This window comes from Simochromis diagramma, unplaced genomic scaffold (assembly GCF_900408965.1).
Source record: "Simochromis diagramma unplaced genomic scaffold, fSimDia1.1 OVJJ01000321.1, whole genome shotgun sequence".
Lineage (NCBI taxonomy): Eukaryota > Metazoa > Chordata > Actinopteri > Cichliformes > Cichlidae > Simochromis > Simochromis diagramma.
The window spans coordinates 6,885,757-7,009,772 of NW_024386772.1; the positions used below are offsets into that span (position 1 = coordinate 6,885,757).

General features: G+C 39.8%; 6 protein-coding genes across 7 annotated transcripts; all 6 read right to left on the reverse strand.

The window, feature by feature from the left end:
- Positions 1–1,776: 1,776 nt before the first annotated feature.
- Positions 1,777–6,366, reverse strand: dhx58 (DEXH (Asp-Glu-X-His) box polypeptide 58). Its single transcript, XM_040045742.1, has 12 exons — positions 6,310–6,366; positions 5,926–6,155; positions 5,625–5,829; positions 5,359–5,549; positions 5,157–5,270; positions 4,625–4,757; positions 4,314–4,499; positions 3,939–4,189; positions 3,517–3,828; positions 3,231–3,421; positions 3,050–3,143; positions 1,777–2,955 (listed from the first exon to the last, which is right to left on the reverse strand). The coding sequence occupies exons 2-12, from the start codon at positions 6,100–6,102 to the stop codon at positions 2,770–2,772; spliced, it is 2,040 nt and encodes a 679-aa protein (XP_039901676.1). The 5' UTR covers positions 6,103–6,155; positions 6,310–6,366; the 3' UTR covers positions 1,777–2,769.
- Positions 6,367–9,150: 2,784 nt separating this feature from the next.
- Positions 9,151–19,146, reverse strand: kat2a (K(lysine) acetyltransferase 2A). Of its 2 annotated transcripts, none has more exons than XM_040045777.1 (19): positions 19,084–19,146; positions 18,475–18,765; positions 18,065–18,188; positions 17,814–17,959; positions 17,595–17,684; positions 17,301–17,482; positions 17,002–17,193; positions 16,727–16,833; positions 16,343–16,447; positions 15,894–16,030; positions 14,897–15,105; positions 14,672–14,798; positions 14,393–14,503; positions 14,166–14,309; positions 13,953–14,067; positions 13,801–13,837; positions 13,223–13,286; positions 12,091–12,175; positions 9,151–11,009 (listed from the first exon to the last, which is right to left on the reverse strand). In XM_040045777.1, the coding sequence occupies exons 2-19, from the start codon at positions 18,703–18,705 to the stop codon at positions 10,816–10,818; spliced, it is 2,400 nt and encodes a 799-aa protein (XP_039901711.1). In that variant the 5' UTR covers positions 18,706–18,765; positions 19,084–19,146; the 3' UTR covers positions 9,151–10,815. The 2 variants fall into 2 exon arrangements, with proteins under 2 accessions (XP_039901711.1, XP_039901719.1); XM_040045785.1 differs by lacking the exon at positions 19,084–19,146 and adding an exon at positions 18,941–19,058.
- Positions 19,147–22,080: 2,934 nt separating this feature from the next.
- Positions 22,081–32,675, reverse strand: rab5c (RAB5C, member RAS oncogene family). Its single transcript, XM_040045823.1, has 6 exons — positions 32,539–32,675; positions 27,134–27,470; positions 25,218–25,369; positions 24,865–24,987; positions 24,667–24,760; positions 22,081–23,575 (listed from the first exon to the last, which is right to left on the reverse strand). Exons 2-6 carry the CDS (start codon positions 27,297–27,299, stop codon positions 23,448–23,450), a joined length of 663 nt encoding a protein of 220 aa, XP_039901757.1. The 5' UTR covers positions 27,300–27,470; positions 32,539–32,675; the 3' UTR covers positions 22,081–23,447.
- Positions 32,676–33,703: 1,028 nt separating this feature from the next.
- kcnh4a (potassium voltage-gated channel, subfamily H (eag-related), member 4a) lies at positions 33,704–47,411 on the reverse strand. Its single transcript, XM_040045811.1, has 16 exons — positions 46,547–47,411; positions 42,139–42,372; positions 41,843–41,974; positions 41,582–41,715; positions 40,924–41,176; positions 39,856–40,013; positions 39,200–39,407; positions 38,635–38,829; positions 38,353–38,552; positions 37,227–37,476; positions 36,905–37,119; positions 36,695–36,733; positions 35,918–36,273; positions 35,750–35,829; positions 35,534–35,607; positions 33,704–35,335 (listed from the first exon to the last, which is right to left on the reverse strand). The coding sequence occupies exons 1-16, from the start codon at positions 46,620–46,622 to the stop codon at positions 34,379–34,381; spliced, it is 3,561 nt and encodes a 1,186-aa protein (XP_039901745.1). The 5' UTR covers positions 46,623–47,411; the 3' UTR covers positions 33,704–34,378.
- Positions 47,412–48,374: 963 nt separating this feature from the next.
- Positions 48,375–50,640, reverse strand: hcrt (hypocretin (orexin) neuropeptide precursor). The gene is made up of 2 exons (XM_040045833.1): positions 49,740–50,640; positions 48,375–49,000 (listed from the first exon to the last, which is right to left on the reverse strand). The coding sequence occupies exons 1-2, from the start codon at positions 49,872–49,874 to the stop codon at positions 48,635–48,637; spliced, it is 501 nt and encodes a 166-aa protein (XP_039901767.1). The 5' UTR covers positions 49,875–50,640; the 3' UTR covers positions 48,375–48,634.
- A 125-nt stretch (positions 50,641–50,765) lies between these two features.
- Positions 50,766–116,909, reverse strand: si:ch211-210g13.5 (inactive phospholipase C-like protein 2). The gene is made up of 6 exons (XM_040045799.1): positions 116,100–116,909; positions 75,799–78,285; positions 70,375–70,578; positions 66,290–66,365; positions 55,468–55,577; positions 50,766–52,491 (listed from the first exon to the last, which is right to left on the reverse strand). The coding sequence occupies exons 1-6, from the start codon at positions 116,400–116,402 to the stop codon at positions 52,027–52,029; spliced, it is 3,645 nt and encodes a 1,214-aa protein (XP_039901733.1). The 5' UTR covers positions 116,403–116,909; the 3' UTR covers positions 50,766–52,026.
- Between the last annotated feature and the right edge of the window lie 7,107 nt (positions 116,910–124,016).

The window sequence follows — 124,016 nt, forward strand, 5'->3', positions numbered from 1 at the left end:
ATATATTTAACTGACATTTTTTATTGTAACAACCAACGATTTATACAGGAAAATAATGGCTATTAACAAGTTTGCCCAAACTTTTTTGCGGTGTGAACACACCGTAGAATCCAGTGAAGTATTCACGTCACCTTTAACAATTTTCTTGTTATAAAATTAAAAAAAATACACAATATCAAAAATACAGCACAGCAGTTTAGTTGGGGATAAGGTCAGGTTGAACAAAAATATACAGTATAGTGAGAAGACAAATGTATTGTCTACTCTTACCGAATTTGTAATTCTTTTTATTATTTTTAACGTGTAGTGTAATAATTATATATTAATGTATGTCATATAAATATATATATATATATATATATATATATATATATATATATATATATATATATATAGCTAATATTTCAAATCTCGAAGTGGATTAAGAAGTAAAATAGTGAAAAATGCAAGTATTCAGAAGACTGTTTCTAACCCAGTCGGCACCCGTACCGTAATATGTGTATGAAAAGTGCAACAGGATTGTATAGGTGTAGCTGGCGCCAGGGCTCACTTGATCGCAGTCTTCCTGTAGTGTACTGCAGTGTAGTATACCTTGTATTACAAAAACATATTTATTAGTATTAGTATGAAAAGTAGACAGTATAATTCTGCGTCTACAAATTTTTATAGTCGACGTCATCGATTATGTCGACAAATCGTGCAGCCCAATTTGACACTAGTGTTTAAAGTATTATTAAATTATAGTATTATTATTATAGTATTATTAAACACAGTATTAAAGACTGTGCCCTGTTTAAATTACTATATCTGATTCTACATCCAGGCGCCCAGTTCCCAAAATGTTAGAAATGTTGACGTTCACTGACCTGAGAGCACAACATGTCTTAATACCTCCTTGTTAGTCAGAGCATTGTATAAGCTGTGCTGTGCAGATGAAAGGCTCTGACGTCTGCACCAGTAACACAAAGAAATGCTTCTTATTGGTCTCTCCACTGACTTGGTCCAGCTCTTTGCTCTCAAACTATTTTCTTCAGGATTGGCCAACAAGACAAACCTAAATTATGAATTGCATTAAATAATAACTTGTCATCATCTTCAGCTAGAGAAGTTTGACATAGCCAGGCTTTCTGTCTTAGTTAAGCCAGGCTTTCTGCTTAGGGCTCTGTGTGCACTCAGAGGAAATAAAGCATTTGATGGATCATTTTACACTTCTTCTGCACAAAAATGACAGATTTGACAGATGCCTAGTTCAGAGACATTAGGAGTCAGTCAAATAAAAATGTATAAAGAATATTTACAGCTAAAGCCAGCACTGGTGTTGCAAATAAGTCAAGAGAGCTGCAGACAATCAGTAATAATTTGAATTAATGAGTTTATAGATTTATTTTACGACTCAGTAATAAATTACATCTAAACTTAAGCTCTAAAATAGATCTAATAAAGATTCAGTGTTCAGACCTGATACTATCCCACTGCTTAGTGAAGGTTAAATGCCTCATCCGTGGCCAGATCACAGCAAAATATATATTTTTTGACTTATCCTTGGGAATAAGTCTGCTTTAAACAGACTTTATAATTGTAAAACATGTATGCCTTACTCCAGTGTGACAAATTGCAATTTGAAATAATCATATCTCTAATGTATATCAGTTATATGGTGTTAAACCACAACAGTTAAAATACATAACTATGTATTGATCCAGTAATACTGAGGGTGCATCCCCAGGTGTTAAAACATTTCATTAAAGTCTCTGAAGTCAGCATTTTCACATATCCTTTTTTTTTGTTTTTATTTATGTAACAGTTTTATACAGACATATAAACAGAAATATATATTTTTATATCCTCATCCCAGCAAATAATGTGTCTATATTCAGTCAACTGAATGCACATCTCTTTTACAGTGGTTGCCTAGACACATTAGAAGGCTGCACAACCGTGCTCCTGACGTGGATAATACCATAATTTATAGAAACAGTTGGGGATTAAATGCCTTGCTCATGAGTCTGTCATGTTTGACTGTGGCCTGTAAGTCATTCATTCTCAGTATATTTCCACATTATCTGCAGATTCAGACATTTCCATTACATCCACATCTTTCAATGTGAAAATCCTCGAAAGCTTTAATCCTGGCTTTACGAAAACATTTCTTGTGCTATACAAGACTGACACCTACTGATTAATAAAGGCAAACTTATGAAAAATCAATTTCAAAAGGAGCATTTGTTTAAATTAATCAAATTTAGATTTAGTTTAAAAATTTATATGCTACAATATAGAAAAAATAAAAAGGATGATTTCATCTGTTAGTGAACAATGATAATTCTTAAGATTAGGCTCTCATAAAACATCTGATTTAGTTACAGAAATTGTCCACGATGTCAAACTTCATACACACATCAGCAGCATTACATCTGAACACATTTTAAAATAGCTAAAACAGTTCATGTTAATTAATCTCCTCTTGATGGCATGTCAAATATTCATGATGTTTAAGGGTCATGTTATAGAAGAACGCAAATGAACTCAGGCACTGGGCATAAATGAAGCATTCACTAATTGCTAATTATAAACATGACTGATGCACTAAGGTTTTTAGCTGCCTCAGGCACCACGCAACAAAGACCGGGCATATGTGGAGTGAATTTTTCCAGTCTGTGTTCATGCAAACATCCAACCACACAACAGTATGGTTTTCTAAAAGAAACTGGAGTCTCAAAATCAAGTAAAGTGCAGAAGAAAACCACACAGAGCTTTCTGGTTCGTGGCTCAATCAAAGAGGTCAGGGAAGTTTTCCTGGCAGTACTCTTCATAGTCGAAGTCCTCAACAGTGAAAGGTACATCTTTCCATTTCTTTACTGTTATCCTGCCTTTGGGGGTTTCCAGGGCAAAGTTCTTAATGGCTAGATTTGGCATTAAGACATGCTTTTTGTATTTTATCTCGAATCCCCATTCCTGTGAATTTGTATAAGAATAACAGTCAGATTCCAACATGAGCATGAACTGTGGATCTATTTAGATACAGTATTAAACAGTGAGTTCACTGTACCTTGTTGCATTTTTTGCATCTGATTCTACACCCAGGCTCCCAGTCCTCAAAGCTCCTTTCTAGAATCACCCGCTCTGCAACTTTGTAGTGATTCCTGAGGACAAACAAGAAGCAAAGATATTTTTATTTGGTCTCAACATACTTCTGCTTTAACTCTTAGATCAGAACATCTTTAACTCACTTAAAGTCAGGGCTGACGTTGACATATTGCGTATTGTCAACAAGTTGAATGTCACTGCCAGAAGCCACAGGGGTAAAACAGTTTCGACACAAGAACTGGATACTGGAAGCAGTGTTACGACTCCTCTTCTCCGTTTTGCAGCTTTCTTCAATTTTACTAGAAATAATTGCCTTTTGTTGAAGCTCACTTAACTGGAATCACAGAGGAATGGATGATAATGTTAGTAACACTGGGCAGTGAGAGTGAGAGCAGTAAGTTATGGCTCGGTAGTGTCCTTAAACATCACCTTTAAGTAAAAGTCGTGGTGACTCATACGTTGCACACGGTCAATGGCTTTACCAGTCAGCTCCTCCAGATATTCATTGATGCACTCTCTGCGATGTTCACGCCCGCCTGCTTGGGCTACGACTGCATACTGACTGTTTTTTGCTCGTGCACGTCCACTTGCCTGCTGCTGGGCGATCTCATTAGTAAGGAGTCCGTAGCGCACCACCAGGTTACATTCAGGTATATCAAGACCTTCTTCGGCCACACTGGTGGAGATCAGGAGGTTCAGAGAACCCATACGGAAATTCCTGATTGTTTCTGCCTGTTCATTCTGTAAGAAATATGCAAATAAAAGCAAGGAAACATGCAGAAATGTCCATAGAGATGTTACTGAATGTGACTGACTCAAAGCTTATCGGTGAAGACTGTATATCATCATACCTGTGTCATGTAGGTGATGCCATTACCAGCACCAGTGAGGATGTCTGCCTCGATGCCAGCATCTTTCAATGCCCTGTTTTTGAGGACCCAGTCTTTCAGGCAGTGGGTGCTTTTGCGAGTTTTACTGAAGAGAATTCCTCTTGATGGGACACCTGACCCAAACTGTTGTAACAGAGTGCTCTGAAGTTCATCCATCTTTGGGTTCTCAAAGCGAGAATCCATAGCAAGGTTCCTTAGCTCCACCTGATTCTCTGTGTGCCACAAAATAGTAATATTTTTATTGGCTGAAATCATCAAAAGTTGCATTATGAGCTACAACATAAAGTTATGGTATTAACACATAACAGCAAGCGATGAAAATGTTAGGATTTTCACCTTCAAAAAGTCCCAACAAGAAGAAGTCTGTCCCATCAATGGCCTTGGTGCTCTTTGTGGAGTAATACTCCACTAGGGAACGATAAGCATCAATCATCCTCAAGGTGTCATTGATGAGGAGGGCATCATTGTACTGCCTAAGGTGTAACGCACATTGTGCAAGCAGTCTGTTGTTGTCTCGTACTCCTGGTCAAAGAGGACAGATACAAACAGCAGTATTATTTTATTTAAATACTGATTACCTTAACTCTCACAAAATCCGTTGTATTTACCGCTGCCATCAGCAGAAGGATTAAACGCTACGGTCTTACCTCGCTGTTCCAGAACCACCACATCTGCTTCATATTCTTGTGTTCCACACTCTCTCAGTTTGAAGTCTGGAGGAATATCCATGTAACCGTGGATAATCGTCATCATTGACTTCAGATGATCACCAAAAGGATCCTCAAAGAAAAACATGTATTTGTGGTTACTAGCAGGTCCCAATTTTTGCCAGGTGGCTGCCATCCCAGGGCAAAAAATGCCTCAGTCAGTCAGTGATGTGACACCCAAGAGCCCTTTAAGCACAGGCAAAATTAAAAGGAAATTTTTGAAAATCTTTATTTTAGATTCTGCTACTACAGATATATTTGACTCTTATATTAGCATTTTTCCAAGGTGGAATTCAATTAACACTAGTCTTGGGAGTGGCAATAAGAGTATTTGTGGTCATTTCTGAGGTGAACTAGTAGATTAGGCTTTTCCCATTAGTCTCTCAGTGCATTTGTTCATGTTACAAGAAAATGCAGTTTTTCAAAATCCATCAGTTTTTTGTTTTGTTTTTTTTTTTAAATATCTGCTTACTCTCTCTCTCATGTTGACAATGTTGAAGGTTTTTCTGGGTCTGGGCACCACTTCCTTCAGTTCAGGAGCATACTGTTTAGTTGAAACTATGGCTGAATCCAAGTTGGCACAAATCTGAGAGAGCATAATCAATTATGAGAAAAAGACACTTGTGGGAGGACATTTGAGTGGCAAATGATATATATAAAAATGAATCCCTGACCTCCAGTACATGCTCCACAGCCTTGTCCAGGGTCTTTGCGCCTCCTGTCCCTGGGGATGCTGTGAGGCCCAAGATCTGTGGCAGTGGTTTTTCTCCCTTCAGCTTCTTCTCCACATAGAGTCTCATTACTTTGTTGTAGACAGACTCCTTGTGAGTATGGTGGCACTCATCAATTATCAGCAGAGTAATATCTGTAGAAAATCCTCAAGTCAGTTCATTTTAGCATAAAAGCATAATCAGACTTGTTTAAGCTCACTTTGACTCACCTGAGAGCTCGACATGTCTTGCTTCCTCTTTGTTAATCAGAGCGTTGTACAAGATCTGTGCTGTGCAGATGACCACATCTGACTCTTGCACCACTAACCCAAAAAAGTCCTTTTCATCACTCTCTCCACTCACTTTCCTAACAGCATAGCGTAGACCCAGGTGAGGCTCAAACTCTTTGTTGTAGTGTTGGTCAACAAGATGAACCTGAATAATAGAACACATCAAAAACATTATATGAAGTCATCTTCTTATACCAGTTTTACGATGGTTTTTTTATTGCCCTTTTTCTACTTTAGGTACCTTGTTTACGAGGACCATCACTTTAGCATTTGGTGTGGTCTCCAGGTGTTTTTTGGCCACATACACTGCAGCGCGGGTCTTTCCACCTCCCGTCGGTAACCATATTATGATGTTCTCTCCTTTAAGAGCCCTTTCAACCACTTCCTGCTGGTAGTTATGCAGTCCAAAATCTGCCATTTCGCAGTGCCCTTTTGTTCAGTAATATTTTTGCGTGGCATAGAATACAGATACTGTAGAAAAGAAATGGACACCACATTGCAATTTGAAGGCTTAAACGTCTGTAGGACTAAAGCTGGTGACAAAACAAGCAAGCATTCTGAGAGGCATAGTGAATAGAAACACTTGATATCATTTATATATGAAGAAAATGTAATTTTAACTCACCAGTCAGTGCTGACAGAGCTCTGTGTTGTTCTGCTTCTTTCCTCTTCCGCTGTCACCAGGCACTGCAAGTTGGTGAGGTTTTAAACTCTGTTTGGACAGGCTGTGTCACGTGGAAACTGGAAAACGAAACCTCTATGTTCTCAGAACAGTGGGCCTCACGAGGGAGTCTCTTGAAGAACGGCAGCAGGTGATCATTATGCAGTGACAAGGGAAGAATGAGCTTCACTAAAATAAAGTAGGTTCTTCTAAGAAGAGCCACACCCAAGGTACTGCTTAGAAATAGATTTATTTATTTTTTAGTCAAGGTAATTCCCTAACTTAACGTATTCATTGTTTGTAGTTTTGTTTTCCAGACACAGCTTGTCAGAATTAGTCTTTAAAAAAGGCATGGGGATTTTTTACATGTACTCATTCACTTGTTTTCTGCCCTCTGGCAAGAAAAGAGCTTCAACAGTATTTGGCTGCTTTACAGAGCTTGGGTACAGCTTAAGTCACCATCAAAAAAAGTTGTGCCGTCTGAAAACATATAAACTCACAAGTAAGAATAACCAAAACCAAAAACTAAAACCAAAGTTGCCCTTTTTTCAAAGGAGCTTGGAAAGAAAGTGGCTTGATGATGGACCACAGGTTCTCAATGGGGTTCAGATCAGGTGAACAAGGAGGCCATGTCATTAGTTTTACTTCTTTTATACCCTTTCTTGCCAGCCACGCTGTGGAGTACTTGGACGCGTGTGATGGAGCATTGTCCTGCATGAAAATCATGTTTTTCTTGAAGGATGCAGACTTCTTCCTGTACCACTGCTTGAAGAAGGTGTCTTCCAGAAACTGGCAGTAGGACTGGGAGTTGAGCTTGACTCCATCCTCAACCCGAAAAGGCCCCACAAGCTCATCTTTGATGATACCAGCCCAAACCAGTACTCCACCTCCACCTTGCTGGCATCTGAGTCGGACTGGAGCTCTCTGCCCTTTACCAATCCAGCCACGGGCCCATCCATCTGGCCCATCAAGACTCACTCTCATTTCATCAGTCCATAAAACCTTAGAAAAACCAGTCTCGAGATATTTCTTGGCCCAGTCTTGACGTTTCAGCTTGTGTGTCTTGTTCAGTGGTGGTCGTCTTTCAGCCTTTCTTACCTTGGCCATGTCTCTGAGTATTGCACACTTTGTGCTTTTGGGCACTCCAGTGATGTTGCAGCTCTGAAATATGGCCAAACTGGTGGCAAGTGGCATCTTGGCAGCTGCACGCTTGACTTTTCTCAGTTCATGGGCAGTTATTTTGCGCCTTGGTTTTTCCACACGCTTCTTGCGACCCTGTTGACTATTTTGAATAAAACGCTTGATTGTTCGATGATCACGCTTCAGAAGCTTTGCAATTTTGAGACTGCTGCATCCCTCTGCAAGATATCTCACTATTTTTGACTTTTCTGAGCCTGTCAAGTCCTTCTTTTGACCCATTTTGCCAAAGGAAAGGACGTTGCCTAATAATTATGCACACCTGATATAGGGTGTCGATGTCATTAGACCACACCCCTTCTCATTACAGAGATGCACATCACCTAATATGCTTAATTGGTAGTAGGCTTTCGAGCCTATACAGCTTGGAGTAAGACAACATGCATGAAGAGGATGATGTGGACAAAATACTCATTTGCCTAATAATTCTGCACTCCCTGTATGAAGGCAAGTTTGTGAAAGTTGCAAAAGGATAAACTAAAGTTAATGTACAAAAAATCCCAGCTGATTCGAAGTAGGAATTTTTACTACTTTTTTACAGCACTGTGTAAACAATATGCAAGTTCTAATAAATCCTTTGGTAATTTCCATTACCTATCCACTATGTGAGTCACAGCACAAAATATCAACAGTAAGGAGTGCTTTGATTCACACAATGGGATATCACATGCATTTTCTGGTTTAATGAAGTTTTCAACGGGAGTGGACACGTTGTGTGATACAGAGAAACGAAATCAAAAGCTCTGTGCAGAATGGGCCAACTGAGGGAGGCTCTGGAGGAACAACAAATCACAACTCAAATGCAGTGACAAAGCCTAAATGTCATTGACAATAAAGCAGTTGTGTTTTACAAGCCTTACATAATACAGCAGCAAGACATTTTGCAGTTAACTGTGCAGGGAATTTAGGTTCTTTATAACTAATAGAAATCAATGAAAAATACCATGAAAAGAAGTAAAGTATACCATTACATATATTGTTTTTGGTGTGTCCATAAATAATTCAAATTTCATAATTCATTGTTTTTCACATTAGATTTTACCGAAACGCCTTTAAGAATTTGCATTCTTTGACAAGAAACAAACCACAACTGAAAAACACCACCTCCTCACCCTGAGGAGCTGGACTTTTGCCTGAGATGACTAATTTCTTTATTTTATCTAACTGGTTTAGGTAGCACTGTTAATGATCCACTAGCCTTTACAAGCCTCAAGTATTTTTGAAGAAAATAAATATTTTTCCTGATAAAACCTTCGGTTGAAAGTGTCAGGCCAACTGAAAAGTTACCCTAAATATATCTTAGTACTGTGTAAACCTTAGGGTGTTGTAGATTTTAATCAGTTTTTGCATGCACCACGCCCTTGATACACCCGTCTTGTTTTCATTGCATCAGGAAACAGAACTCTAAAGCCTATTATACACAATCATACAAGAGAGCCTAAAGATGCATTATAGATAACAGTCACTTATTTAGTTATATGCACGCAATTTTTTCCTCTAAAAAGCCTTTTATGATTTTACTAATATTTCTGCCTCAGATTAAAAGTGTTTGTTGGTGACCTTCTTTATTTAGCCAAGTGACCATGAAAAGAATTATTTACCAAAAAAAACAAAACAACCCCAACAACTTTATTGTCGTGAACAGTATTACAGTTACAGTAAACGGTATTTAAACCATAACTCAACAGTAGCTATCCTCAAACAGCTGGAAGGTTCACTCAGACACCTTTTAAGAAAGTCTGAAATGCAACATTGGTAGTCTGAGGATGAACTACATAACTGACAACCCTGAATAACGAAACACTGACATCACTCCAACAATTCAAAGCTTGTCATGATTCAAGTACAAAACAAAACAGACATTCACACACACGCAAACATACGATGTTGATGAAAAGTTTAAAAGGAAAAAAAAAAAACACTTAAAAAACCCTGCAACTGTGCCTGAAGGTTTTGTTTTGTTTTTTTAATGCACATTGTAAACTGTAGCCATGCATTAACACCTTCCACAGCTTGCGAACAGTGTGATAAAATAAACTAAGTCATGTTCTCTTTCCAAAAGTCATAATCTATACAGGACTGCTGATTAACGTCTGCCTCCCCTGTTTTTTGTGTTTGCAACAAAAACTAACCAGTAAACATGGAACCACCACAAAAGTGAGGCTACACACAAAACACTCCCTATGTGGAGGTGACAGTCCTACAGGACAAACCAGTTCAAACACGTACAGTAAACACCTGCAAAAGAAGCTATACTAACTGTGACCTCATCAAAATCGTTTGGAATGCTGCATAAACATGTTTTATATTTTATGTATAAATAAGTATTATATTAGCATGAAAACGTTTCTATTAAGGTAACTTTTGATTTACTTATTTTCTTTAGCACACAAGTGCTGGAAGTATTTTATGCCCAGTCCATCACAGAGTGCCTCAATTTGTCTTAACAGTAGAGCTGCAACCAGCAGTTATTTTCATCTGCAGTGCTGTTCTCATAATTAGTCATTTATCCAAATGACAATTTTATTTTATCATGACCAACAGTCAAACATTTAGGAAAGAAAATCAAAATCAATAGATGGTAAATATTAAAAGAGAAAGCAAAAAAAAAAAAAAAAAAGTCCTCACTTGCAAACATTCAGAATTTGCACTTCATGTGAGAGTAACAATTTTACTCTTTTTTTTTTTTTTAAACAAATGACTAATTCAATTGTTTCAGTACTACTTAGCAAAGTACTTCCCATTTTTCAAGTGCTCTAAGCACTTTGCCCCTTAGAGCATTTATTTTCATTCCTATGAAAATGGCTGGGATGCTCAAGTGTCTCAGTAATGGAAGGCAACGTGGCTTTAGGTCCCAAGGTCCAGTTTTTGTTGTTTTTTTTAAATCAACTCTTTACTACTTAAACACTGGCTCCTGTAAAATGCAACAAAGCTGAATCTGTCACTCTACAAAGAATGGTGGAAAGTCGCATTATTACTTGGACCTGTAACTTTGGTACACTCATTGAAACACGTATTAGCAGATAATTCACCCACTGCGAGTACTGAAAGAAGACGTCATCAGGTAAGTTTAACTGGATCACATTTTGAAACTTGTAGTATTCAACTGGCTGTGATGCAAGTCCAACAATTTTTCCGCAATTCTTTTTTTTTCCCCTTGAAAATAACCTTTTCTTAACCAAGATATGACAATAGCTAAAAATCTTCTCTATCTTGGCGTTTGGCCGCTGTGAAAGTAACTCCTTGTCAGTCGAAATAGTTCTGAGGCAGGCTTCATTTCTCAATCAGACCTCCGTCTTTTAATTTGAAGTAGAAAAATTTTTCTAAGGTGTTGGCACACTTGCAGTACTCGCTGTCTGGGGGGTTGTACTCGCGACAGTTGGTGATGATTCGCTGTAGGTCGGCAATAAAAAGTTTCTTGGTCACATAGTATCTGTTCTTGAGTCTTTCGGTCATAGTCTTTAGGTCTGTGAGGGCAAAATAAGGACAAAGAAAATCTGCATAAATTAAAAAGTAATGGCTTAAATACCACAAACAATAACCCCAATTCCAAAAACACTGGGATGTAAAATGTAAACAAAAATGAAATGCAATGATGTGAAAATCTCAAACAAATATATTATCTATATTATCACAGAAACCATTTTGATGGCAGTAACACATCTCAAAAACAAGGTGGAACATAGGCACAAGCAACTGGAAAAGTAAACTGGATTCAAAGGGAACAGCTGGGAGGAACCCCAAAAAAGTTGATTGTGTTTGTCTGGTCATAGCGTTTTCTTCAGTCTGAGGAAGTCACTTGGATGAGAGACAAAATATTTCTCCCACTGAAAACGCTACATCCAGATGAACAGAAGCAACTTTTTGTGATTTACTTACCTGGATGATTGAGCATGCGTCAAGACAGTTGGGAAGAACATTTTACAACAAATTAGGTTAATCCACAACAGATCAGTAACATGATTGGGCATTAAAAAAAAAAAAAAACACAGCAGCTTCTATCAAGGTAGCTTTTTTGGGGAAGGCCACCCATTTTTCAGCAAGACAATGTTAAGTTGCCTATTGCATCTATTACAATAAGAAGACTTGGTAGTAGAAGAATCCAGGTGTTAAACTGGCCTGCCTGCAGTCCAGACCAATTAAAAAAAAAAATTTGGCATATCATGAAACCAGTAATACAACAAAGACGACCCTGGACGGTTGAGCCGCTAGAATCCTATATCAGACAAGAACGGGCTCAACACTGCTCTCCCCTGAAAGTCCATTAGCTATTGTCTTCAGCTCCCAGGTGTTTACAGACTTTTGATAAAAGAGAGGATGCTACACAGTGGGAAACATATAGTCCCTGTACCACCTTTTTTAAAAGATATGTTGCTGCCATCAGGTTGAAAACCTTTTTTTTCTTAAAGTAACAGATTTCCTAGGTTTTAATTTCTTATGTTTTTACTTTGAACTATGTATTGTATTGTAAAATGCAGGTTTTAAGAGATTTGCAAACTATTGCTGGGGGGTGGGGGGGGTCATATTATCTAAGCGAGGCTTACTCACCAATAGGAAAACGGATGATTTCGTAGTAATCCGGAGCTTCAGATTTCTTCACTGGTTCCATAAAGGGCCAAGCATCAGGATGAGTCTGCAGAGGTGACAAAGTTTTAGTTAGTCTCAGGTCTTGTTAGTCTGGGTGTATCCTTGTGTGTGCTCCACTCAGGTGTTAGCTGGGGCTTGTACCTGAAAGCAAGTTCAACATGCCAAGAATCTCTTTTCCTTAAGTGTCCAATGACAAACATGCAAATCTGCTGGCAGCAGAGCAGCTTATGTTACAAATATTGAAAAAATACTGACTGAAGTCCACACAAGTGATGCATCCAAAGCAATGGTGTGTGACTGAGTGGAGAGTCAAGGAGGTCAATTATATGAAAAGGCAGTGACCAGTTCTGAACTGAGGAGGGAGCCTTTGAGTACATATTTCACCATCTAAAGCGGTTTTCATGTTTTCAGCATCCATGACTCCGCTTGGGCAGACTGTGACCTAAATTTCGTCATCGGACATTAAGCCTGAGGACATACGTGAATGTCCGTGTGCCTGTTTGTTGTTTTGTGACTGGGCAGACTTGTCTGTGTAGAATTACATTACAGTGCACAAACTACACATATGCCCAGGCAGCTGAAGTATAACAGAAATGAGTATTCGGCCGTCAGGTCTCCAGCTGTCCGTCTCTGCAATAGAGTATAATCCAGGCTTTACAATACTGTGACAGCGGCCATTCCCAAACTCTTCGTGAATATGGTAGCCATGGAAATAGATCAATAGTCATGACAATATTAATACTCGAGATCGTGAAACTGAACTCACGGTCCATTGTCAGTCAATGCAAATTGACTGTTATGCAGTCATAACAGTCAATTTGTTATGACTGTGTAGGTTGATTTGTCTGTGTAGGTTCTCACTCATCCAGGTCATGGTAGCCATGAGAGTTTGAAAATAAACAAATACAACTGGACTTTTGTTTTGTTTTAAAGACATTTCACCTCTCACGGATGACGCTTTTTATGGGAACTTCTTAGCACCATGATGTACCCTGGTAAAAGAGTTAACCCTCATAACAGCAAAAATCTATGGTTAACCCTGGAGTTAAGCCCCAAATACTGCTTCCGAATACAGGCCTCTGGTGATCCTCACCTTTATCTGGGCGAGAAGGTTCTTCAGCATGTTGTATAGCACATCAGGATCCTTCACCTCTTTCCTATGAAAGATATAAATGATAAGTAAACCTTTGACTACACTTAGCCCTCTCAAGGCAGGCGTTGCCGATTTGCAACAGTTAAAAACTAACAACCTGATTACCCCACATACATATTTTATGAGGGGTTTTTTTTTTTTTTTTACTCAGAAGTACCACTGCAGGACTTGTTTGTGCATTAGCAACAAAAAGTTTAATTTGAACCTGAGAAGGTTAAAGGACCTGTAGACTTAAAGACACAACAAAAAGCTAAAGTTAGGTGAATACATTTCTGAACACCAACAATAGTGGCATCTTAGCATTAATACCAAAATCATAACAACTTCGATAAATTGTATATTTCAGTAGGTATTTCTTATTATACATTTTTTTTTGTTTACTGATTGTACTCATCTGAGCTTTCTTTTCCTTCACTACTCAGTCATTTCTAAATCTTAATCTGTTCAATGAAAGTGTCCCTGCAGGGGAGGTCACAGTCCAAAGCAACATCATTTAAAAATATATCCAAAGAGTTTACCCTTTGTCCTTGTTACTGGGTTTCCAGCCTGTCTCTCCTGAATAGAAAGACAAAAAAATAAAAAATATGTATAAAAATACTTATAAGTAAAACATTAATAAGCATTTTATTATATATATTTTCAGACACAAACACAAAAACAAAACACTCACTTATGCCTGGAATGCTCTCCACTGGGATCTGTCGTACTCCCTCTTTGAAGCAGGTGAGACCCGGGTAAACCTTTCTGATCTGGCTTTGTTTCCTCTCAATCAGTTTCTTAATAATCTATTGACATTTTCAAATTTATCTCATAAGAAACACACTGACATGTTCACAAAAATGAAGAAAAACAAGGTTTGCTTTAATGAGAACTTCTGACGTACCTCCTTCTGTCTTTTAATGATATGAGAAAGCTCGGTATAAGGGATTCTAGGGTTCAGTTCGCACTCCATGAGGGTCGCTCCCTCGTAGTCTTTGATGTATCCAAGGTATCGACTCTTCGGCACTTTGATGTCTTTGGAAAAGCCCTGCGGAGGGAAAAAGAAAAAAAATTAATAGAAAGACAAAAATGAGAGAGGGAAAGTTAATGCACAAGTCACGCCTGCAGTACCTGCTTCTTGAAGTAGCCAATGGCATACTCATCAGCATAGGTGAGGAAATAGAGGATATTGTGTTTGATGTGGTACTCCTTAAGGTGGTTCATCAGGTGGGTACCATAGCCCTTAAAGAGACCCGAGAGAGAGCACCGTATTTATAAAAGAAATTCCAACAATATTCAGCAATACTGCTCATAATCGTATTCATGTTTATTTTTTGCTATAGGTACGTGTAAGTAAGCTGGTTTTTCTGAACTGAAAACTGAGTATAAATTTAACCCCTTATTATATACCTTAACTTGCTCATTGGATGTGACGGCACAAAAGACGATCTCTGTGAAGCCCTGAGTGGGAAACATCCTAAAACAGATGCCTCCAATGACGCGGCCATCTTTGATAAGGGCTAGGGTCTTGTGTTTCCTATTAAAAAATAATAATAATAATAAAAAAAAAGACGGAGATGTCAAACATGTGTGGGCCTCAAGTGGCACGACATGTGGAAAGAACGTTAGACTTACGGGTCAAACACCAGTCGTGTTATGTACTCTTTGGGCATACGAGGTAACTGATGTGAAAAGACATTCTGTAGGCCAACCAGCCACATCAGGATCTTCTTGTTTGATTTCTGGGAAAGTGAGTTTCCAATGACATGAAACTCTATGATACCACGTCTCTCCTCCAGCCTTGCAGTCTCATCACGGGCAGCATTTGGTGTCAGCAGATTAGTCTACCAATATTAAACATAACAAAAAAAAAACCAAAACACAACATCAGTATTAAATGTCTTTAAAATTGTACCAAAACAACACCAACTTCTTTACATAACCCTGGTGTTAAGTCAAAGCTTTTTAAATACCACCACTTAGGCTGTTATGACACATCATAGTAAATGTGACTGAACTCATTCATAATTGTTCCATGCTAAAAATGTTACCTTGCCTGGTGAGTTAAAATTTTGATCACAGAAAATTGACCAGGGTGTCTCCTTAGACATAACTAGGGATGGGTATCGTTTAGGTTTTATCCGATACCAGTACCAAACCGGTACTTTTGAAACGGTGCCGGAATAATAATATTTATAATAAATAAAAAACGGCTTTTAAAAAAAACGCTATACGTCGCCAGGTGTTTCATCAGTTCGAGGTGTCACCTCCTTTGCACAGTATTACAGTATCAGCTTAAAGCAATTGTTGCAGGCTGCTGAGTTTGCATATTTTGCTGTGAAGTACAGCCAGACTTTTGACCACTTCGCCTTGGGCATTTTTAATCTGTAGCTTTGCTCTAAAAGAACGTACGTACCTGGGCCCGCCTACTACGCTTGCAAAGGTAAAAGGATTGGCTAGAATTCAAAGTGTGTGACATCTCAGGGAAAAAAAGCACCGAAATGTGCACTGCTTTTCGGTCTGGTTACTACCGTTTATGTCAGAACCGGTGATACCGGTACCCATCCCTAGACATGACACAGGTGTTATGAACTTAACCAAACATTAAAAGAATGGAGTTTAACCAACTGACCTCTGGTCCGAGCATAGCAGCAGGATCAGTGATTGTCATCATGACTTCATTGACCAGCTCCATTGGTATATCTCCCATCACACGAATCCGCTTGGCATCCTCCAGGGTCAAGGTCTCGGGAAGTTTGCGCTTTTCTCCTGAAATGAGTGCAACATTTCTCAGATCAAAGCAATAAAAAGCATAAACATTCGCCGACAGTGATCTATGACACAGGAAGGTCTGATTGAGAAAAAAAAAAAAAAAAAAATCTCTACATCTTAAAAGAATATATATTGATTAGCCACGATAGTAAAACCCAGTGACATCCTGGTTCACCTTCAAAATATCATCCAATTGTGCACCCACAGGAGGTGCTGAAAACATGTCTGATCCACAGAGGCCACTGACAGCATCTAAGCACTAGACATTCTAGACTCCTGTGCAGGTGGTTTTAATGTTGGTTTACACACCTGTCTTTGGTTCTGCTCCACCAGTATCCATGCTGCTGACAGAAGAGCTGCTGTTCAGACACTTGGACAGAGCAGGAGAGCCAGACACTGAAGCCGGACTGATCACTGCAATGACAGACAAAAAGACTTGACATATTTACAAACTATACAACAGGAACTAAGCCTTCAGTCACACAGGTCTAGAGACTTCCTGGCAACCATAGGTTGCGCAAGAAAAATGCACATTCATTGAAACGTTGCTTGCCACACCAAAAACCTTCTTGTGATTTCTTGGGTTGCTAGCATACTGCCACATTCACTCTTCATTTGCCTTTAAACATATGCCTTACACATAGACCAAACACATTGCAAAAGCTCAACTGTACAACTTTATGACTGCCTCACCTGTCTGATGTCCGAGCTGTGTGCCATCGGAGGCCGGCATGGTGAAATCAGCCTCCCATATGGGTGAATTCTCACCATAGATTTCCTCCTCCAGCATGGACAAGAACCTGAAGACACACATGTACAAATGTAATAACCATAAAGTGATCCCCACAAGATGAATGTGAACAGTGTCCAGTGCACCATCAAGTACACTGATAATCTTTCTGCAGCTTTTCAGGTTGCCTTTTAACTTGAACACAAGCATACACCGTTTCAATAAAGCTTGTCCTTACTTGGGGAAATGTGTGAGGATAAGTGTACGTTTCTCTGGTAGCAGTTTATCCTTCTCCACCCTAAACTTCTCCAGGAGTTGGCGTCGGGTGACGGTGAAAATGGACTTGAGCAAGTTGCGCCCAAACACCTGAGTGGTTTCATAGCGCGGTAAGCTGTCATTACTTTGCGGAACATGGCAATAGCACAACCACCTGCGATCATAAGAAGAAACGCCTTATTGCACAGACCGACATACAATAGTCACTTTAGAAACAAGTAAATGTACACATCGGCTTTCCCTACTATCAAATGAACGCACCTAGTGTAGTCCACTTTGTAAGCTGTCCCATCATCCTTCTGGGTACGTTGACGATACTGCGTAGGGGTCTCAAGCTTCCAGTAATTTAGGCACAAAAGGAACATCTTTGACAGTTCAAACATGGTCTGTCTTTCCTTTGGTGCAAGGTGGCTGAACTTATACTGGACAAAATTCAAAACCCCCTGTGAAATTAAAAGAAAGACAAAAAGATTTAAAGATTTAAAGTCTGTGCTCACCAGTCAGTACACTGCTTAAGACCAAAACATTCACCGAAGCTATTTTCTTAAAATTTACCTGCTCAATGTTGGGCTTCTCAAAAGGTGGACTTCCGAGGGATCCTTCTACGACTGGCTGGCTCATCTGAAGGATGCATTTCCTCAGCAGCTGAAGGAAAGAGTGAAGAAATAACAAGACAAGTTTATATCGGGCTAAATAAATGTCATGTACATCAACTTCTGAGTCCAACTGAACCACTATCACAATCACACTAATGTTTGAATGCCTTTTACATACCTTAAAAAGGTAGAAATAGACCTGCTTGGTGTCAGTGTCTTCCTCTTTGTGTACAGACATAAAAAGGTTCTCCACATCAACCACCATCCCCAACAGCCTGTTAATCTCATCTTCGGACACGTTCTCCAGATGTGACACATGATTAGCTGTAATTAAGGTGTAAAGAAAAATGTAAATGCATGACTGGAATACACGTTTGTTCGTTATTACAGCATTTCCAAGGTGAGCAGTACGTGGATGCTAGTTTGTACCCAGAGCATGTCCACAGCTGCGGCAGGGCTCGCTTAGGCTGGCTGCTTGCTGTTGCAGATCAATACGTGTGGCCGACGGTGGGTTTGGGTTTTTCCATCCATTGCACTTGCATGTGTCATTAGCCTGAAAATACGCAAATAATCCATACACATCGATTTACACAATAACACAACTGTAGCTTTTGTACGTAAATGAATGACTGTTCAGTTAGCCTAACAATAAATGCATTTTTGAGGCTTTAATGTGAATAATACAGCAAATACAAGACTGCCTTGACAGTTAAAAACTGATACTGCAACACGTATGTTAGGTTACGTGCTACATGTTTGTTCCTGAATATACACAGTAATGCTAATACTGTCTGAAGAGTGCTTTGTTATGGTGAACTTTGGCTAGCTATGCTAGCTACCTTGCATGCGGAGAATACGCCAAGTTTTTCAAGCTTCTTCGCCCGTGGGAAAGCTCGGACTTGTGCTTTTTTCTGGCTTGCACGTTGTTGCTGGCTGAGCCCTGGTCTGACCGGGTCACTGTTCCCTGATCCTGAGCCTGCAGTAGTAGTAGTAGTACTGGAGCCCGCTGACCCAGCAGACTGGGCTTGAAGAAGCCGGGGTTGTAAGGCCTGCGCCGCCGGGTCCGACATATCCACGCTGCTATAGTCTCTTCCTCAGCTCCCGTTTAGCTCATATGCTGCATTCAAGTTCTGTCGGCAAAGTAGGATTTGTTAGAATTGCAGCAAAGTTATTTTGTACTGTCTACGATTAAAACCGATATAGCCTTCTTCAGATTTATTGACAACTGATTTATATTGCCCCTCCTCTTAACGGACCCCGACCAGTTAAATCCGCCCACAGCATAGATCATACGAATCAACTCACTGTGATGGTTTAGGTTTTTCCTTTAATATGCTACACTTCTGCATGTGTAACACGTGCAAAAATAGCTAACTAAGTGCCTGTAAGGTTAGGAATCTTGTCATTTGTATGTCCTTATATTTTAAATGCGTTAACATAAATGTTACCACAGATCTCCGCTTGCATGTCTTCGTTGCTCACCTTCCTGCCGTGTGTTGTTAAACCCTCTTTAGCTAGCAGCTCACCCTCTATTGGTTATAGTGGGATCTGCAGTCACTGTATGCACCCCAGAAGTAAATGACAATCCACAGCAAGTATTAGAAAACATATCCAATATAAATGTTTAAACGCAAGTGTCATTATCAAATAAACCCCATCAGGTAAATTTAAAGTTTTAGGATTCCTTCAGGACTATTATAGAAGGCTAAAATCTGCTCCTTTTGGTCCCTTTCTATAGGACAATGTTAAAGGATAAGATAAAAACATCAAGTTCACCAGGGACAACAAAAAGGATAACTGTTTGCCTTTCCTGGACTACGCTGTGCACATTGAATAGAATGGCAACCTCAACATTGAAGTTTACCGGAAGCCCACACACACAGACCAGTACCTCCTCTTTGACTCCCATCACCCTCTGGAACACAAACTTGGAGTAATTAGGACCCTACACCACCGGCAGAACATGTTCCCTCTAAGCCTGAAGGGAAAAAGAAGGAACACACACATGTAAAGGAAGCACTTAAAACATGTGGTTATCCTAATTGGGCGTTTATAAAGTCAGCAAAGATGCACAGAAAAGAAGATCAGACACCAGCGAGGGAGGATAAGAAGGACAGACGCAACAACATTGTCATCCCCTATGTAGCCGGTGCATCAGAGAAACTCAGGAGAGTTTTCTCCAAGCACGACATCCTGTGCATTTCAGACCCAGCAACACACTCAGACAAAAACTGGTTCACCCGAAAGACAAAACTCCAGAACACAAACTTAACAATGTGGTGTATGCTGTACAGTGTAGTGAGGACTGCCCAGACCTCTACATTGGAGAAACCAAACAGTCACTTCATAAGCGCATAGCACAACATAGAAGAGCCACCTCCACAGGACAAGACTCAGCATTCCATCTGCATCTAAAGGACAAAGGTCACTCTTTCAATGGTTTGAAAGAGGAGTGAAAGAAGCCAATTATGTCCACTGTGAGCGACCATCTTTGAACAGAGGTGGTGGTTTACGACACCAACTGTCTGCCATCTATAATCCAGTTTTGAGATCCCTTCCCAGACACCTTAATGCCCACTCACACCCTGGGCCATCTGACCTCAGGAAGTCACAGGATAGGGTGGGGCTAGGTTTCACAATGAGCTCACCCGAAACCCTGGCTGATTGTGACCCACACCCATTTTCACACCTTGGCTCATGTGATTAGGTAGAGGATCATCAGGGGGTCCTTTTGTCTCTCCTTGGGAGGATACTCCCACGGGGTTTAAATCTGGGACTCTCCACCATTTGACCCTTAGAACAGAAGAAGCTTCTCAGATGAGAGGTGAAACATCCAGACGCTTTTCTTTCCAAGCTCCTTAGACCATCACAGTAATGAAATCCCAGAGAGCTCATTCTGTTTATCTGGACACAGTATTCTTAGTGCAAAGTACAGCTTCAGTTTCAGCTGACTACAGGTTTCCCCAGCCTTATAAATGGTACATTTGCATAAAGACTGAAAGTAGCACCACTGACTAACAGTCAGTTCAGTTTCATCATCGTCAATATGCAAATTCTCATGATCACTGACCAGTGGCCATGAGTATCATTCACAGACTTGTGAATGACTTGAGTGGCTTAGGGAATAAGTAGGGGATTTTTAAAACATCCACGTTTTATTTTTTACATTATTTAGCTTTAAGCAGGTAAACAAAGTTATTTTACAAAACCAAAAACTACCAGGGCCTGATGCTAGCAATCAATTGTGTGTTTTAAATTGTAGTTTTCAACATGTCACACCCTTGTCTCCTGTGCAGTGTCTTTATGGTGAAAAAGCTATTTGTAGCGTAGTCATATCTGACCAAAGACATGCTTCCAGTATGTCTAATTTTTCTCCAGATTGTCCTTAGTGTACTTCAGTCTGGCTTGAAGATGTCTCTTATGCAGAAATGGGGGGTTTCTTGGTCTGCTGTCCATTCCTGTGGAGAGGTCTAGTGATTGTCTTCTTTGAGACTACATTTATCAATTTGGCTAAGTCTTGGCAGTTGTTCTGGGGTCTTTGAAATTTTTAGTTATTTATTTTGTGTCTTGAACTTATTTTTGTTTTGTCAATGCAGAGCAGTGTGCTATGGGTCATTAAAAAGGTCAGTTTTTCAATAGGCAACTTATAACTTAAAAAAATAATTATGTCCTTGGGTGCAAATAGAAATCATTTATGCCTATAAAGAAAACTAGCCCATTTAGAAATATTACATTGAAAATCCCTTGCTTTGTAAAAGAGCACTTGGGAAGTTTTTGCAAAAAAAAGCTTAAAGGTTTATAATTTTGTCCACATCTTTATATAATTATATATTTAAGTTTATCTGGAGCTTGTTTGGATGAGATGCCTACGATTTATGTGTCTAAAATTTCTTCAAACCACCTTGCAACCTTGGTTGGCACAAAGGATTGACCTTTTCACAAAACACCTGGGGGATAACAGGAACAAACAAAAACCTAACAGTAAACCTGTATTTAGCGCTAACTGAACAATTACCTCTCTACTTTACGGATCTCTTCAGATGCACTTAGATTAGCTAAGGGATTATTATACTTGGCATTGTCCAGGAAACTCTAGTGAGCATGTGTTAACAGCCAAGAAAGCAAAGCCAGTTTAAACAGAAATCTAATCTTTAGGAAATCTCAGGATATTTAGACAATAGCCTGGAGAGAAAAGAAACAGGAAAGGAATCGGGAAATATAGAGAGTTAGTAAAAGTAATGCCAAAGCCAATTTTGGGCCAGCTACAGATAATACATGTCTTTTAAACTCTTGTGGGGCAGTGGGATAAAATCCATCTACAAGCCACAACAGTACAACTCATAGCTGTCATTACTAGCAGAAGCTGATGTAGATAGATTTTTAAAAATCTAGTGTGATAGTTAATTAGATAGGACAAAATGATTAAACAGGCATACAAAGAAACATAACCTTACCCTTGTTTATTCATAAAATTACATTTTCCTTCCTCCTCCTCCCCCCCCCCTCACCTAACAGCAGTGACTGCCGTGCAAGTTCTGTTGTGCTAGTCTTTGATGCCATAACAGGATGATAACAACAGTGTTGAAAAGCAGTCCCTCCCTGATGTGCAGAATACAAATAAGGAGAGAGAAAAGAAAAAGGAAGCTGAGGATAACATCTAAATTCACCAAAATGATGAGACAGAACCAGTGCATTTAATACCATAGATCTTCAGAGAAAAATTAAGACATAGAAAAAACAAAAAAGAAAAATCACAACATAATTAAGGTTGACAAAACATCATGTAGAGATTGGGAAGATAATGTTTTGACAAGAACTACTGTTTGATTATAAACTTGAAAAGTCGGATACAAATACAGTCATATGTTTTCAGTACACAATTGTGATTTTGGTCACGAAAACAAATCTTGCTTTATGTATTTGCCATTACACAGATGATTCAAAGACATTTCATTAATGCTAAAAATTACACAAGTGACAATGTTATTAAAGTACTATTTACTGTTTATTGTTTAATAACATGGTTGGATGATTGTAAAACCTGAAAGACTAGGCTTTAAAATCATATTGACCAGCTTGTGTCAAAAGGAAACAGAAAAAAAAAATATATATATATATAATGAAGATGATTTATTTCAATCTACACAGCTCCATCGAGATGGAATATGTTTCCATTCCTCTTCTCCTGGTAGAAACCTTTTTCCAAAAATCTGACCAGGGACAAGACAGAAAAGTGAAGGATGCTGCATGCACCTCTATTTGAGTTTTAACCGTGTCTCAAGACCACGACGGAAAAACTTCAGAAATTTATGGTGCACGGGAAAGAAAGAGGGCAGAATAGAAAGGGTAGGGCTAGTGAGTCTTCTTATACTCCTTCTGGTTGCATTACTTTTTGTAATCCTTTACACAAATACAGAAACAAAAATGAGTGGCGCTAGTAAGTGCCACTGGTAATGACTGAGCTTTGTTTTTTTTCCTTCTTCCATGAATGGGATGCGTTTTCCCCCCCAAGATGACATCAAGGGTCCATCATCAATCGAGAGGTCATGGATTGGCATGAAACATGATTCCCTATGAGTAAGTTGATTTCTTGATCTGTTGCTTGGTTCGCCAGTTTAAACCATCAGTGGAGTCTGGCAGTTTACTGGCCAGTGGATTCATTTGCCAAACAGTTAATTGGTGCCGTGTTGCTCATAGGGTGGTTGGTCTGACCGTGGTTTGGTTTGACCAATGGGACGTCGTTTGACAGCTGGCTAATTTCTGGTCGGGTTGATCGAAGCTTTAGATTGGTTGCATCAGCCGATTCATTGTGCTAGTTGCTGCCCCCGCAGCACTGGCTACTTCTGCCCTGTGGTGCAGCTTCCTGCAGGTCCACGCCACCTCTGGCTCGTCCGCCCGCGCCTGCTGCACCATGAGGCTCGTTTTTCGGAAGCTTCTTGGCTGTTTTGTGGTACAAAGTACAAAGACTTAATTCCTATACTATAATAACATGACAGTAAGCGTCCAACAACCTGCTATTTTCATTAGTAATAAGATTATTTTTTTTAATAACTTAAAAGGAACAAATTCAAACATTATTCCCCTGACATGTAGGGCTATTTTTCCAGATAGAATTTTTCTGGTAATGAAATGAAAATGCGACCTGCAGCGTCAGTTTCTTTTACTGAACTACAGCTGCAAAGCATGAAAGGTGCCAGACTGTAGAAGTAGGCACCTGTTTACCCATGAGAGGCTTACACTTGTAACAGGACGTAAATATTAAAAGGCATCTCTTGTCAGTGAGCATTTCATTTAGTTGGTCGATACTAACAAAACACCCACACCATGGTTTAGAGGGTTTTTTTTCAGGTCTTTGTACACAAGTGTGTGTGGGGGGTATCATTTCTAAACGAGACGATGCATTCAAAGGGTTTTTTTTCTACTTTGCCCACAACAAGTAAAATGCCATCTGGTTCAATAATAATAATTATTATTTATTAGTTATTATGAGAAGGCATAGATGCTGACATCTCCAGAACTGTGCAACTCTCACAAACAAGTCTAGATTTATAAATAGCACTGTAGGACAGAGGAAAATATCCTAATCTATTTTTGGTGCCAATGTTTCAACAGCAAAAAGCCTTTTTTCCTCTGAACAGTCCAAACACCAAAGTTATCCAATTTAGTGTAATGCAAACTGAAGAAAATCAGCAAATTCACATTTTACAATCTTCAGCAACTAAATTTAACATTTATGTGGGAAATGACCATCAGTGGTCTTATGCAGTATGTTTTGATGAGGATTTCTGGCATTCCCCCTTTTTCTTTTCCTTGTATGAAATGATTATTTTGGCAGATGGACTGAGCAGTGCATAAAAATGAAGTCTAAAGTTTGCCACCTTGCATTCTTAACATTTATCATCATTTCTTCACATCGTTGTAAGAAAATGATTACTTAATCCAGACTTTAGAATTCCTATCATCAGGATGGTTGCTGATTTATTTTCCACTTCAGTACTTAATAAGCTATTATCCCTCTGTCTAACACTTACCTATAGCCATAAAAATCTCATTGACATTCATTGCAGTCTTAGCTGAGGTTTCCATGAAGAGCAAACTGTTGTCATCTGCATATGCTTGTGCTTCCTAAAAAAAGAAAAATGCAAGCAGTATGAATTCACAGTCGTCTGTTAAATAATTTCAGAAGCTTTCACGAGCTTCAGCAGTTGATCTCAGAACTTCCTCATTACCTGGAAATCTACAGCTCTCTTGTTTGCCAGGTCTGCTTTGTTTCCTGCAATTGCAATTACAATATTCGGGCTGGCTTGTCGCTGGAGCTCCTTCACCCAGTTCTTTGCACGTGTGAATGTATCCTTAAAAAAATAATAATAATAAATGTGCATCATTACATATTGCTGTGCTTTTAAAATTTAAATCACTGCTGCAGGTTTTTCATTTTACATTTTACTGAAAAAAAAATAGAAGGCCAAAGGTCTGATTGCTGTTAAGCAATCATCAACCCAGGCTAGAAGACAAGGGTCAGCAAACAAATGACGTATGACTTTTGACTGTCCACAGTCCTGTCACAGCGCATGTTACTTACTGTGTTGGTGATATCATAGACCACAATGGCAGCCTGGGCTCCTCTGTAGTACATGGGTGCCAAGCTGTGATACCGTTCTTGTCCAGCAGTGTCCCAGATTTCAAACTTAACTGTTGTATCATCCAAACATACTGTCTGTGTGAGGAAGGCAGCTGGAAAGGAAGTAGAAAGAAATTATTCAATATTTGACAAAGAGGGGCTTAAGAGAAAGCAGAAAAGTCATCATCTCTAGGGGTGGACTTTCATATTTAAACTTGGTTTTGTAATCACAATATCATTAAAATAATGAGGGAAATCAGTCATTGAATGAAAAGAAGTTTAAAACTTGCTGATAAATTCAGACTCCAGAGGACATGCCAGCTATGGCAATAAACCTATAACGCAAAAAAAACAAGAACAAACAAAAAAAGCTACCAGGTACAAACAAAATGCTATGGTTTATGAACAGAGGCAAAGCTCCATTTAATTAGCCAACTGTCACAAGACCGAGAAAACTGAGCACTCACATAGCACATACTTTAAAGCTTTGTAATCTTTGACTAGGCATGCTGCTGACCAACCACAAGTTAAGGAAAAAAAAATAAAAAAATGCTGACTCGTTTCAAGTCTTTTGGCGAGTGTAAGCACTGAGCTTCCTGTCATTACATCCTATAGCCACATTACTCACAAGCAACCTGATACAGGACAGGAAACATGGGGAAAGTTGGTTCTACACAAAGCAAAAGGAAAAACGACCAAAAGAAAAGACAGAACGAATGAACCAACTGTTCAGCACTGATTTAACACAGTTTACTTTTGGCTTTCACCTGATACAAAATTGCAATACAAACAACTTTAATTAAAAGTGAGAAACTGCAATAATACATAAATATTGGATCCAGACATGAGCAGAGAGGTGGTGTAATAAATGTTGCAGCAATAATATTGAGATAGGTAGATGAAGAACTGAAGAAGAAGCTTTCCCTCACTTTCACTGAACTCAAACTTTGTCATTAAGGTAAGAATGATTTTTCCATGCCTTTGTATTATACAGAAACATCTTTTTGGTCTTGCTAATCACAACATACTTAACAGTTTTTACAACTGTAAAGAAACTCCATATAAACCCAACATTGAGAAGCATGTGAATGGCTGCAACCCAGGAAACAAATACAGATACTTTGCACCACCTCCTTACATTATATTTGTCAAAAAACTGTTATCAATTAATTTCATTTTTAAAGTCATTAATCGGTATTCAGTCTCCATTTCATTCTTCAGCTAATCATTTCCTTACTTGCTTACAAATACATGCATTAGTTTGTTTACTTTACTGTATTGAGTATTCAGCACTGGAATTCTAGTAGGAGAGTAAATGTATTAATATCTAAACTCAGTGATTGTTTGTCCAGCTGGACCAATGATTTTGCTCAGGCAGAAGATCCCATAGTGTAGAGAAAAAAAAAAAAACATATTTAGCCATCACCTCAAATATATTTTAATATCATCAAATATACATGTGAGGAGTTTGGTGGCTCATTTTAGCTGCAAAGAAGTGGTTGCACGACTCTTCCTGCATAGACTCTAGTAACGGAAAAGATTAAGACCTGCAGGCAAGCAGTTCTCTGAACTAGCAAGGACATGTTTTTCTGCTTGAGCACCTAAGTTTAAAACTTTTTAAGAGTCAGAACAAAAAGAAAAACATTTGTTTATGATTACGTTTTAAATTTTTTGAAGTTATTTGTAAAGTCTACTTTTACACTGTAAATGAACAATTTCAAACACGCATTAAGAGTCTGCTTACCTGTACATACACAAGACATATATAGCTTTGATGCTACATATGTCTGTAAGTAAAGCAGAAAGTCAAAGAATAATACAATAGACAATTGTGGAAATCAAGCAAGAAAACAAACAAACAAACAAACAACCCTCACCTCCGATGGTGCTCTCCTGGTACTCATGGAACTGGCCTTTGACAAAGCGCAGCACCAGGCTGGACTTGCCCACTGCCGACTCTCCCAACAGCACTAGCTTAAACTGGCAGATCTTGCTGCTTGCTGCGGTGCCGTTGGTCCGTGCTGGTCCACCTCGCCCTGCCATATTGCAGTGTTGAAAATTGGGAAAAAGAAGGAGGAGCTGGGGGAAGAGGGTGTATGGCTGACTTCAGGCTTGGGCTTACTATAGGGGAGCTGATGAAGTTAAGCTGGATGTAGGAAAGTTTAGGTTGGTTGGCAGATTTACTGGAAGAAGAGGAGGCCTCACCAGTGGGAGCTGCAAAACACAACAAATTTAGTTAAGCTCTACTCCAAACAAAACAGATCTCTACTGAAAACAACCACAGTCATTGTGAAACCTGTGAACACCAGTAGCATCAAATCCCCCCAAAACAAAACAACTCCTTGTTCCTGCAGGCAGTTTGACATAAGAAAGATTATTGAAGAAAGCAGTAACACTTTTTCTTTAACCCAAAATGATTAAACAATTTAAAATCCAAGTTGTTGACACCAAAACTCTCATCACATTGGGCCTCGAGATATAGAGTTTATAACCTAACTTTATTTACTATAAACAAGAGCTGAAGGAGAGCACTTAGTCTCTGATTTTAAATTGTGTCCTCCAACTTGCTCTCACAGGTTAGGTTATTAAACATTTAAATGGCTGAAGCATGCATTACAGGATGAAATTCTTACTTTTGCTTAATTTTTTGGCTTAACTACCAGTTAACGCGACTTGCCTAATACACAAATATAAATACAATACAACTCAAAGTGTTCCTGTGATTTCAAAAATAGCCACAGCTCAAAGATATAGTCATGCATCATTAATATATTCGTGGCTGTTATCTACATAGAAAAGAAGAAACTCATTAAACGTTAAGCATTGACCACAAAAGAATGCCAGCAGTGGCTATTGGCCAAATTTTGTTTTGCAAGGACTGTAAGAACAATAAAAAGAAACCTTTGAAAAAAAAAACAAACAAACGGGGGTTTGTGGTTAGTTTAAATTGGTACAAAATAAAATCTGTAGCTTATGTGTAAACAGGACACCACCAATTTGTTCCTTTCATTTCGCCTACTGTTAGTAAGTGAAACCTTGCCTGCGTGTGTGCGTGCGTGCATGTCAGTTGGGGGATACACATGAGGTCAGCCAGCTTCTGCTTGGTCAAAAGACAGGAAACACAACTGAGCTCAAAGCAGGAAGTGAAGATTGCAGAAGACATTTTACTGCTGAGCACATTAAAACCTGGGATAGACTCAGCTTGATCACAGGAATAGCTCAACACAGAAGCATGATGAACAATCAAGCCACGTATGAGGACTCTTCCTTAAAGACAGGGGGATAGCTCAAGAATGAGGGAAAATCAAGAGGCGGCATCATGGCTAATGATTTGGTTGTGCCAGCTCCACCCCCGCCTGTTGCTGAGCTATGCTTAATCTTTAGCATGTGACTGTAGATCATGGCTTTGTCAATGAAATATTAAGAAATTGCATGTTTTATTTGACAGTGAATCAACCAAGCTACAGTCAGTCAACAGACTAACTTGTCTCCAACACATTTCCATTATGTTTTTGGAGGAACTGGTTTAATTTAGCATTTGCAGATATAAGGAGCTATTAAAAAAAAAAAAAAAAATACACCAGTTCCTTTACAGTTTCCTGTTACGCAAACAAAAACGATGGCCATAACACACAGGCATTACATGTGTTATGGTAAAATAAATATTTTCCAATTTCATTAAAGCATTAAAGTCAGTTAACTCTTACATGGGATTACAGCTGTATACATGTACAGTAGATATCTCTAGCAGTACACTAAAGTTTACGCTGGGCTCCTTAACTAGTAGATCGGCTCTGCTTCGCAGCCTAACAGAGAAAGGAAATCCTTTATAGCACAGCAGAGTTGGAAAAGTCAGTCTGTACTCATAAGATTAACATTCCTCACTAGGTGAATGAGTTGTTTCTTCCTCTTTTTTCTTTTTAAAACAGAAGAATTAACTTAATTAAGTTAATTCTTCTGTTCTTAGGAATAAGCTACATAGTAATAGATAAACTGTACTGGTACTTTCCCATGATACTGGGAAATTAAGACCTATTCAACCAACATTCCTTAAGAAAATTATTTTCTATTTATAGTATTTAATATTTAATACTGAATTTCAACTTTTGACGATGGCAAAAGCACTGCATTCGTAAATAATACACACACAAGTTAGGCATCTTTTGGTAGCAAAAATTCATCTTCAACCAAGGACCATGACGTAGTTTTTTTTTTTTTTTTTTTTTTTTTTTTTAAATAAAAAGAGGATATATAAATGGGAAAACAAAGTACTAAAAATCTAATTCTATCCACAAAGCCTAGCTGCTGGATTGATGATTTAGTAATGACTGAGAGCCACAACAGTAACATCAAAGCTGGAAGCAGCTGACAGGCTTGCAATCAGAGACTCTTTGTTACACTGATAGAGACTTTCACACATCTTAAGCAGCATCTGACGGATGCTGTGATGGCATCCCTAATGGGTACTGCAAACCTCCACAGGGAAGTGGGTCAGGGAACGAGAGACAGTGGGACATAGGTCAGAGGGGGAGGAGAAAAGGCAGGAAAAAACAACAGACGAGAGGGAGAGGCTGTGAAATATTTATTGTGGCCCCCTGTATGTTCTGCTGCTGGCATAATATCCAAGAACTTAGCAGCGATTGTGGTTTATTGCAATCTAAATTGGAGAATGCATGCACAAATTAAATACGTTTAATCAGTCAAAGAAGCAATGAAAACATTTTTTTAATTGCTTTTGCTCCGTGAACAAAATCTAGGTATCGTTAAACATTAGTTATACTGAAAAATTAAGCAGAAAGATCAGGTTACCAGCTGCTATGATCAGTTTCCAAGTGTTCTTGTGACTGCTAGATTTGAAGATTTTGTATTGTTGTACTAGTGCGTAATCGAGGCTCTTCTTATGCAGAAAACAAGCTGTCACCTAACACCATTTCTCAAAAGACCATATTTGCAGAAGGAAAATAACAGGATTAATTCTCCATTCCTGGTCACACAATTAAAAATGACATTCTGTAATTAATAAATTTTGGTTTGCCTGGACAGTATGATGATTTCCTTAAACTTCAGACTAGATTTTAGAAAAAGAAAATCACTTTCACATTCAATTTATAAACTAGATTAACAACCTGCCACCAAAACACTGAAATTACGAAGACAAGCAGAGACATGTGCAGTTCACTTTATTTGAAGGGTGGGGTCATGGAAGAAATGGTATCTGATGAGGGGCTGCATGACCATACTTTTGTCTTAGCTCATAATCCCATCTGCTTGTACAGATGGCTCTGTCCAAATTTGCATGTACACATGAGCATATATTAAAGGCCTATCTATTGCCGCCAAAGGTGATAGTTTGTCCTAGGTTGTAAACAAAGATTGAAAAGCAGCACCATTCTTGGGAAATCGAAAGAAACAGGAAATGTTCTGAATCCAAGATAGGTACAAAGAATTGGTTTGGCGTTGTGATTTTAGATGGGAATGTGGTGACACAATACAGGAAAAGCAAACAGCAGAGTCACCACAAGCATCACTGGCACTTTCCCCCCCCATTGTGATGAATGAGTGAATTAGCATTAGTCAGAGGCCAGATCTTCAGATACTAAAATTTAGCAATAACAAAAAAGAAAGCTCTCTTCATTTCTAACTGAAATGAAAAATACAATCATGTCTGTATGGATGGTCAGATGGATCCCAAACTGAGACCTTTCATCTCATCAAACTGTTTAAAACAGACTTTGTCCACTTTATGACTTCAAGTGATTTTAAGTGAATTATTAAATAATGGGATTTGATATTTGATCCTTTACACAGATTTACAGATCCAGCTGTCCATTTAACTACAACAACTTACAACTTTAAAGGCAATGCCAAAACATAGCACCCAAATGTATTGCATACTAGTGTTCAACTAATTTGCAGTCCTTATTTTAGGGCTGGGTTGTCAAAAAGAGTGGCTGTTTAAGAAGGACAAGGTCCACATGCCATAAACATGAGAGCTCAGGCAAGCAACTGTAAATCACATCTTTATCTCAAAGGCCAAGCTCTGTTACTTGTATTAAGCCATAAACATAAGCTGTGAAGATACACAGCATACAAAAAAAGTATTTGCTGTTAAATGCAAGAAGACACACGTGCAGACACATAACAACCCCAACGTTGCAATATGCGGATGTTACACCACAAAGTCAGCAGTAATGACATTTTAATGATGAGAAGGCACTGCCATAAATACAACTTCAGAGGTAAGCAAGAGACTATGTACGCACATTTACTCTGTCACACAATGTGATGCACAAATGCAGCTGATAATAAAAAGCACCAGATTGTGAAGAGATTACAGCTGCCTTGATAGTACATCTAATTTAGAGAACATAAGACGACTATGATGTGCCTCGACTGAGCCTAGACATCGCACATAAGACCAGTCATTAGACACTTAACCGGTGGCAGGAACGTAACATATTAAGTTAGTTAATCTACAACTAATATTTCAAAGTAAGTGAGAAGTTTTGCTCGGTCGATGCCGGGTTAAGCACAATGATAAGGCAACTTAAACTGTAAAGCTAAGGCTTGATTCAAAACAATCGATAAAATAACTATCAAACAACAATGCACCTGTCTTGGCTAAAACGGTACGTTACATTTAGGTGCGATACGGAACCGCTAACATAAACGTAGACGACACGACTGGAACTTGTGAGTTCCACTAAGCACTTGGCTAACAAAATGAACGCTGACTACACAACGTGAAAGAATCAACCTTGTTGCTTACTTAGCAGTAGCACCCATTTGCTAGCCTAAACTGACAAAGAAAACAAAAGCTATGTTCTTGGCAAGGAAACTTGACTTCTGATAGCATTAGCTGTGTTAGCAGCTACGGCCAAAAGTCGAAAGCGTCATTAGACAACTTTTCTTTTCTCGGCCCTGTGTCGTCAGCTGTCTGACGTTTGAGAAACTCCGGGACGTCTTATTGCGTCCACTTGCTTGCATGAAACGATGTCACATTTTTCTAAGCTATCTCAGGGCTCTGCCGTGGCATTATTTTTTTTTTTTCTTTTCAATATTTAGAATGTTTGTCCCACAGGGCAGCTCGTAGCTTCCCTCGATCCAGTCTGATAAGGCATTTCGGTTGAGCCCGGACTTTGCTGACATGCTAAGCAGAAAAAAAAAAATAATAACAAAATAGATCAAACTACAGTAAACAGTTTGTCGACAAAATAATCCAACACACGTTCAGTATTGCTCTTCACCAACATGACTCTTAATTTCAAGTTGTTTTACTTACATTACTTTTTCTTCCTTCGCTGGTCTCATCGGCGGCAGCAGCTGCCTTCTTCTTCTTCTTCTTCTTGGGCTCCGGCCTTCCCTTCCGGTTAGCAATTTTTCCGGGAACCTCCCACTTTTTGTCAGTGGCTTTCTGACCAATGAGGACAGCGGGTTACGCTAGACCCTCCAGTCTGCAGCACGACATTTTTATCAAGGTTTTATTATATCTAGTCATAAATAACATCTAAAATTATCTTAATTTGAATATAATTATAATATAATGATATGGTGTTTATGAAAATTATGTATAATGACAATGACAATAAAACTTGTGCTTTTCAAATGGCGTGAAATTTTGTAACAAATTTTGTTTAGCATAATATTTTTAATAAGCTTGGGATACAATCTGCGTTCATAAAGAAGGATCCTTTTTTTAATTTTTACTAATATTTTAATGATCCTTGTGATGTCTCCAATGTCGAACAGTAAATTCTGATCTTCATCTTCCTTTGGCTTCTTCATTTAGGGGTCACCACATCATCTGCCGCCATTTAACCCTACCCCTAGCATCCTCCTCTGTCACACTAATCCTCTGCATATCTTTCTTCACAGCTTGAGTCTTCTCCTGTGGGCTTCCTGTTCTCCTCCTGCCTGGCACCTCAGTGTTTGTCCAGTGTATCCACTATCCTCTTCTACATATGTCCAAAACATCCTTGCCTCTTTAACTTTGTATCCAAGCCACTTAATCTAAGCTGTCCTTCTGATATACTCATTTCTAATTTTGTCCATCCTGGTTACAACCCAATGAATATCTTAGCATCTTCAGTTCTGCCACCCCCGGCTCAACCTCATGCTTTTTTGTAAGTGCCACCATCTCCAAACAGTAACATCTTGTAAATGTTTCCTTTCACCTTTGTTGCTGTCACTCATTTCCACCCACTCTAACCTGCCTACTCATTTTTCTTCACCTCTAATGGGCAGTGTTTGTTGCTTTAGATTGTTAAACTCACCAACTTTCACTATCTCATCTCCTTGCATCTTCACATGTTCAAAATGAAAGATGAATTAATAGTGAAAGAATGGCTTTCTTTGCTTTGACCGATGACACAAAATCTTACATGCCCCTCAGTATATTATTAATTTCAGAATTGTTGCTAAATGCTAAAGAGTCACATGGACATAAATATATCTGCCATGATACTACCAATGAATAAAAATATCAAGGTTTTTCAGCAGTCTGTTGAAAATGTCATTGCTATATGCCAGGTTGATTGGACCAAGATTGGTCAAATATGATTAACACGTTTCAGGAATATGTTACATCATTCTACAGGTCAAAAGCTTGGTTGTGGCTCCAAAAGGCCATATCTCATGAAATGCCAGTCTTGTGTTTGTTGTAGTAACGACATATCACCACTCAGGGGTGCTGCCCATTCACTTGTGGCTTCTAAGCCAACCCTGGAAACATTTTGTGGCTGAATACAGCAGTGACAATTCACGTGATAGAAAAAAAAATACAAATGAATAAAATGAATAACTAGCCAAACAATTTTGCATTGAATGGTTGAGTGAGAGTGTATGGTCTGCAAAATAAGATTGCTTCAGCTATGATCTATGCAGACCATGACATAATCTCAATTCACAAACATTATTAATGCCATATAAAACACAAGAACCATCAGTGGAGAAAAACAGGTTTATTCTGTAGTGGCAGTTGGATTCCAATAGTTGATTGAGAACTTGGCTAAATAACAATTTATTAATTTCAAACTTCACACCAGATTTCTTGGTAAGGTACTCTAAACATTACGTCAGCTTTGTTATTTACTCGCTGATAGCACAACCAGATAGGGATGTCATCAGTGTGGCCTTTCTTTCATATCAAGAATGCTGTCTCCTGTGGAACGAGACTCCATGGTCTCTGTCCTCTCTCTATAAAGTGAAGCTTTACTGTCCATGTTTGGTACTTGCTCCATCAGAGAATTTGCCAGGTCCTGTGTTTGGTGGACAGGACTGGATCCTACCGGATCATTCTGTCTGGAGCCTTCGACAGTACCTCGCTGGTCCTCGTATCCTGTGTATATCAAAGTGTGGGCTCTTGATGGCGTCAAAGAGCTAAAGGCAGTGTGATACTGTGGTTGGGCTGAAGGAGTGGTGGATAAATGTATAGGTGTCTGGGATTTGGTCTGATTATGTGAAGAATCCGAGTTGGTTTGAACACTTAGGGGTGGCTGGGAGTAGCCACAGTTTACTGTAGAACATAAGGAGTGGGTGCTGCTTATCGTGTGGATTTTTGCACTACTAGCCACGTGTGAGGCCTGAGAACTTAATGGGTAGCCACTGAAGGCAGAACTGATACCCAGGAGCGATGGACCTCCGTGGGCATGAGAGGAGGTCATGTAAGGAGAGCCTGGAGATGTTCTGGGTGTTTGGAAAGGGCTAGAGAAACACTGAAGCCTCTGAGTTGTGTCTCTGTCAGAGCAGACCAGGTGTGAACAGGATGGTATTGTGCTCGACGAGTACAGCAAGGCGGAACTGGTGCACTGGGAGGGTATTCCACTGGAGTGCCATATATTTCTAGCAGGATGGCTAATCATTTCATGAACAGGTGGTAACTCAGTGGAGATATTTAAAGGGACATCCGGTTGCCAGTGGCTAGAAGTTGTCACACTTGGGTTGGGGAGCACCTGAGTGCCACATGAACATGTGGAAGCTGGAGAGTTATTGTGGAGCATTGTCATATGAGAATGCAGAAAATGTATTATGTCATGGAGTTCCTTGGCAAGGTTGGAAACATCTTGGTTTAAGTTGTTTACCTGAAAGAATGAGAAATAATGACTGTTTATTCAAAACTGTTAACTGTTTATTTGTAACTGCTATCATGTTAAGTTGATATGAATTCAAGCATTAACAGATTAGATTCACTTGGTCAAAGGTAAAGGTTACTGTGTCCTCACAAAACACATTTGGGCATATTTCAAGGAGCAGCACTTTTGCCTAATAAGGGAACATACCTCTTTGCTTAGTTTGCTGACGCTCTGTCTCACTTCTTCTGTCTCAAGAAACAGGCTACAGATGTGTAACCGATCTGAAAAAGGATTTTTTTTTTTTAAAAAGTGAGAAACTCATCTAATCTGTTCCGACTTTGGGTTATATTTAATGTCTAGTCCTGAATAGAAAGGCTTATATTTACAATTTCTCATTAATCATGCAGTTTTCAGACACTTTACCTGCAACATTAGTCTTTGCCTCGCTCTGTTCCATATTAAACTGAAATGTGTGATCATTATCCTCAATTCCATCCACGACCCTGACAGTAAGACAAATGGGTGTTATATTAATTTAATTATATGCAAACAGATTATTGATATTTGACCAAAGGAGAATGAATAGGTCACCTGGGGCTGAGGTTCAGAGGACTAATACAAGAACCGGATGGCATGAGTTTGGCAGGCCGATGGTTCAAGTCTAGGTCACTGGTAAGACTGGGTAAAGGAGATGGAGAGAGCTCCTCGCTGAAAAAAGGTTGTGGGGAAGGACTACAACCCCTGCTTCCCTGAGCAGGTGATCGGCAGAGCTGCAGTGCGCAGATGTGCCGGAGCTCCTCGCCCAGCAACGTGCTGAGGCAGGGTTGATGGACAGGGCTGCCCATACTCTGTAGTAGAGGCAGTCTCTGGTGCTGAGAGTATTTTACGTGGTCTGTATGTTTTACATCAGCTCCTTGAATGATATAGGGTAGTTTATGATCCATAAACTGAGGAGAAAAAAGATGGAAAACTCAATGAAGCCGATTGCAAAGATTTGTGCATGATTTTTGTTTGGGTAATAGATTTGTTTGCTACAAAAATTCTTAGTCTAGTGATTTTGATAGTGTCAGAAATACTTCTCTTGTAGGATAGTTTTAATTAAGCTTAGTGTTTTTCTTGATGACTGGAGTGTAGAAACCATATATAGTACATGCTGTTTGCTCCATTTCTCTCTGTTACCTAGCAGCAACTGGAGCATTATTATCTCAACTATAAAAAAAAGGCATTTTAAGTGTTTTCATATCTACATGACATTTATCAAGAGAATGCAATGCAAGCCGGACTAATCCCTTAAGCTAAGACAGATTTAACTATGGCTGTATCAAGCACGTCAAGGCTAAATTAATCATCCTAATGAGGCAGACATACCTGAGACTGCCTGGGTGTCAGCTGAAACCGTGTTACTCCCTAAAGGCATGGAAGTGAAAATGAACAAAGCATTACACTCACACTGGAAACTGAACATGTAAAGCGTTCCATATAGCATAGGTATGTTTGTACACCATATTCTGAATTGTGGTGCATTCGAATGTGTCTCATTCTCAGTTTTATTCCATTGCTTCAAAGTAAATGTCTTACATCAGCTTCACTGCCTTCTCTCAAGTTGTAGGTGAGATTGTGGTGGATGTCCAAGCTGAACCGACTGCAATACTCTGGATAAAGCCCCAGGACCTCCCTCAAAGCCCAGACACTTATGTACTGCAAGTCGCAGTATGTCAGTGCCTTCACATCTGCATTGGTCTTGATCACCTTGTCATGCTCTGGTAGGTCAGCCCCTATGAGGTCGCCTTTGCCTGTAGGGATTGTCACATAAACATAGTATGTGTAATATGTCAATACACAGCTAATATGTAGAGAAATCTGTATGAGATTAACATTAAAACACTGGGTGCACACTGACCCAGGATCGCTAGGACCATGCCATCTTTCAGAACCTCCAGGGAACCGGAGCACACAAAGTAATTAGCTTGTAGGGCATCTCCTTGGCGGATAAGATATTCCCCTGGTGCACAGAAGGAAGTTTTGATGTGGAGGGAGAGGGAGCGCAGACACCCTCTGCTGGCTCGCTCAAACACAGGCAGCTGCAGTATGTCTTTGTTCAGATGCATGGTAATGTCAGCTCGCAGTTCATCTGGGAAGTCATGTAACAGCTAAGAGCGAGGACACGATAAAAATAAGAACCGCTATTTAATAGTTAACCACCGTACCGGTACTTAAATGCATATAGAGCTTTGCAAGACACAAATTACCCTCTTTTTTTAAGTACTTGTAATTATCAGCTCATTGTTCACCCAGATATTCTTCTCACAGAAACAAAACTCCACTGCCTTCTTGTCTTGCTACATTTCGGCTTGATAAAACTGGAATATTGCAGTACTGCATTTACATGTTTCCTGCAAAGTCTGTCCCTCCTCTTGTAGTCAAAAATCACCAGGTACTCTCCTTTTAAAATACTTCAATCTTTTTGTTTTAGACAATTACTTAGAGATATTTGACTATGCAATAGTGCTACTAAGAAGCCTACACATATGGTATGGTTAACCACTCCTAAATTAAACAAATAAAAAAAAAGGGCAGACTGTGTTTTTAAAGACATGATAATACTGCCAGCATGTTCTCAGAAACCAGTGGCTCTCTCTGTTACCTTCAACACTGAATTAATTATCTGAGGGTACTGATGGTTGGGGGTGTTAATGAGTGCTCTCTCTATTTCAGCTCCAACCCTTGTAATTACAGGAACTTCTCCTAGATAGGCTCTGGCAGTATACTGAAATTCTATTTGCAAAAAAGGACTATCTACTTAAAGAACTGGAATAAGACTCCAGAGAATCTGAGGTGCCCCATATTTTAAGAATGGCATTTCTGAGTGTAGAATAACCAATATCCAAAAAGAATAGACATATTCTTCAGCTACATATTAAAAATGATGCATTCTGCCAGAAAAATAACTTATTATGTCCAAGCAAATATTTTTCATAAACACAAAGAGCCAGGAGAACACGGCTAAAGTGTGATTCTTTACCCACCTCATTGGTGTTGATTCCATTGTTGACAGACCAGGTGGCCTGAAAGTACTCCAACATCCTTTGCTTGAGCTGTTGAGGTAGCCGATGCACACGGATGAAGTCCTTGAGATCCTTCATGCGGGTGTGGTAGAGGGAGCGACGTGAATACATGCGCTGGATGATGGCAGTCACGTTGCCAAAGACTACTGCATGCATCAGGGCTGGAGGTGACAGAAATATGGGGACATTCTTGAAACATTTTTCATATAGTTGGGAATTTCCTGCCAAGTCCTTTAAACTCACCTCCCATCAGCATAATACAGATGGAGAAGATTTTCTCTGCATCTGTATTGGCGCACACATTCCCAAAACCAACACTTGTAAGGCTGCTGAGGGTGAAATAGAGAGAAGCAATGTAGGCGCTAGGCAAGGATGGACCACCCACGGTGCTGTTGATGTACGGCGTCTCCAGACGTTTCCCCAGCTCCTGAAGCCAACCTGGTGGAAGAGGGGAGAAGGTTGTTACGTAGGTCTGTCTGAGTGATTAAATTAACTTTTGTTATTCTTTTTTAATGGTTGAACTTTTCTGCTGTCGTAGGTGATATAATACATGATATAATATAGAATGACATAATGTGTTACTGGTGATATAATGCAATCATTTCTTGACCTACACTTCCTCTGAGGAAACAAGCTAGGGGATGAAATGATGCTGAAGCATTCAAGCATTAGCTGAGATGTGCAGCACTGACAGGGCGATGTTGCCAAAAAAAGACACCTAATTTGTCTCAGTAAAGCAAACGAGTGAGGGAGAATATTATACTTTTAACTGTGTGGGACTATTCAAACAAAACTGCAGTGTCCTCACCTATGTCCCAGGTTACTGGGTCACCGCTTTCTATCTCCTTGCGTCCAATGATATACCAGACACAAGCCATCCAATGAGCAAGCAGTGCAAACACAGACATGAGCAGGGTCAGGACTACAGCGCTGTACTGAGAATATCGATCCAGTTTTTGTAACAGCCGTAGCAAGCGCAGCAGACGGACTGTTTTCAACAGGTGCACCAATGAAGTCTGGAAAAGGAGTGGAAAAGTACAACATCAAAGATGCAGATTAGTTTATTTAGTAGTTTTGCCGTTCAAGGATCTGTATGAGTGTGTTTAACTTGTGACACATCCCCACTTCTCTGTTAGTACCATCAAATACTATCAAAGTTAGAACAGCGTAATAGCTGGAGAGTTTGCAGCGGACGTCGAGCAAAACAAAAATACAGTTAGGGAGATGACTTTGTGCGTCAGCTGAAGTTGCCTTTGGCAAACTAAGACTAATCCATGAGAAGTACTAGTGTCGAAGCAAGCAGACTAACAAGAATGTTCAGTGAAGGGCATGAATGTAGAAGGATAATCATCTCCACTCGCTTCTCTGGGGGAAATAGCACCATAGCATTACTCACTATAGACACTGGAAAGTATAAAACAAAGGTCATTTTAGATTTTCACGTATCTGGAATAAAAGTCTTACCACTGTAATGTTGAAAGCATAGAGAAGGTCAAAGGGGAGTGCTGCAATCAGATCTACAAAGAACCAGGTAGTGCAATAATGGAGGCAGATGGATCGGGTGTCGTACACCACCTGACCTGACTGACTCACAAAGGTGGTACGGAAATTCAGGAGAATATCTGAAAAGGAACAGTAAAGTTAAAAACAAAAGAGAAAGATGGCAAACCAGAACAAAGAAAACAAGATTTCACTAGAGTCATAGCCGGGGCAGTTAATATATAGAATAATATACATTACAACAATATAGCTCAAGAAGACAGCGGGATATTAGGATACAAAGCCTCATTTCAGCAAATAATTAAATCATTGTTATAGTGCTAGTTAAAGTTGCACAGATTCTATGAGTAAGGGGCGGGGGTTGCAGCCCAAGAATGTTAAACAAAGAAACATATCAAGCTGCATGTTGCAAGGACAAATAGAATTTGCAGCATAAGAAGCACAAAGCAGTTAATGCAAGGTTTCCCTGGCAATAAACCCAACTCTCTTTTGTATACTGAAAAGGCGACTGTTTGTTTAATTTCAGTAAGACTGAACTGAGGATGAGTTTAAATGAGAGAAAAAAAGGAAAAACGTGTTACCAGGTGAGCTAATTTTGTGATGGTGTCTGTCCCCAGACAAACTTGTTGAGAGACAAGAAGTCAGCGAGCCTCGTGGCACATGTGCTATCGCGCATTCTTTGGAGGAAAAATGGGACGACGTGAGAGAAATCTAATTATGATTTCTAACCTAGGGCAACAAAGACAGCCTGAGTGGGTGAGAAAAAGTAGGAGGTAGTCGTGTGTTAGCCATTGCCAGGGAAACTACTGCAGCTGCACTGGGGAATATGTTTCTTCATTTAAACTTAACATTGTTGTCTGTTCGTAATGTAAGTAACAGGTAGAAGAGACTAGTAGCTTGCAGAGTAGAACCTCTTAGAAAAACATTTTCATTTGTTTAAGGTGTTTAGTAATTCAATTTTACCTAAAAAAAAATATTAAAGGTTATACTACTGCATCCTTATTTTTTTCAATAAATTCAAATATATTATACCAAGAATGAAGAGCATCTCTACAGCAATGTCACTGCCTATGGTACTGCGGCTGACAAGTGGCCGATGGTCACCGTCCTCATCATGGCTGACAAAGCAGACGTTGTAAGGCACTGTGACTGCGACATAGAAAGTTGCCAGAAGGATTAACCAGTCCCATAGAGCCTTGAACATGCTGTAGTGCAGCAGGATAAAGCGGGACCTCTTCACAGCTGCCACCTTGTACTCGGGCAGGGACGGTTTCTGGAACACACTCTGAAAAGATAACAAGTCATTCAGCTTTAGACTTCAAATCAGCACTGCTTTGATATCCTTGCTTGGTGGCATAGTGATGACACAGATGGAGAGAGTAAGCTAATTTTACAAGCCTGCAAATCTCAAGTGCCCGGACTGTGTTTGCAAGTACTTTAATTCTTGAAGGGCACTAAAAGTATGACACATCATCATCATCACAGCTGTTTGAATAGGGCCAACTGCCCCTATCTGGTACACAAAGTACGTACCTTGGTACTAAATGCAAAACTCACCTGACTCAGGGTTACCTGATTATTAGCATATAAAGGACAGCTTTGTTGTTGAGTGTAAATGTTTAGCTAGTAAAAGTGCAAAACTGTGCTTTAGTTTTATGTATTTATTTCTAAGCCAGTGGTTTGCTCTCACATTGGGCAACTTCTTCTTGTTCCTCTTGGTGAACAGCCTGTTCAAGTGGTGTAGAATGGTTCTCCCCCTCTCTCTACTTTGAAAAAAGTGTGATTGTCCACTTTTTCTTCTCTGGTCGGCAGTCTCTAACATTCCTGTAAGGAAAATAATACGCACTAAATAAAATTGTGTGTAAATTATGCCAAAAAATGCACATTAAATGACACAAAAAAATAAGTGCTTTTGTTAAAAACTAAAGAAACGCAAGCAGCCAGGCCTCACCGTCTCTTTGAGTACAGCGATGTTTTTTTCCATGTGATTCGCTGACATCTTTGAAGGATAACAGGAACAGCACAACCTCACCTTTCTCATTTTTAATTGGTACAATATCCAGGAGGCACCAGAATGGATTTCCTGGGAGTATTAAAAATGTTATTACAGAGACATTACCTCGTCAGACAATTAATTCACCAAAATGATGATTAGATCTCTAATACTGATGAAATAACAATTTTTTTTGTTTTGTTGCCAAGCTCAAGTCATTCTCGTTTGTGACCGTGAGTGTCTGTGATTCTCACCATTTTTCCTATAAAAACAGACTTCTCCTTGGTACTCCTGCTGGCCTTCCAGGGCTTTGTCTACCTGTTGAATCACATTTTCACTGGTCTCAGCCCCGTGAAGGAAACGACACGTGCAGGTTTTCTGCATCACCTCTGTTCGAACAAAGCCGGTTAACTCACAAAAGCCATCGGAGCAGTAGACAATAGGGTATCCACAGCTCCCCTGAGTATTTCCCAGGAGGAAGTTACAGTCTGTGAGGAAAATAAAAAGATCAAAAATCAGGTAAAGTTATTGTGTGACCTGGAGAAACAGACATGGCGAACCGAACAGTAGGAAGTGCATAGATGTAGCCAAAGTATATAGCTGCAGTTCTGAAAGAAAACATTTAAATGTGTCAAGTATAATGTTTTTTAATATAAATTTTTAAATACAAGTTCTCTTGAAGCACAAAAAGTAACTTTTCCTATCTGAGTCATTCTTTGTATTTTCAGCTCAGAACCCTGAAGTTGGCAGTTATCTAGTGTACATCAAAGAGAGCTTTGAAGTTTGCTGCTGGTGAGCATTAAGTCCAAGAATATATGCAGAGTGCCAGCTGGTCCCAGGACCTCAGTGAGGCTCTGGTTCTAAATCATTTTCAGTCATTAGACATTGCACTGATGAATATTTTCCAAAATGTTTTGTCCTGTTAACCAAAAATTTCAATTACATTTCCACCAAACTATGCGGAATTGGTGGAGTTCATTTAAACTGATTGATTTCCTGGCATGGACCCGGCACAATTTATGAGCAAAGTTTAGGTTAGGGGTTTTGGGAATGCTATCCAGAAGCTTAATGTTAGCTTACTTTATCAATTCCAAAACCAATTTTGTGTGCAAACATCTTTTCAAACCTCTAATTGTTGATTTGAGGTGAAGTTAAAGTCCTCCTTTTTTATTTTTCCATTCACTTCACAGTGAGTCAGGGTGGCTGTAGCTCAAGAGGTAGAGCGGGTCAACTGCTGGTTGGAAGGTTGGTGGTTTAATCCCTTGCTGCTCCAGTCTGTATGCTAAATATACTTGGGAAAGATACTAACCCCAAGTCGAAGATCTGTGAATGAGGGATGTTGTATAAAGTGCTTTGAGTGCTCTGGGAGAGCAGAAAAGTACTATATAAGAATCAGTCCACTGACAATGTGAATGGAAAACAGCCCCATAGTAAGGTGCTGCCACCACCCTGCTTGACAGACTGTACATTACATCTTTACTCCACCAACAATAGCTCTTATCATTGTTGCCAAATAATTAATAATTAAATAACAGTGTAAGAATAGCTTTTCTTTGTGTATCACCAGTCAAAAAGGTGGAAAATAGAATAGCTTACCCAACTTGCCCAGTTCCTTAAGTTACAAACTGATGTATAGAAATAAACTGTTTGGGGTGATGCAGTTTAGACTCTATTGTAAAGGGACGCAACAACCAGATGTCTTCATCATTCAATGACTAATGGAAGTGTGCTTTCAGTTGTCCAACCCATCAATATTTAGACAAATAGACTGAGTACACTGACATGTCATCTTTTATTTGTTTATTCAAACACACTTTGATGCAAGCAAATTTAATTCCCCCAAAGTTCTTTGTTTGCTTATGTAGCAAAGCACTCCAATGATGATATAGCTGCAAGGACAACACCAAGCACCTGTACTGCGGCCAGATATAATGAGGCTGATGCTTTGTGTTCTCTCTACAGCTCGGAAAGTAAACAGAGACCGATAATAGCAGTTTATTCAGATGCATGCTGTCATACGGTATTGTATTTTAAATGATTTTTCAACCACAAAATAATTGCCAGCATCACTAAAGGGTGCTAACAAAGTGTTGCCTCCAGAAGAACACATGTGCAAGGTTTTTTTTTTATTTCATTTTTTCACCTGAAGTGTCTGCACTTAATCTCATAAGAAGCTAAATTAAGATCTTCCTGCGCTTATGTTGCCATGGCAATTTGTGCAGGAAAAAAATGGTAATGTTGCAACAGTAACCTCACTCTGATTTGTACAAAAAGCATTTAATAGATTTGACTAAGTCCACTTGCACAAAGGGGACCTGCTACGATAATCTCCTGCACCACATTTGTATTTTTGGACATTATTGGACTAGCTGTGCATGATTTACAGTTGAAATAACCTTAATTTATCTTATACTGGTGCAAGCCCGCAGTCTTAAAGCTACTCTGACTTTCTTTTGACTAGCCACCCCTCACAAACAAAAGGTTTGAATAGCAATTGGGTCAACATGCCATGACCATGGTTAACACTGACAGTCATCAAACCTCAAAATGATGTGAATCATCACTGCAAAAACATTGTTAAAATGCAAGCATTTGTTGATTCAGATGCATTTAGTATTCCTAACTATCCACAACAGAACGTGGGGAGGAGAAAACTGCAATTTCAGCACAAAAACAAACACATGTTTGATAGACTCCTTTTGCTTCTACAGGCTACAGTGCACATATATCTAATGAATATTATTCTGAAAGCTTTAAAATTGTCGATTAAGATCAGTACCCTGTATAAGTTGTGAGTGACTAGATGAAAAAGTAAACTTTTCCTGCTTTCACAGGTTGACTGAACCACACCTCAAATTATATTTGATTGGCTCTCTGTCTCTTGCATATGCAGTAATTCATCTAAATTAATCTCTCTGCTCTCATGTCAGGATCATACTGCCTATATTCAGTCACCCTCACAGTATGTGATCCAACACTTTCAAATCAATTAACATATATTTTTCAACTATTCCTGGATTCCTGCGGCATTATGCTGAAGCCATCTCTTGTCAGTTGATCCTTTTACAACCTACTCAGTGACTTGATCAGTCCACCGACGCACGACTCACATACAGAGGCACTGTGGCTGCCAGATAATGAAAACATGTTTGCTGCCCAGATATGTGTAAATGCAATTCTATATCTGCTTTCTGCGGATGTGAAGGTGAGGGCAAAAAACCTCAGAGAACAGATGGAGAATTTTCAATGGCGAGAGAAATGCAACGTCTGACCTGTGCACCACTTTTCTTGTTTTCTGAAAAAGTATATATATATATATATATTGTTGATGTATTTCTCTCTTTTTTTTCACTAAATCTGATGTAGAGTAAAACTGACATGCTTGGATACTTGATGTAAGATGTAACTTTCCATGCCTGGTATTGTTCATATGCGTTTGAGTGGGTGTAACCGGGTGGATCTGTTCCATATGCCAAGGTAATAAGATTTTTCTTTCTGTATATTAAGTGTTATAGTGTGAGAATGTTGTTTCATTTCTTTGCTTCTGAGGCAGAACAAGCAGGAAGAAAAGGCACTTATTACCCAGAAACAAGAAGAAAAAAAGTACAATATTCTATGTGCTGTAGAGTGAGACTGTTAATCTGCCTCTTCATCTCATGCTAGGTTACATAAGACTGGAAAAATAATTGTGCTTTCTTAGTAATCCAAGCACATGTAAATATTAGCTTTACATTGTATTAGTTTCGCATAATGAGCAAAAATCAAATCATGTCAAGCACTTGGTGCATAAGCTACATTTTCATTTGAAACTTTAATGGCTGTAATTAAATGCTAAAAAGTAATATGTTTTATTAGAGCTGGTATTTAATCAGGATTAATTATTCAGCAAAGTCTAGTGTTTAAATCCAGTAGTGTTTTCACAGTTATTAGCATCATTCTGTAACTGCCGCACATAGTTATTTAATTAACGACACTGTGCTGAGCCGGTCTTATAATAAACAATAGATTTTTCAGTAACTTTTTAAAAAGCTCATATATATTTTTTTCCCTTCTTTTTTGGTAGATTTCAAACTGAAAGAAAGATGCCAGACTTTAGCTCTAAAACTTTAATGTTGCTCCTGAATAATTTGATTTGCCTTTTTTTTTTTTGTTTGCTGTTGACAAAGACCTTGACATTATTCTCAACAGGGAAATATTCTAACAAGCAACACATCATCTCAACAAGTGGCTCTTCAGCTCCAACATATTAAATGGGATCTCACTACTGTTGGACATATTGATTGACAGCAGTGTTTATCAGCGCCTGTCACAGTCCTAAATTGGGTTACAGAAATGCCAATGGCAAAAATCCTAAACGCAAGCTGGGAAAGCTTCATCTTTAAAATTGATTGACCTTTTGCAGCCAACATGTTTCATATATAAATGTATTATATACCATTTCTTTCAATATAAGTAATACACATTTTAAGAAGAACACATACTGATCAAAATCTGCGGGGACTAGCAGCACTTGTCCAACAATATCAGTCGCAGATTCCGAATACTTGGTCTGCAGGTTAATCGATTTACTATTCATGTATATTCATCAGAAATGTAATTATCAGCATTCTTTTAAAAAATCTGTATTAATGCAAAGTGATCCCCTCTCCCCAAAATACTTACGAGTTCCATCAAAGTGATTGGCAATGGTGTCCAAGAAGGTATTTTGTGGAGCAAGGAGGCCCTTCATTACAGGCATCTTTCACCAGAAAAAAAGGTCACAGAGTCCTAGTTTCAATTAGTTTGCCACCATTCCCTATAGAAGACCCGAATTAGACTTTCAACACCGCTTCTTGAGTTTTCTTGTAACTCTTCAGTGGAGTGGAAGTTTTATATATTCTATATTGAGTGGATAAAACTACTGAAATGTATCACAGAGTTTTCCATTTCTTCTTTGAAGGAAAATTCAGAGGTTTTCCGTGCTAAAGCTCTAAAGCTTTTCTCAGCCTGAGTCAGAAGTATTCAGGTTCAGTTGTGCATCGCTCTGTGCTCAGCACTGCTCCAGTATCACAGCAAAGTCTCAGCTGCTCCTCAGTCAGTGTAACTCCACTCTCCATGAATCTTGCCACTGAGTCCCCAGCCTCTCTCGCTCCCTCCCCTTCTCTCTCGCTCCCTCTCTCTCATAGAAAAAAGCTTGAACCATCCCCCGTTCTATCCACTGAATTTATGAAATATCTCTTGCCTTCACTTTCTTTCTCACATAAAACCTTGCCTTCTCCCCAGAGAAGTTATTAGAAATAACTTTCCTTTTTCTTCCATCTCTTGCTTTCTCACGCTCTCACCTCTATCTTTTGTGAAACTCCACAATGGGAGGCAGAAGAGGATTTTCTGTTGCTTAGACTTCTCACTTAAATTACCAATCATTTTTTCCGAGGTACAGCTGGATCCTGCGTTAATAACACAGAAAGGGAGGTGTGTGTGTGCACGTTTTGTTTGCTGTGGAAGAAAGCAACTGATTATCTTCTTTGGCATCTCTGGAAAGATTCTGTGTTTTTATCAGCCCTTCTTTTGACACATGAGGGTAGAGGTCAAGTTGAATAAAGCACAGCATCAAGCGATTCCCGTTTTTGCTCAGTGTAATAACAGTCAATTTGCTGCTAGGCTTTTTGTTGGTGTGCTTGAAGAATCTAACAGGCTGCTGTCTGTATCACCACCTCTATTTCACATTTTCTTTACTCCCCATGCATCAACAAACACCCACGCAGATAGTTGCTGTAGAAGATGCAGTAAAAACCTATACACACAAACTGACCTCGAAATAGCAGATTTCACTGGTTCTTTATGTTTCATCGTCACTTATCAGCATTTCCTCTCGACTCCATATGGTTGCATAAAGCTGTTGTGCACACAAATCCACTATATTAGTTACGCATATATATTCATACCCATGAAAATTTCTATTTTTAATCACAAACAGTTTTGTTTTTGTTTGTTTTAATCAGAGGTACTTTCTGTTGGACAGATTTGAGATTTATATGCATCTGTGTCAGTTTGGCAGATATAAAAAATTCTTTAAAAAGCCACCAGCCGGACTGAGTTTGAGTCAGGTGCCTTGCAATGATTGCGAGCATTACAGGGAGGCATGTGTAAGGAAGCAGTTAAAAAAAACAGTTTGTGCTTTATGTTTTATTCTCCCTATAGCTACAGGGATCATATCTTTTCACCATACTACACTTAGATGACGCAAAAATTAAATTTAAGAAACCTGAAGCACCCTACATGCACTGGTGGCTGGTTACTATTTACCTTGGGTGTGGCTGATGGATTGTGCTTATAGACTAACACGAAGGTTGTTTTTATTTTTTGGCTGGATTCAGGCATTCATCAGTGATTTTCACGTGGATAAATCTTGATTATCTATTTTAAATCTCTGGGTGTCTTCCACAGTGTGCTTTTTATCCCATATTCCTCCCATCATCCAAGAAATGATCATTACTGTATGTGATGTCTATCAAATGCTTAACTTATTCCAGAAAATAAAATTGAGTGTTTGTCACCTTTGTATATAGTCATGAAAGTTAACAGTTGATCAGCTTTGATTCTTTTTTATTAGATCACAGACCCTTTTACATATATGTACAATATAGAACATTTTTCCTAAAATTTGGAGATCACATTCAAATTCACATTATTTCTGAGGAAAAAAAAATATACATTTGGTGGAAGATGTGACTTTTTTCATTTAAATAGCGTCCCTGGTTTTACTCTGTTTCAAACAGGCAGGGGTGTCATAATGGTCGTTCCAGATTGAGCCATCCAGTCCATGTACTGCTCCCCAGCTCTCTCTCTGGTTCTCTTCCCCATTGTCAGAATCCCTGCTGCTTGGTTCCTGGAGCCTTGTAGGAGCTGTTGGAGTCGGCTCTGAAAGCGATACTCGTCCTCTTTTCGTTTGCCCAGAGTGAGGATCCCAGCGGCCGCATCATCCGTGAGGGCTCCACCCGGTCCCTTGTTGCCTGAGCGACACAGCAACACATAAAGGCGGCAGGGACGAGACGGTTCTCTGCAGCACTCAGGCTCGCTGTGAGCGTCACAGGCCAGCTGAGACAGTAGCAGCAGCAAGACCAATACCATGGCTTTCTGGTCAGATTAAAAATATGATTTTTAGGATTAAAGAGGTATGATTAAATAACAGAAAATGCATGAAGTGCATGTAAATGTGAATTAATATGAAATTGAATGGACAAATTCCAATGCATAATAAATATAAATCACTGAATTTATAATAAAATAATACTGAAATCTATTATAAACAATGATAATAAACCTAAAGCACTAGTCAGTCAGTATCAACATGCCCATGCAACATGTTGGTAAGCTTAAATTTTAACCAACATTGCATTACGTACAATACAAACAGCCCACATTTAATGATAAAGTTTATAAGCCTGAACATATATGTATATAGCCAGGCATAATTAGTTATTTCTCCTATATCATAGGGAAATTATTTCTATTCTTCTATTTATTTTTATCCCCTCACTCCAGGGTTACAGAAGAGAAGATGCTGTATAATAAATGTACATATGTATTTATCATAGGAGCTTGGTGACATGATAAAACCACATTCAGTAGGAAATGGTCAGTTAAATATTTATAGGAAAATGCATTAAATGTATTCCTCCACTACACTTGAGAATTGAATAACTGATACCAAATATCCCAAATTGTTTTTCAGTAGGCTGCTTATACCCTTAGCAGCACAAAAGGATGCTAATGTAGAAAAAGCAATTAAAAAGAACAAACAAAACAAATCAGCAAAGTAAAACCATGACAAATGCTCAACAAACAAACAAAAAAAATGAAGCCGTCTTCTTACCTTGTTATTCATTTCCATCCCAGCAGCTTGTTGGAACTTGGTGGGGAACCACAACATCTGCTCTGTTGTCTGAAGGGAAGTCATCTGGTCCCAGGGGTAGAATGAGTGTCTTTTATATTGTCCTGTGCCATCCATCCCATCAGTCCTCTGGACGTCATTTGGACCAGTGACAAACGTAGCACAAAACCACTGATTCTCTTTTATTTTTTTGGTCTTTGCTCATTTGAAGTTTGCTGTAAAGCTCTCTGCCATTAATTAGCGGCCTATCCCAGGTCATCTCCAAGACGCCTGAGTGGACCTTTGATGCACTGCAGGTATGTTTTTGTGGCTGCATGCTAAAGGTTTATTAAGACATACCATTACAATGACTGGTGAGGGGCTGAAGTCTATTAGCAAAAAAATATATATATATATATTTTAAAAACGGCTGCCCTTTCTCTGCTCTAATGACAAGTTCATTCAAAGTCTATGCTAATGAGGATGCATGGACTTTACTCTCTCATAGTGAAAGCACTTCACAAGAAAAGACCTAGAAAAAGACTTCTGGTAGGGTGTCAGGCATGTCAGACACATCTGTGCACAAATGATCTGCTTTACAAATCGGGGAAAATTTGCAGTAAAAATAACAAGATAACAACTCTTAAAAGTTGTTTTTATCCTCACAACCATTTACTTAATGTTTGTTGCCATCTTATGGACAACAGGAAGCAGTGCTATCTCATTCATGATAAACTAAATGGCTTAAATCTATTTTAGTAATAAGGGAATCATTTAAGATCGATTGAGAATTGACTATGCATTACAGTGCACTTTTGTAAAACTATATTGATTGTTGCTTTTAAATGGCTAGGTCTCTTTAAAAAAAATAAAAGCAGTGGCACCGTGTGTGAACCCTGCACAGTAAAAACCTTATATCAGTTTATCAGTTTAAAAATCGAAATAAAATTGCAAAGAACATCCATTTATCCCAGTTCATATCGCTACTTGAATGATTATTAAATAGTAATGAACAAGAGGAGACGGGAGAAACAATGAAGCCAGTTTTAATGGGCCACTTAAGAGATCTCTTACAGAATCCACACTCACTTTGAAGTGAAACACGTCAGGTTACTGTTTGACTGTTGTGTTGTGGTGCTAACCCCCAAACCTTTCATTCCAATCCCACATGCACTGGTTGGCTTGATCTGCACCACAGAACAACAGGTGTCAAATCACTGTGTATGTGGAAGTAATGTTAAAAAATACTTAGGATATCAATAAAACTAACAACAGTTATAATAATATCAATCATGAATGTCTCAGAATTATTATAGCAATATATGTTCCCTTCATACACTTTGCATACATTTTACATCTATAGTCACTTTATTCTTATAGACAGCAGTATCATGTTCCTGATGATCTTTGACCTCTAACGGGAGGGGTCAAATATTCCAGTTGTGACTGACTGGTGAACTCCGCCACTTAAGGACGTGCTCCATCCTAGGGACCAGGACATCAACTCACATAACATCATATACATAGCCCCTAGGAAGGAGACAAAAAGATTGTGTGAGGAGTGTATAAGAATGCCGGAGAACTTAAACCCTAAGAGAATTGACACTAGAGATCTGAGGGGCCTGATGAAGACTGACACCAGCAATAATACATCAGGGTGATTTTGTTTTCTATTTTAGCACTACAGCTGCTTATTTTGTGCTGAAATGGCCATTTGTGACCCCTACAGACTAGTAGAGCTGCTCTACTTTGTGCCACTAAAATTAAAATGGCCTCCTCTTCATCATCAGAATAAGTGAGGGTTTCCTGTATGTCTTAGTTGTGGGAGGGAAAGTGTGAATGTGAAGAAATAAACACTTGAAGACATGCCAAGGTGTCTCTGAAAATAAAAAGGCAAATTTGTGGCATTAAATGCCAAAGTGAGGTAAAGCCTGTACCCACAGAGCTAGAGTACATCGTGGAGGGGCTTGAAAATAGCAGTGCCCAGAGAGAGACAGGGGTATGTAACTCACTGATGTTTTCAGCTGTTATCCTTCTGTTTTTCACTTCTAGCTGAAGTGTAGTATCTCGCTTCTCTTTCATATCTCTGGCCAACTCAAATCACCTCTCAAACTTGCGTCTCGCTTCTAACACGACGAGGCTTCCTCCTCCTCATCATCTCTTTCAACTTCTCAGCAACTTCCTCCATCTCTCTTTCTTTACTGACCTCTTGCTTTCTTTCTACACCTTTCTGCTTCTCTATCTCACTGTCTCTCTTTGGGACGGATTCTCTGTGGGCACAGGCAGCGGGTCAGCAGGATCCCGCAGGACTGTCACTGACAGTCTCTTTTTCTTTCTCGGGGATGGTGTCGAGAGGTACTGCTGCCCCCTGCTGCTGGTTTTGGAATTGAAACTGGTGCTGGGGTAGCGGTGGCGGTTGAGGGTAGGCAGGTGGTTTTGGAACAGGTGGGGCCAGAGGAGGAGCCGATAGCTGGGGATGCAGCTGGGGATATTGCTGGGGATGCGGGTGCAGATAAGCCTGAGGCGCGGTCTGAGACTGGAGCTGATTTTGGGGTTGGCACAGCAGTGGAGGCGCTGGGTGGGTCTTGGCCTGAGGCTGCTGCTGTGTCTGCTGCGGCTGGTGGTGAGGATGGTGCTGAAGCTGTGGGGAAGCTGCTCCATTTTTACTGAGGCCACATGACTGAGCTGCACAGTGGATCTGACGCAGAGTGTCCAGTGCCTCACTCTTTGCGTGCTTTAGCAGGTCAGCCTGGCCCTAAGATTTAGACACAGAAGAAGAAGCAGAAAGAAACATTTGTTAATATCACTCAACTATATAAAATTTAAATGCATTCAAACAGCATTCCCTAAAGGCTACTTATACTAAGTCTATTTTAAATAACACCATCAATGCAATTTTCTTTTATCCCTCTTTTTTTTGTTTTTTTTAGAAAATAGATTTTAATCTCTAAATGACCATTATCTGCATGACTTTTTAGTGAGAAGAAAGTAAAGGTGCTTATATTATTGCTTATTGTTAATGTATTACTCAAAAAGATGCAGAAGGGGGCAGTATGAAGCCAATGAACAAAGGGCTTTGGTTTCTTGCCAGCCCTTTGTACTGTTCCTCTCAGCTTGTAAGTACTGCTGGCATATGGTGGCAATGTTATACTACATTTCTGCTCTTTATTTGAACACCCCAGAGATGAAACCCTGCCATATGTGGAGGAAGTGGTCAGGGCAGGCATCCTGCGCTACGGCACTGTCAAGTCAATCTGGGCCACTGCCATGGCTGCCTCCCTCCCTTAAGCTAGCTGTCTCTGCCATGTGGAAATGTGGTGGAGTTTTTTCCACAGGCAGTTATTTCTGTGTGTAAGAGGTGCTTATATTATTAGAACTGTCCAAAGGAGATGAAAAAAAAGGGAGAAAGACCACACGCTTCGACAAACTCCCTCCACTTGAACAATCTAATTCTTCACTCTTCCCCTCAGGGTTTACTCTCGCCAGATTCCTCCAGCATGTCCACTTCAACATCTGCTCACAAGAAAGTTGAAAGCAATTTTCCTTTTATCTGCATTTATCTGCATATTTTACCTCCCTCGCACTGAACTTCGGTCTGTCTGACGTGCTGCGACAGCTTTCTGGGCTAACCTCCTTGTGAAGAGATACAATCTGACCTGTTGTGGACCAGACTAAAATATAAACGGCGAAAGGGATAAAGTTCTTAGTGCCACAAGACAGGTACAGCGGTATGACATACTGGGGTAAGACTAAAGGTGATGCTCTGCAGACGATGGCCTGCGATCTACCCGTTGGTGATGTTAATACACTGCAAGTGGCATTTTAGCTCAACCAATACAGCACGCAAACCCGGAGTATGAGCATGTCATATGTTTGGAATAAAAAAAGAAGAAGGAGGGGAAAAAAAAGAAATTATGTAAGTCATGACTCACCAGGCATAAAATAAGATGGCAAGAAGCTTATCCTGTGCTGTCTGAGTCAAATAACGGCTACACTTGTCTTTGCATGCATTCACCCCTACAGCTGGCCTAACGTTGTCCGCAGGAGGCTAAGCTGATGTAAGGACAGCTACTAAATCCCACAACTATATCCTCATTAAATTCTAGACCCGTGTCCTTTTTGTTTATCAGAAACGGACCACTCCTCTGAGAGAAATCGAGTAGTCGATAACCTGCCTCTAGGTATTATTTTACATTTATAGACATTCACGGGGAGTTAGAAGAGACAGCAGAGTATAAGCATCATTGGGACATATAGATTGAGTCAGTTCTTATGTTAAAACAAGACATCTACCAGAATTTGATTTAATCACATATAAAAGGGTTAGAGTTACATTGGCTTACCACAGAAAACACTGAAGAGGCCAAAATCTGAGTGAATTTAAGAGGAGGTTATTTAATTATATGTAACTGCCCAAGAAAACAGATTATAACACTAGAAAGTACAAAACGTGAACGATTTGGGAGACACGTCTTTTTTCAAACCCTGTTATTCTTCTAAAAAGGACAGCAATATGGCTGACATTTGCTTCAAAGGATCTCTTTCTCTCTCTCTTTGATTTTTCTTTTCTCTTGACTAACTGGAACAATAAGTGGCAGAAATGGGCAAATACCCTCATTCACCGTGACAGCCCCGAACTGACAGAAACTGTCAAAGTAAGGTTGGAGAGGGAGCTAGAGACGAACACTGACAAACAGATAGGACATGGCTCTTCCCTCGGCTTTCCTCCCAGCATCCCACACTTCCATCTCTAACAACCAGCGAGTACTTCCTGGCCTGCTGAGAATCTGGAGAGGCTGACAGGTGAAATAATAACTGGGTACGGCTGCCAGCCTTGGCAAACAAGCACCAAGCTCTCACCAAATGTTCACTATGAGACGCAGATTACAACTGAAGAATGGGAAGAGGACAAGACGGAGTTATGTGGGTGCCACCTTGTTATTGAAAGGGTGGCTCATCACAGGAGAACAGACGAAACGGGGGGGGAGACGACGATCGGAAAAATAAGGTGTGTGAATGTGGTTAGTACTGAGATAGATTCTGGACAGCTGGTCTACCTAAACAGCAAGGGCATAAATTGCACCATAGATGGGTGGAGGACATCATTTTAACCCTAGCAGCAATGCAACCCCCTTTTTGTTGTTTTCCATCTGGCAAGACTGGCATGAAAAGGAGAAGACATCTATCTATCCTAATGCTCAAGCCACTCTGTCTGTACTTAGCATGTGGCGTTATTTTAGCGTTGCTATTACCGGCAGCAGTCGTAGAGGAAATGAGATGAGAGCATTGAGCAGCCTTATCTCCTGTGTCAAGGGGCAGGCAAAGACAAGAATGCATCATCATCAAGGCATGTCTAGGGGATCCAGTGTCTCCTTATGAGGAATAACAGAGCAGCATATGTGTGTCTACAAACAAGCGCGAACAATCCTATCATGTCTTGTCAAGATAGTTACACGACCAAATAAATAAAATGGTACTTGGACTCAACAGTAATTAATTAAGAGGGTAGGGATTAGAGAAGAGGGAAATACAATTAGCCCAGTGAGCTTTCTTAAGACATTATGTTATTTAATCTCAGCAACATGGTCTCAGATTGCTTGTCCAGTTGGGTACAGTCCCCATAGTAATCTCAAATGCACATTAATCAGTTTTAATAGTTGTACTTTATACAAATGGGGGGTTTAGATGAATTATTAGGCTTGTTGCTGTGTTGTAGGAGGGGTTCACTAACCTTCAGCACAGTGATGTTCCAAGCGTAGCTCTCCATAGCCTTCTGCAGTTTACGTCCTTTCAGACCCTCCTTTGCTCCAATGCGATGCAGGTCCTCGTGGAAGTCCAAACCTGGACAAAGACACAGGCAGGCGTGCCATGTAAATAAAAGCAAATCATATTAAAGCCAAAAAAATACCATGCAAAAAACACTTTTAGGCATATTTTTAGTAGAAGAAATTTCTTAATAGAGTAAATATCCTCATGCATGCAGACCAAGGAAAATAACTACATTTTGCAATTTTGCAAAAAACACCATGAAACAAAATATGCCTGCTGAGAAGTTTTAGGTAAAGTGTCTTGCAGTGTACAAAACTGCCATAAATGCATTAATGCATATTAGTCCAGATCTGTTATGCATATAACTTCACAGACATTATAAAATGCAATGACATACTGTAATATAACCATCTTTTAGTACATTTTATAGTTTGTTCTTCTACCCACAACCAAGTTGGAGCGTTACAGTTGGATTTTAGCATGCAATGTGTTGGGTTGCTATGGCTGTCTAAACAGAGGTCATATGAAGCAGGCTAAACTCTAATTAATCTATCAGTGCTTCCTGCTTCATTTAGCCCAGGCAGACCGTAACTAATCCCCTGGGCTTTAAGAGCAAACTCCTCCTAAACCTAAGGCTCAGCCTGCTTGTCAGTCTGTCCCTGACAACTGACCGTATGGTTCTCCAGCTTCAATTTACTGCAAAAACAATGATGAAACATAATACACTACAATTCACAAGAAGCCCGTCACCTCAAGGCATTCCTTCTTTAGTCTTTGAACATTTCCAGGTGGCAGTTACTGCAAGAAACCTCTTTTCAGGAACATTCTTTAGTTGAACTGGTGGAGAGTAAGAGACTTACTGTACTGTCAGCAAGTATCAGAGCCGTATAATATCCACTGTTTTGTTAGGGTTTTTTTTGTTTTGTGTTAATATTCAAAAAACACCCAAAATTTGTGCTAGGAAAGTATGAGATGTCGTCTTGGTTTTGTAATGTAGCTACATTGTTCCCCATTTGACAAACTGTTTGCGTTGTCATGTTCAGAGTGCATCCTTGAAGCACAGAAACATGCAAAGGGATATAGAGGCCTCTCATTTTGGAAAACACAGTTAAGTAGTAAAGTAAGAAGAAAAATGAGACTATGTTGACTTTATGAAGTCAAGATAAAAAATAAATAAGTAGAATAAAAACAAAATTACCAGTTTTCAGGGCAAACCAGGTTGAACCATACCAAAAATAACTATGATAGGCAAATACAAAAATACAATAACGGGGGTTAAGTAAAACTACTGACCGAACCGTTACGCAAAACGTAAAAAGATTTTCAGGGCAAACCGTTGCAGGATTGCGAACGTACATAACCAACATTACCGTGTTGTGTGTATAACGAAAAATGGCAAACAAGAGACCGCTAGATGATGTAAACTTCGGCATTATTTTGGAAGAGAATTCCTGCCAACATTCAGCATTAATGAGTCCATGGTGCGCAAGTGGAGGAAGCAAAAAGATGACCTAAAACAAGTAAAGAAGACCAAAAAGAGTTTCCGAGGGAACAAGGCGCGATGGCCGCAGTTAGAGGACAAAATTGAACAGTGGGTTATTGAACAGAGAACAGCAGGTAGAAGTGTCTCTACAATCTCTATTCGACTCAAGGCAACAGCGGTAGCACGTGACATGCAGATCAACGACTTTCGAGGGGGACATTCTTGGTGCTTCCGTTTTATGAAAAGGCATAATCTCTCAATCCGCACAAGAACTACTGTCTCACAGCAACTGCCAAACGATTACAAAGAAAAGTTGGCCATTTTCCGCACGTACTGCCAGAATAAGATCACTGAAAAGAAGATCCGGCCAGAACACATCACTAACATGGACGAGATCCCCCTCACCTTTGACATCCCCGTGAACCGTACTGTCGAGAAAACAGGGACCAGTACGGTATCTATACGCACCACAGGGAACGAGAAGTCATCCTTCACTGTAGTTCTGGGCTGCCAAGCTAATGGCCAGAAACTACCACCCATGGTCATTTTCAAGAGGAAGACTTTGCCAAAAGAAAAGTTTCCGGCCGGCGTCATCGTCAAGGCTAACTCAAAGGGCTGGATGGACGAAGAGAAAATGAGCGAGTGGCTGAGGGAAGTTTATGTCAAGAGACCGGATGGCTTTTTCCACAAATCTCCGTCTCTTTTGATCTACGACCCCATGCGCGCCCATCTCACCGAGGCTGTCAAAACCCAAGTGAAGCAAACTAATTCGGAGCTTGCCGTCATTCCGGGTGGATTAACCAAAGAACTCCAACCACTAGATATTGGTATCAACAGGTCGTTCAAAGTTAAATTACGAGCTGCGTGGGAGCATTGGATGACAGAAGGCGAACACACATTCACCAAGACAGGGAGGCAACGCCGAGCGAGTTACGCCACTATCTGCCAATGGATCGTGGCTGCTTGGGCTAAGGTATCAGTCTCAAGTGTCGTCCGAGCTTTCACGAAGGCTGGAATAATCACTGAACAGCTAAGTAACAGCAACGAGACTGATTCGGATAATGATGAGAGGGATCCGGGCATGCTTGATGCCGAAATTGCCCAGCTGTTTAACTCAGACACTGAAGGTGAAGAGTTTGATGGATTTGTGGAAGTTGAATGAACTGGAAATGTAAGTGTATTGTTCAATATTTGATGTTTAACAGCTTAACAATGTTAATAGTTACTGTGAATGAGTTGGTTAAATTTTAACTCATCCGATTGTTTTATTCTGCTGAATGCACTTTAAACACCTTTTAATCCGGTGTGAGAGGGATCCGGGCATGCTTGATGCCGAAATTGCCCAGCTGTTTACCGTAACTCGGACACGGAAGGTGAAGAGTTTGAGGGAATTGTGGAAGTTGAATGTACCGTACTGGAAAAAGTGTGTATTTTTCAATATTTAATGTGTTACAGCTTAACAGTGTTAAGAGTTACTGTGAATGAGCTTAATAAAGGTCGAGTTATTTTTTGTTTGTCTTAATGCGTCTTATAATATGATGCGCCTTATGTATGAAAACAGAGCCAGTCTTCAACAGTGCGCCTTATAATCTGGTGAGCCTTATAGTGCGGTAAATACGGTAATGTGCTATCATTTCCAAACACTGGTGATGTACAACCAATGCAGAATATCTGTTTCAGAGCCTGAAAGTTCTGCTAACAGGGATTAGGACTGATTTGATCTCGTAATCTGTTGTAGTTTATGGGCTCAGAGAAGAGCCAAGGAAGTTTGTGTTCACAGGACACAAGAAATTAGGATGGCAGGGAGCAGAGTAAGTCATGAATTTAGCAAATTAGCTAGAGGATGCAATACAGCTCTTGAAGCATTTAATTTGGCATTATGAAGCTTTCCCTTCCCCTAACAGTCTCGATGTTGCTCTTCCTTAGTGTCACTTAAACTATGTGAAATTTGAGCTAATAAAAATGTGGCCCTGTAGCACACTCTGAAGAGATTGAATTTTACGTTGAGAGAGCGAGACAGGGAGAGTCGGGTCCTAAGGAGGACTTAGGGAATAATATATCTCTTCTGAGTAGCCAAACAAATGCAAACATATCACACACACACACACACCTCGGTAGAGTAAAAGCAGAGAGGGTTTTTGCCTTTGTAATGAGTACTGCAGCAGCACCTCTTCTGCTTCAAAAACATACAGTGGCTTCAGGCAGAGAGACAGAAAGGTAAGTAAATAATAAAATCAAACAGAACCTTCAAACAGGATCTGATGAAAAGAAATAATGAATAAAAAGACAGGAAATGCTCTGAGTGGGGAATGCATAACAGTCAGCTCAGTGTTTCATTAATTTATCTCTATTCATACACACTGCAAAGCCCAAACACAGAAGCAGAACGTGGGATATTCCAGCTGCTGGTGAGCTGGGAGAAAAACTGGTTAAATCCAAGGAAGATAAATTGAGGGAGAGTTCTTTATCTTTTCTATTGGCAATAAAATACACAGTGCTGACTAAAATAGTGGTTCATCATAGCGAAAACCTTTGCAAGAAAGAGAACATCAATAAATACACATGGTAGGGCTGGCAGAGAGGCAGCGGATCTTTAACTCATACAGTAAGCTTGCACCTGTTCCTGGACCTGCCTTAATATGGCATGATGCATGACTATATTCAAGACAGATGCCTGAACACCTCGCTACCAGACGTGGAATACATAGAGGTGCCGAGAAATACAGCTGGTGCCCCCTTTTCAAGAAGGGGGGCAGGAGGGTGTGCTCTAACTTCACTCCTCAGCCTCCATTTCTCAGAGTCCCTGGGTTCTGAGTTTTCTATAAATTACTGTTCTATTGGTTTTGAGAATCACGTGTTCTGAGTTTTTGCATTTCCCGGTTGCTTTGCAATGATTTTATCTGGCTTCATTTTCACTTCTAGTTCTGTTCATGGTTATACTTTGGTTTATATTTAAATCCTTGAGTTCCTGCCTCCCTTGTGTTTCCGTGTCTTGTTTAGTCTTTGTGTTTTGCTACTTCCCATTTTTATTGTGGTAGTCTTTTGTCTCTTGTGCTTGGTGTTTAGTTTTACTTCCTTTTGAGTTATTATGTTACGTTATCCTCAGCTGTGTTGTCACGTGCTACTTCTCCCTCATTAACTTGTGAGTATATGTTGTCTCTGTCTCTCCTTGTCCTTTGTCATATTGTCCCTCACCGCTGTGTGTTCCCTTGCTCCATGGTTTCTGGTATTTGGAATTCCTGGCTTTTTTCTGCATACATTTTTGGCTTTTGTTTACTCTTTGCCTGACAGCATTAAAGCAGTTTTTTGGAGTTATTCCCATTTCCCCAGAGTCCTGCATGAGGCTCCACCCTTGCTCCCACACGGCCAATCCATGACACCCGGGGAAGGTCTATGCCAGGTTACCAGAGAGGAGAGTTCATCTGTTAGTTGAACCTTGGATCCAGGAAGAACAATGCATTCAAGTTTGCTCAACGAGTCTACATAGTTTTTGGGAATTTGGAGAAAGTACTCGACTGCATTTCTCAAAGTATAATGTGAGGCATGCTTCAGGACTGCTTCAGCTTCAGCCCATTTGGTTTCTGTCCAACTGCATTGAGAGCTTGATTCGCTCTGAGGCAACAAGTCAGACTCATTCCCTGTGAGTACTGAGTTCACTGGGCTGCCCTTTGGCACCAATTCTGTTAAAATCTTTTATGAACAGAATTTCTAGACACAGCTAAGGGGTAGATGATGTCAGTATTGGTGGTCTCCCAATCTTTCCTCTTCTTTTTGCAGATGTGGTTCTGTTAGCTTTACTGAGTCATGACCTCCAGCTTGCACCGGGGAGTGTGAGAAATGAGAATCAGCACCTTTGATTTTAAGTCGGAGTATTTCAGGGTCTTGTTAATGAGTGAGGGGAGAGCAGAAAAGGAGATTGACAGACATACTCTTGCAACATCTGCAGCAATGCAGATGCTGTACTGGTATGTTGTGGTGAAGAGAGAGCAAAGCGGGAAAGCGAAGCTGTTGATTTACTGGTCCACCTACGCTCACCTATGGCCACAGGCTGTGGGTAGCGAACGAAATAATGAGATCGTGGATATAAGTGACAGAAATGACTTTCCTCTGAATGCCTGGATGTGTGGGCTCAGCCTTAGAGACAGGATAAGGTGCTCAGCTTATCTCTCATTGGGGAGGGGCTCAGAGTGTGTACTTCTCCACATTCTCCTGGGCGCTTCTTAGGTCAGGTGTTTTGGGCATGTCCCAATGGGATGAAGGCCGGGGGGAAACCCACAACATGCTGGAGACATTATATCTCTCAGGTGGCTTAGGAACACTTTGGTGTCCCGAAAGAAGGGTTAAAGGATGTGGCCAAGAAGAGGGAGGTCTAGGCATCTCTGCTTAGAATCTTTCTCCTACGACCAGGATGTGTGTATTTAAGTATTTATATCATCTGATCACCAAGTATATCACCTTCATAATAAAGGTACAGTCATGCCACATTTGCATCTGAAAATGAATGCTCTGTTCTTTGCGATGTGAGTAAATCGGTGCACTGACGAACTAGTACACCACGACACATACACATCTAAATGAATTCTGAACACAACAAAGCTTATGCATTACATTTTTAAGAAACACTGCTGGAACAAATCTTTAAATAAGCTGGTGAAGCAGAGGCTAGTGGGGAGAATGACTGGAAACCCACACACAGATTAGATATGCATGCAGACAAATAAGCCAGTGTACACAATGTGCACAAAAACACAGTGGTAGCATCTGGAGGTGCCAGAGTGTGCATCCCAGCTGTTTTCCTGGTCCCACATTATGTGTGTGATAGTGAGCCATCAATAGTGCCCAAGGGGAATTATCTAACACCTCTCCATCCTCATCAACACGTCAGCTTCACTGCCCAAATTGAACTGATTAGCTGCAATAATAACTGGGAAAAACTGTGCACAGGAAGGAAGGAGGCGGTGCTGCTGAGACTTAAAAACCACAGCAACCCCAAACTATCCATTTTTAACTTCCTACTCTTAAAATGAGGAATGTGCCAGTGGGCAGGTTAGGATGTAAGAGGATAGTTTGAGCCTCTCATTCAGATCGTGGCCATTGGTGTGATTATGGCTTTGTCACAACAGCATTTAGCTGATGAGCAGAGAACAATTTTAATGTCTAGGGCAAAAGTGTCAGGTTCAATCACAGGTCCTAAAATCAATGAGTGCATGTGCTTACATGAAGCGCATCCTACTCCACATTCTCTTTTGGATACTGACAGCCTGTCGTCCATTAGCACCTTTTCTGCTTCTCACACAGCCATTATAACAAAATTATAACTTCGACTTCTGGATTGATCGTGAGGACAAAACCTTCTATTCCGTGCAAATCCATCATTTCACGCTTCACATGCCTCTCACTGACTCTCTATGTTCAGGCTGATGCTACTGTCATTGTCAGTATGTACATAATCATATGGTTGATGAAATGGCTTCTGAAGGATGCATTCAGTACTTGTCAATCTATCAAGATAGGTAAATTCATGCTTTCCAAGCCATCAGAATGATGCCGAGTTTTGGTGGGGGAGTCGAGTCAAACCCAGTGCAATGCATGGCGTTTCTTTTCTCCAGGGGTAAGAAATCATTTTAATGAGCTGAGACACAGGTTAAGAACATGATAAAAACAGGGGGAAAGTCTATTTAGGGACAGTGACACTGTAGCATTACTGCAGAAAGTCTGTCTAGAATTTTATTTGTCCACCAACATATATTCTGTCATTTTAGAGAAGTTTCACAACAAGCAGCTCAGTATGTTTTGCTTTGCGTTAGTTTCATATTTATGTTAAACTAAACATCTGAACACTTAAAGATGAAGCAGCATCTTTTATATGTTACAGTAAAATAATCCACAATAACCTTAGAGTATATTGAATTTTAAGTGCTCCAACAGGGAACTAAAAGCCTGTGGTCAGGTTTGTGATCACTGATCATTAGTCATTAGTCTGGTTAGTAGTATAAAGAAATAAAAAGTCCAAATTAGCATGTGATTAAGCAGGTGACCTTTGTGCATGAAGCAAAATGTTGGGGTTTGTTTCCATGTTCATCTGCTGGTAGAGGGTTAGACAAGAGAAGTAAGATTTGCATCTGCTGTTCTGCCAACAGCAGATTTTAAATTTAAGGAACCACCTGGACCACCAATACTGCTTATGCATCTGTACATATACATACACTCAGTGTCCCCTTTATTAGAAGTGCCTGTTCAACTGCTCATTAATGCAAATATCCAGTAAGTCAATTACATGACACAACTCTATGCATTAAGTCAGACAGACATTGTACAACAGCTTGCTGAAGTTTACGCAGGTGAGTTAAGTGACTTTGAAAGTGGGTTGTTGGTGCCTGACAGACTAGTTTTAGTTATTTCAGAAACCTGGATCTACTAGGATTTTCCACATAACCATCCATGAGCTTTACAAGGAACGGTCCAAAAGAATCCAGTATCCAACTTTTCTAGACCATAATGCTTGCTGATGCTAGAGGTCAGAGGAGAATAGCCAGACTGCTTTGAGCTCATAGCAAGGCAACAGATGGGCTACAGCAGCAGAAAACCACATCAGGTGCCACTTTTGTCAGCTAAGAACAGGAAATTGAGGCTATAAGTCACACAGGCTCATCAAAACTGGACAACAGGAAACTGGAAAAAAAACGTTGCCTGGTCCGATGAGTCTCTAATACCGCCGTGACATTCCAATGGTAGGGTCAGAATCTGGCACAAACAACTTGAAAGCAAAGATCCTGCGTTGTATTGACAGTTCAGGCTGGTGGTGTCATAGTGTGTCCTCAAGAATGTTCTAACACAAATACAAATGTGTATTTTTGTTCTTTATACCAAATGTGATTACATGTGTTGCTGCACAGGGAGCAACCTTACAATATTAAGCCAATTATTATGGCATTGCAGCAAGTGAAGCTGCAAAAACTAAACAAGTATGGTATCAAATACTGGTGTTAGGTTCACTCTGCTCTGTTTATTCTAAGCTGAAATGACTTAATAAAGGCTAACTTGCCTTTATATTCACTTAAGTCAACAAGATTAGATTTAAAGCTTATAATTCCCATTTTCCAATTTTCATTTTAGGCAATAGGTAACTTTATCCATAAAAAGCCAAGTAAGTTAAATTTTCTAAACTCTGTTGGGGAAAGTGTTTGTTTTGCTGCCTGCTGTAATGTTATACTGTGTCACTGAAAACGATTGCTCTTTGGCCAACGTGTTTTTATTTTTCTGCCTCATTTACTGCCATCAAAGCTACAAGGCCTGAAAGTATGGATACGCATACACACGGAGGATATGTATATTTGAGAACTGCATGGTTTGGACGAAGGCTTGTGTGTGAGTGCTTGGGGCAGAGGGAATTAGAGTGAGTAATAGGAAAAATGCTGTGTTTGGCATGCAGCTGAGGCCCCTCAAGGCTGCTGCTCCTACCTTTTGTGTCCTTGTATGTTTCTTTTAACTTACATTTAGAAAAACTTTAATATTTGCATTTCATTTGCATTGGAAGGCTTTTGATGAGCCCCTTTGAATGTTATTTCAGTTATGTCAGAGAAGCATACATTTAATCTACAAAACAGAACACGGTTCATTTATTACTGTTCTGTTTAAAACATTTTCATGTGTCTGCAGCAGCACACAAAGCTGAAACCTCTGATTTTTAGCAGACACTGATGTGATTGAGGCTGTGGCGTGGCTGTGTGTGAGGCTTAAGCTTTGCTTAACTCTCCTGTCATCGCCTTTGAAGATGCTTCTAGCTCTGCACTGGGGAACCTTGGAGCGGGAGGGCATCTCTATGATTGAAGCTCCAGGGTTTAGCCTACTTCACTGTGTAACTGCGCTGCACAAATATCAGCTTGGCTTGCTGTGGTCAGGAGTGTTAAGCATATGTCTGCCTCTGAGTGACACCGGGGAGTAAAGCAGGCTTAAAGTGGACTTAATGGCCTCAAGATATTGGGTTGACATGAGCCAATTAGCCAACCCCAGTTTTCACACATATAATGTAAAATAAAATACACATTTTCAAGTTCACACCAGGTCTATAACGGAGCCAAATCTGCAGGTTCATTAGTTTATTATTCATGTTCATTAGTTTCAATCATGTCTTTCGGTTTCCTGTAGCCATAAAATGTCTTAACATGAAAAATGAAGATGTCACTATTCAAACTGAGCTCCTTTTCGATGAGCTCTTCAGCAGAGGCACTGCTGCATAGCAAAGCAGCAAGGCAAATGAGGAAGAATTAGCGCTGAATTTAAAAGAGGCTCGAGAAGACAAGCCACAGGATTTCTTGATTTTAAGCCATTTCTCCCTTAATGATCTTATTATGGCTAATTTTATCCTCTCTCCTAAAACACTGGACCTCTTGCATCAAGCAGCCCTTTTAAAAGACTGCACTGATAAAATGCTTTGTTAATTCAGTCCTTTCTCACCATTTTCCATCCCTCCCCCTCTGTTACTGCACACTTTGTCAAACCTTTTCATTTCTCTCCTCCTCTCAAAGGATGTTTATGCTCTCTGTCCTCTTTCTCCTGCAGCCCTTTGTCTGTGTGGCTGGATGATTGTTTTCACCTGCCCACTGACATGATTACTACTCTGCTGACTCACTGATGATGGCCTGCTCTATTGACAGCAGCCACGGCTGTTGATGTTGATGCAGATGCTGTAGGAGTAGACACACTATGCTCATTCTGCTGGGCAGGAGGACATGACACACAATATGTTTAAAAGGGCGCGGATGCACATTCGCAAATCACACGATTCATTTGGGATTAAAGCAGAGAAGCTGAAAACATCCATCCCTCCTTAAATAAACACAGGCTGTTTTCTTGTGGATCTTATTTGTCTTAAACAAATTAATGAAATGTGCCAGTAAGAGAGGTAATTTAAATCATTTCTCATAAATTTTGTCCTTGAATTATGAGTCATTTTCATCACAGTAGCAGAGAGATTGCAGTTTCCTGCTTTGCTTCATAGAAACACTTATTTTTTTAAGTGTCATAAGAAGAAAGATTTTGAATGCAGGAAGGAACAGGACAATATCACACATTTTTAACAGCCTACGGGAAGGATAAATATCAACTTGACTCAAGTTTCCAGTTATAAATATAAATTTTGTCATGGAATGTTGCTGCTAACACCCCGTTTATCTCAACCTCTTTTTTTTTTAATCCTTATTTACACATCCATATCTTCTTTCTTTTAATTTGTTTAGATATTTAATGAAAAGGCATAAAGGTCAGCATTTTTCAACAGTGACTAAACAGTGGTACATACCTGCTCGTTGTGCTTGTGTGAGCTTGGAGTAGACCACATCAGCTGACTCGATCAGCGTTTTGCTGGTTTGGATCAGCTACAATAAAAAGAAGACATGGAGTTAATTTGTAGAACACCTTAATTCCCTACCAGGGCCTCCCAGTATAGAAAAGAAATCAACCTCACCATTAAAAGCAATGACAGAGTGAATAAACTCGATCATCTAAACCTTGGATTATTTGCATTCATGTGGATATTACCACCCTCGACTCCTAAGGCAAAGGCAATCTCCAACACAACATGACAGAGACAGGACAATGTTCCTTGGATCAGTGCAAGGAACATGAAAAAGAGCTCAAGGAATTCATTCAGCTTCGACATTCTCCAGATCCGAATCCAATCGAGCATCAGAGGGATGTGCCAGAACAAGCCCAATCCACGGAGCGCAACCCCAAGCGGCACCCTCCAGGTCTGAAAAAATGAAACCACACTGGAAGAACCCCCAAAAACTGCAGTTCTTCGAAATGCCACTTGAAGGTGGTTCTAAAAGTGAATCAGTCCTTATAAGACACACATAAAAATTTACAGCAGAAAGAAGCAGGTAGGCGTCGGCTAGCTAGCAAGCTGTTTGCTAGTCACCTCAGTTAAAGTAATTCACTGTGTTGCTGGCTTTGTCCACATTGGACATATGGAGTTATCTGACAAAGACTAAAAACCAAAACTGTCTTTTAAACAATAACTTAATGAAATACACGATTATAATCCATCGGATTCTTCCCAGTCAAAATTGACCGTTCAGTTTTAACAGCTCTTAAATTAGCATAACAAACAGCTTTCACCACCAAATTCAGTTCAGTGGGCCATTTAGGGGGTCAAGGGCCAATGGGTGGGGGTGGGGGGGTCGAGTGGATTCCCATTTCATTTCCTATGGCGCTCACTTTTGATCGGGAACACCACAGATGTAACTAGGTTGATAAAAAACACTCAAAATTCAATGAAAGAGGTGCTCATCACTTTCATACGTTCAAGTGCATAGTGTGGAGGATATCATAAGGCCTTGAGGCAATCAGATGTAAAACACAATATTTATGAGCGTTTTAAGTTGTAAAGTTGTAAGTTGTAAAGATTTGAGTCGAACACGACAGGAAGCTTTTAATGATAGAGCTATGATACTGATAAGTCTGTTAAATTACAAAGTCAGCATTTTTGCCAGCTTTCTTTCCAGTCTTCAAAGCAGACACTTTCAGCACTACATTATATTTACTCTATAGTGTTTTTACTCTCACACACGCTCACACTGTACTGTATTATGTGTTTAAAAGCTGCATATTTTTCTGTGGTATAGTTTTATCTTCCTTTGTAAAATCAGCTGCTCTACTTCTGATATACTCCTTCATGTCTGTGATTGATCAGATGCTGCCAACACCGCTCTTTTCATGTGAACGAACAGGGGGGAAATCTTGGGTTAACTTAACGAGTTGATAACCAGCTTTGAGTGACTGCTTATCCCAATTGCCAGTATTAGGGTAAGTGAATCCAGATAATGGAAAGATAGTCTGGGTATGCTTCGTAATACAGGGCTCTAAGCAACAGGATGGACTGCCAACGTTACAGTGCCTGTCATCCCCTGAGGTAGCTTATGCCAGAGCTATTTTGGCAGGTTAGTGGTTTTAATGTTGTGGTTAATCAATGAATATAAAGATGAGAACAAATAAAAATGCTAAGAGGTAAACACTTCAAAAAAAAAATTAGAGTTGTCTTTCCTGCCACATTGTTTTTGTTCATTTATAACAGATTTGATCCCCTCAGTCAGGGCTCAGTTTGAAGTATTTGGAATGAGCTCTTAATTGCTACGTTTACAGAGACAATAACAATTCAGCCTAACCCAATTAAGGCAACAAAGCTGCCATGTAAATGTCTGATTAGATTAATTCTGGTCAGATCATAATCAGAAAATTCTTTCGAATTAATTGGGCATATAAACAACACGGCTGAGATTTCTTTTGTCTTTTATGCAATTATATAAATAAGTTGGGTAAAATTCACGAGACGAATGTACTTGCAAGCAACGTGTTTGGTATGCCAGCAGTTAATGAGTCTTAAAACAGACATTATTTCCTAATTATCTAACAAAACATGCTTTAGACAGGTCTCTCTGTTAGTATCAGTATTATTAATGGAAAAGTTATACTCTCAGCCATAGACATCATACCACAGTGCTGATGAGGAGCAGCTGGACTATCGCTACAGCACAGAGGAGGAGGCTAATGAAGTTTCACACTCATGTGGGAGACAGGAAGTGGACTCTTAAAGTGTGTGTGTGTGTGTGTCATGCACATGCCTCTTCTTGTTTTGATCTTTTCAAGAAAAGTAGTTTAAATGCAGAAATTATGAAAAGGGAAGCCATTTGGGACAAAAATGTCATAATGGGTATGGGTTAAGATGACAATAGAAATAGAAAAAATGTTCATGTATAATATGTCATCAATCTATATTTCTAAATGAAAAATCTTCACTAAACCCCACAGACTGGAGTTAGTACTGTTAATTTCATGGCCATTTACAAAAGTGAAAAAAATATGCAGCATATCTCTAAGCTGCATTACATTCTGGTCTTGTAAGTAGCTCACACTGACAAAGTCCCAATTGTGGGTGACTCGGGACATGAACTACAATCTGAAATTATACAGTAAACGGCCTTGTGTTGGCAGCCACGCTCTCTTGAAGTTGCAAGCATTTATAAACAACACACACACACACACACACACATACACACACACATATACACTAAGTCCTCTGTTCTTCAGCAGGGAGTGTGGCAACAAGCCAATCTCAGAGAAGCAAACACAGCTGTCAAGGCCCAAGCTTCGGGACAAGACTATAGGTTACTGAGCATCCAACATTTTATTAGTTCCTTAGACCTTGGGTATCAGCTGTAGAACCGCAAACCTCTAACATAACACAATTAACAGAACAATTACAAGTGCTAGAAAAAACACTGGGAAATAAATCGGGGGAGGTGACGGGATTTGTCACGAGAGAGAGAAAGAGAGAGAATAATGAACATCAAACAGACACTTGCACGTGTATGATTTTGCCATTTTTTTTCTAAAACATAGAAATGTAGAATTTAGCTTCTTCCCCAAAAACCTTTTTGTAAGTAGACTGGAGAGTTGGTTTGATAGGACCAAGCCTTCTGCTGTGAAGCCAAAGCAGACTGTACTGTACGTGGAGCTGTGCCCTGTGCTCCTACTGATGTGTGCGTGCATCTGTAGGTGTCAACAGCAGGAGCGCTGTTGACCTGAGCAGTGTGCATGCTACAACCTTTTCCTCACTACTCGTTCACTTCATCAGCTCCCACTAAGTCTCACAAGAGAGGAGGGCAGGACAAACAGCGGGTGATGACTAATTACAGGCAGCGTCCTCCAACCCCCTTTCTGAGCACAGCCAATGTCGAGTGGGTGAAAAATATGGTTTTCTTGCAAGAGAGGAGGCAAGACAGAGAAGGACGTGTGAAATAATACAATGAGTAACTGAAGCTATATAATCTGGCTGGTCATTGAGCTGGTTTGAGCAATGTTTAGAAGCCGTGTAAAACTCAACCAGCTGTGTTAACGCCTGAAATGTTAAGCAATCAGGCAATAAGGCAGGGAACAAGTTTACTCTCTGCTTTGCCTTTTTTTCTAGTTTACCTTTGTAAGCAGAGCATGTATGAAAATCTGCACGGGACAAGAAATGCAAATCACATCATCCCAGCACAGACTTTGTTGTTACACTTGAAGGCTTTATGCTTTGAGATCTCATCTTTTCCCCAAATCGATATTTACTTGGATGCTGCACGATAAAGGACAGGTGTTACTGTCTGTCCTCACACACGCAGCGCGAAATGTAATCAAGTGTCTGAATGTTTGTGTGAACTGAATTTTAATAACTGAAATTAAAAGGAAAACACAAAAGCACTTCCAGTGCAAAATTCTGAACCATTCACATAACATTTACGCACATCTGTATTATTAACGCATTTGTTTGCCTGACAGTGTCAAAGGCGGTGGCATTCACTCTTTTCTGTGTGTGCTGGGGTTTTTTTTTGTTTGTTGTTTTTTTACCATGTCATAGGCGTTCAGTACTTTGCGCAGCAGCTCAGGCACAACACCCTGAGCTTCCATGGTGGGATAGGTCTCGCTCAGGTCCACAGTTACCCTCAGCGATCTCTCGCTGTTCATCAGCCATGTAGACACCGTCAGGATACACTGCTTCATGTTGGCTGCAGGGGTCAGACCACAGAGCTCCTTGAAGGACACCATTGCATTCTGGGAAGAAAGCACCCACATAAGAAAATAGGAATCTGGCTATAAACAGGTTCAAATGGTGGACATAAAAAAGACTGTGTGACACATTTGTGTGGGCATTGTTTAATATATAAGTGATAGTGCTTATACTTAACCAGTTCCTGGTTCATTAATTTCAAGATCCTCCATTAATTAAAAGGAGACGTTAACAAATTTCCCACGTGTGGGACTAATAAAGGTTATCTTATCTTATCTTATCTTATCTTAAAATGCAAATAAATCAATAAACATAAATATTCTATAAACAGCATTCTGTGCCCTTGTACGTCATTGGTCTCAGAATAGCTGCTACAGTGTTTATCTCAACTGCCAATGTATCCAGCAAAGGAAGATTCCTGTTGATATATTGCACTTGGTGACTGATGAAATCATAGCTGTCCTAATAGAATACAACTACATTTTACAGATCAGTTTAAGTAAAGAGATTTAATAGAGTTAAATAGAGTTATGACACTTCCTATAATATCAGTCTGCTCAAAAATAAATAATCTAAAATCTCTATCTCAGCAAATCATGTTTGTATGCCTATCACTGACGACTGAGCGTGATCCAAACCTCAGTCGCCCTCTTGTCACAGATTCAAGAGGCCTTGAGCATGATACTGAATCTTGAAGTACTTCCATTGATCAGTATGTGTCACTGTAGTAAGTGCAATGCCATCGTCGACAAGGATTGTTTCAGCCAAATCTTTAAAAACCTTGGGTAATTTTGCCTTTTTTAGTGTCTTACAGGTACTTGCTTGTGCAGTTAACTAAAACAAAATACAGAATTCTGCACAGCTGTCAATAGCACATTAAATAAAACTGAAATGTGTTTATAGTCATGGAATTTATTTGCAACCTAATACTGAATCTGCTTACTAATTCCTCAAAAAGAAACCACCTAACATAAACATTTAGTAAGCACATACTCTAATTTCTTCGTTTGCTAGCGTGGGAATTTAAGCAAGCAGACCTTATCCTTGAGAACGAGTGAAGTGAGAGAAGAGAAAGGGACGGAGAAAGGGAAGGAGTGTGAACAAACAGTCATGTTTGAAGCATGAGTAACTGAAAAAGCAAAAAAAAAAGGAGAGGCAGTTAATGAGAAACACTGAGAAAACAAAAAGGTATGAGAGGGTGTTAAAATTTAGTGACGAAAGAGAGAGTATGAGATAGCAAGAAAACAGTTTAGTGTTTGGAAATCAGTCCACACAGTGAGGCTGCTGCTTGGGAAACCAGCTGTCTCCCTGGGCTAGGCCTGCAGAAAAATCCCCATTCGTTAGAGGACATGCTGTCACTGGGAGGCCCAACTTTACAGTAGACAAAGAGGGTGGTCAGGGGACACAGGATCTGTATGCTGAGCACCATACACGGTTAACACCCCTTGGACCGCTGAGCACAGCTACAGAGAAACACAATGGTGGAAGTGGGACAGCTCTGGGGCTCTGGATTAAAAACCACTGTGTGATTATGCGTGTGCCTGAACGATCAGCATGTGTGGCTGCATGTGTTTATGTCTCAGTGTGGTCTGAGCTAAAGTTATTAACATTCATTATGTTTTGTATAATTCCTCGCATGTGTGCTTGGGACGACACGAGTAAATGTTTTTTGATAATTGTTGAGCAATAAAAGCCGCAGTCTTTCCAAGCCATGGTGTTACAAAACCCAATGAGAGGCTTGTGTTTTTAATTACTCCCTTCCCCACTTTGTTCCTCTTCCAGCATTTCCCAAATGGGAGCTCTGTGTCCAGTTAGGACCTTGCTTTTGTTTCAGTTTGCCCTTTTCTGTCTCTCTTTCTGCTTCTATCTCCGAATCTCTCTCTTCTCTCTTGCCCGCAGCACTAAGTGATGGTGAACGCGCCAATGGTGGCCCACATGATTTTCAGCAAATAAAAAGAAAATCCAGGCTGGCAGCAGTTCTCATCCATCAACACTTTGTAACATTCACGGGCAGCAGCACTCAGAAAAGGACTTTATTCAAGTCTCCCGCAGAAGTAATTAATCTGCTGCGTAGATAGATCCACATATTAAAAATGCCAACTTATTATAATAGCTCACTGGTCAATGTTCATGGATTCCCTTAGTCTTTTTAATATTCAAATGTACTTCTTGTTCCTTTGTTATTCAAAGCAGAACACCTGGAAGCTTTGCAGCTTAAGGATGAAGGAGTCTTAGAAGAGCTAAGTGAGGTGAAATAATGCTTTTTATTTGAAAGAATGAAAGCAATCAAATAATTCATTTTGCTTAATATATTAAAAAAATAAGCGTGTGTGCACACCGAGTACAACAGATATGTTTTTTTTAAAGAGTGTCTAGTTGTCGCCTTGTGGGTATTTGGCCACAGATCCTTTCATTCAGCTGTCTCCAGATCCACAGAACCGCTCTCTCTGCAGCTGGTCTGTACAAGCCCTTCCCATATGTCCATTATTTTACATTTAAAAGGCAATATGCCTCATTCTAAAAACACCTTTATTTGTTCTCTTTAAAGCCTCCCTCATAACTTCACCTCTTTCATCTATTTCATCAACTTTTATCTCTTCGTTTCAAAAAGGCGTATTTACATTTCAAACCAGAGGAAAATGTGGTTTAATAAGAGGCGCCAACACGATCGCATCAGCTGAACACACGTTCACTTTCAACCACCAAGCATTTTTCATGAAGCCTTATAAATTAAAATTCTAAAGCCATTTGTTACGAGAGATGAATCATAGCTACAGAACAAAGTCTGTAGGGTCTTAACTGTGACACATGGCATGCCTGCAACGAAATACTTAATCTGCATTAGTAATTTTATTTGACTCTTACAAAAGTAAGAATATTCATTAGGCTGTCAGAGATTTATAAAACAGATTGGGCCATATTTCATGACTTATTAATAATTTCTGCTGACAGACATCAAAGTAAAGATTAAGAGGACCTTATGACAAACTCAAGGTTTTAGTTCATGCCAAAAAGAAAAACATGTGATTATGCCACATGTCAAAATGTTTTGTCAAGCTGGGGATTTTTTTATTTATTCGTTTATTTCAGTCAGTGGTGCTGACTAACTGTTTGTATTAATAGGTTTAACTACACAAAAAAAAGTTGAACAAAGAAAATACCGTACGTTCCTATTATTCCTCTTCTGCATCACAGGATCGGTTTCACCCTAGAACACAAACATATTTTCTCCCATGCTGATAGGAATAATGAAGCCCTTTTTCAGAACATGCTCATTTCCACAACAAAAAAATGCATGACTGCATGCCACGGGATCTCTAATCATCATTACATCTCTGCTAATTTAGTTCAGTCTGTCTTTTGTTTGCTTTACCATTAGACTGAGGTTGCTGCTATCTGAAGACAAACAGACCTCATGATCATGATACGTGGAAGCGATGTGCTGCATGCACCTCGAAATTTTATTTCTACTTATAAAAAAAACAATCATTGTTACATATTTGATCCAGTCAAGTTTGCCACTATAAAAATTCACCAGTTATACAGCAAGTGTATTGAAGAACTAACTTTTTACCCCTTAAAAGCCTACTAAGAGTATGCCTGGAGGCTCTTCTCTGAACTGAGCCGCTTCTGTCATATTTCAGGCCGGCTTATAGAACAAAATGACTGAGTTTCCATCAGACGTTAGTGAGGATTATTTCTGCCTATGCAGCTATCCTTGAAAAAAGTCCAGAAACTTATTCTGTTAACAAAGAAAATATCACTACTTTGTTCCATGTGCACAAGTGTGTAAAGTGATTTACAGTAATGTTTAAAACTAGACTTTGAGGAAAAGATTAAATCTCTCCTTCTCTCCCATGGGCTCCTTTACACATATGATCAATAGGCAAGTAAGAAGAACAAAAATGCACATATTTATTCATTTTAGTCTTTTCTTTCACTTAGAAATCTACTTTTTAGTGGAAGGTGGAACTCTGTTGTTGGAGCTGTTTCAGCAGTGTACAAAAATGACCTCCTTCAAACAAGACAAAACAAGAGGCTGCCGACGTAAACTAACAACTTAAGAACACACACACACAACAACAACAAAAAAAAACCCTCTAGCCAGCTCTAGTTGAGTTATAATTTGTAGACAGCACAAATGGCACAAGCATTTATACCACTCTGCAGTTGCCACACACCATATATTAATGACCACCAACAAAGACACTGAAAGGCCCGTGCTGCTCCTCGTCAGACAAATATACACAGTGCTTACAAATCTTGATTTGAGCTGAAAGGAGCATTAAAATACTGCACTAAGTGCCTAGCAACCCACTCGTCATCCTGGGGCAGAAATTGTCCCTCATTAATGATTACACTATTCATAAACTTTAGAATTGTACACCAATGTCGCTTTATTGCCCCTTTCTTTTATTACATTAATAGAGCACAATTAGTGACAAACCTCTATCCACAATAGCAAGTGAACTAAGTACAATGCAAAACATTTACAATGGATTTTATTGCTACGGATGCAATAAAATATTATGTAAATTTATTTTGAAAGCCTTGATATTATACAAATTATTAATTAAATGGCTAAAAAGGGTTAGTAAATATTATCAGCGTGTTTTATAACCTCAAAATCAGGGTAAAATGTTTAGAAAAAAACTGGTAAACGTAAAAAATAAACTACTCTAATGCTGTCTTTAACCTCCTAAGACCCGAACTCTTCCACAGCATGCATTTTTAATTTCTCTTTGATATTTGGGCATATTGGGGCCCGATGAATGTAAAAACAAAGAATTACCAGATATTTTTTTAACCTTTTTTTTTTTTTTTTTAATGAAAAATAAGAGCCACATATGAGGATATTCGTTTAAAATTTCGATAGAAAAGTAGCAGTATAATGTCCTCGTAAGTGGATATCAGGCCCTTGTAGAGCAAAATTGAGTATTTTGGTCTAAATAACCCAAAATGTGATATCCACATATGTGGACGCCAGGAGGTTAACCTATGTGTGCCGAAAATATTGCATTATATAAGCCAGTTTAAATACCATATTACCACAGAAAATCATATCTGAATTTGATGTTCTACTGATCTGTACTGTGGAATCACTTATATATGGCAGTTTTTTCCTTGTACTTTTCTTTTAAATCAAAAGGAAGTGATGGGGGAAGATGCAGAGCACATCCACAAACTCCACCCCAGCCATCTATAGACTGAGAAGCCAGTTTTCGAACTGTAACTTAATATTTTCTTAGTATTTAGTTCCTTACCTGCACATTTTCTCTGAGGTCTGTGGCCTCCCTGAGAGGCTGGGTGGAAGCTCTGAAGAGCTCATCCACTACTTTGATTCCTGTGGTCTTGGTGGTGGTGTACTCCCGGGCCTTCCTACTCTTCCTGACATATATACCCCTCTTATGACCCTTTCCTCCACCACGTCTGTTGGTGATGGCCACGTGAACAAACAGGGTCGTGTTGGGTAAGAACTCTCCTGTAAGAGACTGTAGAGGGACATGCCTATAGCCTGGCTGTAGGCACTCAAATGGGATGGTGTACTGGCCAATGAACTCATCTCCGATGTAATCATCGTCTAGAACCACAAAACGCAGTACTGCAAGTTCAGGTAAATTAATCTGGAATTCAAAACTCTCATCAAAAATAGGGTTGTCACCATTCTGAGACACAGTCTTGGTTCTTTGCTCAGCACAGTCAGCTGGTATGCCATGGATCTCCACATATATGTAGGGCTCCACCACGTCCCCTTTAGCAGCAGAACCACGAGGCTTGGGAAGATTCTGCCCACTGATGACTTTGATGTGAAGAAGCTGTGCAGACACTCCTGGAAGGGAGTCCCGAGCATTGGCACTAAAGTAGGACACCTCCGCCCTCATAATGGCTGGCCGTAAAACATACCCACAGTTGCCATTCTGCCTGAACCACCCTAGGTTGAGATCCATCATCAGACCTGGAGTCTGATAGTTCATGGCCACAATCTGGCAGCCACATTTCCAGAAATCCTGGGGGTTCATGTTGCTGGCATCAATCCTCATGGGAGTGGGATATACCCTGGAGAGGAAGCGCTTGTTATAGCAGACGAATTCTTCTGGAAACTCATTAGCAAACTTGTTTGCATCTACCTCATTGAAGGAACATATTTCCCAGTATTTTTGCTCCCTCTTAGAGAACTCAAAGTCCCTGAACTGGACTGACTTGCAGAGAGATACAAGATCAGACAGCTCTCTGCACAGCCTGAATATCTTACAGCCCAAGCCATTCAGCTGGTCTTTCTCATCATTTCCCACTCTTTGGGACATTTCCAGACCCTCCTCCTCATCTGTCACATCCCCTTCAGCATCACTGCAGCTGGGTGGCAGCTTCTTGCCTTTAAGGAGGATTTTACCTTTGAGTTTCTCAGGAGAGGGTAGGTAGTTTTCCTCCTTGTTGGGTGAGTCAATATACAGCTTGTCCCCGAGAATCTTCTTCGTGTGCTGTGCCATGACCCTCTGCTGGGGAATGCAACAGTGGGTCACTAAGCAGAGAATAAGGGGGTACTCAGAGCTCTCGAAAGCATATTGGTTGATAATGTCCAGAACTTTAGAGAAAGCTAGCTGTGAGGCTACCGAACTGCCCACATACACTACTGGTTCATTATCAGGGCCATCCCATACAACTACTTCAATGCTGCGACACCCCATCCTCAGAGCTCGGATGTAACTGCTGATGTCTGACGAACCCCAGAAATGGTCCTCCAGAAGGGAAGCATTATGCGAGGAGTTGATGTAGTAATGGGAAAGAGGCTGAGTCATATCCTGGCATACACGTTTGTGCTGGGGGTCAAAAATGTGGCATTCTGAGGACAGGAGGTAGTGTGTAAAACCGTCAATGGAGAGGTAGCCTCTCTCCCTGCCTTCAGCAGATGGCTCAAATTTCTGAACAATATCCCTGCACATGTCCTCTGTTACTCCTTCCACACCCTGCTCTACCTCTACAAAAAGCATCAGATCTTTGCTGTCAAGATATTCCTTGTTACTGGAGAACTGCACCAGCAGAAAGAAAATCTCTGGCCGTGTGCATAACTCACAGTAGGCCTCAACAAAAGTGTCCAAGTTAATTGCCTCTCCGTACTGGTCTTTAGCTTTCTGGAGTTCTTTGAATTTCAGTTGTATCCTAGACTCTTTCATTCCAGGGTTGAGCCCCTTAATTATCTGGGTGGCTCTGAATAGGTCTATGTGTCCTTCCTTTTCCACATCCGCTAGCTCAAACACTGATCCAATCCAAGATGTTCGTAGACTTGGCTGACTCTGTTCCACCATATCCACAGTGTGGCGGCCATAAGACACCAGATACCTCAGGCCCATCACCCAGGTGCTGACAACATCTGCTGTGCTAGCCACTAAGTCTAAGGACTCGTAGTTATCCCCGTAGATGATAGAGAAAGCGCATTCATCAGGAAACTGATCAGAGAGACCATTGCTGCGGAGAACAGGAGTTTTTTTCCCCAAACGGACCTCCTTAATGCTCTTGATTTCCAGTTTAGCCTTCTCCGAATCTTTCTTGGATGGCTCCCAACGCAACCAGTGCATGTCCGGATCCAGCAGGAAGTAGCGGTTGTACATACGCGAGTTGGAGCGCACCTTCTTCATTTCACAACCCTCCATCATGAAGGCCATACAAGCAGCTGTGCTGTTGATCTTGCGGTCGTTCGGCATTGAGCTGAAGGATACCGTTTTCTTCCTCACCTGCCTCTGTTTGGAACCATCCTGGGAACAAAATGGGGTAGGGAAGAGTTGGATGAGAGAAAATGTTTCATGTTAGACATTATATGTGATTTCAAAAGCAGAAAGGAAACAAAAAGATAGCATTATGTCTATAGTTAAATATATCTATATGTGGATATGTAAATCCACACTGAATTAAATGAAGGAAAATCCCATACTATAGCTGCTAAAAGGTAAAGATAGACAACGATGCACCACTCCCATCTGCTAATAATTTAAATATGACAAACTATTAAATTTTAATAAGTTATTACTAATTATCAATCACACATTAATAACTTTAAATCACATATTGATTCTGATTTAGTAATGACTATTTCTTATAAACATTTTAAGAGATGAGACGCAGTGTCGGATGATACGATGGTATGATTTCTCTCATAGGAAAGCCCCAGAAGTTAATCTGTTTTCAATCTTTTTTGTACAATATAAAATCTGAGAGAATGACAGACTGCAGTGAAACCTAATAATTTGAATAATTTGAAAAGGAGACATCGCTCTACACAGCCCTGGGGTAAATTTTTGTAAGTTTTAAAATAAAACTTGCAATGTAAAATGCAACTTGCAAACACCACCTGCAATGACATGCTGGAACGTTTTCAGCTTTTAGGTCTGTTAGTCTAACTGGTGAGAGTACACAGCACTGTCCTATTTCCACACAGAGCTGTGGTTAGCTAGATAGCCTGAATGCACATGGCCTGGTTTAAAACTTGGAAAATAGGCTTGCTGAATAATGCATAGCACAAAGAACAGTACATTAAAAACCTAAACCAAGCCACAAATTACTGCTATTTAAGACTCTAAGCACAACACCTTTGAGACTCTTTCAAAAGGGCATTTCCATTACTACAGAGCCATATCGGTAGCTATGGTTTGTTTAACCTCCAATACAAGATAAATGTAACCAAAGCCACTTAATTTGACCTTGTCTCTTGTATCTTCATCTTTTTTTGTTTTGTTTTTTGGAAAGCCAGAAAGGGCAGTCACCCTCAGGGCATCCCCTTAACACCTAAGACAGTGACTGCCTGTACAGGCCTGATAAATCTCCCCAAAGCATGGTCCAACTTTAGCCGCAGTGAAACACCTCCGGATTATCCATCTTCCACCTGACAGCCAGAAGCAGATGATGCATAGCAACTCATCACGATTAATGAGCACCATTTTAGGCAGAGCTGAAGAAATGACATGATCATTACTCCACTTGTGCCCTTGTTTTATGACCTCTATCTCATTGTCCTACACATAAGCACTCAATATCATAATGTCAAAATCTTTAATTCTTCAGTGCTTCTGAGAATACCTCCTGGATAAGTTTAGTCAGTGATTACTAATCTTACCAGATGGTGTGCTTTAGCCCAATCATGCCTGGTCCACCCAGGTCAAAAAGGTTGCTTGCAATGTGTTGAAATAAAGCTAGTATTTGTGTTATTCCCCTTGAGATACACTTGCATGCAATTTCTGTGAGAGCTAGTGCCAAGAGCCACAGGCACATGGAAATGCATGGACCCGTGCCAAGACTGTAAGGGTAAGACAGTGCTGTTTGGTCAGTTCGTAGCTCCAAATTCTTTTACAGAGTAATATGAGCTCATCAACCACTTCACATAGGAGATAAACGGGCCAAAGAGTTGATTCTGTCCTTAGATCCTTATTTGTCTTGCGTTCATTTCCTCCAGTAGATCATTCAGCCCCATCCATCATAGGAGAAGCGGGAGATAAATCTGGAGGCCATAATCAAGAGCTCACATTTCAACCCAAATGCCATGCACTTTATTTTGACGAGCACGGTCCTTTCACCTCATGTGACAGAAAATTACAGCTACCGCTCTAGTCTATTTTTAAAAAAACAGACTGAAAGACAGTTGGTCTCTCCTCTGGTTTGCTCTTCATGAGCTATTTGCAAAATCAGCCAGATGGACATGAACATTAACTGGGGTATTGGGAATATGACTGAAAGCAGACTGAGCAAGTGGTTCTACGAGGGAAGATCTGTTCAGGTCTGATTATTTCCAGGCCTTCTTCAGGGAAGTGATGTAGCCACAGAGGGTCAAAGGCTATAAGGGTAATCTAGTGTCTCATTAACATGCTGTTACAATTAGCCGGACAACCAGACAAGACAGCATGCTGTTTCTCTTTGCCTCTCAATCAAAGCTAAGCAGCAAAACACAACTGAAAACAATTCTGCTTTTCATAGGATTAGTAGTGTAGTAGTAAATGATTACACACTAGTTGGAAATGATAATATAATAGTACATGCATGAATAACAAAGTTCATGGGAAATAATTTTGTTAATTAAATGATTTGAACTGCCTGTTTACAATAGTTTAAACCTTCTTTCACTGTTTCTTGTGCTCTTTTATTTCTGATTCACATATTTTCTCAGATCCCCTTTGGCCCTGTGTTTCTTTATGTATGTGTGTGTTTATGTGTGTATGCTTGACTGCCTGTTGTTGCTGCGGTGGTGATGTTGGGGTATTTTGGTAATCTTCCACAGCTCCCACATTCCCCTTTCTATTGAGGTTTCTAACGTGACATCATGTGCCTATTGCTTGAAAGCAGTCTGTCCTATTGCGTGTGACACAACCAGCAGTTGCTAGGATGGGTGAAACTGGTTGCAAACAAGTTACTTTACCAGAAACTTCCTAGTAATTGATTTGGTTGCTAGTTGCTAACAGATTGCCACAGTTGCCTGTAGTTTTTCATGTTTGTCTGCAACTACTAGCCAAGCAATAGTAAAACCTAAAAAAGAGCAATGGAAACAAGTGCTGTAGCCAACATGTTGCAAAATGGCACAGCTTTTACTTTGAAGGTAAATGGTCTACAGTCCCAGTTTGTGTTGCACTTTTCATAATTTTACTAGACCTCAGAGAAGTAGCTGGCTGCTGTTTGCAGACAAATCCACCACCTCCATTCAAATTACAACCACACAAACGATCAAAGCAGTTATCACAAGTATGTTTTTGCTAACCAGGTGGCGAATATGAATTTTTCCCTAGCAACAGATGGTTGCCAGGAGTTTACTGACCAGTCTGTAGGGCTGTGTGACTCAACTTTTAGCAGTCATTTTCCCAGTGACTTCCACCAACCAACCATCCAGCAACTACTTGCAACCGCTTGGGGAATACCCATGTTTCTCTCATGATCATTGGTTAACAAATGGTCACGGATTGATCTCTAGGCCTGAGTGACTTTAGCACTATTACCTTGGCATTGCTTAGTCACAGTCACAAGTGACAAGTTAATGCCACATGGTTAGTAGTCACATGTCTACAAAACCTCAGTGGGAACACCAGCAACTTGAGTCTTGGTCAAATACTTCCTGGTGGAAGGGTGAGATGAGTGTTTCCACACCCCCTGAAAGACAGTGGTGTGTCACGCTCTCTCCCTTCTCTTATCATTGTTTTCACACTATGACACTGGGCACCATAAGCAGTGTGACTGTAGAACATAACTCCAGGGAGGCAATTAATGGAAAAAACTCTCTGCTCTCCCAGGCAACAACAGTCGTGGCTCCCAGGTTGCCTGTACACTCCAGTCCCCTATTGAATACTTCACATCAAAACAATAACCCTTGACTGTACTGCTGTGTACAATAGATGCAATATATTAATAGACTTCCTGTCTTTGCATAGCTTTTAAATCTTTATATTTGTAATAGCATATAATCTATAAAATTTATACAGTCCTTTGCTTTTCTGTACTCTTCCACTATGATGTGGAAGCCGGAAAGCAACATTATCAGAGAGATTAATTCCTCCTTTATCTCCACAGACTGGAGTGTTTGTGTGTGTGCTCAAGCAAAATTAAAAAGTCCTCTTCCTCCAGTTGTTTGTGTGGTGGCATGAACCACTTGACTGCTACCACACATACTCACACACTCCAAAATACAACACTCTAGTGTGTCAGGTGAAAAAAACCCCACAAAACCAAAAACAGTTCTTGTCTCCATCACTGGGTTGGCAACAGTTAAAATTACCAAAAAGGTTAGGAGCTCAGCTAATCCTGTTTTTAAACACATGACTTTCCATGACACTTTAGACATACTGCTCATTTTCACTAATGTGGCCCACTTCCACCCCATTCTAGCAAACCTCCAACTATCCTACTTCCTCCAGGGCTGTACTGGCCGTTTGCCACTCACGGCTATCATATCTCAACTCTAAAACAGGTTTGCAGAAAGTGGTCAGGCATGGCTCAGTTCTTCTCGCCTACAGAGCTCCAGTGTCATTTGTGTGTGTGCAATGAGAATCCGCGAAATAGGCAACAGGGGGGCGTGGGTAATGGGGAGTGAAGACAGAACAGAGCAGAGCCCTCTTGATGACGTGCTCTCCAACATGTGAGTCACAGTATGTGTGCTCTGTTTGCCAGCATGTGTGCCTGAGGATCATAGAAAACGAGCCGCAGGATCAAGCCACATTACACAGCAAACGCACACATTGACATGTCAAACACAATCGCAGGTATCGCAAAGGCACATGCTTACTGTTTCAAAGTGCCTAGGGTGAATCTGAGTAACTAGGCAAAATTCATCTTTGTTACAAGGCACATTTATTTCCAGTCTTTATTCTAGACAATCCCAGCAGAAACTATATTAACAGATGAATGTGATAGTGTAACGGTGGGTTATGTCCAGCAAGAGCAACACCGTTCCCAGCGGAAGCACTAGGTGTTAAAAAACAAAGAGCACTTTCACCGCACAGGATTTCATAAGCCAGTGAGCATGGGTCTGCTTGCATGAGGTAGGTGAGAGGTCACAGTCAGTCCCCTCCTCAGATGTAGGCTGCACCGCAGTGCCTTCTCCTTCCCTACATCCTAGATAGTTATTTAAACTGACGTCTGAATCCAGAGCTTAGGGCAGACATCATTCAGCCTCTAACAGACTCTATCCTCTGTTATAGACATCCACAGGGGGAAAAAAAGGGAAAAGGGGATAAAATGGGCCAAAGCTAAGACAGTGCAAGTGAGATGGAAGTAGAAATTGACAGAAATTGAGAAAGAAAGATGATTTGATAATGTTAACTTTAATTTGTTTAGATGTTTTGGCAACACTGTGCAACCTCAGCGCCAATAAGGCAAATTAAATCTAGCTGAAAAACTGACTCCTAATAGGAGGAAAGGAGATAGGAAGGCAGGGATTGACAGATAAATAAAATGCGAGTAACATTTTGCCTTGGCAACATGGTATTGTTATCTGTCATGCCAATAAACCCTCTTGGAATTGAATACAGATTTGGAAATAGAAAAGGCGAGAAAGGGATGGAGAGAATGAAGAAAAACAGACAAGGGAAAGAGAGTCAAAAAGAGAGAGAAGCCGGGCCCGTCACTGTTTGTCACAGTAATCGCTAATGTGGCCGAGTGCTTAAAATCTCACAGCAGCAGTCTTAGTTGCACATTGCGAAACCCACTACACCATCTTAGTGAGAGTTTTGCAGAACACGAACATAATGTGTGAATAGCCGAGAAAATTTAAGGTCGAGGGAATGCGAGATGCCTGAATTGATTGTGTGCAGACGTACTTGTGTTTGTCCTAGTCCACAAATGAATTTACATTTTCATCCAGGTGGTCCATTGTGTTTGACACTTGCTGTGCCTGGAATGTAAAGCTTAGTTTCTTCACGGTCAGATAATAAGTGGAAATCCCCCAGAGAACTCTCAGCAAGTCAGAGCCCACCGAACAGTCTGACTAATTACTGGCCTACAGAGAAGAAGAAGTCAATGGTATTGAGCCAGGCACCACAAAAGCCCCCCCACAAAAACCACACCAATTGCTGCCATCTAGATACTTCAGTCACAGAGCATGTGATGTGTCTCTTTTCCTTATCATACCATTATCACTTAATACGATCATATCTGAATCCTTGAACATGTATAGCAAGTCCATAGACGTGTACAGTATAACGTTCAAGGATTTTGCTGTGGATTTGGTGAACACTTTATCACACTGTGCAAGTCACTGTCAATCACAACTCTGAATAATCAGTTTGACCAATTCTAATAAATTTATTTATATATTAATTTGTAAAACCATTTTAGAAGGTGCACATATTTATTTTGTGCACAGCATATTTCACATCTCTGTTCAGGATATTCAGGTATAGGCATAAAGTGAGAGAAAGGTCCTCCATAAATCACCACCTTATCATGGTGAAGGAGTTTATGTGTCCGAGTGATCCCAGGAGCTATTTCAGCATAGGATCCCTTAAGTCTGTCCAGATTGTGGACCAGTTCCAAGTGTCAGACTGGTCAAGCTACGTTGCCAATCTCACCTTGGCCATGAACTCTTTGTATTGACTAAAAGAATGAGACGGTGGATGCAAGCTGCCTCTGAAGGGTGTCTGGAGTCTCCCTTCGAGATTAGGTTAGTGGGTGAGAAGCTTGGCTATACGGGATGGCTTTAGTGTAGAGCTGCTACTCTTTACGCAAAAGAAACTACCTGAGTTGCTTCAGCCAACTGACTAGGGCGGCGGTCCCCAAGCCACGCGCCATGGACCGGTACCAGTCCGTGAGTCCTTTGGTGCCGGGCCGCGAGAGCTGAGGCTCGGGTATGAAATTTATGGTTTTCAGGGTTTTTATCATTAACTCGGTTTCCCTGGGTCTTTTCCCATGATGTAGTTGTGTGTCTTATTTTGAAAGAAATATTTACGCGTTACCATAGTAACCAGAGAGCATTAAGGGGCAGAGAAGAGGATGTTACTCTTAATGCTGTTAGTGCATTTCAGGAGGACGCTGCTAATAAACTTACACAATTACACAGCGAATTCACGTTTATTATCATATTTACAAAATACCACAGTTTTTGTCTTGGTTGCATCATTTTATTTCGTTGTATTTATCCGCAACACCTTAAAGGCCGGTCTGTGAAAATATTGTCTGACATTAAACTGGTTTGTGGCGCATAAAAGGTTGGGGACTACTGGACTAGGATGCTTACTAGAAGCCTAGATTAGTTGTTTCGGGCAAGTCCAAGTAGAAATTCAATGTCCCGAGTGATTATGTAAGGTTATGTTTGTAATTTCACGGAAGCTGTGTAAAACAATAGAATAATCCTTGTGTCTGGTGAGGGCGGTGGGGTGCGTGGGAATTGAGGGGATAATTGCTCCAGTTAACTGCCACTGGATTCTCTAACATCACCAGGCAAGCATCCACTCCACAGTTTTATCTTGTTTAGCAGAGCATGTTTGAAGGCTTTTTTTCAGCTCATGTTCACAATTTTTATCTTGCACCTCCTCTGTTGAGCACATTGCCCCCATTTAACTAATGTGTCTGAGTGTCCCGGAATAGAATGTGCCAATGGAGAACAGGGTTCTAATATTTAAAAGACTATGCACACATTAAATTTGTTATCTCCTGATGCATCCAAATTGACCTCTGCACACTGAAGTGACAGTGATAGAAAAATGTGAACAACTTTAAAGAATTATTTCCCAGATATCCTCATAGCAGAGCAACTATTCTCTGATCGCATTATACTGAAAGGACAGGGGAGATGTACTCGTATTTGCCTTGTTTTTGTTTAGCGAATAGTTTAATGCTTTCATCTTAGGCTTGGATTAGTAACTTCCTGTGCATTTAAGATCACGACAGCAGATTTTATATGGAAAAACAAACTGATTTAAGTTAAGAATCTTATTTTGTGCAGTGCTTCTTTAGGGAAGTGGCTCCTGTGTTCGAATAAAATACACAAGGCTAATTATTTTCCTAATAATTCAAAGGCTGCTAGGACTGCACAGCTCAAGGAGAGCTGGGTCATCTTATTATAATGAAATCATGGAAGCAAAAAAAAACAAAACACAAAGGGATTTGTAAGGTATTAATCCCACAACAGCCGTATGCTAACAAACAGAGCTGTGTGCCAAGCCCATCATGCAATCGCTACATTAGACCCACCAACGTCAAATTTAACTATGTTTAATACCCCCTTGTGGTCATTATTGCTTTAATTAAACAGTTTTGTCTCATTCCAAAGTGTTGCTCTCATTACGTTCATTACCACGGTGTTTTATCATTTCTCCAAATGGTCTTCAGCCACAGGCAATTGTTCTAAGCTGTGTTGATGTAGAGACAGAGATGTGAAGGCTTTAGGGGAGTGTGACATGAAAGTGTGTTTGACTAACTTCTGATAATGGGCAATAAAGGGATATTAGTTCATATTAGCCTTTCAACACTTGGGTCTTGTTGTCAGTCTCCTCCTTTTTTCTACCATTTGCCCTTTCACCTCTAACAATTGCTCATGTTTCCACTTTCTGTCATCATCATTGCATCTCTTGGCTCACAATACATTTTTATCTTGTCTTAATCTGCTCTTTGGCTAAACATATCCCGTCATACAGCATCAATAAAGAGATCAAATTGATACTGGGAAACAATTAAGGTCATTCTAGTGGTGTGCTAAATGTTTCCACCCTGTGGAAAATGATCTATCACTTCCTCAATAATATCTGACAGAGGCAGCTGTTTTAAACCTGTTCACAGTGACTGGTTTGCCTCAGCCTCAGGCGCAGGAAAAAGGGGAACCCAGAGGAATTCTTTTTGGGTACATGCGCACATAGACAAGCACACAGGATGTGGAAATTTGCCCATCCTCTTTTGTTTTCTCTCAGCATATCCGTGTAAGACTGCAGTTCACTTTGAACAGGAAGTGAGAATGTTAGAGTGGCTTTCAAATACAATAGTATTAAACATGGCCACTTCCAAAGAAATGTTGAACATACTTTTCCAAAGCACTGACCACATACAGTCTGTGGTACTCAGTGTTGCAGTTTGGCTGAGACTGACATGTTTATCACACCCAGACAGAGGAAGCTGAGGATGAGCAGGAGGCTGATTAACAACAAATGTCACGCTGCCAGTCCCGTGCTATCCACGTCCACAGTATTTACCCTCTACTTCAAATACAATACTCCTGTGAAATGACAACAAGCCATAGATTACAACCCTTCAAAAAAGAGGAAAATAAAAGATATTAGTGAAGTGTACAAGAACCAAAACATTGCCTCTCAGCCAAAGAAACATCTGTTACATCTGTTACGACATTTGCAAGTCTGAGCATGAAGGATCTTAAGCTACAAATAAAACCATCACAGAACAACACAACTATAAGTTTCCCAAAGCTTAATTGTCATCTCTTGGAATTCCTGCACGAGCATCCTCAATACTTCAGTCTGTCGGTGTGGTTGGACAGGCATAACCTTGACTGCCATCTGCATTGCAGCGACTGGCAGAGAGAGAAAAGTGCCCCCTCCTGCCAACAACGAGCTTTGCTGCAGCAGCAGCAGCAGCAGCAGCAGCACAGGACACCTCTACTATACTCTGCTCCGTTTCACTCCCTACACCTCACCTGACATTTCCCCTCTTTTCTATTCGCGAACAGGACAAGCAGGAGGTGGGGATAAAGAGGGAATAGCATCATGCACTGTCCTCTGAAAGATGCTCCTTAGTGTGATATGCAGACTAAAAAAGAAGGACCTATAAACACACATCACTGCAGCCTGTCCTTGATAGCAATTCTGTAAGCCTCCATCTCTTCCTGAGGTAAAAATGTTAGAAAAAAAAATCACATGGGGTACAAGATGTGCAATCCATAACCGACGCCTACGAGGTTCTGTTTTTTTCTTCTACGCCTCCTCATGTACACCTACACAAACACACTTTACTTCATTGTTAAACCCACATATTAGCGCACAGTTACACACCTGCCTCCACGTACAGCACACTCAATATTCAAACACCCACCATGTATGTATTTTAAACATCCAGAGCTGAGAAGCTATTTAGATGCTGGAGTAGAGATAGAGGATAAGGAGGCTAAATTTGGCACGTGTTCAGTGAAGTCCAGTCACCTGTGTAGGTGCAGAGGACTCTGTGTGGGTAGTGGAGCAAGCAAGCTTACTATAGCACAGCACACATAGAGACGTTGGTGAACGCTGTTGTTTCTTTTCCCAATCCCTCATCTCTGCTCAGCATTTGGCAAAAATAAGACGATGTCTTTGAGCAAGCTTTGATCAATGATGCATTTTCTTTCTGACACATTCTACGCCTGCGTCCGTGAAGCCCACTCAAGTCTATAAATAATCCCCGTGAGTCTGATCCTTGGCTAGGCTCCTTCTGTCTCGTCAAGAGGCTGGCAAACCGACTCATGGACTGTTCCAGGGCCAGTGTAAAGAAAAAATTGCTTGCAATCTACACCCGCTTATCTTTGATCTGCTGGATGAAGAGCCACCTTCTTTTTACTTTGATAATCATTCACCATTGCACTTAGTTAATCATACTTGAGGATGAGGATATCAGATATGATTATGTATTACATAAAATATAACCGACTCAACTAAAACTTAATGCTTAACTTAATGCTACCTCAACATTGTTGCAGACTGAGTGACCTCTACCTTCCAACACACCATAAAAACTGAGCAGAAAATGAGGGCACGGGAAAAAGCCCAAAGCAGAGACCTGACCTCCAAAATCCCCAGATCCCAATTTGATCAGGCTTCAGCAGGAGCCACTGAATCAAGATCAAGTGAGCCACAAAACCTAAATGATACACTACCAGCATCCTGGCTTGTGACAGTCTCCTGTCCATGCCTCTTGTCTGTGGGTACCTACCTACATAATCTTAGGCAGCTAATAGGAACCAGCCCTCCATCAGCTCCAACACAAAACACTGCGGAGACATTCACGCACTAATAGCTGCAAGAGCGCTTGAAAAACACAACTGTCAAGCCCAATTCTTTGTTTGATTACACTCCAACCATCCACCAGGTTTTAATTAAATTTTATTTGGTAACAAACAGGCAAACAAACATCACTAAAATCTTTCTACATCATATATAACCATATAGTTATCACTGACAAAGAGTACTCTCATTTAATTACAGCTTTCATTTAAGAAAATGAATGTCTTGGAATGATGAGCAACACATATTAAGCGCTGGTAACAGGGTTGACGCTAAGATGAACGGCAGTTTTAAAAGCTTTTTCTCACAGCAGTGGAGACAAATCTAGGACATGGGAGGAAGTGAGCATGTTTGTGTAAATGCACAGTAAAGAGAGGGTACAGGACACGTGAGGAGAGTGGTTCAATGTGCCCACTTTGCAGAGGAGCTCTGGTTGAAGGTGACCTTTGTGTTTGCCTGGAAATTCTGCAGCGAGGACAATCCAATCTGAAACCAGCTTGGTGGAATGGCACTGGTGATGGACTGGCTGATGCACATCACAGGTGAAAAAACTGAAGGTCTCTTGAATCAGGAGGAAAGAAGGTGGGTGATATGCATAGAGACGAGCAGGAGAATTGTAATTCCTATTTTTAGTAACGGCCTTACTTTACCGAGAAGAAGAGGGGGGAAGTCAGGATTCCCTGGGAGAGAACTGAACAGAAGGAGGGAAGATGAATCTGATGAGGATGTGTTTTTTTTTTTAAAGCACAGACTAATAACAGGCATCTATATAAACGCAGGAAAGGATGTATTATTGTTACTAAAGGTCACGTGAAGGTTAATCAGAGAGGGGTAACAAAAACATGGTTAACTATTCCACTGTCTTGAACTGAAGCACGTTCTGTGTATTTTCGCCTACAATCAGCATATTTTTCTCAGACTGTCCTCTTTTCCTGACACATGGGGGACGCAACGGGCCCCAAACAATCACACACAGTTTAATCTTATCACGGGAATATCGTGCTTGGCATATAAACTGTTGTTTAAATGATGCGGGCCTTCTCTAAATTGAGACCACAATATCATTGCGTTTAATGGGTCACAAAAACGGTCTATTTGGAAATATTTCTCTTTATGGCTCAGCATCTTCTCTTGCCTTTAGAAAACACATTGAAATGGCTTCAATTTTGAGCTCATGTGTTTGTATGAGTTCTGACTTCTGAATGCTAAAGTACCACAATATGAAGATCCCACCTTCCCTTGCAACTTACTGAATAAGTAAAACTGAAGTCTGTATTGAAAGGGACAGAGCATCTAGCAGTGTGATACTGTAAGTGAGTGGTGCACAGTGGCTGTTTCACAAAGAGAGTTTTCTCTCGATGCAGTTGGCTGTATGGCTCTCTGTAAAGCGCAAGAAACCTTATAATCCCAGAGCCAGCAGCTAGCAGAAGCATTAGTTAGCTTAGCTTAGTAGGGATCGGTAAGGTGGGGTTCTGCATGAAATACAAGGAATTTCCCAGAATCTATTGCAAAACAAAAGTATATCTCATCTTTGGTCCATCACTTCAGTGACTACTTCACAGCTTTGTCACACCGTTCTCTTTGCTATCTTTAGACACAGAATATGAAATCTGCAGTGAACAAGCAATTTTTGTCAACTGATATCATATCTACTCTTCAACCAATTAAACAGAAAAAAAACTCTTACAAAAACATAAAAATCAACTATTAACAGCACAGTGATAACGACAAACAGAGCTCTCAGAGATGACAAGCATATACCTGACTATTTTGTTGAGCTGTAATATGGAAACAACTGTTTAAGGTTTACACTTAAGTCTATGACCATTTAAAAACCTGCAGCCACATAAATAACTTCTTTAACAAGGCAGATATAGCAATCTCCCTTTAGCTGAATGAGTTCAAAGCTGTAAAAAAACATGTTGTTTTTCGCATCTATTCAGCTCTTCCAGCTGTCAGAATTAATGGATCATTCCTGGAAAGCTAGCGCTTCTCACCAATTGACAATCTGACTTTGAAACTACAGCCCTATTTTAAAGCAGCTCATAAACAAAGATGGAGGTCTTACTTAAAAACCCAAAGCGCCAGTATTACTCACATCTCTCCAAGGATGCTTTTATTGTGCATTTGTTTAATTACTAAGGAAAGGGTAAGGTGTCCTAAGTCCTTCAACATTAAAAAAATAAAGCAGTAAATAAAGCCTCTGCAGTGGGTGCTTTGACATATTAGGGTGGAACGTGTGGGTGTTACAAGGGCAGGGAGAGGGGAACCGGGGTTTGAGCAGCTGTTAAGGACTTTGGGGGGTTGCAGGTTAGAGAAAAAAAATCAGCAGGAGAGAAAAATCACACCACAAAGTACAGTTAATCCACATAAACATTATCTTCTTAAAGTGACAAATCCTAAGCTGCAGCTGAATAAAGTTTTAGCAGAAGGATCTAGCAATTTTTCTGCCCTGAGAGAAGATTACATCTGCGCAACATCTACAGTATGCTTACACACGCAAGTGAATGAAATTCCTAGGTGAGCTTGAAAAATCAATACTCTTACAGTGCATGGTTTAGGGGCTGACAGCATCACACTGAAACGACCAATCTTCTCTAGTTTATTGAACTCCACACCGTTTGACGTCAGTGCACCAGACCGTCATACACAATGTGGGTCCTATGGGGCACTTTGCCTTTCTACCCGACTTCGCCTTATGTTTTGTCTTTCTTACTTTCATCTCTTTTTCAGGTCTAAACAACTGCATCTGCAGTATGCCTCATCCTCAGCAGGAGCTAAATATGACCATCATTTCTCTTTTTTTGTTATTGCCTGTTCAGTTTACCAGAAGGCCTTCAATCACTGGGCCGTGCAAGTGGAAGCTCCTTTGTCACTTCCTGCACAAAGAGCTTATTGTGATTTAGCGTGTTGCATCCTTGAGCATCCTGGCTGATTTACTACATTTATTAGGGACAACAGCCAGCTCTGCACTACTCCACTGTATAGGCTTAGTGTGCAGGAGGGATTTAATACAATTATAACAGTGCAGCAAAGTGATAACACTGAGAGTTTTACTATGTGGTAGAGGTGTATGCCCGGACCTTCCTTTGCTTGTGCCTCTGTTTATCTGTTCTTACTGTTTGTCCTCTTTTTGCGCTGTGAGCGACCTGAAGGACAGTCGCATACAGCAAACAAAGACACTTGCAAACATGCATGCACCACACAATACAAATGCGCCACAACTAATCTGATCAAACACTAGGCTGATAGAAGAAACAGCCAGGTGCATAATCCTGAAGAATGGCATCAGTGAGCAAACATAATGTTGAAGCAGAACTGAGAAAAGGAGATTCAGTATTCACTTTCAATGAAAAATGAAAATAACACATGCATATGTATATTTAATCCATGTTTTTCAGTAGAGCACAGCAGGGTGTAATTGCAGAACTCCTCCCCATCAAACACAGATTTGATTTTTTTTTTCATGAGCTACAAGTGTGAAGTGATGTCAAAGTTGACTAAGTATGAACCATGATTACAACTGACTGCCAATTTCTTGAGTATAAGTAACTGAAAGGCCTACCTTAGGGGTGCTTACATAACTGCATCCAGATTCTTATACTATTCACAAGTTTTCCTGTGATAACTGGGAAGATATTTGCTGGAAAATGAAACAAGATTTACCAAATACAGAAAGTAACCATATGGTGTTCAGCATACTGTCAGCATGTAAATAAAATGATAAAGTTAAAAATGGAGGGATATTGACATGTGTTGCTTTTCCAGAATCTATAAATAAAAAAAGATAAAAAAATTATGATACAGGATATGTGACGGGAATTTGAACCCATGTTTTGCAATTAGTCTCAGGAAAAAAAACATTCAGGAGGAAAGTCAAATGTAAATAAATGCTAACTAGCCTTGCAAGACAGAAGTTTAAAAAAATAGCGATGAGAGGTTTTGTTTAAAATTTAGTCTACGACTGTATGAATTCATAAAAAGTTGCATGCTCTGTGCACACTAGGAAGCTTGCATAACATTTTTATCTTTCATAAATATTGTGAGACTGTATATACAGTTTAAGCATGCACAGCAAGAAACAGAGGCCTGCTAAATATTTAAGATAATTTAATCCCTAATAAAAAGAAACCTTTTGTCAAACTCACTCTAAGAAACATAGCATAAAAAATTAAATGCTTTAATATTTGGTTTTATCTCGAAGAGAAAGTTCGAAAAGGGAATAACCCATTTGCTGTGACTTCTCTTACATGACTGTGACGTACTTTTAAAATCTGCTCCCTTCCTGTTAAAGCAGGATATTAAAAGAGCAACTAATAAAATAAACAGTGTTGTCACACTTAGGCCAAAAGATTTATTAATTACAACACTTGTGAGCCAAACTGATGGCTTTTCTGCCAAGGCAAGAAAAAAAAACTGAGCAGCAGTGTAGAGACTAATCCACCGATTCTTTTAGATACAATTATGAACATATCTTTAAAAAAAAATTCACATTAATTAAATAATTTAATAAATTCTTGACTTTCACTTTATACAGTATATGCTATATATGCAGTTGCCAGTTTCAGTGTGCATTATTAAATTAAGACATTGCTGTAAATATTAGAATAGAATAGAATAGAATAGAATTCAACTTTATTGTCATTGCACATGCACAGGTACAGGGCAACGAAATGCAGTTTGCATCCATCCAGAAGTGCTTTAGTGATATAGATTAATGCTGTTATGTAACAGTTTAGTGATCACCTTACTTGTTTCTGTGCATGAGCTCATACCTATATTTTATTAATTACTGTGCTTCATTTGGGGAGGTTATGTTGATTGTTTACTGATCAGTTGTCATACAGTTCCTTCACGGTTGCTGCCGGTAAAAACTTCAAAAGGTCAGCTCCACAACGTCAACATTTATTGTTAGTGTGTTTACTTAAATATGCAACTCTAATATATATGTGTAGATTCATATAAATGAATGTAGTCTAAAAATTATAAACTTGCAACTTGATGTAGCCTAAGAACAAGCCACTATGTACTGTGTACTATGCTGCACTGCATACAAAGTGGTATCTTTCTGTTTATACAGCATTTTTCCTACATTTCATTCATCTGAAATGTAGTCAGAGATGTACAATGAGGTTAATAGGGTGTCTAAGTTGCTTAGCAACTCAGTGATGTCTTTCAGTTGTTAATTTACACTCAAAGCCACCAGAAGAAGGAACCGCTATGATCCGACACAAACGGGCAGGAAGAGGAAATACATAAACAAATTGCCAATAAAATATTCTCAAAAAAAAAAAAAAAGAAACACTGCTCAGTGTATACGTCTTCACAATTTACCATAATTGTCCAAGTTCCATATTATATAAACTTAAAATATAGAGGGGTTAATGACACAGAAATTCTACTGGCAACTATAAAATGCATGTGCCATGCCAAAATGATTAGCCCTGAAGTGTCACATAACTAATTCTACTCATCAAAGCAGTTGTAGGTGTTGAGCATCGACGGAACCGAAGCTGGAGCCCAACTCATCTCGAGTAAGAGATGACAAGACGGGCTGCTCTGCACCACTCGCTGAGCCTTGTGTATCGAGTTCAGGAGCTATGCAGAGGCGTCCTGAAGGACGCCGATCTCGGTGTGTACTGCCAGTTCACGAGGAAAACAATGGACACAGAGAAATGAGTCATTTTTCTTTTTTAGTTTTGTTCAAACTGAGTGAAAATCCAGTGAGGAATCAATACATAGGTTGACTGAAGGGTTAGAGAACGTAGGTGAAGCTGTGGGTGTTTGCTTATGCGTTTTCTAGCCGAGTGGTTAAGGGCAGAAAGCACAAATGGGACACAGGTTGAGCTTTATTTCTGAAGCAGAGTTACCAAAAGAAAAAAACAAAAACACAGATGAAATCACAGCATTGTCTCAGTTTTTCAGCATTCTTTTCAGTTTGCATGCAAAAACGTTTATCACACCAGACATCAATCATCAATAAAAAGATAAGAGGAAAGGAGTGATGCAGAGCTGCTTTTAGAAGAGTTCAATGGCAGCAAGGAGCTGCCATGAGTGCTTCTCCCTCTGGCTTTTTCTCTTTCCCTTTAGGTGCTGAGTCAGCATGATGCAAGCATGCAAATCACTCGTCTGACCCATGCCTGCAAAATATCACATCAGTTGCCTTGAGGCATGCAAATTTTTACTGGTCACTGTCCTTTCAATTCAGTCTCAGCTGTCTGTTACAGGCTCTTTTCAAGCAGCTGCGGACGCACACACTCGATCCAGCATCCCCCGTGCCTCCAAAATAAAGCCAGACAGGGACAGACAACATTTTATGAGGCATTACCTCACAGATGTCTTGGTTTCTCTTTGCCCCCCTCTCTCTCTCTCTCACTCAAAAACATTCATGCAAAATTACAGCCAAGTTGACACTTTTTCCAGCTGAATGCTCAACTTTCAGCTTCTGCTTTTTAAAGTGAAGAGAAAACATTTTCCAGCTATACATCCTCTTTCGCTTTGTCATGCTCTCAAAGCAGACAAAGTTGTGATTCTTGAAATAAATAAACAAAAAGCTCACATGGAGACTTCAGGATGATCAAGCCAGTGTGACAGCTGACGTCGTTCATGTTTAACACTCAGACTTGTGCATATTTAGCTCATTTGTCATTTTTTACAAGCCACTGCAGCACATTTTTAACTTTGAATGTTCAAATTATCATGCTTATGTAACAATTACATAATTTCACTTGTAATTTGCGGTACAACTATCTATATATTGGCACAGATTAATATATCGATCGTATTATTAAAAAAAATCAGAATCTGAAATAAAGCAGAACCAGCACCTTGAGTCCTTACGATGGTGTTTATCAACTGAATGAGAAGGAAACTGGGAAATATCAGTTCATACAGAACAGATTATCAAAACTGTATAATAACAATAAATTACACCCACTAAAACCACAATACAGTAAATAAATACACAGTTTCTGCCTTCTTAGCTTTAATTTTCCCACTTCAATTAAACACACCATTGCATGTTTGATTAAATTCCCTTCTTCTTTGTCTAAAAAATGTGAGTTGCCCTGCTCGTATGTGCAGCTGAAGGCTTCACAAAGGCTACAAGTGTCACCCTGGGCTTTTTAAAAAACAAAATTCCACAGATATCACAAATCTACAGCCTGATTGATGCACTTTAATCAGCAGAAAGAATTCTGATGAATAACTAAGTGGAAAATCACTGGTTAAATGAGTCAGTGGCACTGCAAGGCTCCCTTCATGGCAAGAAAAAAAAAAGGATCAAATTTGAGAGGAAAATTATGAGACACACAATGGATGCTTGACCAGAGGCATGAAATTAGGTGTCTCCTCCATTAAGCATCTTGCAAACATGAAGAAATGTTGAGACATGCAGGAGGAGAATATTTCTCATTGATATGCAAGCAGTGCATCTCTCAAAAGCAGGCTAGACTATTGAATAATTCTGACCTTCATGTACTGTGTGGCTTACAAGTCACTTTCACACATTCACGCACACGCAAACGTTACATAACAGCAATTCCCCGTCAGTCTCAGAAGCACTTTTTAAAACGTTTATTTTAAATCATTAAAATCAGAACATTATCAAAACAATATATAACACACTACTTTTTGTTAGCTATTACCCAGCATAGAGAAATGACGCAAAATTATGGCTATTAAACATGCTAAACAAAAAATTGAAGATGTGGTTTGAAAACAGACTTTCTTCAGATCATGCTCCGCTAAAATTATCTGGATTTGAGTTTCTGAGGACGTTTGTCCATCATAGGAAATTAGCAGAAGAGTTGGGTTTTTTTCTCTGTATGTATTATTGTAGGGTCTACCTTACAATATAAAGTGCCTTGAGGCAACTGTTGTTGGGATTTGGCGCTATATAAATAAAATTGAATTGAATTGAATTGAATTGAACAAATGTTATTTCTGGTTATAGTATGGGAAGTCCTACACATGATAAAAAAAATGACTTTGGAATAAGTCTGCCCTTTCTGACTGTCCTTCTAGCATTACGCTTTTAATACCAGAACAAACTAGTTCTACGGCGGCGATGGCAATTACTCTTTGCTTTGGACATCTATTAACCTCAAGACTTCCAGGACAATATTACGTAACTGTTTAAACAAAAAATGAAAAAAATCTGTTGAGATTTTCTACCAACAGCACAAAGGGATTTGTTGCTCTAAAAGTTGCATCTTTCTTTTTATGGTGAATCTGCCACCCACCATTATCACTATAAACTTGACAGCAAGGCAGCGAGGACATCAGAAAAAAGAGTGCACGAGTAAATTTCAAGCTGTTGCACAGCCTTGTGCATTTCCATTTCCAGTACAAAGATGGATGATCTAAATGGCAGTCAGCTTTCCAGTTCCTTGTTTATTGTGTCATTTCTGGGTACCACATTGATTCTCTTTTCATTTTGGCTGTCTCTTTTTAAACAAAAATATATATTTCATGCCAACGTAAAATATGTCACGTTTATTGCCTGATGCAGTGGCACGCCCAGACAAGTAATTTCACCTCACCAAACCCATGCGTGTTAGGGTAATTGGCCAATCTAAATTGGCCATGTGTGTGCATGTGAGGCCATCCGTCTCTGTGTTAGCACTGCGATAGACTGGAAACCTGTTATCCTATAACATCTGGATAGGAACCAGACCCCCCACTGTTACCCTGAAATGGATAAGCAGAAGAGGATGGATAGATGGATGTTGTCATACTTAAACACACTAATGCATAGGGAGTTTAGTTATTTGTTTTTGCATACAAATGTGCCTATTATGAAACATTAAATATGAAGTGCACCCCATTAAAACAGAATATAATTCACACAGTGTCACAGCGACTCTTTTATTTAGCTAGAAGCCAGGGCCCAGTAGGCGTGCATGGCAATTCACGTCTCCGGGACTGCAGGGATATACTTTACTTTATGGCCCCAGTCAATAACACATTTCCACTGTGCGAGCATTTTTTTTTTTTCAATTTACTCGCAGTCAACAGCTCCATCAATAAGAGATGTAGCAATCACCCTGACAGCACAAGCATGCAAATGCCCCCACATACATGACTGGTATCACACAAGTCAGGGGAGACAAACACAGTGGCAGATCTACGTTGGCAATCACAAGTCCTGTCTGTCAGAAATCAATACTTAATGTCGGGGAGGAGGCTGTTGATGTGCTTGGTGCGGGCTGGGCTGGTAGATGCTTATTACTGATAGTCGGCTGCCAGATTCCTATATCACCTATGCAGCATTGACTCTGGGAAATGTGATCTTCTTTCTTCTCCTTCTCTATTTCTCTCTTTTCTGGCAGTGAGTTTAGACACAAGTGGGAGGGGCTGAGCAGCAGAACAGGGAGGAGCAGCATGTACTCCTACAAGGACAAACTTCTGCGTAGAAAGGAAAGGATTTAACAACGTTAGCAAGCAATGCACGTGTACGCGTGGCCGAGTGTACGCTTCTGCTTGTGATCCGATGTTGGTCTGGATGTGCAGTTTGGCCTTTGCCAAATCATCAGTGTGCTTTATAAACTAACATTTGTACAGATCACTGCCATTAGATTTCCTGCTAATCTAATGGCCAGCAAGATTTAGCTAAGCACAGCATCAGCGTTGCCTCTCCACCGCTAATTTCTTCTCCTGTTCCTTCCTATTTGCATTCCACCACCATTTAACTGAATACCTCTCTGTCTTGTAAACAACCGCACTCCTGCCAGTTTTCACTGTCAATCTCCATCTACTCCTGTACTACCAGCATTTTTCTCTCATCCCCTGAATTTGCTTGTTTTTATTTTCTTCATTTCTGGAACATAAAAATACATCACACTTTTTTTCCCTTGTGCAGCAACACTTTTTAAATAATGCTGTTTTTTCCCTTCAGCTGCATTTATTGCCAGACCTCCTTTTCTCATTCTTTCATCTGCACACTTTAGCTCCCCTCACTCAGCTCCGACTGTGATAGCAGGTAGCTCGATTGTGGTGCCATTGTGTGGGTTGTATGAGTCTTTTAAGGCGGTTCTCACGCACACACACTGCGAATCTATTGGTCTCTAGAGACTGGTGTGTATGTGGTAGTTAGGAAAGAGGCTGCACCACAAGGGGTAGCACCATGAATGCTTCTTCCACAGCATAAACAACACAACACACACACACACACACACACACACCACATTTCACCCTCCTCACAAGCACAAACAGTGTAAACAAAGAGGAAATGTCCACCTGTTTCCATTTGCTATTTATGTAATGCCTGAGGGAGTTTCGTTAGCATGAGGTGTTTGTTAATACAGCATCAATACTAATTACCTGAGGTGACTCGATTACCGACAACCTAGATGTATCTGCTCTGTTTACCGCATTCAAAAGTTTCCTTGAATGTTTCTCAGAACTCAAATTTTAGTTGTGGCCTTTGCTCATCTGCAGGCGCTCATGTTTTGGCAGTCAAAACTTGAGTTGATAGTAATTTTAATGTGTACCTGGAGCAGTAGGACATTTTCCATTTGCGTTAGCATTTAGTTCGTACTTGAGGCAGAAAAATATATCGGCTGGCCAATGTTATCGGCCAGTGTTAGCCATTTATCAGAATACTGATATTGGCTAATCATTTTAATTTATTAGTAACTAAATGAAAATTTCAAAAGCACAGAAGAGACATGAGAAACAATCTTTAGCCATCCACCAATGGATGTATCTTCTCACAATAAATAGATTATTTTTAATCAGCACTGTCATATTCACCTAGTAAGGACTCATAAACTATACATAGCAACATGTTAGAACAAAAATCTGTTTTACTTGCCTGAAAGAAAGAAAAAAAAACATCCAAAGAAGCAGATTGCAGAGTTGCAAAGTTAAGTTAATGTAGTTATTGTTAAACCGCAGTGAAAAGATGTTAAATTATACTTTTACTTACATTTTCCAGGTAAAACACCACCTAGGATACTTTTCCTCTTACCTTTGACTTCTGGTGTTTATGGTTGGCAGAGGTGAGGGGTAATAAAGTAAAAATACTTTACAAAATTATACAGAAGTACAGTAACAAAGTAAAAAATATTTTGTTACTGTACTTCTGTATATATATATATGTGTGTGTGTGTGTGTGTGTTAACTAGATGGTACACCCATTTTTTTTTACTTTTGTTTACTTGTGTTTTTATAGGTTGTGTCTTTATGTTCCTTATTAAAACAATATATATTTTTGTTTGTGGTAAATTCTAAAAAATAAAAAAAAAAGATTAATTATTTAAACTCAAACTTCATGCTAACTTTATACTGTCTAGTATAAACAGCATACTGTTCATGTAGAGAATGGAAATCAGCAAAGATAGCAGGTGAAATATTGGGTTACATCCTGTTGAATTCGGTTGTGTAAACCCACAAAGAGCAGTAAATGTCAGAGGAGCAGCAGCATCAGCACAGGTCAGACAAACACATCCTGAACACACAGAAAACCTACTGAAGCTCACAATAGAAATTACTGTTATTTTGTTTCACCATGCTGAGCCACTACAACCAATCAGGGCTCTTCCACCTGCCAAATCTCACTTTAAACCCTGACTGTTTGCATACGGAGGCAAAGTAAAAAAAGTTTGTAATCTCATGTGTTAATATTGCTCTTACATTAATACAGGTTCAGTTAGTAAAAGCATACCATGTCTGCTTCACTGTTTAACAAAAAAAGCATGCTAACCTTGCAACTCTGGACAAGATGCACAAAACTGTGACATAAAAAAATGAAAATCTTTTTTTACCTGGGATGTTACATTTTGGGTTGAGCTTTTTTAACCATGTGCTTAAAGTCCTCTTTTTTCACCATGATACCTCATCAGGAGTCTGGTTGCAGTCTGGTTGTACTCAATAGTGTTTTCACTTCAAGCAGTCAAACAAGTTTGTTGTTTCCATCTTTAGCAGGGACTGTTTCGTTGTATTATAAAAGCATTCTGCTTTGCTGGAGGTTGTTAAGTAGCTTTTACCATGAGAGGCTGACACACAACACAAAAAATACCAGTCTATAGCACACTGAGTACAGGACATGCCACAATACTAATGTTGTGACACTCTTATTCCGCTATAAAGCTACTGCAGCAACCCCGTCATGGCAATAGATTCATTCTTTGAATTAGATATTCATCAATGACAGGATGCAATCTGCAAGATGCAATCTATTTTTCCTGTATCATAAATGTCATCAAAAAAGTTTCTTGAATTATTGTGATATAGTTTCGAGGTTATATCGCTGGCCCCTACTACAAATATAAAGATCTTCCAATACTCTCATCAGGTGTGCCAAAAGTTTAACAGCCAGTTTGTTACTTCATTCAATATTTAACATGTATGCTGATAAAAATCTAATGTATAAATGTCCACATTTCCATCAACTACTTGGATTGCCTTGAATAGAAAATGAATAGATTAATTATTAAGTAATCAGTAAGCAATTGACTTTAACAAAAGGCAAGACAGTCATTCAGGTCAATGTAGAAATACACTAGACTCCAAAAGCTGGGTATCCCAAAATTCAAATAACTCATAAAAACACAAAGGGGGGAATCAACAGACACGGCAACACAGACTAGGTAGAAGACGATAATTAGGGGATTTGAATCAATTGCATATGTTAGTAATCTCACAGATAAAGACAATCAATTGCATTGAGACAGCAGGGGGAGTAAAAATAACTGCAAGACAAAACATATAAAAGTAAAATAACTGAAAATCAGGAAACGCAGACACGTGAATAAACGTAACATTTGGGGGGAAACGATGATGGAACTGACTAAATTCTGTTAATACAAACTAGAACTAAAGCAAAAAACTCTGAAAATTGAGTAAATAAATTTTGAAACCTAAACTTTAAAGAAAGCTAAGAATTGAATATCAAACTCCAAAAAATTAGAATCACCCATATACTTAATATAATTAAATATGCCATTATAGCTCATCCATCCAGATCAACTAGAACTAGTTTTCACATCAATTTGAACACACACACATACACACACACATGCAAATGATCCCTGTGAGTAAGGACCTCAGTCTATGGCACACAGCTACACTGTTTTGTAGTCGTATTACAATTCATTTCAAGTTGGCGCTCTAAATCTGATGAACACAACCGTGAGCCTCTTCAGGAAGATAGCATCCGTCCGGTACCCACACAAACAGCATTTTACTTTTTTGTTAAGTCAAACTTCTCATAAATTACAGATAACGCCCACGCTATACTCAGGTTAAATGAGGACAGAGAGGCAGAAGGAGGAGGAACACCCTTGTGACTTCACTGAAGCATGTACATGCAAAATGTATGCTCTCATATCTTCACTCTCTCCGTTCATCTGTGTTTCACTTCCCTGCCTCTCTCTGCATTCTCCCGCTTCGTGACTGGGCTGTTGGGAGAAGACTGTTCAGGTTTACTGCCAACTGAAGGTGCTAATGGCCTATAGCTGTAGAACACACAGTGCCTTCTCCTTTGGTCTAGTCCTCTGTTCATCCTCCTTTTCATACTCCATCTTTGCTCTTTTCCTCTCCTCTGTTGAACAGCATTCACCAGAGATGTCTGAACATTGATCGGTATGCTATTCCCCCACTTCTTGTTCAACGCAGGCCATTTGACATTCAGAACATCCAGAAGAAAAGGAAAATTTCAAATCAAACCTCTTTTTTTGTCCAGCCTATTTCTCCTAGCCAAGCTCAAATTAACATCAGTGTGAGATTTTGACAATATTCTCAGACTTCTTCCATTAAGCTCCTGAGAAATTGCTTTCCTCTCATCTCAGCCTGACCCTAATGTCTTAAATTGCTTTATTTGTCTGAAACAATCAGCTTCTGAGATATAAGACTACCATTCAAAAGAAAAATTCACTGGCTTTTAAGTGAGTTTGCACAAGATCAGAAATTTGTCTCAGTGATCAATTTCAAGTCTTTTTATTGCATGCTTTTATTGTGTTTACACACTTATGTGCCAACTAAACAGGAAGAACTATAATATAATCATTCCCCCTGGCCTATTTCTAAAAAAAAATGAAACAAAATTGATTTAAATTGATTGGATTCAATATTCAGTGTGAGACCAATAAACCCACAGTGACTATGTCACTTAATTATCTAATTACACCCATTTAAAATGACTGTAAAGTAGGCAGAACATTGCTTCCACAAGGTTGATACCTTATTAACAATGTAATAATTTCAAATAAAACACACACACTAGTGTAGGTAATCTAGGATCTCAAAGCTTTTCCCACCACTTCCACTAAAAAGAAGTCACTAATGAAGTTAGTGCAAAGATTATTTACTTTTGTGTCCATATTGATTAACATGATTAACCCTCAGAGTAATCAATGGAACACTTGATTGGGAAAATTGACATCGATTGTTGTATTCCCTGTTTCCAGTATATTCCCGTAGAATGTCCTACTCTCCTTCTAAAGTTAGGATACGCAGTCAAATTAAATCAAGTTCAGCTGGATGTGGATGCATTTAAATCCATTTAAAAAAAACTGAGATGTAATTGAGATCCTTATGTTTATTTTTGGCCCGCGCTGCGTGCCACCCACACCTCCCAGCACCTGTATCTCACTGGCAATCAGATCTACACACTGACCTTAATTCTCCCTGATTACTAAACAGGCTTCCGTGTTGCATGAGTGTCTGACCTTTTTACACAATCGCACACTCAAAGTTGCACTGACTCATGTCTTTGCATCCACTCCTTGAGTGCAATCATATGGCGACACCGACACACAAGCTTACAAATGAAACTGTATTCCAGACAGTCGAGCTGTTTTTTTCCCTCCAATTTCTTTAAACTGCCTCAATTTTAGAAAAAAGAGGAAAGAAAAAGCCAATCACAACAAGCGCTCCTTTCACACAACTTGTCAAGGCAGTTGACATCTGGGTCACACTGTGCTGAATTTGTACTCACTTACTATGACTGGCATGTTCTGTTCAGCCTAATTGGAATCTGACATTACGCAATGGCATTAAGAAGGTAAATGCATAAAAAGGCCATCTAGGTAGTAGGAACTCAATAAAGGGCCATTATTGCACATGCTTCCCTCCTTTAATAATAAATTGCATATATTTATCAGTTTCCAAATTAATTACTTTAGTTTCAAAGTATGGAACTGCAGTTGTAAGAAGGTGCAATAATCCTTCATGGGAATGCATTCAAGGAAATCTGACATTTCATTACTTTTAACTTTCCTTTCTGACTGTCTGCCTGCCTGTTTTGGTCAAAACCAACAGCAAACTGTTCAATGTTGATTTCCCTGCCATCATTTTCAAACAACCACCTCATACGTAAATTATTTTTTTTAGGAATGTCAGAGCTCAGAATGTCCAATAACAGACCACCCAGCATAGTTTTCAAACATTTCCTGCTCACAACTGCTTTACTCAAGTGACAACCAAGAAGCCAAAAACATGGAGCCAGCATGTTGCCTGCAATGTATTACTCTGGCATGTTTGAAGTTTATGAAAGCAGATTTTTTGGTCTGTACTGGTGCAAACACTCATGGCGGCTAGTTTTGAAGACTGGACATCCATCTTACAGTAACTTGTTAAATAGAAGAAAGGTTTAGAGAACTGGTTGGCTAAACCACAGGAATTCAGGGCATTTCAATACACATTTTGTTGCTATTCACAGACTTTTATCACCCATTTCCCAACTAATCGTTCCTCTTACTGTAATAGAAAAGGTGTTTGCTCCTTGCTGATAGGCTCAACTGGAGCTGCAGCAGTCAAAGAAGCAAAAATAAACACAAGGTGGTGGATATACTATTCCTGCTACTTGAGCATTTAGCCAGTGTCAGCTGTCACACCACGCATCAATCATATGGTTTAAGACACACAGGCAGATTGTGGTCTAGAACCTGTTTCTTTCCATTTCCTGTCCCTAAAAGCAGCAGCTAGCAGAGTTCATTAATATTTTTTAAGTGGTTCAAAAAAATTGAATGACAACTCTAAGAACCTCTATGTATTATGATGCAGAGACGTGAATTTAGTTGCTAAGTAGCACCCGAACCATTTTGGGCCTAAAGACAGAATAGTTAGTCATGTTCGCAACCAGTCTTTCCCCAGTCCAACATTAGAAAAGTAAGAAGTAAATAAGAAGCTGTTTTCCTTTTTAAACAGTCTATGATTCAGAGCTCTTGTCAATCATGCTGAAGTAAAGCAAAAACAGCTAAAGAACAGGCTGGGCAGAAGACAACACAGAAGGCTGGGGGTTGCTTTTAGGCTGAGCAGGGACCAATTCAATTCAGTTTTATTTATGTCGTGCCAACTCACAACAACAGTCTCCTCAAGGCACTTTATATCTAAAGGTAAAGACCCTGTAACAGGGGTCTCGAAGTCCACTCCTCGAGGGCCGGTGTCCTGAAACTTTTCCATGTGTCCCTGTTGCAACACACCTGAATAAGATTAGTAGGTCATGAGCAAGAGAAGAGATTTTGATTGCATGCTGAAGTGGAAACCCCCTAACCCTACTCAAGTAAATTTAAGTAAATGTAAGTGTTTGGAAAAAATATACTTTTATTGCACTGTGTTCATTCACTCATGAGCTGCTGTAACATGAATCAATTGGCTGAACTGCCACCTCAGCATGCAGTCAAGTTCTATAGTCTTGCTAATGACCTACTAATTGTATTCAGGTGTGTTGCAACAGGGACACATGGAAAAGTTTCCGGACAGTGGCCTTGGAGGACTGGAGTTCGAGACCTCTGCCCTACAATAATACAGAGAAACCCTAACACTCAGACAACCCCCAACGAGCAAGAACCTGGTGAAGGAAAGGAAAGGAAAAACTTCCTTTTAACAAAAAGAAACCTCCTGAATCTGAAGTCTGAATCTGCCGGAGGGCAACCGATTAGGAGTGAGGGTAGAGGAAACAGGACTAAACACAAATGAGGACTGGTGTATAAACCACCACCGGTTAAAAGAGTTGAGTGAAGAAGAAGTGAAGAAAACCACTGTTCCTCTGTCAAAGTTTTGCTTCCTGGCAGACTGTTTCTAATGTCATCAAGCAAAGTCTAGATGCCTGGTCCTTACAGCAAGCCATTACTCTATTGGTTATCCATCAGATCAACATGCAGGTTGGTTGTTGGATAAATTTCCGCTGTTGATGTATTCTAGACTGATTCAAGGATCCTCCAAGTCAGTATTAAAACACAAATATCAGTACATGATGATGAATGAGCCTTCACTATGTCAACACGGCTTAACAGATAGAACAGCGACCCCTGTGACAACCTCTTATTCTACAAATTGCGCTGTTAAATATGAATTCTATCTTTTCATTTCGAGAAAACCGACTCTCTCTCATTTGCTTTCAGGTTGTGCCTCTTCTCCTTCCTCCCTCTCCGTCTATTATTTTCCCAGCTCCAGGAAGAGCTCACTGCATAGTATCATATTTCACACTGTAAAGTCCAGATCTATGTCTCTCATGAACCCTACACATGCAATGAAAAGAACACACATATAATCCTTTACTCCAAAGTCACAGCAAAGCCCTATCTGTTCTCTAGTCACACACAAACTGTGTACTTTTAGAGAAAATATAAATATACAAACCGATGCACAGTACATTCAGCAGCTTTGGGAAGGCAGACCAGAAGTCCATTGCAAATAGAAAGCTATTGCAAGACACCCCTGAGCTTAGTCTGCCAATCCTAAAATTTGTCAATAACTACCAGTACATATATATAGTGCACACATATAATACAATACTGCAGACATTTAGTGGACAGGTGATGTAAAGAACAGATAAACAGAACTGGAAACACAGAAACACAGTTGTGCAATGCAAAAGAGCCATTTATATATGCATATGCATTGAAATTATTAATGTGCGTGTGTGCGTGTGTGTGCGTGTCTTCAGAGCATCAGTGGAATGTTTGAGTCACATGTCTGTGCTTGCACTGTAACCTGCAGAAAGACACCCTGGGGCAATACATACTAGGTCACAGAAAGCATCACTGAGGACACAGCGGCACAAGACACAGATACTTTTACATCTTTAAAATAAACCAGGCATATGGTCTAAGCAGCATCTGCGCAAGATTTCAAACAAACAGCAGAATTACTGGGAGTTAAGATCTTGCTTTAAAAGTTTGAGGTAAATTTGATTCCAACTCATGTTCCGTTTGTGTAGGTGATGCAGTTAAAGAATGACTGAGCAGACACAGCAACTCTGGCAAATTCCACAAACCATCAGATGCACAAATGAGAAGGCTTAAACTAAGCACTTCCTGGATGAAATGAGACACAAAGACACAAACAAAAATTCCCAGAAAAGGTCAATAATTGAATCACACAACAAGACAATTAAATTCTATATCATATCTCTTCCCATTTATATGAACATTAAGCTCTTATACTTAATTCCCTGTTCATATGTAATCTGTGCCAGAGAAAGAGAAAAATGGGACCATCTGTGAATCCTTGGCAAACTCTCTGTACTAGTGGCTATCGTCAACCACAACGGTAAGAAAGCATAAAGCATAGCTGAGCTGACATCAGGCCTTTAGATTCTAGCCAATCCTGTTTATGAGCCTCGGTGCTGTGCTGCTTCAATCACTAACCATAAAGCCCAAAAGCTTAAATGTGTAATTGAACACTGACAGAGTTCCAGTAGTTAGATTCATAATAGTGAGTACAACAGTTGCACAGTTAGTAGACAGGAACCTGATCATGCAAGTTTTTACCACCCAAAAGAGCGCTGAGTCTTGTTTTCAGTATCAGTTTTGCATAATGCTTTGGGAAATTTGAATAATGCTTTTGCAATGCATTGCACTGGTTTTGTTTTGTTTTTTAAAAGCATAGCAAAAAGTGAAGGGAGCTTGGTATTGTGCACACAATGATTTTCACACAATTAGGTTTGCGGTCATACAGTACTCTGCGCTGATTACCTGAAGTTGGCATCCTGACAAGCACAATGCTCAATGTGAAGGCTGAAAATTTCATATAACTCTGTGTATTAAGCTGCGGTTCTAAATAAGACTGAGTGAAGAGTCAGCCTACAAGCATCATCTGAATGATCATTTAAAGGAGCATCAATTTTAGAGACAGTAATTTTCGTCAAGCTAATCATTGTTGCTGTTTGTCATTTCTGCTGGACATTTAATGTCTTTAATGTTTTGCTAAGCAAACACAATTATTAATAAAGTCTCTAATAGAATAAGCATTAAACTTGAAATTGTCTGATCAATGATTAAAAATCTAAACAACAAAGACTACAAAGATATTTTGGTCTACTTGGCAGGTTTTGTTACTTTGTGTTGAACATGCATTTCAGTCAGCAGCAGAAAGAAGTATTGAAATTTACACCCTGAAACCACAAATATTTGACGGAAAGCCAAAAACAGATTATAAAATACAGTAATTTCACGATGCATCTATCAACAGAGATGTAAAAACAAAGCAAGCTCCTCTTCTCATCTAAGAAGCAGAAAAATGCACTTGTGCAGTCCAGCTTTCAGTGTGAATTACATAAGATCAGTCCCACGATTATGAAAGGTGTAAATATGCTGAGGTTTAAGGTTGGCTAGGTCTTGACATGGTGAGCGCCTCGAAGCAGAAACATAAAACACACATAAAAAAATTAATAAATAAATATCTAGCAAAGTGGGTACACAGAAATCGAGTACACGAGTATCCATGCTGACAAGAAGAAAGAAATACTGAAACCAGAGAGCATGATTAAGCTACAGGTCTCTTTAAACCAATCAGTGTTCATAGCTGTAGAAACTTGGCGACAGTAAACATGATGCAGGACAGCGCTGGATACCGATAGCTGTAAATGCTGATGAGACAGGCTGGAGTGGAGACAAGCCTCATACGCTTCTTTTTTTAACCCTAAAGTTCTAAAGATTTCAGCAACAGAAGCAATCGATGCAAGTGCTAACTGGTTCATTCATGGAAATCCACATGAATGAATTAAATACACAAATAAGGGGGGGGGCACCGTGGTGCAGCGGTCAGCACCACAGCTCTTTCTTCATAGCAAGAAGGACCTGGGTTTGAACCCAGTCTGTTTGTATGTTCTCCCAGTGTCTTGTGGGTTTTCTCCTGGCACTCCAGCTTCCTCCCACAGTCCAAAGACATGCATGGGGATAGGTTAATTGATCGTTCTAAATTGGCTGTCAGTTTGACTGGTTGCCTTTCTATATGCCTTAGTTTTGCAACAGATTGGCAACCTGTCCAGGGTGTACCCTGCTCTTACACTATGACAGCCAGGATAGGCTCAGAACAGTAAACTCATTTATGCATTTATGCTGGACTTCGCTTGATGACATTAGAACCTCATTTATGTATAGTAGTCTAAAAGGTGTATTTCAGTGTTGTATAGTCATACATGACCTTATTCTGTTGTAAAATATGACAACAAAAGTGCAGCAGTACCTTCTTTTTTTCCCTGTAGGGGAATTACTGTTGCCAGCAGTTACTTTGAAAGTTACTTTGAAAAAGTAATTAACTATAGTTACTAGTTACTTCTTCAAAAAAGTAACTGAGTTAGTAACAGAGTTACAATATTCTAAAAGTAATTAATTACTTGAAAAGTAACTATTGCGTTACTTTAAAAAAACGTTTAACCCTCTGGGGTCCAGGGTATAACTGGCCATTTTTAACTACTTTTGATTTTCCCTCAACATTTTACCTTTAAAAACTATTTTAAAGGTAAAAACTATTATATGATAACTTATGGCAAAGGGGTGGGATTAAATAAGCGTTTACTTCTTCCCACCGCGTTTCCTTGTAAGTAACTGTAACGGCGTTGTAACGATAGGAATAGCAATTAGTTAGATTACTCGTTACTGAAAAAAGTAACGCCGTTAGTACCGCAGTTACTTGTAACGCCGTTATTCCCATCACTGGTTGCCGGTAATATTGACTTTAAGCTTTACTAATATCTTTAACATAAACATAAAACTAGCTCTGATATGCTTTCATGTAAATCCACCCAGAAGGTCAGACGGTCAGATGCTGACTCGCTTTCTTCCTCCAGCAAATCTCTGGTCTTATCTTACAATATTAACTTTCTCTCATCTTATTGTATTCTCACAGAAAGTTCAGTCTTTTGTCGCTTACAACTGTTAGAAATTTCCATATCCCTCACATCATTCCCTCTACTGTTCAGGTTCTCCTCATGTTCAAATTTCAGTCTCAGAGATAAGTCTTCCTGACCACCCTGGCATGGCTTGTCTGCAGAAGACGATGAATAAATGATGCAAACGTGAAGACAGAGCTCTCTATCTGACAGACCAAACCTAAGAATGACGGAGTCAATAAAAGAAATGAAAAAACTGATTTTAATATGTGTTAGCATTAGCCTTCTTTTCTCCTCTTGTGTTTCTGTGTAAGTGTGTGTCTGTGCACACGGGCGCCTATGTGCATATGTGATCATGGTAACACGTGATCCTGATCACCATACTAGAGGGATTTCATATTCCTATCCATTTGTACTCAATAGTTATTACTGCCTCATTTATTATCAGCCACAACAGCTTGACTGGTTCCAGTTGGAATGATCCAATCCAAAAGAATTGTAAACCTCCCAATCCTTTGTTCCTTTTATCAATGCTGGCATGTTTTTCTGACAGTTGCACAATGGAACAGTAACAGTAAAATAAGCCTTATGACAGTAGAGCATTTGTACCGACAGCGAAGCTTTTGCTTTGAGGTTTTTCCCTCTTTATTTCTACAGCATGTACAGATTCAAAGATAACAAACAGTTCTGCTCGTACCAAAAACCTGCATCAAAAACTAGCATGTTTTTTTCCACACAGAACTCTAAGTGGGAATCAGTGAGGGGACCATTCAATATTCTTACTAATAAACAGAACTAATTATGCAATTGGCATTAAAAAAAAAGTCATCATCCGTCTGATACGTTCATGTTTCGAAACATGCAGCTTTTGTATTTTGCAAAGGATTGCAAATTGTTTCATCATTCACAGAAAGTACTCTTGAGGAGGCACTGTTACATTCACTTTCTGTCTTACTGTATATTGACAGAAAAAAAAACATGTGATGAGAGGAAGTGGCATGAAGGCAGTAAACGCATGCAAAAGCAAAGCCTGATGGAGATGGTGCAGTTCTCACAGACATTATCTTTCAAACCTCTCATCCCCTAGCTCAGATGAACCTGGGGATGATCAGATGACATATCTGACCATTATTCAACCTTACAACCACTCTACAGAAGAGCCAAGACCATACCAGACTCTACTACAGTGTATGTCCAAACCAATGCCCTGCCTGGATTGTTTCAGCCGCAGATTTTCTCTGGCATGAGTACCACAGTGACATAGATAACCTGCCTATCCTCTGATGACATCACTGTTGTGCACATCCCTCAAGGATCATCAAGATAAGCCATCACCTCAAACACTCCCTGACGGTGTCCAATCAAATCACTTGTTCTCGTTTGATCTCTTTGCAATTTGACACATGGGTAATTGGGGTTATAGTTAAAATCGGTATCCTTCAAGGGAATAAACCAGGACAAAGGATTAGGAGGCACCTTTGCTCCACGCACATGAATGGCCAAACGTACAAGAGAAACTTGACTGGTTCGTGAGACCTTTTAACAATTTATAAAGAAGCTGCTATAAAAATCTCCAAATCTTTGCTAGAACTGTATTTAGAAATTTGCCTAGTCATCAATAATAACCTGGATAAGTTTGATCTGTTTCTTGAAAGCGTTTATAACCAAGCTTCAAAAACTCCAATAAAGACAGTGGCTCAAATATATCAAATTTTCCCATTGACCAGATCAAACGTACTGGCATTTAAAGCGCTTTAGACTCCATGCTACTATTTACCACACATTCACACAGTGCTTTATTCTCTGCACTTTAAGCGCTTTATCTACCTCACATCCGCAACCAATTTAGAGTCACCACCTCAAAGTCAAAAGACCTTCTTGCTGGGAGGCACCATTGCTAACCACTATGACACCATGCTGCACTTATGCTGCTTGTCCTTTCTATACTTTGTGACGCAGTCAGCTTCAAGGGAGGAAAGTGTTTTGTTATGCCTATCAAATATGCTTAAAACAGCAAGTCAAAAACTTAAAACACACATAATTCTACACTCTAAAATCACTGTTGTTCAATAACTGGATATGGGTGATTGTGAGCTTGTTCTCGTTTCTTGTTGGTGAGTGACCTTTACAAAACTGTTTATGATTTACCTCCCCGTTTGATGCTAAGTTGCGGTTTCACATACAATAAAGCCTATTCGAGATGTTTGTATTTCGCAGATTGCTGCTTTTAGAACACGAGCCAAGAGAGCGAGCGATGATTCAGCAGCCCCAGACGTCTGTAATCACCGCTTCACATCTTCTGGTGCCTCTTTTTCAACGCAGTGCAGATCTCTGCCTTCCAAAAATATCCAGGCGTTTAGTACAAGTTGCTGCTGCAGGACACATGGGAATTACTTATGCTCTTTGAAATCCATGAACAGACACACATTTTACCTAAACTTGAGTTATCTGTACCCACATTCCCTTTAAATTAAGTTTCTGGAGAAAGCTATTATTTTTCATAAAGCCTGTGATAGGAGTAGTGATGCATAAACAGGTTCTTATTCCAATTCTCATTTTCATCACCTCAGATGATCCCTCTATATGTAATCAGTGTTATTAGTTCAGGCTTGTACTGAGTTGTCCTCAGCCCTGGAAAGGATCAGACAAAGCTCACATTAGTGAAACAATAGCCAGACTCAGAGGCAGAGATTTAAGACACTGTCCTCATACGCGAAATATTCCCTACAGCTATGTTTCTATCCAGGTGTTCGACATGTTTTAAATTTCACTGGAATAATACAAACCAGAAGGTCTGTCTTCGAAGAATTCTGTTATTCTGTTCTTGTAAAAAGTAAGGAAGCATGTGTGAAGTCGGTATACTGAAAAATATAATCAAACTGCAAGAATCCTCCAGAAATAATTCAAATAAGGAGATTCAAATTAAAATAACAGTTCATGTCATGGTGACCATTCCTAATTAATCATACAAAACCCCTGTGGCATGAACTAGGACTGCTCCCTCATCAACCTTGGAGCGTTATGAAATCCACTGATATCTGCCTGGTCAGCTTTAACACTGATACCACACAGGTCATCTGGCTGAGACAAGGGAAGGATGTCCTGAATTTGTTATCGAGACCAGGGGTAGTCAAACGCAGTAATAAACTGCTCTTTCTATTTATATGATAAATAAGTGGAGGGCTATGACCTTGAGATTGAAAGGAACATTTCAGCGCTGAGGATTATTTGGCATTATTTGGCAGAACGCTTTTCTCTAACAGAGGCAAGAGTGCCAAAAATCTTGTCTTTCTTGGTTTTAACCCAGAGAATATTTTGTCCTTCAGATAAAAGAAAAAAACATTCTCAACATCTATCTTTAAATTGCATGAGTTGCATGCAAATTTGTAAATTACTTGATGTCTCATCTCAGATTATTTGAACATAGCATTTACCTGCCCCTATCTTCATCCAGGACATTCACTTTACTCAGTGGATTAATCCCCTCGCAAGGTCAGGCTCTTTTAAAGTATTCTATTGCATTCTGGAGGTGGGGAGGGGTACACTGAGTCATTTTGACTCAAATCTATTACATGAGATCAATGAAAAGTTGAAGTGATGTCCTGCCTCTCGTGGCAAAAGAGAAAAGAGGTGAAAGGGTGAGATGTTCTTATGCATGTACAACTGATAACAGTGTGACCCGTATTGATTTTTATTTTCTGTTGAAGTGGGTTTATATCATTTATGTCTGTGCTTTCCTAATAAATTAGAACCTGACTTTGCAGGTCAAAATGCTTTACCTTGCCTGTACTCGCCTGAAAACAACCCATCTAGAATGCATAAAGATGAGTGGAACAATATGCTAAATGTACTGTATATTATGTTGACTTGCAAGACTATCCGCCTTACATGCTTCGTAAAACACTGGTTGCTGCTTCACTAGCTGCGCTAGTTGTCAGTCCCCTCCACCCTGCAGCCAGGCTGGAGCCGGCCTTGCAGCTGTCCACAATCCAGCATTACATAACAAGGCTGCATCACAAACACCCCCCACCTACCCACCTCCCCAGCCACTTTGCAGTCTCTCCACCACGAAAATGTCACCCCGCTGAGGAAATTAGAAGAGGACAAACATGCAAACTCCTTCCTTCCAAGATTTGCATACCGAGGGCCAAGTTAATGTTCCGATGCAATGCTGGAATAGCTTGTTTGCTTCCTGATTCCTATGCACCCACAACTCCTTCACCTTTTAGATCTTGGCTTAAACAGACATGCAGTAAACTGCTGAAAAGCAGTCATGTGCGCTGAAGCTACACAGAAACCAACTGCATAGAATGGTTGATCTATTTTCCCGCCATGCCCCACTTGACCAGTGTTTACTTTATCGTTATCTTATTAGTGGAGTGCATCGTTCTAGCACCGACCAGAGAAATTAAACCCTACTTGGATGCACGATGAAGATTAGAAAGTAACATTTCAAGATATGAATGTCTGTCGGCGAATATCTACACGTTCTTCTACATGTCAAGACAAACAACTGTAACAATATTTGATGTATCATAGTAAGCTTATAGAGCAGAGGACTTTTCTAAACTTAACACTGTACCACGTAACGTGTAACATAAAAAAGGGAATTCAAACTATGCCCAGTTTGTAGTTTCCTTGTGTTTTTATCAGTCTGGCCTTCTTTTTGCTCCAAAATTCTATCTTATGTACCTTCTACTCTATTTCACCAAGGACATGCATGATGCAGTCAAGCGCACACAGACATCCAACAGGAAAAAGCGCCTCAGACACATCAGTGCACCTCTCAGAAGAGACCACACTGCATCACATAGGTATCACTTGTAACTAAGTAACACTCTGATGATAAGCGTTTTCCACAGATAATTCAGGATATTCAAATATCTACTGTATTCTTTTTTCTTTTTTCGTTGATTCCAATCAGCCATCAGCCTTGAAGGTTTGTTATGAATAAAACACACAACCTGAGGTTTGAGATCATATTTTGTTTGTGACAAATATGTATGTTTTTTAAGAAATGTAAACTGCAGACTGGCTCCTTTATAGCTATTTTACTGGCACTATAAATGGAATTTGCAGTGGATTTTACATCTGAAAGTTCATAGATGTGTGTGCCTATGTGTTTGTTTGAAGGTCTGAATGAGAGTACTTTATGTCTGTTCACATTCAGGGGAAATCCAATAATGGGGGGTAACAAATAACCAGCCTGCATGCTGTCAGTTGCTATGCAAGCTGAGTCTGATATGACAGACTGCAACTCTCCAGTGTGTCCCACCTCCATAATACTTCTATATCCACCAGAGACCCCATGGTGATCTGTCGCGCTAACAGACTGCAACAAGGCAGATATTATGCAGTAGCCTACTAAAAGCATGTAGAGTCACATTATATATAACATGAGGAAACTTGCCACTTTGACAGTGCAGGTTTGTGGAAGACAAGTTAATTAACCTCTAGTAATGGGAGCACTAATTAGGGTTGCGCGCCATTAAAAACATTAGAATGACACTATCCATTACTGAAGGAGCTATAAGAAGAAATGCGCATGATCTAAATTTATATTGTGGGAAAAAAGTTTCAAAGGACACCAAATTCTACACACCATCAGTCCGACTTACTTTCACTTCCACATTTCTTACCCCTATAACAAATTCCAATTTAGATACAACCTAAGGATAACTAATATTATTAAAATATGGACCTTTACGGTAACCTAATATCAGGTTTTCAAGGTGACTGAAAGTGTCTCGACTGGTTTAACACTAAGCAGGAAAATCCACACATGAAAACCAAAATAAAGATGTTCTATGGAAACCTTAACGAACTTTTCGTCTTTATTCCCATAAGGCTATGAATTTTGACATTATGCCAAAGTTCTACGGGGCGCTGCAAAACTGAAAGCTGCCTAATTCTCATTTTTTTATGGGGCATTTACGGAAACTCTGGAAGTCCGCGCACACATTTTTACTGCCTGCCTTGCTTTACAGCTGTAGCACCGCCACTTTGCAAATTCTCCTTGTGTCACCTTGAGGATCGGTGACAATGGGAATAAGTGATCGCCAACCTTCATGATGCCGCAAGGTGTGTTTCCAGCTCCCTGACTTCTCTCCGCTGAATTATCACGGCTGCCACTCCCGATCCTTGGACTGCCGTGGTCCCTGTACCGTCCATTGGTGTAAACTCCCTCCGCCCCGTACCCCTGAGCGGCGGCCGACACCTCCAAGTACGTCCGGGTACCGGTCGGAGGTAGAGTGGCCGCATCGCCGGTGATCCCCGCAGCGTTGGTCGCGCCCTGAGCTGGCGGGGCGCTGATGGCAGGATCCAATAAATGTCCCGACACCCCATCTGAAGCGTGTACCCCTGCCATGATCCGCCGGTGTTACAGCAGAGCCCTCCCCGCCACAATGTAAAAACAACCCATTTTCTCAAACCACGGTGGACTTGCTGTCATCCGGGCGGCTCGTCTCCTTCACCGAATTACCGAGGCTGGTCCATCATCGGAGCGCACGGCAGCGTTGGTACTCGAGAGCCAGGCCGGTCAGACTGAACTGTCCTGGTGAAATAACAAGCAGACGGTGCACCCCACACGCGCGACGTCTCCCGCTTCGCTTTCTGGAAGCGCGTGCTCATAAAAAAAATGGAAATACAGACTTATGATCGGGGTTTGAGGATGTCGCTCCTGTTTATCGCTTGCAGTTTCGTCTCCTTGCCCTGAAAAAAATCTGTTTTTTCACCACGTCCGCTTCTCTAGACTCTGCGCGCATCGCCTCGTGCCAGCAACACTTTTGCAGTGCTTGCAAACTGGAGGAGATCTTCCCCTCTCAGGCATCCGCGGGACAAATTCAAGAACGTGAGAGCGCACTCGCATAAACGCGTGCGCACACGGACAAGTGCGTGCACCACTCCATCAGTGTCGCGTGCGCAATCACGGCTCGATTCCTTGACGTGCACGCGCAGAGTCACTAAGCTTTGAAGCAAGCTCACCACGTTTGTGTGAGTGTTTTGGAATTTGGGATGAGCATTTTAACATTTCTACAGTTTTAATGTCTCAGCAGACATTTTTGTCAAAATAAGCGCTCGTAACTAACTCACAAACTCTCTCTGCCAAGCAGGCTGCAGTCTCCACTAGAGGACGCTCCAGGAAGCCTATTAAAGAGCCAAGAATAAAATGAAACATGGAAATAATACATAAAAATGTAAAAAAAAATAATCTTAAAAAAATCTTAAAACTACTATTTAAAATACAGCGATTTACTCTAGCTCATTTTGCAATAAACCATATGGGTACATTGCAAAAACCAATAGAAAAAAGAAAATACACCAACTTTTGAGGTCAAAAATAAATAAAAATTCATTTAAACAACATCAAACGTGGTCAAAACTTTAAAACAAATGAATCTAGTGAGAAAGGAGTGGGTGTTTTATAAAAAATTAATACCTGGGCCCTTGAGCCCACACTGTATTGGGGGATTTCACTTACATGATTTGGTCCACTGGTTCCCACAGAGGGTAGGGTCACTGCTGATGAATACCAGTTCTTCTGGGTGATCTTTTTAACCCTATGATGAAACATTTCTGTCCTGATGTGAATGCACTCATTCAGATGACACACGGAGATACTGAATGGTTGGGTTGAATATAGACATTGTACAAATCGCAAGTTCCACCATAATAATCAAAACACCAAATAAGGGGAATATCTTTTAGAAGAATAATGTTCAATCAGCAGCATGCAGCAGGAATCCGGAGACTTATAAAATCAATACCCCAGGCACACACTGAAGCTGTGCAGGCAGGATGCTGTGGCTCAACATCTTAAATACTGTGTAACTTATCCCTTGGCATTATATGGTGCCAAAATTTCATCATCTGTTAATTTCCTGAGGTGGTGCAGACTGGAGCATACAGGTCAGTCCTGCAGCAGAAACTGTATGATAATGACCAGATCTAGCCTCAGAAACACAGCGTCCTAATTTCCTGGGTGGTTTTTGGATATTCAGGGCAATAAAGTACATTTCCACATTTATGTACTTCTTGTAGTTTAAATGAGCATGCTTATGATGTGCATATGTACACTGTTTAATTATTTCATGGTTTGCAGTTAAAGCTAATGCCAGAACTCTTGCTCTTTTTTAATGTCATATTATCACTCTTCATCTAGCATGCAAGGATGACCTTCCCAACTCTCCCTTCCCTACTTATGCACTAATTTAGGGATAATCAGCAGGAACAACAGAGGACACTGAGTATTCAGTGCTCATTTACAATATACTTAATATTCACAAAGTAAACTGAAAATACTCTTGTCACACAGCCACATACATACCACAAACTGAGCATCTGCTGACATTTCTGAGGTCAGATGAGAAAACCTACAACAATGAGGGGTCTGACATTCAGTGTCAGACCAACTCACATCATCACTTGAGCTATAGCCCTTGAGCTGGGAAAAGCAGCCTCCTTTATAACCCACTAAGAAGGCAAATCAAATCATGTCCAATCTGTATATGAAGAGACGTGTGCAGCAGAGAGCATGACTTATGCTTAGATTTGTGAAATGTGGCCAGACTTATCAGTGCAAAAGCATCTCTATATCGCGAGCAGATTTGGTTCTATATTTGGGTGGTTATCTTTTACATGAATGCTGCATACTGTGGAGAAATTATTTCTGCTAAATCACAACACCCACGGGAGACACACACAAGATTATTGTGAACAGTATACAATCATCAGATGTGTTCAAAGGGTATGAAGGTCTGTAGAAATTAAAGTTTTCATTCAGGATGCCTGTGTTTCTACTTGGTCTGAGACCACAACGCACCACCCTAGAGCTTCTTCTCAAGGACAGGTAGGATGTGGCAAGGGGATGAGAGAATGAAACGACTGCTGATATAAATAGGCAGTGACTTTTTTAAAGAGGAGGCTAGAGGCTTCTACCCCTTTCTTCCCCTTATTCGCTCGTTGCTCTCTCTCCTTTCCCTTCGCGATCTCTGAGGGTCATGTATTATGCATGCTCAGAAATTATTTAGCAAAAATCCTGCTTTTAAAAGCTTCCCCACCCACCCCGGCTGTCTCACTTTAATGTGAAAAGGCCTCAGACGACCGGTCTCCAAACTCAAGCGATAGTTCAAAAGAATTCCCAAGATGTGACCGCAGTCAGTCTTTTTAAAGGGGCATTATGCACCCACATTAACTGTATGTTAGATTGAGCTGTGATATACTTCTTTACTCACTATGGGCATCGAGGCCCAATGAATTACCACATCAGAATCACGGGGACTAAATAAACATTATTTTGTTTGACTGAGAGTAAAATGAGCTAAAATAACTGTGAGCAAGAAAGAGAAATACAGAGCAGGCTGCATCAGCAGTTTTAAACATTGAAATGGCAGTGATGCTCTAAAATAACACCTTGTTGTTTTCTATTGAGGTTTGTTATAGTTTCCTGTGGCAGGATGTCAGCCATAGCTGTATACAATAAGGCGCTGCTCCCTGCTGTTGCAGTAGCTGCCAGGTTCAGGCCAATGGAATCGCCGTTGGCGTACCTGCAAGCATCTAACGGCTCTCTCCACCCTGAGTGCTGGGAGGAGTCGCCTTCTCAGAGATTTAAATGAAACCACAAGAGCAAGGCATATATTAGTATATGGTGAGAAATGAGAACTCTAAATATCAGCGATGACTATCTATAGAGGAAGTTCACGATGTTCACAGATGGGGAGCGGAGGGTGTGTCTTCCTGATCTTTGTCACCACTTCCTGTGCTAGCACATGTGATAATTGGTTAATCAGGAATCGAAACCACAAATAAAAGAATGAACATTAGAAACGCTTTTTAGAACTGTGCTTTTTTTTTTTTTACACACTAATTGTGCACTTCCAATTGATTTTTTTAAGGACAAAGTCAAAAGAGATCACTGTCAGATAACTAGCCAGCTGAAATGCCAATGACCAAGCCGATCCTTCATGTCAACTACACACTACACAATCTTAAAGTGACGCTGTTGTGTTGACAAACTCATCAAACTGACAGATGGAAAAATAAACAGCTGGCAGCATATTTAAAACATGTTTGTGGTAGTTCCCACGACAGGGCGAGGAGAGACTGGGGCAAGTTAGGCAGAGGGCCATTTGTGTTATTTTTGCCATGTATGTAGATGTTTCTTGCATATTTTCACACACTGTTCTGCAAAGTGAAGATTCTTTCTCCAGAGGTAAACAGCCAGCTTACATCTTACTGTATAGATAACTTGCACAGACTACAATGATTGCTAATTCATGACTACAACAATTATAGAAAGAGTACCATGTGTGCAGAAGTTTACATAAAATGCTAAAAATGGAAAATGTGGACTGTCAACTAGTTCAACTTTTTGACTAATGTTGCACTTGCTCACCCGAGGCAGCATGGATGTACAGCTTGCTGCTTCTTGTATCTCAGCTCTAAACATTTCTTGGTTAAGATTAGTTCTCGACAACAACATCTTTTGATCTGCTACGAAGGCAGCGCTGTTGATGCCTGATCAGCTATCAGTTGCATCAGTGTGCGAGCTGAAGTGAATGATACACATCTTTTGGCTAGAATAAAGTCAACCTTAAAGTCGTCTTCGACGCCTGAGCTTCCGATGCATCATCAACTTCACTTTCACAATCTGAAGAACTGACTTCATTGCTCATGAAGAAGAGTTTCTTGCTCTGCGGTGATCTATTATCAGATGTGTTTCTCATCTTCAGTTCACTAGCCTTTACTATACGTCTATTCGTTGTGCTTGTCAAAACTTTGAATCAGAAGATCATTAGATAATGACTCCTCTGAATAATGGGGGAAACTGAGCTCAATGTAACCCACTGACAGTGGCCTAATCTTGGCCCCATTTTGAGGACAATTTTTTATGATTTAATCTTAGACAGTAAATAATTGAAATACTCTTTGTACACAGCATAATGATTACACTGCCTGATAATGTGAATAGAAGCAACAATGGACAAGAAAGTCTTTTACCTTATCAGGTGAAATCAACCCATGCAGTATTTTCTTTCTTTTGGCAATTCTGCTATGTGCTTCAAAAGAAAAAGCTGTACTTTTTATCCATCATAGGAACAAGACAAGCACCTCTTAAGACAGATTATTGAAAATGTGGATATGGATACAGGTTCTGAAGAGAACATCCTATATACATCAACAGCATGCATGCCAAGGAGTGAATCAGACATCAGTGTACCAGGATCTTCAGAAATGGTATTCAGACAGGAAAAGGGCATGCTAACAGTAGCAAAGAAGTGAAGGTGACAGGGATGGAAGGGGCGGGATTACCAGAAGATAGGTTACCAAATATACAGGACACCTAAAAATACCTGAATATCCCACAGGCCAATGGGAGCCATTATTTAGATGCAAAAAGATCTTTTGCACTATGACCATATTTGTATGTGAAAAGAAGCCAGCTCAGTGCTATGAATAAGACCCCAGCCATCAACACGTACACCTTTCCAGTGAAAAGGTATCAGTCTGCATGAATAAGCTTTGTTAATAATCTACACTTTTTCAATTGAAATTTAGCAACAAACACTGGCCGTTTTCTGATCCCGTGGACTCTGCTGACATCTAGTGGTGGCTCTTTATTTTGGTTCATAAAAGTTAGAATAAAGATAGAGATATTAAAGTACAGAATATGGCTAACAGCTGCTTCTTTGAAAAGTTTCTAGTTTTGTTTAATTTTAGCTGACTGTCCTCAAATGATTTGCTGTTAAAATCATGAATTCATGCTTTTTAATATATGTGTCATGAAATTTGTCATCCTCATGTTAGGCTCACTTAGGACATCACAGAAAGGAGACACAGTGGCAATTTACAAGGTCAAGATTTATATATATATATATATATATTATGTCCTTAACTCAGAAAATGTGCTAACTTATATCTATGTGTATAGTTACACAACTATAGATGGAAAATAAAGTATCATCCTTTCATGAGCAGAGCAGAATCAACTTTTTGGGATTTCCTTACCTGGATGACTGAGCACACATCGAAGCATCAGGAGATAACCACACCTTAAAAGTATATTATTTTTCGGTTGACCTACAAAACAGTCTGCGCCCTCAAAACTGACATATCATATATATTGTATTACTTTCATTGCAAATGGACACAGCATAATTACTGTAGCCTAATTATAAAAGCATAATCTCATATATCTCACTTTGTCTATCTTCAGTATTTATTAATTTATTTAACTGTATCATTTTGGGGGGAATTCTTCTTCTGTACACCACTACAGTGAATTTGAAATCAAACAATATTGCATTAACTGGGAATTGCAGCCATTATAATGCCTAATTCCCTTAACTACGAGGTTCAGTACTAATTGGGTAAAATATAGTTTTTAAATAAGGATTGTTTTTTTCAATATTTGATAAAAAAAATCCTTTACAATTAATGACTGCCTGAAGACCACGATCAATGGTTATCATCAAATGCCGTGTCTTCTTTAAGATGTTCTGCCGGGCCTTTGCTGCAGACGCCTCCAGTCAACGTTCAGTTTTGTCTACAGTAACTAAGCATGCTTCACTGGGTTGTGACTTCAAATAATATCCAATTTCTATCAATATCTGTCGGTTTTGCAGGATTTGGAAAACTAATCAGAAAGTAAAGCCCTGTACATTCAACTTATGGACCTACCTGCAGTTGTTCTATAGTCCCTTCTGTACTGTAAATTATTTTAGGCCCAATTTCTACAGGAAAACTTCTACTTGAGTCTGTTGAGTCTTCATATGCAAAATCAAGCCTTTGCGCTATAACAATAGTTTGTTTATTTGTTTAAATAAAAAGCAATGGTAAAAAAAATGGGCAGAATGTGGTTAAGTTTTACTGAATTCCATGGAAAATAATGTATCTCTTATCTAGGCATGACACAAACCAGATAAGTGACAATTTAGCAAAAAACCACACAAAGCCATGTTTCCTGCCTCCACCAGATGGCAGAAACGAGCTGATATATAGATTCCCAGCATGTGAAATAATTTCCTTTCAAATAGAGGAAGACACCAGGGTGGATCTAGAGATATTTTCTTAGGGTGGCATGGAAATGAGATGGGGTGGCCAACTCAAAGCCATTTCTTTACACATTGGTGTTACATTCTGTAATATGTATCAAATACGGTTTAAATACAAATGCAGCAAGTATGCACATCATTCATATAGACATAGTCTATAACTTTCTTACTGGCTTTGGCCCAAATAATATTTCAGTTACATAAAAATGCCAAATTTGATTTTATGTACTGTATAGCCTATATAATAAATAAGCATGTAGCCAAATAAGTGTGAAATCCAGAAAGCTACACGTGAGATGGATCAATAAAAAGTCTTTAGTAATAATCAAATTGTTACACCAAATGTCAGAAATCTGCACTTTCATGAAGAAACGGGTGTATTTTTCCAACAGAAATTTAAACCTCATTTTTCATGATTTACTGGGTTACGTAAGACTCACCTTCATAGCATTTCCAGTGTAACAATCAACCACATGTGTTGAAATCTCAAATGTTATTGATTCAAATTGTGCTCAGGGACAATTAGAGGTGTCAGTTGCTGCTAAAAGCAAGAAAATAAAGCAATTTTGGTTGCTATGCAAATTATATTATGCAACATATTCAGTTTTAGTATCTATAAGTCAACGTTAATTGCAGCTAGGCTCAAAGTATTAATTCTAGCTTATTTTAATAACCAGTATTGTCATGTGCAAAACTATGGTGGCACTGGGGATGGGACATTCTAGGCCTGCCCCAGATCAGGGGTGATCTGACTTTTGACAAATGGTCTATTATTTTTCCAATAAGCTTTCCGTTTCTATATTATTTAGAGTTGATCATTCAAAATAACTGAATGTGAATCTCGTGTTTTTAAATTGTATTTATCGTTGGCCCAATGCCACGTATTTTTTCATTGTGCAATATGAAAAGCATTTTGAATTCTCCATGCT

Bases quoted from the DNA above. Each gene is read 5' to 3' on its own strand.
- kcnh4a (XM_040045811.1), bottom strand. From the start codon at position 46,622: ATGCCTGTAATGAAGGGCCTCCTTGCTCCACAAAATACCTTCTTGGAC. The intron at 36,274-36,694 runs GTATGTCTGCCT...TTTTCTCCTCAG, and splicing joins TGACACCCAGGCAGTCTCAG to TTTATGGATCATAAACTACC. The intron at 35,830-35,917 runs GTGACCTATTCA...TCTTACTGTCAG, and splicing joins CCTCTGAACCTCAGCCCCAG to GGTCGTGGATGGAATTGAGG.
- rab5c (XM_040045823.1), bottom strand. From the start codon at position 27,299: ATGGCAGGGCGAGGTGGACCAGCACGGACCAACGGCACCGCAGCAAGC. The intron at 25,370-27,133 runs GTGAGGGTTGTT...CTTCCTTTCCAG, and splicing joins CCAGGAGAGCACCATCGGAG to CTGCCTTCCTCACACAGACA. The intron at 23,576-24,666 runs GTAAGTGTTAGA...ACCACAAAACAG, and splicing joins TGAGATTTTTATGGCTATAG to CCAAGAAGCTTCCGAAAAAC.
- si:ch211-210g13.5 (XM_040045799.1), bottom strand. From the start codon at position 116,402: ATGGCAGGGGTACACGCTTCAGATGGGGTGTCGGGACATTTATTGGAT. The intron at 70,579-75,798 runs GTAAGGAACTAA...CTTTCTTCCCAG, and splicing joins ACCTCAGAGAAAATGTGCAG to AATGCAATGGTGTCCTTCAA. The intron at 55,578-66,289 runs GTATGTACCACT...GTCTTTGTCCAG, and splicing joins CACACAAGCACAACGAGCAG to GTTTGGACTTCCACGAGGAC.
- hcrt (XM_040045833.1), bottom strand. From the start codon at position 49,874: ATGGATGGCACAGGACAATATAAAAGACACTCATTCTACCCCTGGGAC. The intron at 49,001-49,739 runs GTAAGAAGACGG...TAATCTGACCAG, and splicing joins GGATGGAAATGAATAACAAG to AAAGCCATGGTATTGGTCTT.
- kat2a (XM_040045777.1), bottom strand. From the start codon at position 18,705: ATGTCGGACCCGGCGGCGCAGGCCTTACAACCCCGGCTTCTTCAAGCC. The intron at 18,189-18,474 runs GTAGCTAGCATA...GCGTATTTTCAG, and splicing joins GCGTATTCTCCGCATGCAAG to GCTAATGACACATGCAAGTG. The intron at 15,106-15,893 runs GTCAGTTGGTTA...TAATATTGGTAG, and splicing joins CTGCTATGCTCGGACCAGAG to ACTAATCTGCTGACACCAAA.
- dhx58 (XM_040045742.1), bottom strand. From the start codon at position 6,102: ATGGCAGATTTTGGACTGCATAACTACCAGCAGGAAGTGGTTGAAAGG. The intron at 4,190-4,313 runs GTGAAAATCCTA...TGTGGCACACAG, and splicing joins CTTGTTGGGACTTTTTGAAG to AGAATCAGGTGGAGCTAAGG. The intron at 3,144-3,230 runs GTGAGTTAAAGA...GTTTGTCCTCAG, and splicing joins AACGTCAGCCCTGACTTTAA to GAATCACTACAAAGTTGCAG.